Raw genomic sequence first — 142,976 nt, 5'->3', positions numbered from 1 at the left:
TTGACAGGCTGCCCTGGGCTATCCGTTTCCCTCCTCTCTTGCCATTTTAACAGGGTCGTGAGGAGCCAAATGTTCCTTTCCAGCTGTAAATCAAGGAGATTCTTTCCTTGGCAAACACCGAACGCCTGGGACCTTCTGCATGCAGGTCAGGCTCTGCCACTAAGCTATGGCCTCTCCCCGTATATCACATCTGCACAGTGATCAAGCTATTGAGATGTCACTAGGTAAAGGTAACCATTAGGTCCAGTCGTGGGCGACTCTGGGGTTGCGGCGCTCATCTCGCTTTATTGGCTGAGGGAGCCGGCATACAGCTTCCGGGTCATGTAGCCAGCATGACTAAGCCACTTCTGGCGAACCAGAGCAGCGCACGGAAACACCATTTACCTTCCCGCTAGAGCAGTACCTATTTATCTACTTGCACTTTGACGTGCTTTCGAACTGCTAGGTTGGCAGGAGCAGCGACCGAGCAACGGGAGCTCACCCCGTTGTGGGGATTCGAACCACCGACCTTCTGATCGGCAAGTCCTAGGCTCTGTGGTTTAACCCACAGCGCCACCTGCGTCCCTAGAGGCACAGAAATACTTGCATTTGCACAGCCTTGAGAACACTGCACTGCTGAGTACCTGTGAAACCCCAGAGGTGGGCTGGGTACCAGACACCTGTAAAACGAGCATCATCCCTGCTTTCTTCCTACCTAGTTAAGGGGAAGGGATGCAGCTCAGTGGGTGAGCACCTGCCTTGCATCCAGGAGGTCCCAGGTACAATCCCAGGCTTCTTCAAGGAAGGCTGGGAAAGCCCCCTGCCCTGGATAGCAGCTGCCAGTCAGTGTAAACAATACTGAGCTAGAAGCACTAGTGACCCGGCTCTGAATGAAGCCATTTCTGATGTCCCAATGTACCATCTAAAGCTTGCTATTTTGCCCACAGGGCTGGTACAAAAAGAAATAAGGAAATCTCTTAGAAAATCACATTGATTAAATCCCAATCAACTTCATCGCAGTGTCTAGAGCAGAAAAGAACTACCCATGTGTGGGGTGAAAAATAATAGAATTGGAAGGGGCCACAAGGGTCATCTAGTCCAATCCTCTGCAATGCAGGAATCTATTGCCCAATGTGGGGTTCGAACCCACGACCTTGAGATGAGATCCATGCTTTTCCAACTGAGCTATCCCAGGTCCAGCTGTGTATTATTATTATTATTATTATCATCATCATTATCATTATTCGCCTGCCCTTCAATCTAAGGTCCCGTGGTGGGCTAAAACATTAAAAGACGATGCTAAAAACAGTTTAAAGCAACTTACTATCACAGAAATGCAATGACAAACCTAGACAGCATCTTAAAAAGCAGAGACATCACCTTGCCAACAAAGGTCTGTATAGTTAAAGCTATGGTTTTCCCAGTAGTGATGTATGGAAGTGAGAGCTGGACCATAAAGAAGGCTGATCCCCGGAGAATGGATGCTCTTGAATTCTGGTGCTGGAGGAGACTCTTGAAAGTCCCATGGACTGCAAGAAGATCAAACCTATCGATTCTTAAGGAAATCAGCCCTGAGTGCTCACTGGAAGGACAGATCCTGAAGCTGAGGCTCCAAGACTTTGGCCACCTCACGAGAAGAGAAGACTCCCTGGAAAAGACCCTGATGTTGGGAAAGATTGAGGGCACAAGGAGAAGGCGATGACAAAGGACAAGATGGTTGGACAGTGTTCTTGAAGCTACCAGCATGAGTTTGACCAAACTGCGGGAGACAGTGGAAGACAGGAGTGCCTGGCGTGCTCTGGTCCATGGGGTCACAAAGAGCCAGACACGACTAAACAACTAAACAACAACATCACAGAAATAAGGTGGGTGCTAAAAAAAATAGACACCTCAAGTGTCCAAGATAAATGGCCCAAATACACCCACACCCGCTTCCTGTCATTTAAACCAAAGCGATGACATTTCCTGCTCACGCAGTTAAGAGAAACCCTGCTTCACCCATAGATTTGCACTGTGATACAAGAGAAGCCTCCAAGTCGCTCTGCCTTTAGACTGCACGTACGACTGAGGACTTCAGGGACATTAAGACGACAGAGTGGAGCTGCACTAAGGGACCTTGACTCTACCGCACCCTGCCTACAGCATAAAGGGTAGATCAAAGTTGGCTAAGTAGCGTAATTGATCCTTACAAAGCATAATTCATCCTCTTGCATGCAAGCACACATTTTAGAATTGAGGCTGGCGGCTGACGCAGCTTGCCTCTGAATCTCAACCACCCCCATCCCCATCTCAAGACCGAAGTTTAAAATGGAAGGGGAATTATCAAATTTGCAAACAACATTCCGAGGTACGCTGCTTATTTGCAAAGCATTCTGAGAAGGAAGCAGTAGCAACATTTAAGCAGCTTAGAAATGCAAGAGGAAGAAAACAGACATACTAGGAATTCCTGGCCTTATCCCTTTGCAAAAGCGTCCCATCGTCTTTCCGGAGCTTGTGAAATAAGTTCCAGTCTCCAAACGGCAGCCTCTCTTAGGTTCAAACTCTGTTTCCTTTTGGCACAGAGGGTCTCTGCTCTCCAGAAGGCTTTTGACAAGAGCGCGCAGTCAGAGCAGACCTCTGAGCTCCCGGCTTGCTCCCCGTCCTCCCCTCCCACCCACCCCCCTTCAAACCAATCTCCCTTCCCGCTACAGACGTCTTGGAGAGTCTGGCAGCAAAGTTTGGCTTCCTGAGTGAGTGAGCTGGGATGGGATAGGAGAGGGAGAGGGGATGTTTGGCTCCTTCCAATAGGAAGTTGAGACTGCGAGACCGACTCAAGACACAAATGGGCTGCACGTTTTCTCCTGCTCTGCTTCCTTCACACAAATGCACAGGCAGGAGTGTGCATTTGTATGCCTCAAAGGCTGCAATGTTTGGAACTTTTCAGTGGCAAGACAAGTTGATAGAAGTTTATAGAATCATGCACGGCATAGAGAAAGCTTTCCTCTTCTCAAAATGCTAGAACATCAAACAAAGCTGAATGTTGGAAAATTCGGGACAGGTGAAAGAAAGTACTTCTTCACACGGCGCGTAGTTAGACTGTGGAACTCTCTCCCACTGGAAGCAGTCATGGCCAATGACTTGGAAGACGTTGAAAGAGGACTGGTCATATTCATGGAGGAGAAGGCTATCTACTAGCTACGATGGCTATTCTGAATACTAGTTGCTGAAAACCACTGGAGAATAGAGAACAGGCCCTCGTGTTCGAATCCTGCTTGTGGTTTTCCCACAGGCGTCTGGTTGGCCCCTGTGAGACCAGGATGCTGTGCTAGATGAGTCGCTGGTTTGGGCCAGCAGGCTCTTATGTGTATTGTGATAGGAATCTTGAGGTCTTAGATATATGTTAAATGTTCATAAGTGTACCAACCAAGTATGTACATAGATCAGCACAGGAAGACTGACCTGAAACCATTTTTGGCTCCCAGACTGAGCAAATGTTTTCTCTGCAAGGCCAAAGGAAAATGGAAAAGCCTCCCCATTGTCTTTTCCTTCACAGATCCTGTCTTAAGGGTATCTCTGTGTTTGAATAGGGTGTGAGCCTGTGATCTGGCCCAGGAACTAAGTATTTATCATTACAAAAGACTGGCCAGGCTCCCCAGGCAATCCAATCAAGTAACCTGCCAGACAGGAGAAAAACAACATTCAAATTTCTGTTTTAGACCGCCTTTTCTGTGATGTAGGTGTGATGTATCTGAGAGGTGGTCTTAGGTTACACCCTTCTGTGATGTATGTATGATGTTTCTGGGGGTGGTCTTGATCTACAGGGTGGCAATTTCAAAAGTACTTATAAGGCCTTGCACGCCATTGTTCTGGGTTCCTCCTCCTTTCCTGCGTGTAAGGGGAGCACCCTGTTGCAACAGATCAATAAAGATCAGGCTTACTAGCTGCTTTGCTTCTCAATATTCTCTGGTTGGCCTCTGTTATTTTCTCCATAGGTACCAATAGGGAACCTATGTAAGGACTCTATATGGGCTCTTGGATACCCCATAAGGGGAAAAGGGGAGATTTTGTTTACAACAGTATTCACACACACACACACACACACACACACACACACTATGCCAAAGTCCCATAGTGTGTTGTAAGAACCCCAACCCCAACCCCGGCTGATAATAATCAATTTATACATTGTTACATTTTCATCTCATTATCAGATAGCATGCCTGGTCCTCACCACCCCCATCCTTTTTGGAGTATCCCTGGCATGAGAAAATCCAAATTGAGGGAGGGGAAAGTGCATGGAGGAGAATGCCATACGGGCAACAGATAGATAGATAAAACTTTATTCACATTAGCCAATGGCCATAGCAACAATAAAACATTACAGTATATGAAAAAAGAGAAATCTGATATAAGAGCACAATTTAAAGTCCTGAATCAGCCGTCAGTTAGTGGCCCTTATTCTGATCGCCCCTGCTATGAACGATACGATACGATACGATACGATACGATACGATATCTTTATTGTTGTTGTCCCTTGTGAACAATGAAATTGAAAACTATATAAAACTACCACAAAACTACATAAAACTACATAAAAACTACATAAAACTACATAAAAACTACATAAAACATTCAAAAACCCCTAAAAACTCTAAAACCCCATTTTAAAACACACTATACTACAGAAACCCCTTATGCTGCGTTTAGAACCAGAATTGCATTAGCGTAGAAACTGTTTTTCAGGTGGCTAGTCCTGGCCTTTGCTGTTATCTGCTCATTTTGATCTGATAGAGGAAAGGACATTGTGGCAGTGGTTGAGCGCCCTGGGATGGTTAGTAGGAGTGAGGTGATGATCTCATTCCTCAGGTCTTTGTAGAGAGTACAAGACAGGAGGACGTGTGCTACCGTCTCCACAGGGGCAAAGACGTTTCTCAGGCAGGATCTTGTGGAATCGACCCTCAAGTACCGCAGATGGCAAAGCATCCATTCTTGCAAGTGTAAAAGCACGTCTGTAATTTGGGATAATAAGTTTGTGCAGATATGGGGCCAGAGAATCAAAATGGAAAGGTGGAAAATGAACATACCAAAGGCAGACTTTCCTTATAGTGGCCGGGTTGTTCTGATGCTCGATATCTTTTAGACAGCTGACCAATTAGACTGTTTGCTTTAGTAGGGTCCATAGTGAGTAGGTGTTGTGGATAGGCCACAAGAGTGAAGTTTTTGATAGAGGGTTTTAAGCCAAGAGTTTTTATGGGAGTCTTGAAGTACTAAGGATGGTAAACTGGGAGGGTTTGAGTTTAGGTGGAGCCAGAAGTTAAGCGTTCTTTGCCAAGTCCGTACTTCTGCTGAAGGGAGACTTGCCTCCAGTCGCAATGATGTGTTTGGGATGCATGGTGGTACAGAAAAAAATCTGCCTTAGAAACTTTGATTGAACAGCTTCCAAAGTGCTAAGGTGGTTGCCAGTCCAAATCTGAGCCCTGTATAGTAGATGTGTTGGGGTTTAGCTTGGAAGACTTCTAGGGCTGATGGTAACGGGCAGCAGAGAATTAAGGTACAGCAAGAATAATATCCACATTGCAATATCACACCCAAACCGACTGTGAGGATCCGGAACCAAGGTGACCAGGAATTCCAAAGAGTTTGGAGTAAATTTATTGAGTATTTGAAAGATCTTTGTAAGAATGTGAAGACACTAGCAGGATTGATATGAATCCTGCAACATAACGTAAAATAGTATCTGACCATGGATAATAAAAGGACTTGAAATATATGAAGGACAGAAACTGGCAGCTGAAACGCTCATATAATTTATTAGGAAACGAGAAACCAGTTGAAGGGAGGGAGGGAAGTCACGAGCTCAGTGGAGCAAATGCATTTGATTTGTTATTGTAATATTGTTATATTATATGTGTTTTGTTTTGTTTTTGTTAAAGAAAATAATAAAAATTATATTTTAAAAAGGACTAATATCCACACTGGACAACAGTATGGATGATCCCCAAGAGCTAGCAATTGGGCTATTGGGAATTCAAGGAGCTTCACATCAGAGGGGAGAATAGATGGTTCTCTCTGCTTTAAGTGCAACGCTCTAGCCACTGTTTCAACAATTTCCAAACATTTGAGTTCCCTGGAAATCGATCAGAGGCTTATCCATGAGAAGCTCACTGATTATTTATATTGAATTGTAGTTTTCTGTGGTACCTTTTGCATTTTAAGCATTCGTCTTTTTGATAACGAAGATTTTTGCAAGTTAAGAAAACACACACATATTGCTCTCTTCACATCACAACCACCTTGTGGAGATAGCCATGGACGGATCTGTCAATTCTAGTTCTCTTGGTTTCTCACTTTTCCAAACTTAAATTCTGTTCTCCACATTTCTGCAGCAATTTGCTTTTTTTTTTTTTTTTTAAATATTCTCATGAATATTTGTCAGTGCGAATTTCTCCTAACAACATTTTTTTTTGCACGCCTTCTTGATTAATGGAGACATTTTTGAAAGCAATTTCCTCTAATAAGGATGCCTTTCCCCATGCAAACCATCAGCAGCCATCATTCAGGCTAGCCATTACAGTGGAACCTCAGTTTTCGAACGTAATCCGTTCCGGAAAACCGTTCGACTTCCAAAAAGTTCGAAAACTGTTGGCGAATTCAATTGAGAAAATTGAGAAATGCACTTCGGAAGCCGTTTGACTTCTGAGGCACATTCAAAAATGGAAGCATTTACTTCCGTGTTTTGGCATTTGGGTTCTGAAACATTCTGAATTGAGACGTTCGAGAACCGAGGTTCCACCATACAAAGATGCGAGACATGCAAAACTCAGCTGAAGCGGCCCTGCTTATTCTCTACGCGCTTGCTTCTGCTTTTAGCAATTCAGCTTCAAAGTTCTCTGGACCTGTTTAGTTCTTCCCAGCTGTGATATCTCCCTGTGCAATGGATTCCAAACTCTGAGAGGATTTAAAACCACAACAACAACGAACCTGCCAGGATGATGTTTCGTTACTATGCAAAAGTTTGGGTTTATGGTCTGGGACAGGGGTGGGGAAGCAGCTAGAGTCTGTCACACGGCTGCTGTCAAAACGCCTCCATGTTCAACTGTCCTCGGTTGAGAAACTAATGGCGCAGTCTTAAATTGCTCCATGCGGCAGGCTCTGTTGCCTGCAGTGGCAACAAAATGGCAGTGCCACTGCAGTCACTGTGAGGTGTAACCCGCTCCATAGAGGGATGGGTGAGTCATATTATTCAGTTTATGTTTAAAGGTAAGCCTACCTTGTTCTTGTTTTCTGGAAGAATGTGAAAAGTACAACAGCCATCCTTTAAAATTCACACCTCTTCGAATTTTGCAGTGCAGTTCTCCAAGCAATCAATGTTTACAAAAATGCATTATGCTTGCTGAAAGTGTACATAAAATGCATACACTCATGAAAATAACATATGGAAATCGTGGGGAATTGCTATGCAAAAATTTGTATATCAGGCAAAACTACCTATGACCATGTATATTTGGAGAAAGCTACCATAGACAGCATCTTAAAAAGCAGAGACATCACCTTGCCGACAAAGGTCCGTATAGTTCAAGCTATGGTTTTCCCAGTAGTGTTGTATGGAAGTGAGAGCTGGACCATAAAGAATTGACGCTTTTGAATTATGGTGCTGGAGGAGACTCGAGAGTCCCATGGACTGCAAGAAAATCAAACCTATCCATTCTGAAGGAAATCACCCCTGAGTGCTCACTGGAAGGACAGATCGTGAAGCTGAGGCTCCAAGACTTTGGCCACCTCATGAGAAGACTCCCTGGAAAAGACCCTGATGCTGGGAAAGATGGAGGGCACAAGGGGACGACAGAGGACAAGATGGTGGGACAGTGTTCTCGAAGCTACCAGCATGAGTTTGACCAAACTGCGGGAGGCAGTGGAAGACAGGAGTGCCTGGCGTGCTCTGGTCCATGGGGTCACGAAGAGTCGGACACGACTAAATGACTAAACAACAACAACAACAAGGGAAGACTTTATATGAGTCATTGCACCCACATATGCCATAAAAGGGACCCCTGGCATGCACTTTTGAAGAGGGAGGACCTTAGAGAGATGCTATCCAACCCTCTCTTCTCTGGAATCATTACCACTGGCAATCACGGTGCAGCGAAACAGTTTGTCATCCCGACTGCAGTTTCTGAGAAGCAGAGTGATTCTTCTGATTTCTCCCACGTTATGTGCCCTGTTGAGACTCAGCCGATGTTGCAATTGCTAAGTTCTTCACAGTTTTGGGGAGGAAAAGCCAGGGAATTAGAAGGAAAACGAGGTTGTGTAAATAAATGATGCAAAGATTCCATTGCTTCTGCTTAGGAAGGCCAGAGGTAAAAAGAAAAGAAAAATGCAATTCCTGATATCCTTATTCAGGCTTGATTCCCAGTTCACTTGGGGGGGGGGTGCAAAACTGGTTCTTTTATTTCCATAGGTACCTCTATGTTCCCACACACTGGCATCATGCGTTTGAGACACTTATCTGCAAGAGTAGAAATTATGTTCCTGCAACAGGGGTGTAAACCACTGTCGCCCGTCACCTAGTAAAGATTATCCACATCTGCAGACCTTACAACATCTGGCAAACCCAGCCACTGATTTTTATTTATGTGTTTATTGGCAGATACAACAACATTTCTCAAACCACACGCCTGTTCTGGAAGCCTTTTCTGCCACAGTAAAAATGCAGTTTTTGCACTAGGGAGGGAAAACCACAGATATTAACCAAATCCCAACTGTTACCTCACTGAACTAAACCTCCAAATTCAGCCTGAGCGTAAATTAAAGGGATGTGTTTGTTTGTTTGTTTGTTTGTTTGTTTGTTTGTTTAATTTACATTCCATCTTCCTCCAGGGTGCCTAAGGAAACCTCCACAGAGCTGCCCCTCTTCAAATTATCTTCACACCAACCTTGTGATATAGGCCCAGGATCACCAAACCAGCTTCATGATTGAGTGGGGATTTGAACGCTGGTCTGTCTCCTAGATCCTAGGCAGAATCTACACACATATAAAAAATGCTGTGGAATTGCTTTTTTAAAAAAATAATACATTGAAACTGCCATAGCTCACTGTCGCCATCTAGTGCCATATTTGTTTATTGCACTTTACAACACACTTAAAACGTTTTATTTGCAGCTGTATAGCTGAGTCCCTAGTCCTATACTCTAATCCAGGCATGACCAAACTTGGCCCTCCAGTTGTTTTGGGACTACAATTCCCATCATCCCTGACCACTGGTCCTGCTAGCTAGGGATCATGGGAGTTGTAGTCCCAAAACATCTGGAGGGCCAAGTTTGCCTATGCCTGCTCTCATCACTACAGCACACTGACTCTTGACTGGTTCCTAACTTTCCTTTTTTGGATAAGAAGCAAAGCGGCTGTTGACACAGCAACATAAAGATGGAAGATCTGAGAACAGGTGTATTTGTTCTATACAGTTAACAAAATTTCAATACCACTTGATTGCAAGGAAAGCTCTAAGTGGGTTGCAAAAATATAAACCAAAACATTAAGATTATTGATAAAACGGTTAAAAACGAGTATTTAAAGACATTTGAAGGATGATTAAAATCAACAGGAGCTAAAAAGAAAGAACCTCCAATTGCAGCTGAAAAGGCACAGAATCTGCAAACTGAAAAGGCACAGAATCTGACCGGCTCCTGATTTTAATAATAATAATAATATCTTTATTGTCATTGCCCCCTTCGGGGACAACGAAATTACTTGACTGCTCCATAAAAACACTAATTAATCAATACAGTATAATACAGCAAGGGAGATTAGATGACTTTCAAAGTCCGGGCTTCCCATTCAGGGCCGAGATCGCTCTGGAGAAGAAGCTGTTCTTAAGACGGCTCGTTCTTGTCTTCATCGTCCTGTATCTCCGTCCCGACGGCAAGAGCTCGAAGAGACAGTGACCAGGATGCGATGGATCTTTTACTATGTCCAGTGCCTTCCTATGGCACCTTGTGGCATAAATCTGCTCTAAGGTGGAGAGTGGGCAGCCAACAATGCTCTCTGCTGCCTTAACAACCCTGCACAACCCCATCCTGTCCTGGGTAGTACAGCTTCCGTACCACACACATAAGCCATAAGTGAGCATGCTTTCCTTTCCTGATAAGAAGCAACGCTGGCGAGGACCAGCAGTTGTTGGTGCAGCGCCCATTAAAGACAACACAAGAGAAAGTCCAGGCACAGGACAGCTTGACAGCACATCAAAACATCCACGAAGGATGCATGCAAAGATTCGGAGCTAAGCGCCGCTTTGAATAAACACAGTGTCAAAAGTTGCCAGCTCTTCTGCCTTTGTAAGGTGCACATGAGAAGGCCTGGCTGAAAGATCAGCAGGGGGAAAGTATGCGCAGGGTGATGCCAAGTTGCCCAGAATAAACGGGACTTCGACGTGTTAATGAAGTGGGTGGTATATTTGTTATGCAAATCCTATTTCTCCCAAGGTGATTTGGGAGTTCATATGTCATTACAGTGGTACCTCGGGTTACATATGCTTCAGGTTACATACGCTTCAGGTTACAGACTCTGCTAACCCAGAAATATTACCTCAGGTTAAGAACTTTGCTTCAGGATAAGAACAGAAATCATGCTCCGGTGGCGTGGCAGCAGCGGGAGGTCCCATTAGCTGAAGTGGTGCTTCAGGTTAAGAACAGTTTCAGGTTAAGAACAGACCTCCGGAACGAATTAAGTACTTAACCCGAGGTACCACTGTATTGTTAACTGGAAAATAATGATATGGGTTTTTAAAATACACACACATATATATATATATATATATATATATATATATATGAAAAAGTAACATGACAAATACGAAACAACAGCACAATGGATATCCTGGCTGCAAAATAAGGCTTCTTTGCAACCCAGCAGACACAAGGAATCTTCCGTTATTAAGAAACATTCCATACCTTTCACAGACAGGAAAAATGGGTGGTTCTTAGCTGCGAATTTTCCTTCTTTTTTCCCACAGAGGGTTCGTGCCGCACAGCTTCACCGCCTTCACCTCTGACACAAAAGAGAAGAGAAAAGGAAAAACAATCCCTCATTATCTGGGAAGGGTATCAGCAGGCTCGCGCCACCAAGCACAACGAGGCATCATTCCACAGCCCTCTTTGAAAGGGCCCCATTGTTGCAGGGCAGCCAAGGCTCGTGCGCACGGAACCGCACTCAGCAGTTCTGGGATCCCGCCGTCGCGCTGATTCGCGCCTCGCTTCAGAAACGGGTCGCCTTCGTGGGGGCATGGCGGTGCTTCAACAAAGCTTTCAGGAAGGGGGACAGCCAACTTTTCAGGAAAGTATGACACAAGTCTGGTCCAGAGCATGAGATGATGAAGCCCTAGCCGTGTGTAGCGCATAAGGGGAGAAGAAAGAACCGCAGTGCCGTAAAGGCAGGTGAGAGCGCAAGGCAGCGGTTCTCAACCTGTGGGTCCCCAGATGTTGTTGGACTACAACTCCCATCATCCCTGACCACTGGTCATGCTGGATAGGCATGATGGGAGTTGTAGTCCGACAACATCTGGGGACCCACAGGTTGAGAAACACTGTAGGGTATAGAATCCAGCACCCTCCAAATTTGGTTGGACTGCAACACCCATCATTCCTGATGCACTGGATCTACTGGTTGGGGATGATGGGATTTAGAGACCCTACCTGCCCGCAGACTGTCTCGCCAGAGTGGTACATGCTTTAGTTATCTCCTGCTTGGACTACTGCAATGTGCTCTACGTGGGGCTACCTTTGAAGGTGACTCAGAAACTACAACTACCGTATTTTTCCGTGTATAAGACTAGGTTTCTTTCCTAAAATATAATGTCAAAAATTAGGGGATGTCTTATACGCGGATAGTGTCAAGGGTGGACTGGCGATTGGTTGTTGCCGCAAAAATAAGGGGTGACTTATACATGGGGGCGTCTTATAGACGGGAAAATAGGGTAATCCAGAATGCGGCAGCTAGACTGGTGACTTGGAGTGGCCACCGAGACCATATAACACCAGTCCTGGAAGACCTACATTGGCTCCCAGTACGTTTCCGAGCACAATTCAAAGTGTTGGTGCTGAACTTTAAAGCCCTAAACGGCCTCGGCCCAATATACCTGAAGGAGCGTCTCCACCCCCATCATTCAGGCCAGACACCGAGGTCCAGTTCCAAGGGCCTTCTGGCAGTTCCCTCCCTGTGAGAAGTGAGGTTACAGGGAACCAGGCAGAGGGCCTTCTTGGTGGTGGCGTCCGCCCTGTGGAACGCCCTCCCGTCAGATGTCAAGGAAATAAACAACTCTCCAACTTTTAGAAGACATCTGAAGGCAGCCCTGTTTAGGGAAGTGTTTAATGCCTGATGTTTTATTCTGCTTTTAATTTTGTTGGGAACTGCCCAGAGTGGCTAGGAAGGCCCGGCCAGATGGGTGGGGTATAAATATATTATTATTATTATTAGTATTATTATTAGTATTATTAGTATTATTATTATTAGAGTCCGGATAGCTACAGGTTTTGCATCCCTGCTGCCCCCCCCCCCTTCAGAGAACCACTTCAGAGCCACTCTTCCACCTGTGGCACATTTTCTGCAAAGCAATTCCGCCAGATATAATGCATACTTATACAGTCATACCTTGGGTTACAGCCACTTCAGGTTTATTTTTTTCGGGTTACGGACCGCCGAAACCCAGAAGTACCGGAACAGGTTAGTTCCAGGTTTCAGCAGTTGCGCATGCGCAGAAGCACTAAATTGCGCTTTGCGCATGCGCAGAAGCGCCGAATCGCAACCTGCACGTGCGCAGACGTGCAAATGCAGGTTGTGAACGCTGCAGGTTGCGAACGTGCATCCTCTTCTCTGTGCATTTGCATGTGCACCTCAACCTAGCGCAGTCGTGTCTACGCACATTACGAAGCTTTATAAAGTCGAAGAAGTGTTGATCTCAAAGAAGGCCTGTGTTTCTGTCCACATGGCGTCTCTGAAAGTGCGAATTAGGGACGTTTGCCTGCAGATGAGAACCGAATCCAACGTCACCCCCATCCAAGCCGCTAAGCTATGGGGTTTAGCAAAGAACCAGAAATAACCCTGTCTCACCCGAAATCTGCACTAGATTTGTGAAAACAAAGGAGACAAGCTCTCTAAGGGTACATCCATACCAGCTGTTGTTCTTGGACTACTCCCAGGACACATGGAGTCTGTCCCCGGCCTCTGGAGAAGAGGTAGGGTCAGGGTTTTCGCAAAAACACCAAACTACCTTCATTGCAACACCGCTCAGCTGCAGTCGTTTTCCTCTGCGAAACCGTTGCTCTGTATATAAACACACACACACACACACACACACACACACTTCATGTCCTTTGTCCTACGGTTCCCCTTTAACCTCATCAACCTCGCCACGTACTCTATTGGCTACGTGATGCCCCAGAGTCATGTTTCAGTTCTTCCGTGACCTACTTCAGCCATAACCCCATCTGCATCAGCTCCATTGAGCAAAGGCATGCCTCTTTATAGACTTCCGCTGTCACGTAAATTGGGAGTTCGGGGACGGGTTTAATATGAAGCAACTTGTTACAAGACTGCAAACGGAGGCAGGGTGCTTTTTTTAAAGGTCCTGAAGATGGTCTTCAAGTGCATGTGTGGAGCATGAGGCTAGCAATGGCCGCAAGGGCTGGACTCTGCTTGCGCTATCGGAATGCCTCTGAATTCCAGTTGGTTGGGAATCCCACTAGTAGGGGAAACACTCCGGTCCTCCTTGTGGGTTTCCCATAATAGGTTGGCCACCGTGAGAACCAATTGCTGGACTAGATGGGCACCATTTGGACCTGATCCACCAGGGCATTTTTCTGCACCTATGCATGCTGAAGGATCTGAAAGCAGAGCTGTAGGATCGGCAAAATATAGGATGGGGGATACCTAGATTGCCAGGAGTACATGTGAAAAGTATCTAGAGGTCTTGGTGGACCACAAGCTCAACATGAGTCAACAGCGTGATCCAGCAGCAAAAGAAAGCTACATGCTCTTCTAGGTAAAGGTAAAGGTACCCCTGCCTGTACGGGCCAGTCGTGTCCGACTCTAGGGTTGTGCGCTCATCTCACTTAAGAGGCCGGGGGCCAGCGCTGTCCGAAGACACTTCCGGGTCACGTGGCCAGCGTGACGAAGCTGCTCTGGCGAGCCAGCACCAGCGCAGCACACGGAAACGCCATTTACCTTCCCGATTGGCAAGGACTGATTGGCAAGTCCTAGGCTCTGTTTAACCCACAGCGCCACCCGTGTGGTCTAACCAAGGCAGTATAGAGCAGGACTATTCCTTCCCTTGATCTGGACACTAGACTTCTATTGACACAGCCAAGAAGAGCATGAGGGACGCGGGTGGCGCTGTGGGTAAAACCTCAGTGCCTAGGACTTGCCGATCGTATGGTCGGGAGTTCGAATCCCCACGGCGGGGTGAGCTCCCGTCTTTCGGTCCCAGCTCCTGCCCACCTAGCAGTTCGAAAGCACCCCTAAGTGCAAGTAGATAAATAGGCACTCTGTCTCGCTGTTCTAGCTTGGGGATGGCTGCACAAAGCCTCCACAGGGCAGCAGGCTGAAGGCACCCCACTGCCCTGCGGAGGCTACAAAGGCTGTCCCCAAAGCCTCAAGCCTTTGGAGTGCAGCGGGAAAGGCTTTGGGTCAGAGAAAGAAACCCGAAGCCTTTGGAGCGCAACGTGAGGTCCCGCTGCGCTCCAAAGGCTTCAGGGATCTTTGAGGCTGGTGGGGGGGGAAAGCAGCGCTTCCCCCCACCACCAGCCCCACAAGCTTGGGGGGCAGCTGCAAGGCTGCATGCAGCCTTTGCGCTGTTCCCCGACCTGCTCTTTGGGGCTGGCGGTGGGAGAAAGCAGCGCTTCCCCCCGCCAGTCCCAAAGAGCAGGTCAAAAGGAATCTGAAGCCTCCGGAGCCCAGTGGGAACTCCTGCCACGCTCCAGAGTCTTCGGGTTGCCTTCACTGAAGCCTAGAGAGCAAGAGGGGTCAGTGCGCACCGACCCCTCTTGCTCTCCAGGCTTCCAAGGTAGCCGCCTGAAGCCTCCAGAGCGCAGCGGTAACTCCCGCTGCGCTCCGGAGGCTTTGGGTGAATGCACCTTGAACACACCTTGTTTTAGAGGGGGAGAACAAGAAAAAAAATGTTTTTTCCTGTTCTCCCCCTCCTATGGTCCGGTGCGTCCTATCGAGCGAAAAATACGGTAATTGAGCAGGCCTTTCATCTATGTAAAAAGCTGCTTTACCTATCCAATTGCAAGCTCATCTTTAACCCACAAAGGTGCTCCAAATTTGATTTAACATTTGTATTCTGTTTTTCCAATGACAGGTGCCGAGCTCAAAGCGGCTCACAACACAATAGCATTAAAAAAAAACCAACAATGTCACAATCAGTATGCTATCAAACAGAACAGAACAGAAAATAAAGCAAATAACAACAAATTCATCAAAATGATCAGTGCAAGTCAAGCAAAGTCATAGGAATTCAAAATATCAAAAAAAAATAAAACCAGAAATCAAAATGATTTATACAATTCAACAAAGTCATAGCAGCTCAAACTCAAATTGCTCAGATGCCCTCCTCATGTTGCGTCATGCATATTCCAGTGAAGGTCTACTTTGAAGTAAGTCCCGCAGTGCTCAGTGGAGCTCATTCCCACACACCCTGCCTTCAGCTCCTTGGAGGAATGGAGGGATAGGAATGCAAAATAAATAAATAAATAATAATAATAATAATAATAATAAATTTTATTTATAACCTGCCCTCCCCAGCCAGCAGCTAACACCAATAAAATAAAATCACAGTAAAAACATAATATGGGGGAAAGAGAGGGAGGGAAAAAACCAAATTAAAATACAGGTTAAAATGCAATTTAAAATGCAGCCTCATTTTAAAATAGCTGATAAATCAAGACCATGAGGGAAACATAAGGGTCAGACCAAGTCCAAACCAAAGGCCAGGTGGAACAGCTCTGTCTTGCAGGCCCTGCAGAAAGATGTCAAGTCCCGCAGGGCCCTAGTCTCTTGTGAGAGAGCGTTCCACCACGTCGGGGCCAGTGATGAAAAGGCCCTGCCCTAGTTGAAACCTTGTATGGACTGCTTTGCAAGGCTCGTCTTCACTCCCGGGGTTGCCAGCTTTCCCGCTGTGTCTGGACCAGCAAGCAGCCCCTAAACACCAAGAATCTGAACAAGCTGGAGAAAAGCTTGCTAAGCAACAACCAGAACCTGGCAAATGGAAGCCCTTCATCGCAGAAGCTTCTGGGTCTCAGCGCAACACCCCCACATGGTGAGCCACTGAACTGCAGGTGGGCAAATTCTCCATGAAGGACCTGAGTCTGCCCACCCAGTATGAGAGGACTTCCTGTTCCACCGGGGTCCGGCTTGAGCAACATGGTATTCCTGAGCTCTGGCTCTCTGGTTATTCTTTGGTGGTGGTTTCTGGCCTGCTCCTTGACCCTGCCTGTGGTTCCAACTTGTCTTTGGTCCCGACCCCTAGCTTGCCCCACAACCTCTGGCTCTTGGCTGGCCGCAGGCAGCTGCCCACGACCTTCCTCAGCTCTACTCAAGCTTCTGAGCCAAGCGCTGTCCATGCATTTCCAAACTCACTTCAGGGAGCTGAAAACATTTTTGTTTTCTATAAAGTAGACGTTCTCCAGATGCTGAATTCTGGAGGAGACACCAAATTCTGAACATGTGCTGCTGCAAGCACATGGGAGCAGGCTATGAATAGCAAGGATGGGGGAACCTTGTAATACCAGAACCCGCTAGGGCCATCCAAGAAAGCTGAATGTTGGAAGATTCAGGCACCAGCTTGGAAGGCTTGGAAAATGGATTAGACAAAACTATGGTGGGCAACTGGAACGCGGGTGGAGCTGTGGGTTAAACCACAGAGCCTAGGGCTTGCCGATCAGAAGTTGGCGTTTTGAATCCCCGCGATGAGGTGAACCCCGTTGCTCGGTCCCAGCTTCTGCCAACCTAGCAGTTTGAAAGCACACCAGTGGAAGTAGATAAATAGATACAGCTCCGGCAGGAAGGTAAATGGCGTTTCCATGCGCTGCTCTGGTTTGCCAGAAGCAGCTCAGTCATGCTGGCCACATGACCTGGAAGCTGTCTGCGGCTCCCTCTGCTTTATAGAGCAAGATGAGCGCCACAACCCCAGAGTCATCCGTGATTGGATCTAATGGTCAGGGGTTATTGTTGTTTAGTTGTTTAGTCGTGTCCGACTCTTTGTGACCCCATGGACCAGAGCACTCCAAGCACTCCTGTCTTCCACTTCCTCCCGCAGTTTGGTCAAACTCATGCTGGTAGCTTCAAGAACACTGTCCAACCATCTCGTCCTCTGTCATCCCCTTCTCCTTGTGCCCTCCATCTTTCCCAACATCAGGGTCTTTTCCAGGGAGTCTTCTCTTCTCATGAGGTGGCCCAAGTATTGGAGCCTCAGCTTCAGGATCTGTCCTTCCAATGAACAATCAGGGCTGATTTCCTTCAGAATGGATATGTTTGATCTTCTTGCAGTCCATGGGACTCTCAAGAGTCTCCTCTAGCACCATAATTCAAAAGCATCCATTCTTTGGCAATCAGCCTTCTTTATGGTCCAGCTCTCACTTCCATACATCAGTACTGGGAAAACCATAGCTTTAACTATACAGGCCTTTGTTGGCAAGGTGATAGGCAAGGCTACCAATGGCTGTTAGCCACTATGGCTATTTTACCTCCAGTGTCAAAGGTGGCATGCCTCTGAACACCAGTTGCTGGGAATCACAAACTGGGAGTGCGCTGTGGTGTCCAGGGCCTGCTTGCAGGCTTCGCAGATGTATCTGGTTGGCCCCTGTGAGTTAAAAGATTCTGGGCAAGGTGTGCTTTTGGTCTGATACCATCAGCCACACTGTTCTTACATTCCTTTGAAATGACGGTTCCCTAGGAAGCAAAACTAAAATCTCCATGGAATGGGTGTAGGTGATGAAGGGGGGAAATGAAGAGATGGACTGCCCCGTAAAATTTCTCTGCAGTGCTGGTTATGACTACATAAAATCTGGATCTCAAACAGTTCGTGTTCTGCCACAATATTTATGGAAGTGTAGACACGTACCAGACAAACAGGAGTCACAGAACCTCCAGTTTGATGCTCTGCATTTATTTTTTTTTCCGTTCCTGGATTCCAAGTGTTTGTATACTGTTATAACAAAACGTCTATTGTAAGGGCGCAAACAGACTTCAGTTGATGTTCTCGCTTTTTCCGCCGGTGGTGAAGAAAGAGACAGAGACGGAAAGTTCCAAAATCTAAACTAAACTCACAAAAAAGTCCACTTGGCAGCGTTAAGCTAGAAGGTGGAAAATACCATAATTCTGCACCATCGCGTCCCAAAATTCAGAATACTGCTCACGGCACAGCGTCCACCAAGCGGTTCCAAATCCTAAGCAGTCTTGGATCAGGACACCCCAAGACTGTTTGGGATTCAATGACATAAAAGCAAATTCCGTTTGCACAAGTAAAGTTGATCCACAGCTCTTGCACAACAAACCTGCTCCCCTAAAAGTTCTGCCTATTTTGCAATGAGGATAGTGACAGGAAAACGTGCTAGAAAGTTGGGAATAATACCTGCTTGGTGCTGCAGTATCTAACCTCCCTGCGAACGAGCCAGGATAAATGTTCAGTAAGAAGGTTGCCCAGAAGTGGCCCAGAATCGTAGCTTTCCTGCGCTAAACAGACAAAGCGAGATCCTCCCATATCACAGCTGACAAAGGAATTGCTCTCTGCTCTCTGCACGTGGGCAGGGTGGCAGCAAGCACAGCAGGATGCCCTGTTCCCTCACCCCCCCAGGGATCATTCCCACACTGTGACCTGACAGCCGACCCAGAGAGCCGTCCAGCAGGCAAACAAATTGAGACAGGTTTTGATTGATCCTTTGATTGAGGGAGGCACAAAGCGCCCTCTGATTCTGCTCACAGCAAGCAAACAGCCTGCCCAGGAGCCGAGTCTCCCAGTTTGTCCAGGAAAAAGTGTTGCAGGCAGAGGGTCGGGGGACAACAGGGACTTTTAGACAGCTTAAATGCTGTGGGATACCCAGCCTCATACAGTATAACCAACATAAAAAGGTAAAGGGACCCCTGACCATTAGGTCCAGTCGTGGCCGACTCTGGGGTTGCGGCGCTCATCTCACTTTATTGGCCGAGGGAGCCAGCGTACAGCTTCCGGGTCATGTGGCCAGCATGACTAAGCCGCTTCTGGCGAACCAGAGCAGCACATGGAAACGCCGTTTACCTTCCCAACGGAGCGGTACCTATTTATCTACTTGCACTTTGACGTGCTTTTGAACTGCTAGGTTGGCAGGAGCAGGGACCGAGCAACGGGAGCTCACCCCGTCGCGGGGATTCGAACCGCCAACCTTCTGATCGGCAAGTCCTAGGCTCCCACAGCGCCACCCGCGTCCATAACCAACATACCTAAGTCTATTTAATGCGTGAAGGGGTTAAGACTTTCGTATCCAGAAAGTGGTGTTGGGGGGTGAGTGTTCAGACCCCTGGGCTCTCACTTGTGGGGTGCCTCAGGGCTTCGTCCTCTCCCCCATGCTTTTTAATATCTCTATGAAGCCACTGGGAGAGATCATCAGGGGGTTTGGACTGGGTGTCCATCAATATGCAGATGACACCCAGCTCTACCTCTCTTTAAAATCAGAACCAGTGAAGGCGGTGAAGGTCCTGTGTGAGTATCTGGAGGCGGTTGGAGGATGGATGGTGGCTAACAGATTGAGGTTGAATCCTGACAAGACAGAAGTACTGTTTTTGGGGGACAGGGGGCGGGCGGGTGTGGAGGACTCCCTGATCCTAAATGGGGTAATTGTGCCCCTGAAGGACCAGGTGCGCAGCCTGGGAGACATTTTGGACTCACAGCTGTCCATGGAGGTGGAGGTCAATTCTATGTCCAGGGCAGCTGTCTACCAGCTCCATCTGGTACGCAGGATGAGACCCTACCTACCCACAGACTGTCTCGCCACAGTGGTGCATGCTCTGGTTATCTCCCGCTTGGACTACTGCAATGCGCTCTACGTGGGGCTACCTTTGAAGGCGACCCGGAAACTACAACTAATCCAGAATGCAGCAGCTAGACTGGTGACTGGGAGTGGCCGCCGGGACCACATAACACCGGTTCTGAGAGATCTGCATTGGCTCCCAGTGCATTTCTGAGCACAATTCAAAGTGTTGGTGCTGACCTTTAAAGCCCTAAATGGCCTCAGTCCTGTATACCTGAAGGAGCATCTCCACCCCCATCGTTCAGCCCAGACACTGAGATCCAGCGCCGAGGGCCTTCTGGCGGTTACCTCATTGCGAGAAGTGAGGTTACAGGGAACCAGACAGAGGGCCTTCTCGGTAGTGGCGCCCATGCTGTGGAACGCCGTCCCATCAGATGTCAAGGAAATAAGCAGCTATCTTATTTTTAAAAGAGATCTGAAGGCAGCCCTGTTTAGGGAAGTTTTTAATATTTAATTCTGTATTGTTTTTAACACTTGATTGGGAGCCGCCCAGAGTGGCTGGGGAAACTCAGCCAGATGGGTGGGGTATAAATAAATTATTATTATTATTATTATTATTATTATTATTATTATTATTATTATATAAGACCATAGATTCAGCTGCCCTGACAGGCTTAGCTCACCTTGGGAGGAGCTATGTGTGGATGTGCACATTGCGTGGCCCTGGCCCCCTCAACAGCGGAGGCAAACCGTTGTGCTTGGCGGGGGGTGGACTAGATGACCCTTAGGATCCCTTCCAACTCTACAATTCTATGACTCTTGCCACAATATGTTCTACCTCCACAGCTGGAGGCAGCAATGCTTGCTTCTGAATACCAGTTTCTGGAAACTGCAGGAGGAGCAGACGCTCTTGTGTTCGAATCTTGCTTGTGGGCTTAACGCAGGCCATCTTGCTGGCCCCTGTGAGAACAGGATGCTAGACTAGATGGGGCCAGTGGCCGGATCCAGCAGGCCCCCTTTCTCTGGGGGCTGCCAAGTCCTACCACCCCAATCCTGACCTGGCAAAATCTGTGATTTTCACAAAGATGCCAGACCCAAGCAAAGAGCTAAATGCCAAGTGAAGCCAGATGCAAAATTAAGCAGATGGGGCCCTCACCTGCGTGTGAACTGAGGCAGCCATAGCTGCAGCTGCCTCCCTCCATCCCCGGCGCACTGACACAGCGGAGACTGTCTGCAATCAATTCTGCGCACACTTAGAGAACCTTCAAGTGCTTCAAGAGGGCGAGAGAAGTACGATGTTTAGAAAAGGCACCCAGAAATGGAAGGGGCACGTGGGCTTTGCTCCTGCTCTCATAATACCACAGCTTGCGGCCATTCGATGATGCTTAATGCTGGAATATTTGAGGCACAGGAAAGAAAGCGAATAGTTTTTAAACTACAGCCGTACCTTGGTTTTCAAACAGCTTTTGGCTCCCGAACGCCGCTAACCTGGAAGTGACTGTTCCGGTTTGCAAACTATTTTCGGAAGCCGAACGTCCGACGGGGCTTCCGCAGCTTCTGATTGGCTGCAGGAGTTTCCTGCAGCCAATCAGAGGCTGTGCTTTGGTTTCCAAACGTTTTGGAAGTCGAACCGACTTCTGGAACAGATTCTGTTTGACTTCCAAGAATGGAATGGTTTGCAGAAGATTGGCAAGGGCTTCTGACTTCCGGCGGTTTAACAATAGCAAGAGCAAAACTATTTTATCCTCCTAAATTAAGCTGATGAAATGAAGATAACCGGGAGTAGGGATAGTCATGAAGTTGGTTAAAAGCAAGCTCAGAACTGAACAATTGGCTCCCCACTGCACAGGGAAGATCTCGCAAATGGCCTGTGATACTGATCTCTCCATAATATTTTTTAACCTCAAACTATCTTTCTTACACCCAGGTAAGCTGGTGTAGGATTGGCCTCATTCCCTCAGAGAGTAGGAGAAGCGAGAGGGAGGGATGAAGGGTGATTCAGGTCCTCTTTCCACAAGGGATGAACTCTTATGAAGTTTTCTGAACCAGAACAAAGCAGCTGCAAACTGAAGAACTTTGAACAGCTATGGACTGGGATCCAATGTACAGCCAATGAACAATGAATGAACAGGTATAGTGTCAAATTGCATCCCTAACTAGGTGTTGACTTTTGAATGAATGAACCGCAAACTCAGATCAGGTACTGGAAGCAAATTCCTAAGCTTAGAGAACAGGAATTCTTTAAACAGCTTGGATGCGCTTCTTAGTTTAGCCTCTCCCAACTGGGTGTCCTCCAGATGTTTTGGACTTCAGCTCCCATCACCCAGCAGAAACATCTGGAGTGCACACTTTGGAGAAGGCTGACATAGTTCCCTTGCTTGCACCTCAATCCTAAATACCCATTTATTTGGCAAAGTCCCTTTACATTTGGTAGAACATTTCTCTCTATATAAGAAAAACGTAAGAATGTCGTCACACGGCACTCCATTGGAGGATATGTTGTCTCACATCACAATCCTGGATTTGCAGGAAGCCACAGCACAGCTCCCATTGAAGGATTTGTCCTGCCTTATTACAATCCTGGATTCGCAAGAAGTCCGGTTGGAATAGGGGAGAAAACGTGAAGGCAAGTTGCACAACAGCAGTGCCCATGGCATGGCAGCAGGATAACAGAAACACTGAGGGGGAGGACAGTGGTTTAAAACAATGGCAGAAGTTTGAGTAAAGCAGGAATGGAGGAAACTGAGCAGAAAATTGTGGTTTCAAACAATGGCAGAAATTTGAGTAAAGCAGGAATGGAGGAAACTGAGCGGAAAAGTGTGGTTTCAAACAATGGCAGAAGTTTGAGTAAAGCACTACAGAATATTTGAGTAAAGTACTATGGAATATTTAAGGGCTCTGCATCCTTTATCTCTCTCACACGAGGCAGCTGAAGAATAGACGAGGGAGACATGTGAATACAGTGAGAAAGGGTGAAACGGAAAGGAGAAAAGTGGTTGTTTCAACAATGCCATAAGTTTGGGGGGCCGCTAGGGGCGCATTGGAAGATGGCTGACAATACCATCTCTCCGGCTCTCACGAGGCAATTAAGAGGCTGATATGGGAGTATGCAGCCTCCCTTGTTACCCCAAGGATATGGGGAACACTGCCTTGCCTGGGGTTGCCATAAATCACCCCCAGATTCGAAAGAAGGGGGTGACGGCACTAGGCACACAGTCCTTGTGGGAGACGGCTCTCCCTGAAGCTGTCTCTAATTGCGCGTACTAGTTGCAGGAGCTCAAAATAAACAATTGGAGAGAAGCAAAAGCACATATTTCGAGTGAAGATCGGGAGATAAGACTGCTAATTAAAGTGATCTCTGTGAAGTGGAGCGACGGGCTGGATTTAACAATAAATCAAGAAGAAGATTCATCAAAGGATCGGTATGTCGGAGCGGAACTGAAAGGGGGGGGCTTTTCTTTTTTTATCTTATGTGAGTACCCAATAACCCTCCCCCCAAGAAAGAACCGTTGCAATTACTAATTACAAGCAGGATGATTAAGAACTGTGTGGAAATAACTTACTAATCAAAGACATGGCGTGTGGGAACATCGGGAAAGGAATGGAAGCTCTTTGTGACGCAGCAATAAAAAGAGATTTGTTACTGCAGGCCTGGCCACAGGATGATCGGGGGGGGGGGGGGAGGACCATGGTATGTTATTATATCGGACTGTGAGTTTGACCTGGCAGGGCCTCCTGAGAAAATGGAGGAGAGATTGGCAGGCTTGTGGAAATTAATGGACAGACTTTGGGAATGTTTTGTACGGAGGTGCGGAAATGGCGTCTGTCTATCTTGATATGGCTCTTGGAGGAGTGCAAAATCCACACAGGATATAACAACGTTTGTTTTCCACCCGCTTGTGGAGACTACCAGAGATCACAAAGAGGAATATATGATAACAACAAGAAGATGAGGAAAGTTACAAAGAGAAGATTGAAGATTGAACAGAACTGTGAATAATATTTGGACAGAACTGTGTACATTAAAGCAGCAGCAAGAGAGATGTTTGGATCCCTTTCTGAGGTCGAAGCATGGGTACCCCCAACAAAAATTTAAAAATTTGGCTCTGTAATTTGGAATTAATGTGATTTGGAATTAATGTGATTTGATTGGCCTGTTAATAAAAATTATTTGGGGGGGGGGAAACAATGCCATAAGTCTGAGAGAGGATAGAGAGACACTAAGAGGAAAATGGCGGCTTTAAGCAACAGCAGAGGTCTGAGTAAAGCAGGGGTGGGATAGAGTTAATTCATTTTATTTATATATATATTGAATTTATATAAAACGCATGCACATACATCAATCCCTGATTTGAGCCAAAGGAAGCTTTGGCAGCACACAATCAGCATCACCACCAAAAACATTTATGACCCTGGAGGTCAACTTTGGGAGAAATTTCCTATCCCACCACTATAGGGTGTCAGCACCACAACAAAACACCTCAAAGTCATTTGTGGAGCTACAACTGGACTGTTTTAAAAGCTCTCCTGTGAATGTGACAGAGAAATACAATTACCAGTCTTCTAGTAGAGAAGGGGCCACATCATCTCTGGGTATGGTGAGAGAGTGTCAGGAGTGCGTGCAGGAGCCAGGCCCTGTGACCAGTAGGGCTTCGCAGGACTGGGGCTTTCCTAAGTTTGTTCTGGAGAGGCAAGGCACGACCGCACAGGTGAGGCCAATTGGTAACTCACAGCACCTGGTGGCAAGAGCCGGGAAGGGATATAATGTCAGCATTTCCCTTCGGCTCTTTGCCACAGCAACATGTTTCCTGCCTTGCTGTGTTTGGCTTCTTGCTTCCTGATCCTTGGACCCCTGACTTTGTGACTCCTTGTTTCTCGACCCTTGGACCCTTGACTTCATGACTCCTTGCTTCTGGATCCTCGGACCCCTGACTTCGTGACTCCTTGCTTCTCAACCCTCGGACCCCTGACTTCGTGACTCCTTGCTTCCTGACCCTTGGATCCTTGGCTTCTGGACTCTCGTTCCTGCTCCCACCCCGCCATCTTGCCCCCGGTCCCGACGTCCTCAGCCAGGACTTTGATCACCCGTAGACCAGACCATGACAGAGACTCGCTGTCTGAAACCCTGGAGAGCCATTGTAAGTCAGCACAAACCATACTGAGCTAGATGAACCAAATGCCTGACTCTACACAAGGCAGATTCCATCGTCCAAACATGGCTGGCGACTAACCTGGAGCATGCTGGGAAGTTTCAGCAACTGCTCAGTCTGGGTGCAGGAGAATGCTGGCTTTCAGCTTCTGAAAAAGGAAAAAACACAATGTCAGATCATGTTTAACTTAGGGTTATTTTTGTTTCTTTTGCCTTGCAGGCACCATTGCCGGTTTGCCTTAATTGTTCTCCGGCATAGTTCAATACCCTTTTAAAGCCATCATGGTCACCACCGCATCTTGTGGGAGTTTAACTATGCGCTGTGTGAAAGACGACTTTCATTCGCCTCCCTTGAACCATCCAACATTCAAAGCACCATGGCTTTTACCCCATGAGAAGTTGTGAGGAGACCCTAACCCAGAATGGCTTAACAACCGATCAATCTTCCAAGAAAACTCTGGGAATTGTAGTTCAGTGAGGGGAATGGGGGACTCCTAATAAACCTCAGCACCTTTAACAAACTACAAGTCCCGGGATTCTTTGAGGAAGCCGTAACTCTTTAAAGTGGTTCAATACTGCTTTAAATAGTACTGATGCAGACAGAGTCTGGTCTAAGTCCGGACTGCAAGGGTGAAGAGGTTGCTTGAGATATTCTTTCTCCTACATACACAGAGCATGTTCTGAGGGGTTTGTTTCCTCTGAACGCCATACCCCAATCCCTGCACTCACGGGCCTTGCTAAAAATAATTTTTGAAACACTCCTCCATTTTAACCCTGCCCTTACATAATTTTCGCAGTGTCTAATATCTACTGCTGGAGGCGACGAGTGAACCACTTTAAAACAATTTGCTGAACATTTTCCTGGCAGTGGTTTTGGGAGGGCGAGCGGCCCAATAAATAACACAGGCACTGGGTCAATAACGCAGGAAGGGAGCCAAATCGGTGTTGGGTTTGCCACTGTAGCAGAATGAACACAGGGAACATGGAGAATCAATGCCTCCCCAAACCTCTTGCACTGAGGAAGCACCTCATGAGCAGGACTGGCCGCGCATTTCTCCATTCTATAAAGAAAGCCCAAATAAATTTATTAATTGCACGGAGGGAGAGTGCTTAATTTGGACGCCCGGGCAAACTATACAGTGGTACCTCGGGTTAAGTACTTAATTTGTTCCGGAGGTCCGTTCTTAACCTGAAACTGTTCTTAACCTGAAGCACCACTTTAGCTAATGGGGCCTCCCGCTGCTGCTGTCCCGCCGGAGCACGATTTCTGTTCTCATCCTGAAGCAAAGTTCTTAACCTGAGGTAATATTTCTGGGTTAGCGGAGTCTGTAACCTGAAGCGTCTGTAACCTGAAGCGTATGTAACCCGAGATACCACTGTATTGTTTTTTCAGGATTTCCCCTCCCACACACACACAATCAATTTTATGAAATATTAAATAAATGGAAGTGAGAGCTGGACCATAAAGAAGGCTGATCGCCGAAGAATGGATGCTTTTGAATTATGGTGCTGGAGGAGACTCTTGAGAGTCCCATGGACTGCAAGAAGATCAAACCGATCCATTCTGAAGGAAATCAGCCCTGAGTGCTCACTGGAAGGACAGATCCTGAAGCTGAGGCTCCAATACTTTGGCCACCTCATGAGAAGAGAAGACTCCCTGGAAAAGACCCTGATGTTGGGAAAGATGGAGGGCACAAGGAGAAGGGAACGACAGAGGACGAGGTGGTGGGACAGTGTTCTCGAAGCTACCAGCATGAGTTTGACCAAACTGCGGGAGGCATTGGAAGACAGGAGTGCCTGGCGTGCTCTGGTCCATGGAGTCACGAAGAGTCGGACACGACTAAACGACTAAACAACAACAACAACAAAAGGCTTGTTCACATATTATACTGAACACAGGTACAAGTTCTCTCTACACATGTGCAACTAAATATGTTGAAGAGGCTTATATGTGCATTTCAACTATTGTCTACACAGACTGTACACTCATTGAATGTTACATGTGAACAACTGACTCTCCCCATATGAACCAACCCAGACCAAGATCAACATCGCAGGCCCTGCTTCCTGTGCCTCCTCGAGAGGTCTGGAGGGCAGCAATACAAAAAAGGGCCTTTTTGCAGTGGCTCCTTGTATATGTAATCCTCTCCCCAGAGAGGCTCGCCTGGTGCCTTCATTACACATCTTTAGGTGTCAGGAAAAGGCTCTTCTCCCAGACCTTTGGTAGTTTAAACAACCTATGGTCTTTTAAAATGTGGATCGGTGGAAATTATTGCTTTGTTTATTATGTACTGTTGTGTTTTTATTGTGAAAACTGCACTGCGATCCTTGTATGAAGGGCGGTATATAAATTTCACAGACAAATAACTAGAATATTTTAGTATACAGCCCAACTGTTTGTACATTCATTGAATGTAATGTGTGACACCAATCTTAAATTTGTTTCCTTATGCTTGTTTAGGGCTGGGCGGTGGACAACAGTCTGCAGTGAACCAGAAGTCCTGGAAAGAAGCCAATAGTCAAGGCTGAAGAACAACAAAGCAGACAAGAGCACACCACCGCTGAAGAAGGCCATGTTGCTCAGGCAAGGTTCAGCTGGCCACAGGAAGTCCCTTTATACCCCTTCCTGTTGAGGCAGATCCAATGGCCAGCCCCAAGTGGGCGGAGTCAGTCCAGGGCCTGAAGGTCCTTCACTAAGAAGGCTGCCACCTGCAGTTCAATGCTTCACCACATGGTGGCGCTGCAGAAGATGGTGGACTCTCATTCGGAAGACCATCTGTCAGGGGTTCTTTAGCTGAGATTCCTGTATTGCAGGGGGTTGGACTAGATGACCCTGGTGCTCCCTTCCGACTCTACAATTCTATGATCCCTGTGTAGGGTTGTTCACAAAGGGCTTTAGAAGATCCATATGTCTGGATTTTACTGGGATTTCAAAGGCGTAATTGACGTCCGGGGGGGATTTCTGAAATACAGCGCTTTGTCCAGAAAAAAAAATTGTAGGTTTTTTTGGTGTCTTTGTTTTAAAAAAGCTCAATAACTTTGGGGGTTGCCTAAAAAAAAAAAAAAAAACCCTCAACATTTTTTGGGGTCTTCCTAAAACAAGCTCAACAGTTTTGGGGGTGTTTTTTCACTTTTTGAAATATGGCAACCCTAAATGTGGGGGAATTAAGGCACATTCACGTCCTTACATCAGCTGATGGGCTTGTGAGAGCACACTTTGCTGGATCTAAGAAGGAAGAAGAAGTGAAGAAGAGTTTGGATTTGATATCCCGCTTTATCACTACCCTAAGGAGTCTCAAAGCAGTTAACAGTCTCCTTTTCCCTTCCTCCCCCACAACAAACACTCTGTGAGGTGAGTGAGGCTGAGAGACTTCAGAGAAGTGTGACTGGCCCAAGGTCACCCAGCAGCTGCATGTGGAGGAGCAGGGAATTGAACCTGGTTCACCAGATTACGAGTCCACCACTCTTAACCACTACACCACGCTGGCTTGAAGCTCCCAATGCTTCCTTAGAAATCCTGCCCTTTCCTGTCCCACATCTGACATCAAGAATGGCACAGGTGGGTGTAGCTTCCTAAAAATGGCCTGGCAAGCAAAATGAAGACACCTGGGCAGACCGTGTTGGGTACAGGCTCAGTAGCAAACACAGTGCTCAGGAGTCACGATTCAGGAGTTCAGGAGCAGACCAAGATGCTCAGGACTGGATGGAAGCGATAATGATGTCCCAACAAAAACAACCCCTCCATGTGGCCATCAACTGGAACAGACACAGAAAGGGGCACGGCAGCAGGAAGGTGCAAACACTCCGGCAGAGGTGCTGAATTTTGCCCGCCATTGCATTTGCACCATGCTGGCCTTGCTGCCACCGTGCCCCTCCTCCCCTCTCTCCTGATGTTGCAGCAACTCAACCGAATGCAGATTCGGTGAACAGCACAGCCCTGAGACGCCGCTCTGTGTGTCCATGTGGCAACAACCTTGCGTGCTCACCGACGCAAATCCAGCCGTTTCCTCTGTGCAAAAGGAAAAGAGTTTATCTTTCGCCTGAGACGCCCACTTTCCCAGGAATAAAATAAAATTCAGTCCTGATTGAGGACGCCTCAGAGATAAGGGGCCTTCCCCACCCACCCCAACTTTTCTGGGGATGTATCTCAGGAAAAGGGACGCGGGTGGCGCTGTGGGTTAAACCACAGAGCCCAGGACTTGCCGATCAGAAGGTCAGCAGTTCGAATCCCCGCGACGGGATGAGCTCTTGTTGCTCGGTCCCTGCTCCTGCCCACCTAGCAGTTCGAAAGCACGTCAAAGTGCAAGTAGATAAATAGGTACCGCTCCAGCGGGAAGGTCAACGGCGTTTCCGTGCACTGCTCTGGTTCGCCAGAAGCGGCTTAGTCATGCTCACCACATGACCCGGAAGCTGTATGCCGGCTCCCTCGGCCAATAAAGCGAGATGAGCGCCGCAACCCCAGAGTCGGCCATGCCTGGACCTAACGGTCAGGGGTCCCTTTACCTTTTATATCGGGAAAAGGGACAGGTACAGCTGCCTCCTTCCTCATATCGCGTGCTCATCTCGTTGAAGTAAAAACATTGCCTGAATTAATGTAAGGTATTCTTTTCACTTTTCTTCCCCTCCCTCTTATGCAATCTAATTTTTCCTCCACGCTCCTCTGCATCAGTATGTTCAGTGTTGTTCGTATTTTGTCTTTATTAAAAATAATAATAACAAAGTTTCTTCCCCCACCCCCAGAGAGTGTTTTCTGATTACACTCCAGAGGCCACCAACCCATAAATTCACCCCTGGCTTCTCAACAGTGCACAGGCAGACCTTGACAGTGGCTGTTTTCTCTGTAGATTGAGATTTTCTATACAGAGCAAAGGTTTATCATTGTTTTAAGAGCTCCAGAACAGGGCAATTTCCAGTTCTTCCACCACAAATCCCTCAAACATTGCTTTGTGGGATGTCTGCCTTCCTCCAAGTTCTTACTGAGTCCATCAGCAACTCCTATCTACACAGCAAACGAAGCATTGAGCTCTAACCACAGGCCAGAGAAGTTTTCTCCCTGCCATGAAATCTATGCGCAAAACATGCAGCATGACTTTCTGTCGCCCTCTGTTGGTTTCTTGTGGCAGCTCCCAGACAGAGGCATTTATCCCCATTCACACACACACACACTGAAAATATTCCTCTCTAGCTGTTGCTGATTTCACAGCCCAAGAAAACTCATGTTTTGCATAAAAAGTAGGTGATGCTCATGTTAGAAATACGTAGTTTTTTCCTTCCTTTTGCTTTCTGGAGAAAGCAAGCGGCCTCTCTGCTGCAGCCATCAGCGTTCTTGTTCTGCATCCCCCATAACCGAAAACAAACGTCCTGCCAAAATTAAGGGCGTTGAAGAAGTGCAGGATAAATAAACCATCCTCTCTGTACCATCGCACAGCACAGTGTTGAACTATGGAAGTCGCTCCCACAAGACGCAGGGCTGATGGCTGCCAACGTGGGGGGCGGCTTCAAAGGAGGGCAAGGCAGATCAATGGAAGGAAAAGCTGTCTTTTACTCAGGCCCTGCTTGTGAACTGCGTATTGGGGTATCTATTCTCCTGTGAGAACAGGAGGCTGGACTGCATGGACCACTGGCCTGATCCAGCAGGCTGCTCTTATCACAGAAGGATCATAGAATCATCAAGTCAGAAGGGACCACAACGGTCATCCAGCTCAACCCCCTGAAATGAAGGAATCTTTCGCCCCACATGGGGCTCGAACCCATGACTCATAAGATTAAGAGCCTCATGCTTTACTGACTGAGCTATCATGTTCTTATCAAAAGTCATGCTGCAGAGGAGAACAAGGAAAAGTCAGAGTTTCCCTTCCAAAATAACTACTCCGTCTTTCCCTTGCAGAATATTAGCATTTCTATTTATATGGGGACAGCTATGTGCTGGTAGGGACGCAGGTGGCGCTGTGAGTTAAACCACAGAGCCTAGGGCTTGCCAATCGGAAGGTCGGCGGTTCGAATCCCCGCGACGGGGTGAGCTCCCGTTGCTCGGTCCCTGCTCCTGCCAACCTAGCAGTTCGAAAGCACGTCAAAGTGCAAGTAGATCAATAGGTACCGCTCCGGTGGGAAGGTAAATGGTGTTTCGGTGCACTGCTCTGGTTCGCCAGAAGCGGATTAGTCCTGCTGGCCACATGACCCGGAAGCTGTACGCCGGCTCCCTCACCCAATGAAGCGAGATGAGCGCCACAACCCCAGAGTCAGCCATGAGTGGACCTAATGGTCAGGGGTCCCTTTACCTTTACCTATGTGCTGGTAGGGGGCTTACTCTTGGGCCCCATCCGCATCATGTTTTTAAAGTGGTGTTGTACCACTTTAAGTTGTCATGGCTTCTCCCTCCCCCCCCCAAAAAAAAATAATAATAATGGGAACTGTAGTTTAAGGGTGCTGAGAGTCGTTAGGAGACCTCCATCCTGCCTCAATCAATCCCTCTTCCCAGGGAATTGTAGCTCTGTGAGGGGAACAGGGGTCTCCTAAGAACGCTCAGCAGCACCCTTAACAAACTACAGCTCCCAGGATTCTTTTGAGGAAGCCATGACTGTTTAAAGTGATATCACAGTGCTTTAAGTGCATGGCGCAGATGTGGCTAAAATTAAACACAGTGGAAACAGAGAGAAGGGTACAGCAATGGAAAAGGGGATAAACAGGGAAAGAACATACATTTCTTTCAGTTACACGGACTAATTAATACGTGCGGTTACAGAAGGCATAACTACAGAAACAGGCCGAGAAGTTGCTAACTCTAATAGGTTTGTGGAGGGTGTACGTGAACACACAACACACAGCATAGATCTGAATCCTACACACAGCATCATACACTCAGATCACACTTATTGTTGTTGTTATGTATTTATGTGCACTCCACCTTTTCCTCTGACAGGGATCCAAGGCAGCTTACAGATAAAAATAAGAACAACTAGAAACAGTTTAAAAACAGTTTTAAAAATGAACGTTGATAGAGCTAAAACAGTGTGTACGTGTGTGTGTGGTGTGTGTGTGTGTAGTTTTAGCTCTATCAATGTTCATATATATAAATTTGCACACACTTAAAACATCACCCACACGTTGGATATGCTGTAGTCATTTGCACACGCGGAAATCACATATTACACGTTAACAGTTTCATGTATCACACTCGAGGTTCATCTGTGGCAGAATACACTGTCCATGCATCATTAAATCTTACATTTTCCTATCATGGATGTGCATGCCTTAATCCGAGTGTGCATTTGACCCACACATACACACAGAAGGATGCTCTCAAACATAGTGGCCATCCTCCTCCCTCCAGCTCACGTTTCCTTTATTGTACCCAGGAAGAACCATCCGGATTTGCAGCACCAGCCCCTCCTGTTCACTCAGACCCGAATCTCCCTGTGTCCCAGGAGAGCGCGCCAGCCTTAGGCACCTGAAAGAAGCCCCTTGGTTTCAAAGGAGATCGCTAAGCGAACGCTTAACTCTCTTCGACATCTCTCTCTCTCTCTCTCTCTCTCTCTCTCTCTCTCTCTCACACACACACACACACCCATTGCGCGATGCACGCGCGGCTACACAAAGGATGCTCTGCACTGCCCTCTCACTCCCAGCTCGCCTCCCGCCCCCTTCTCAAGCTGGGCTCGGTTTCCTTAGCCAGAATTTCACGGAGGGAAAAACCACGCGCTCAGACGTGTTAGGGGGAGCCTTTCTCGCGTGGACCACCACCCTGTCCTTCCACTGTCTCCATCGCGTTCCAGACGCATCTCAGTGAAAGAGCATGTGCTTTGCGCGCTAGTACAATTCCAGGTTCAGTCCTCTGTGGCGTCTCCAGCTAAGCACGCCCGCCACCCCTCCTGCCAGTCAGTGTCGGCACCACTGAACTGTTGGGTCGATGGTCTGACTCAGCACGAGGCGGCTTCCTCTGTTGCTGAGAAAGATCGGTCCACTCACCTCTTTGGTCCTGTGCTGACGGTCCTTTCTCCAGAGAGCATCCCAGGGTTAGAGGCAGGAAGAGGGGGGCGTGTGCGCGTGTCAGGGGGGGAGCGTTGCTGCGCAGGGAAACCCACTGGTGCGAGAGAGAGAGGAGGATTTTCAGTCTAGCAGCTCAGCTGTAGATTTCGCCAGGCGAGGCGACAGGCTTGCTAACCTCCCTCCGCGCAACAGCAAGGCGCAACTGCGCAAAAGTGCAAAGCAATCCAAACTTTGCGCGCTTCGGACGCGTCTTTCACCCGGAGCCTAACAACGCCGGCCAATCGTCCTACGGGGTGGGACTACGGAAAGGGTGGATCTACAGATCCACGGATCCTGAGCAGAAGATCTGAGGAGAGGGCGGAGGAGCTAGACTTGGAGACACTTCCCTCCCCCAAACCGATGAGGGGGTTGTTCTGCTTTCTGTCCGAGCAAAATATTTGAGCTGATTAATTACTGGGAAAGTGGGGTTTTTCCTTCGTTCTAACCTTGATCCCTTTTCGAATCTATGGGAAGCACGTGTCTGAGAGCGGAGGGAGGAGGTGCGAGCAGCTATCCGTTTTCCCTGCCTGTACCCCCCACCCCGGGTTAAAGTTTTCAAAGTCTTGCCCTTATAAAGACTTAGCTGCAAGGAGACGTTTCTAGGCATTTCTGGGTTTTCCTCCCCTCCCTTTCTCTCTAGGCAAAGGAGACGCATCTAAGAAGGTCTGGCGGGATTTATTTGCACCGAAGAAATCGCTCAAGATGAGCATTCCCTCTCCTGGGAGGGGCCACTAAAACAGAAGCGACTGCAGCTGGGTTAGAGGATAGGGGTAACAAAACGGAAGAACCACAACCTGGGCAGGTAACAACAGGTGCTTCCCCAGGGACTCCTCGCAGTAACAAATTCCACTCCGTGAAAGAGAGCTAGGCTTTCAAACTATTGGGGTTGCCTTTAGAAACATCCTAGAAACATTAGGATCTCAGCTGTGTTCTTAACTAGAAGGGGGCATTTTGATCCTGTTGTTGTTTATTGATTTCACACATCGCTGTACAGTGGTACCTCGGGTTAAGTACTTAATTCGTTCCAGAGGTCTGTACTTAACCTGAAACTGTTCTTAACCTGAAGCACCACTTTAGCTAATGGGGCCTCCTGCTGCCGCCTTGCCGCCTTAGCCCAATTTCTGTTCTTATCGTGAAGCAAAGTTCTTAACCTGAAGCACTATTACTGGGTTAGCGGAGTGTGTAACCTGAAGCGTATGTAACCTGAGGTACCACTGTATACAGAAAGTCTCAAAGTGGCACTGTGGTCTAAACCACAGAGCCGAGGGCTTGCCAATTGGAAGGTCAGTGGTTCGAATCCCCACGACAGGGTGAGCTCCCGTTGCTCAGTCCCTGCTCCTGCCAACCTAGCAGTTCAAAAGCACGTCAAGTGCAAGTAGATAAATAGGTACCACTCTGGCAGGAAGGTAGACGATGTTTCCGTGTGCTGCTCTGGTTCGCCAGAAGCGGCTTAGTCATGCTGGCCACGTGACCCGGAAAAACTGCGGACAAACACCGGCTCCCTCAGCCCATAGAGCGAGATGAGCACACAACCCCAGAGTCGTCCGCGACTGGACCTAATGGTCAGGGGTACCTTTACCTTTTACCTTTAAAATGCAAAAGCAGGCAGAATAAATTAAAAAGCAACGAACACAACACAAGGAACAAAATTCCCTAAAGTTCACCAGTGCTGTAAGAAAGGACCATCACAATATGAGGTGCATAAATGGCTTGCTGAGCAAGGCACACAAGGCTAGCCACTAGGCTGGGTGATGGTTGCCCATCAGGAGAGAGAGAGCTTGAGGGGGCAGAGAAGTCAGTGTGGTGCACTAGCAGAGAGCCCATCTGGCACTCCTAATTCGTTTGCGCTACCCAGCCTCCGGGCTGCCTGGCGAACAAGTTCTGATAAGAAAGGTGCCACCCCTGAGGCTGAAACCATACCAAAGTATGAGTCAAAATGAGCACGTCAAAGCCTGGCTGAACTGGAATGTCTTAGCCAAAGCGGGCAAGAAAGGCACCAGGTGTGTTTCCTTTGGGAGAGCATTCCACAGACAGGAAGGAAGTCCATTCTCTCATTGCCACCCATCTCACCTCTCTCAGAGGAGGCTCATGGAGAAGAGCCTCAGTTTTACCAGCTGCGCTAGTTCCCAGTCCCGTTCTGGCCCCAGTTGTTATCATCATAATTAATACTGTGAATTGCACTTAGAATCACAGAACTGTAGCGTTGGAAGGGACCACAAGGATCATTTAGTGCAGCCTCCCTGCAATGCTGGTGTGCTGGTCCCGGGGGCTAACCGAGAGGTGAGTCCAGTCCGAGGTTGATGGTGCAATATGAAGGCAGTCCGTAGAAGTCGAAGCTGGGTCCAAGGCAGGGAGTCGGGCGAGGTCAGGAGCTCCGGCAGGAAAGCAGAGCAGGGATCAGGCTGGAACTGACAACCAACGATGTTGCTCCCACAACTTGGGACTGGGGCTGGCTGGCTTTTATCTCCCCCAAAGCATAGGGCGGCCCCGGTCCACAGGTGACTCGCCTCTCCTGGCCTGGAGGCAAGCATTCCTCCTGGGGGAACTTAGTTCCCTCCGCCTCTCTGCCCTGAGCCTCTGCAGCTCAGAAGAGGCTGGAGGGTTACCGGACCCAGAGGCAACCTCAGCTTCCCCTGACGGGGCTGAGAGTGGAGCACCTGCAGGCAATGGGTCCTCCACCACCTCCGGAGCCAGAGCAGACTCAGCTGATGCCTGCACCTGAGGATCTAGCACAGGTGAGGACCCTTCAGGCTCATGCCCCAGCCCCGGCTCAGCTGGTTCTGGAGGCAGGGAATCCTGTGCAGGCTGGGATCCCTCAGGCTCAGCATCCGAGTCCGAATCCCAGGCCATCATAGCAGGACTCTTTTGCCCAACATGGGGCTCGAACCCACAACCCTGAGATTAAGAGTCGCCTGCTCTACTGACTGAGCCACATGTTAGTCATTTGTTGTCCAAGGTTTCAAAACATTACACACACAAGCTCCATGACAGAACAGCCCCAGGGAGTTTACAGTATCAACAGTAACAACAAAACAGTATCAGCTCAGCTGATATCGGGGGTTAGTTTTTATCTGGTAGCAAAAAGATGTCAGTGAAGGTGCCAAGCAGACTTGCTGGGGATGGATGATGAGGAGCCACAACTGAAAAGGCCCTTTCTGTTGTCATCACCATCCAAGCCTCCCTCAGAGGGGTGACTCAGAGAAGGGCCTCAGATTAAATTCCAAGTGCCTGCTCAAAGCCCTAGAGAGCTTGGGACCAGATTAGCTGAAAGATCACTTCCTCCTGCATATACCTGTCTGAATCTTAAGATCCTCTTTGGAAGCCTTGCTCCAGTTGCCGCACTAAAGTCAAATGAGGCTGCCAGGGTCTTCTCAGTAGTGGCACCCCTGTCACCAACTAGCTTCTCTGGAAAGGATTTCCTGGTGGCCTCTTTGAGGTTCTTTCCTGTGACGCCTGAAGACCCAGGCTTTTAAACTGAATTTCGAACTGACCTTGAGCTGTTGTGGCCCAACATGGTTTTAACCAGAGCTGTGTGTTGTTTGTGATGCTGTCTCAGGGCTTGAGACAACCTATTTGTTGAGCATTTGTCTCAATTCACTTGCCCAAAGCTTACATGGAGGTTCGATGATGTGCAATGTTTATATGAAGCACTGGTTTTGCTTTGTCCATGGGGAAGTTAAACATAAGTGAGCAGCCATCATGCATTCATCCTGACATGCCTTTCCCTCATTCATTCATTCCTTCATTCATCCACACTTTTCAATGCATTTCAAACTGCAGAAGGTCCAGGTTTTGCAGATTTTAATATATATATATTTTAACCAGAGTGCTTTATTCCACTTTAATTGCACAAACTTAATTTTTTGGTATGTTACTGAATCGCTCCTGCAAAATGCTGACAGTCTGGAGGCTTCCTTTGTTGCAATACAGTACAGTGGTACCTCAGGTTAAGTACTTAATTCGTTCCAGAGATCCGTTCTTAACATGAGACTGTTCTTAACCTGAAGCACCACTTTAGCTAATGGGGCCTCCCGCTGCCACCGGAGCCCGATTTCTGTTCTTATCCTGAAGCAAAGTTCTTAACCTGAAGCACTATTTCTGGGTTAGCGGAGTGTGTAGCCTGAAGCGTATGTAACCCAAGGTACCACTGTATGTGCAAAGCATCATGTGTATAGAGAGTTTGATGTAAATAAGCAAACCTCTCACCTTCTGATGCAGTTGTTGTCGGGGGGTGGACAACAGATTTACTGCAAGGGATACATGCCACTTGTGCGTGACCTTTAAAATCATCTTCATTGGAGATGTATACCTTAGACTTGGAAAGAGGGAGTGCACAACTTTTTAAAAATAAATTGAAAATGAAAACCAATTCTAAAAAAAATAAAAAGGAACAGTCCTGAAAATGATGGGTCTCTGCAATTGTGTGGGGGTGGGAGGTAACAAGGCAAATCTCGCACCAGACATGCAACAGTATGTCAAGGAGCGTTGCGCCCGCTCTCCCTGACCTTTTGCCTTCTTGGCTAGAAAACAGGGTTTCCCCGCTGACCTTTTGTCCTCTCACAATTTGTTTGTTAGACATATCGCTTGGCTGGAGCATGACCGGGGACGCAGACGTAATCAAGTATCGGGGGGAAACATTACAGGGAAACACCTGCTGACACGTGTATTTGCTAATGATGGAAATGTGCGTAGATGGAAATACGTTAAGTTCAGGGTGGTTTCACTACTGTTTCCAATTCTTGACTTCTGCTAATAAAAGGAGCCTCGGCAGAGCTGGCCGGCAGCTTGCTTGGAGCATGCTTGCCTATGTGCTTCTGCACAGCTCACCTGCATTCAACCTCTTGTCGTCTCCGTTATTCCTACAGGGTGAAGGCAGAATCGTTGTTGTAAAGGGTACATGAGTGATCCTGCGCTCCAGCAGCAGAGCAAAGAAGGTTAATCCATCCCAGCATTCTATCCCAACATGAACTGTAGCCTTATTAGACTTTACCGATTGGTGGGCTCTGCGTTGCTCCCGGATGGGAGGAAGGAAGTCAAAGGACACCGAGGGTTGGTTCAGAGAAAGAGTTCTTTATTTCTGCTCTCCGGAGCAGCAGAAAGGCACTTGCGTGGTCAATCCACAGCAAGTCCAAAGAAATGAGAGATTTCATGCAGTATATATATCCTCCAGGCACCCTCTCCCCCTTCCCAAGGAATCCAGCCACATCAGCTTGTACACGCAGGTTGACATCACAGATGTTCCTGCTCCGGTACTCTTAACCATAAAAGGGTTTTCCTTCCTGTACTTCTGACCATAATAGGGTATTCCTGTTCCTATACTCTTATCTTGGAGCAAGAGGTCACCAACTCCAAGAACACACTCTGGCGCTGTTCCTGGACTAGGTCTGTGCCTCAGAGTGTGTTCAGGATGTAAGATAAGACCTAGACGTGTCATCCCTACTCCACTGGAACAGCCAAGGTCATCCTTTGCCGTGACTGATAAAGGAGAGAGTTTTGTTTATACAGCTGTGTTCTTGTTATGCATTTGCTCAACAGCTCAAGTTAAAACAAAAAAATTCCTTCCAGTAGCACCTTAAAGACCAACTAAGTTAGTTCTTGGTATGAGCTTTCGTGTTCTTGGTATGAGCTTTCGTGTGCAAGCACACTTCTTCATATACACATCTGAAGAAGTATCTGAAGAAGTGTGCTTGCACACGAAAGCTCATACCAAGAACTAACTTAGTTGGTCTTTAAGGTGCTACTGGAAGGAATTTTTTTGTTTTGACTATGGCAGACCAACACGGCTACCTATCTGTAGCTCAAGTTAATGCATTTTAGAAATGCTCCCTTGGAGAAAGAAGAAAAGGGGGGTTGGGGGTCCCGTTTCAAACTGACTGCACAGAAACCCATTCCTTCACAACCAACTGGATGCTTCTGAAAGCTCAAACGACGCAGGGCATGAAGGTGCCAGGCTTCCCTTGCCATTTGGTCGCCAGCTCCTGGCATTTGCAAGTGGAGGTTCCATCATTAAGCTCTAGAAGTGATTATGGACTCAGGCAGAGATCTTCTGTAACATGGGCTTCCAGCTGTGGTTGTACTCAAGCCCCCATCAGGGCCCCGGCCCCCAGTCAGCATGGCCAGTGCTCACGGACAGTGGGAGTGGCACTCGGTCAGTAGAGCATGAGACTTTTAACCTCAGGGTTGTGGGTTAGAGCCTCACGTTGGGCAAAAAGTCTTCTGCATTGAAAGGGGGGTTGGAGTAGATGACCCCTGTGGTCCCTTCCAATTCTATGATTCTATAGAATTCACGGCCTAGGACCCTCGTACCTACGGGACCGCCTCTCCTAGAATGCCCCACGGAGGACCTTAAGGTCCATAAATAGCAACACCCTAGAGGTCCCGGGCCCTAAAGAAGTCAGAGCCAGGGCCTCAACCAGAGCCAGGGCCTTTTCAGTGATGGCTCCAGCCTGTGGAACGCTCTGCCTCATGAGACCAGGGCCCTGCAGGTTCTGATTTCTTTCCGCAGGGCCTGCAAGACAGAGTTGTTCCGCCAGGCCTTTGGCTTGGAGTCAATTTGATTCCCTCGCCCTCTTTCTTTTTCCTTTCTCCTGCATTTTAATTGTTTTAATGTTGTATTTTAATCTTGTTTTTAAGTTGTATTCATTCAACTCGTTTTTATTATTGGTTGTTAGCTGCCCTGAGCCTGGCCTTGGCTGGGGAGGGCAGGGTATAAATAAAAAATTATTATTATTATTATTATTATTATTATTATTATTATTATTATTGCTGGAGACACCCTTGTTCTTCCTGCCTCTTTTGTCTACTCCAGGGCTGGGGGACCCTCAGGCAGGGGTCCCAAATGCCAAACCTCTCCACCTGGCCCTTGGAGTTCTCCCTCGGCCCCTCGCTGACTCTGATAAGTCTCATGCTTGCCTGGAAAGAGAAGACACAGGGGCATGTGTGAGGATTAGACAGCTTTGTGGTCATCCTCTTGCTTATCCCTAATATCTGGTAATAAGAGAGATAGGCTCCCTATTAGGATACCTTAGCCAACCCCTTCTCCTCTCCCCGCTGCCTCGACCAAAATTGCCATTCTGCTTCTGGATTGTCTTTCCAATATTCAAAACATTGCATTCCTCGGCTGGGATGCAGTCATCCCAAAGCAAAACAGAACATTTTGTCTCTTTCTGGTAAGCCTTCCTTGCTGAAGATGTGATATTTAGGAGCTGATGAGCTGGTCGTTCACCCTGCAGTCGTTTGCTGCCAAAGGCTGTTTGCTGTGCTCGGCAACATGAGAGCATTGGGGGAAACCAGCTATGTCATGCCAGCAAGGCGAAAGGTGACCTCTGACCTTCCCTCGGGGGCTTGAACACCAGGGCAGGCTTGTCTCCCGAGATTTCAGCGATGGTGGGGTGTTTTGGGGGTTTTTAAAAGCAAATTCTAAAATAAGCCGACTTCCTTGCGTCTGCCTAAAAGCTTCTTGGCTGCTCAAGGCATGTGCCTGGAAGTGCTTCCCAATTTTTTATTTTTATTTTAAGACGGATATTAGCAAGAACATGCCGCTAGTCCTGATCGTGCAAGCGCTAATGAACCCATGTGCCAGAAGTAAGAACAGACATGGTGCAGGAACAGCGGAAACCCCCGGAGTGTTGTGACCTCGGATTCCTCTTCTTCTGGGGATGAGGCAAGGACTCAGAGGCAGGAGGGGTCAGCCCCAGAAGCACTTCTGCCAGAGGAGCCTGGGGTGCCAATGTCAGGGAAGGTCCGTAGCTTAGTGACAGATCATCTGCTTTGCATGCAGGAGGTTCCAAGTTCAATTCCCAGCATCTCCAGGTACGGCTGAGACAGACTGCCTACCTGAGATCCTGGATCCTGGAGAGCAGCTGCCAGGTATGGAGCAAGATGGTCCATTAATAACAACAACAACAACAACAACAACAACAATAATAATAATAATAATAATAATAATAAATTTTATTTATATCCCGCCCTCCCCAGCCGAAGCTGGGCTCAGGGCGGTTAACAACAATAAAATAGTACAATTTGGATCCCTTCCAGTCGGGATTCAGGCCTCATCATGGGACTGAAACTGCCTTGGTCGCACTGGTTGATGATCTCCGGCGGGCTAGGGACAAAGGTGAGAGCTGTTTCCTAGTTCTGCTGGATCTCTCAGCGGCGTTTGATACAATCGACCATAACATCCTTCTGGACCGTCTTGAGGGGCTGGGAGCTGGGGGCACTGTCATACAGTGGTTCCGCTCCTTCCTCCTGGGCCGTGTTCAGAAAGTGGTGGTGGGGGATGAGTGTTCAGACCCCTGGGCCCTCACTTGTGGGGTGCCTCAGGGTTCTGTCCTCTCCCCCATGCTTTTTAATATCTATATGAAGCCGCTGGGAGAGATCATCAGGGGGGTTGGACTGGGTGTTCATCAGTATGCAGATGACACCCAGCTCTACCTCTCCTTTAAATCAGAACCAGTGAAGGCGGTGAAGGTCCTGTGTGAGTGTCTGGAGGCGGTTGGAGGATGGATGGCGGCAAACAGATTGAGGTTGAATCCTGACAAGACAGAAGTACTGTTTTTGGGGGACAGGAGGCGGGCAGGTGTGGGGGATTCCCTGGTCCTGAATGGGGTAACCGTGCCCCTGAAGGACCAGGTGCGCAGCCTGGGAGTCATTTTGGACTCACAGCTGTCCATGGAGGCACAGGTTAAATCCGTGTCCAGGGCAGCTGTGTACCAGCTCCATCTGGTACGTAGGTTGAGACCCTATCTGCCCGCGGACTGCCTCGCCAGAGTGGTGCATGCTCTGGTTATCTCCCGCTTGGACTACTGCAATGCGCTCTACGTGGGGCTACCTTTGAAGGTGACCCGGAAACTACAACTAATCCAGAATGCAGCAGCCAGACTGGTGACTGGGAACAGCCGCCGAGACCATATAACACCGGTCTTGAAAGACCTACATTGGCTCCCAGTACGTTTCCGAGCACAATTCAAAGTGTTGGTGCTGACCTTTAAAGCCCTAAACGGCCTCGGTCCAGTATACCTGAAGGAGCGTCTCCACCGCCATCGTTCTACCCGGACACTGAGGTCCAGCACCAAGGGCCTTCTGGCGGTTCCCTCACTGCGAGAAGCCAAGTTACAGGGAACCAGGCAGAGGGCCTTCTCGGTAGTGGCGCCCTCCCTGTGGAACGCCCTCCCACCAGATGTCAAAGAGAACAACAACTACCAGACTTTTAGAAGACATCTGAAGGCAGCCCTGTTTAGGGAAGCTTTTAATGTTTGATGTATCATAGTATTTTAATATTCTTTTGGAAGCCGCCCAGAGTGGCTGGGGAAACCCAGCCAGATGGGCGGGGTATAAATAATAAATTATTATTATTATTATTATTATTATTATACAACATTCTAAAATCATTTCATTATAAAATTAATTCAACTCAAATTGATGGCAACCATTAGGCTAAAGTTCTGTGAGGATTACCAAAGGAGGGGGTCAGACTGTGCCTTGGCCAAAGGCCTGGTGGAACAGCTCTGTCTTGCAGGCCCTGCGGAAAGATGTCAAGTCCCGCAGGGCCCTAGTCTCTTGGGACAGAGAGTTCCAACAGATTGGGGCCACGGCCGAAAAGGCCCTGGCTCTGTTTGAGGCCAGCCTAACCTCTCTGTGGCCTGGGACCTTCAGGATGTTTTTGATTGAAGACCGTAAGTTCCTCTGTGGGGCATACCAGGAGAGGCGGTCCCGTAGGTACGAGGGTCCTAGGCCGTATAGGGCTTTAAAGGTTAAAACCAGCACCTTAAACCTGATCCTGTACCCCACCGGGAGCCAGTGCAGCTGGTATAGCACCGGGTGAATTTCATTTGCTTTAGAAAATGTGCACCCCGCCTGTTTGTAATGGAACTTATAAACAGTTTACAAAAAAATAAAAACAAGGTTATATCATATTCCAAAATCTGGAAGTAAGAATTGTTGGAGGAAATGTGGAGTGATGGGAATGTACAGTCATATGTGGTGGGATTGTCCGTTAGTTAATGAATTCTGGAAACAGATTGGCACAGAAATATTGGGAATTGTGGGTAGGAAGGTGGAACTATCTAAATTAATGGTTCTTATTAGCCTGAGTAGCACCGAGTTAGAAACAAAAGAGGAATGTAAATGGGTAAAACTGATGGTAATTGCAGCCAGACAGGTTATAGCGAGTAATTGGGAAAATGCAGAAGAGCTAGGGGTGAACCAATGGAGGAAAAAACTGAATAATGTTATAATTTTAGAATACCTAACTGTGAAGATACATAAAATGAAAGGATTTAAGGTCAGTGAGAAAGAGGAGGATTGATAGGAGAAGATATTGAATTATTTGAGTAGGTTTGAACAATTTGGGGCAATTAAAACGTTAAAAGTTAAATAAACCTTGTGGAGGGAGGAGTGTTAAGGTATATAGAATTGTACATATGGTTGATTTTAATATGTTATTATTGATTATGTATACCCAATGTTTCAGCCGCCTGGGGGGTTTCACTGTTTGTTTTCACTGTGTTTTAAAATAAAAATAGTTAAAATTAACCATAAAAGAATATTCCAAGTGCAAGCTGGAAGGTGCCTGCCTCATGTCAATAGGCAGGGAGTTCCGGAGTTACTTACGACTGCGGGATGAGTATTATGTTGTGCCTGGAGCACAGTGCCAATTCTGTAGATCAAAGTGGTCGAGTGGGGCATTTATGGGGTAAAGCGATCCCACAAGTGAATTGGTCCCAAGCTGTTAAGAGCTCTGGTTGACTGGAAGTGGTTGCCTACATTTTGCCTGGAGGAATATTTCCATAGCTTAAACGACCCTCTCGCCCACTGTTCTTCGCCCAGCTGCGGTGCTTTCCTGCAGCTTGGTACTAAAATAAGAGAGTCGTCATTGTGGTGTAAAGGACTGGGAAGGCATTGTGTGAGAACCGCCCTGGCTGTTGAGCAGCTGAGCAACTGGGAAATTGATGGAGAGCAAGATCCGAGTGTAAACAGCAAAACCAGCTTTCTGAACAGGCTTTGCCTTCGGAGGCTTGCCATTGTTGTAAACCTTTGACTCGGGTGTCCTGCAATGTTGACATCTCATGAAAAGGGGGATCTGGCTGGCCACTGCGAGAACACGATGATGGACCAAATGGGCCTTTGACCTGGTCCATCAGGATGCAACTCTCCATTGGTACCAAACGATGTGTTTTTGCAGACGTGCCATTTGCCCCTGTCATCTCTGCTGCTTAGGAGCATAGGGAGTTGTGCTTCACCACTGGTCCACGTAGCTCAGTACTGCCCACACAGACTGGCAGCAGCTCTCCAGGATTGATGGCAGGGCTCTCTCCCAGCCCAGACAAGGAATCAAACCAGGTATTTCCTGAATGTAAAGCACATTCCGCTAAGCTTCGGCCCTTCCTCCTTGCCTGCGCTGATGCTCCTGCCCTGGGATTGCCCTGTTCAGCCTTCTCTTCCTGTTCCCCAGCTGTCAACAGCCTGTGAGTTTTCCTTTGATCTCTTCCTCAAGGTCCTTCCTGGTCTCTAGCGTGCCTGTGCTCCCTCTGGTCAAGGCTGTCTGTCACTACATTGCCTTGGAGGCAGGTGCTGAGAAGCAGCTTGGCAAAAGAATGGCCTGTACCACTACAGGACTCTGTATTGCACATTTTAATGCTGGCTGGAGACTGTTGTTCTAATCCTTTCTAACATTTTGAGGCTTTCGCTTGGCAATTGTGATGCATTTTGCTTTAATGGCTATTGTATTTTCCCCCAGTGTGACTTACAAGATGCACTGAAATTATTTTGAGGATATAATATCATTAAATAATAAATTCCACCCACCCACCTCCTTACATGCAGAAAACTAGCAGATCAGGGAGATGGGTTTAGTCTGTTGTCCTTCCCAAGGTGTTCTCCCCTGCCCCATGTACTATGGTACCTTGGGTTAAGTACTTATTTGTTCCGGAGGTCTGTACTTAACCTGAAACTGTTCTTAACCTGAAGCACCACTTTAGCTAAAGGGGCCTTCTGCTGCCGCTGCGCTGCCGGAGCACAATTTCTGTTCTTATCCTGAAGCAAAGTTCTTAACCTGAAGCACTATTTCTGGGTTAGCGGAGTGTGTAACCTGAAGCGTATGTAACCTGAAGCGTATGTAACCTGAGGTACCACTGTACACAGCTTTCCACCCAGGAGAAGCATTTAAAATTGTGATCCCACCTATACCTGCAGCCAAAACAAGTACAGTCCAGGAAAAGTTATGCCTCTCATTGGCATCTGTCTGCCTCGAGAGACAATGGAGTGCACCTCCAAGGGGAGGTCAAACCACTACGTTAGCAGCACTGAATTAACCTCCCAGGGGTGAAAGCCTGGACATTGTGTATGGAGGTCCTGGGTTGCCTAGGTAACAACACCCCCCTCTTGTTCTCGCTGATGTGGCCCAAAGGAAAGCAGAGCAACACGTTTTTGGCACCCCTGACCATCTTGGTCGCCCTCTGCGTACATTCCAGCTTCTCAATATCCTCCTTAAATTGTGGTATCCAGAACTGGACACAATATTCCAGGTGTGGCTTGACCAAGGCAGAATAGAGTGGGACTATTCCTTCCCTTAGGGACGCAGGTGGCGCTGTGAGTTAAACCACAGATCCTAGGGCTTGCCGATCAGAAGGTCGGTGGTTCGAATCCCCGCAACGGGGTGAGCTCCCGTTGCTCGGTCCCTGCTCCTGCCAACCTAGCTGTTCGAAAGCACGTCAAAGTGCAAGTAGATAAATAGGTACTGCTCCGGCGGGAAGGTAAACGGCGTTTCCGTGTGCTGCTCTGGTTCGCCAGAAGTGGCTTAGTCATGCTGGCCAGATGACCCGGAAGCTGTAAACCAGCTCCCTTGGCCAGTAAAGCGAGATGAGCGCCGCAACGCCAGTCATCCACGACTGGACCTAACGGTCAGGGGTCCCTTTACTTTTATTCCTTCCCTTGATCTGGACACTATCCTTCTCTTGCTGTTGCCTAGAGTTAGCTTTCCTTTTTGCTGCTGCATCACACTGTTGATTTGAGTATATAAACTGTTGATTGAATGTATAAACTGAAGTCTGGATCTGGCAGCGATCACTTGGGTTTCAACTGAAAACAGCAGCGTGGAAACGGGGTTTAGAATCACACCAGGGCAGCCACAGGCTCAGCCGTGGATGTGGGGAAACTGAAGAGCCGCTGCTTTTCAACATCTGCAGAGCAACTGCAAGGTTGCATCTGGAATTAGGAGGTAGCGGCTTCCAGGAATTGAGCACTGATGAGGTCAGCGCCGTCAGCCACGCACTCCCTTGGGTCTTCCCCGTCTATTTTGGACATTGGCATCTGCCTCCCCTTCCTCCCCACAGCACCTAAAGTGAAAGGCTGTCGAGTCAGACGCCAACCCCCAGCTGGCTTCCTTCTTCCTTTCTGCTGCATCACTCTGGTGCTGAAACTGTCGTTTTCAATTAGTGCAAGACACTGAAAGCGTCCAAAGTTTGCTAAAAATAACTTACTTAGCTGGGGCGACTTCAAGGGGATCTTGGCACAAGAGGCGGCGTTTGATGGCGCTTGCTGATAGATCAATTAGCAGAATTTCCCTTTTAGCTCCTGTCCTGCGATGTGGAACAGCCTTCTTATGACTGGCTTGTTAGGACTCAAGTGTTGTCTAAGCACAAAATTGCCTGCCCGCCCCGTAAGTGACTTCCTGGATCAGGCAAGGCAAAGCTTTTCCGCTCTAAAGTCTGTTAAGGACAAACGTAAGAACATAAACCCAGTCTGATGCACCAGGTGGCCAGTGGCCCACCTGGTTCAGTATTCTTTTTATTATTATTATTAAAGATTTTCTCGTTTTACAGAAGTATGTGTAACGTCTCTCGTATTTTTTCCATGTAACATTTTTACAAATCCGTTTCATTTGTTGAGACATTAGGGGGAGGAGAAAATAAAAAGGGGGTGGAGGGAGGGAAGATGGGTGGCGGTGGGGCCGGGTGGCGAGGTTTCTATTATGCTTAATGTATGTAGGGTTTGGTGTCAGCATTGCTTGTTCTGTTCACTTGTGTTCCTTTGGTGGTGAGAGAGGTTGGGGTTGGCCTAGGGTGTGGTTGTTTGCTTGTGATTGGCTGTGGTGATCTTTGTTTTCGTGTGTGAGTGAGGTGGGTGGGTGTTTTGGATCAGGTTAGCCATATTGATTTGTATGCTGTTGGTGGATTATTGTCATTGTCTTGTTGGGCTGTGTATGTGATAAAGGGGAGCCATACCGGGGTGAAGGCGTCTTCTTCTATTTGTCCCCGTGTCAGTTTCAGTTTATTGGTTAATTTTATTAGTAGGGCTGTTTCCCATACTATTTGGTACCATTGGTCCATGCTTACTCCTGACAGATCTCTCCAGTGTCTGGTTATGGGGTTTCTGGCTGCTGAAAGTCCAGTATCCTGATCTCACAGCGGCCAAACAGATGCCTCTGGGAAGCCTGCTAGCTGGACCTGAGTGCAAGAGCATTCTGCTCAATTGCGATTCCTGGCAACGGGAATTCGGAAGCATTGATGCCTCTGACAGTGGAGGCAGAACAAAGTCATTGTGGGACACCAATCTTTGCTACTATTTTCAGAGTAGTGGCTCATGTTGCAGGCTTGGAAGCTTGTCTAGATTACACACGGGAAGTATGAAAACGCACAAAGATTGGGTTTGATATTTTCTTCTTTAATAGAAAGTGCCCTAAAAGAATTCCATTATCAGGCTAAAAGGGAATGTGTGCGTGTCTGTTTCTAACACAGAAGAACAAGCAGCAAAAAGACTTCAGGAATGGTCTGCAAAGGTTCCAGCGGCTATTCATGATTTCTTGGATCCCTGCGCCTTCTGGATTTCCTATGAGGAGAACAAGGAGAAATGGTTACACAGTGATTTGTATGAAACTGCCCTGGCCCTGTGATCATCTTCTGAGGACTTTCCTCATGTGCCTCCTCCATGAGAGGTCCGGAGGGTGGCAACAGGAGGACAGGGCCTTTTCTGCAGTGGCTCCCCATTTGTGGGATGCTCTCCCCAGAAAGGTTTGTCTGGCACCTTCATTATACATCTTTAGGTGCCAGGTGAAAACGTTCCTCTTCAACTAGGCCTTGGGATGGTTGACATCCAATGCCTTTTAAAAATTGTTTGGGGAGGAGCAGGACAATTGGGCTGTTCTTGTTCTTACTTTTATTATGTATTTTGTGTTTTTATATTGTGATTTTATGCTGTAAATTGCATACTGCCCTGAGACTTGCAGGCATAGGCAGTATGATTTATTTTAGTAGTAGTAGTAGTAGTAGTAGTAATAATAATAATAATAATAATAATAATAATAATAATAATAATAATAATAATAAAATAAGTGTTCAAATGCCTTTATCACTTTGGTCAAGGGACATAAAATAGGGAGAAGCATAAAGTACTGCAGCCATCACATGCTTCAAGCTAAAAGCAGCTAACCCTGCAGAGAAAATAGCCACTGTGAAGGAGGAAGGATGTTGGTTTGGCTGGTGATGGGGTGGAGAACCTCACACAGGACTTTAAAGCAAGTGAGCCAGGAGCTGCAACAAGAAAACCCTTTCCAAAGGAGTAGGCAGTGTTTGTCTCTGACAGCTAAAACAGAAGAGACTCTTGTGGCACCTTAAATACCTAACAAATGTACAAAAGGTTTAGAGGACTGTAGCCGATTTCATCAGATGCATGGACGACAAACAAGGAAACGGATCATTCCATGACCCAGGAAATATCCGTGCAATTCAGTCAGAGAACTGTGTTCCCAGGAAGTGAAATAGCTTACCTCTGCAAGAATATTTTTCAGCTCGGTATATGCTTCTTCCAAATCATTGTTAATGATGATCAAGTCGAAAAGCCCAGGCTCCTTACCTGGCAAATTGAAACAGATGCACACCCACCCACCGTTAAACCAGAAGTTAGAAGACCAGAGACGTGCGACCCACACAGACACTCTTCTGTCTTTGCTCCCTTCCAGATGCAATAACAAGAGTGACTAAGCAAGTCCAGCATCTCAGAAGTGCCCTTTTCCCAGACCCTGGGCAGTATAGATTCTGCCTATTTGTGAACCAGAGACTGCCTTCTTGCAGCCAGCTGCCATGGACTGCTTTCACCGTTTGGCATTTTCCTGAGGAAAAGCACTGCTGTTGCCTAGTGAGACAATTCCAAACCACTTCTGGTGGACCTGTGTTAAGATGTTAAGCCCTTGCAAGGCACCCCCTGTTCCCCTCTAGCAGATCCCGTAAAAATGTACAGGGGAGGGATGGATCTGGGGCACAAAAGCAGCAATTGGTGAGGTAGGCCCCTATCCACCAAACACAGCTCAACCCCACCCTCATGCCTTCATTACTCTCCCTCTTGCAATCTCTCTCCGTCTTATATGAGCGCCACTGGTTCAGACTAAAGGCCCATCTAGATCAGCATCCAATTTCCCACACTGGTCAACCACGGACACTGATGGGAAGCACACAAACAGGACACCAGACTAGAGCAACAACACACATGCACGCAAAACTCTAGTGTACTCACTAAGTTCCATGTCGATTCGAGCTGCGTTCAGCCGCTTCTGTAAACTATCCTCCGTTTCTGTCTGTCGGTCCCGTAACCGTTTTTCCTAAAGGTTTCCAGAGGGGGAGAAACGAGAACAAAATTTATACCCTCAACATGAACAGGGTGGGTCCCATTCTTCTCGCCTCCCAGTGCTTCATGTTGGCACAAACCCCTCTAGGTCTTAGGCAGGGAAGGAACAGTGTCATGGACCCGCTGTTTAAATGCCCTACAGTGCATTTACTGCCCCGTACGGAGCACTTTGGTCCTGCCTTCTGTTTACAGCAGTGGCCTGCCCAGTGCTTCCAGGAAGCTTGCAAACAGAGTACGGAGTCAGAAGACTCCCCCATTGTTGGCTTCCACTGTCCAGTGGTCTTTAGAAGCCCACAGACAAGGAAGTCACTGTCTTATCTTAAATCAGTGATGGATCAGCCTGCTGAGGATTAATTTAACAGCCTATGAAAGCTCCCCAAGACAGCCGCCCTCACCACATTTTGTCTTTCTTACAGAATTCATAAAAAGGTAAAGGGACCCTGACCGTTAGGTTCAGTCGCGGACGATTCTGGGGTTGCGGCGCTCATCTTGCTTTACTGGCCGAGGGAGCCGGCATACAGCGTCCGGGTCATGTGGCCAGCATGACTAAGCCGCTTCTGGTAACCAGAGCAGCACACGCTTCCCGCCGGAGCGGTACCTATTTATCTACTTGCACTTTGACGTGCTTTTGAACTGCTAGCTTGGGAGGAGCTGGGACCAAGCAACGGGAGCTCACCCCGTCGCGGGGATTCGAACCGCCGACCTTCTGATCGGCAAGCCCTAGGCTCTGTGGTTTAGACCACAGCGCCACCTGCGTCCCTACTACAGAATTCATATTAGGATATAAACAATATAAATTAAAAGCTTTTGCAGATGACCTGGTTTTGACCCTGCAGAAGCCAGAGCCTAGTACGAAAAGAGTATTACAACTGATTAATGACTTTGGTCGGGTGGCTGGATTTAAATTAAATAAACAGAAAACTAAGGTTTTGGGGAAAAATTTGACAGATACAGAGTCAGAACGGTTTCAGAAAGAGACGGAACTTAATGTGGTTAAAAAAGTAAAATACCTAGGGGTAAACATAACAGCAAAAAACCTAAGTCTATTTAAGGACAATTATGAAAAATGCTGGGCAGAAATTAAGAGAGACTTAGATAGTTGGTCAAAATTGAAACTTTCTTTGTTAGGCCGAATTGCTGCTATCAAGATGAATGTATTGCCAAGGATGTTGTTTTTATTTCAAACACTTCAGGTTTTGGACAAGACGGAGTGCTTTCAGAAGTGGCAGAGAGATATTTCTAAGTTTGTCTGGCAGGGCAAAAAGCCCAGAATTAAGTTTAAGATATTAACTGATGCAAAACAAAGAGGGGGCTTTGCCCTGCCAGATTTAAAGTTGTATTATGAAGCCGCAGCGTTCTGCTGGCTAAAAGACTGGCTACTTCTTGAAAACACTGATGTGTTAGATTTGGAAGGGTTTAACAATGCTTTTGGATGGCATGCATATTTATGGTATGACAAGGTTAAAGCAAATAAGGCCTTTAAGAACCATATTGTCAGAAAATCACTGTTTAATGTCTGGACAAAATATAAAGACTTGCTGGAAAATAAAACCCCAAGGTGGCTTTCACCTTTGGAAGCTAAGGCCCGAAAAAGACCCAATATGGAGGCCAAATGGCCAAAATATTGGGAAATTCTAGAAAAAGATGGAGACAATTGGAAACTGCAGAGTTTGGAGAAAATGAAGGATAAAGTGCGAGATTGGTTACATTACGCTCAGATTAAAGAAGTTTTTAAAAATGACAAGAAATTAGGGTTCCAGGTGGAGAAATCGAAAATAGAAACAGAATTGTTAGAACCTAAGAGTAAGGTACTTTCAAGGATGTATAACTTGCTGTTAAAATGGAACACACAAGACGAAATGGTTAAATCGGCTATGATAAGGTGGGCGCAGGACATTGGGCATAATATTATGTTTGAGGACTGGGAAAGGTTGTGGAGTACTGGATTGAAATTTACTGCATGTAACGCTTTGAAAGAAAATGTAATGAAAATGATATATAGATGGTATATGACCCCAGTCAAACTTGCAAAAATTTACCACCTGACTGACAATAAGTGTTGGAAATGTAAAGAGTGTGAAGGAACATTCTTCCACCTCTGGTGGACTTGCCCTAAAGTGAAGGCGTTCTGGGAAATGATTTATAATGAACTGAAAAAGGTATTTAAATATACCTTCACTAAGAAACCAGAGGCCTTTCTTTTGGGTATTGTCGGCCAAGGGGTGGTAAAGAAGGACCAGACATTTTTTATGTATGCAACAACAGCAGCAAGGATACTACTCGCAAAGCATTGGAAAGCTCAAGATCTACCCACACTGGAAGAATGGCAGATGCAACTGATAGACTACATGGAACTGGCTGAGATGACCGGCAGAATTCGTGACCTGGGACAAGAGAGGATTGAGGAGGATTGGAAGAAATTTAAGAATTATTTACAAAAATATTGCAACTTGAGTGAATGCTAAACAGGATGCTAGATCAAAATAACTGAGCACCACTAATTTAGATGATTTTAAGAAAATAAGTGAGATTGAGAAAATATAACTCTTTTTGAGAACTAGAAGATTATGAAACATAGAAGGGATATAAGAATGTAAATAAGATAATAAATTGCTGATAAAATGTTATAACGATGAAAGTGGGAGCGGGAGATGTGAGGAAGTCCAAAGAAAATGTGAAATTATGTTAAGATATATGTTACATTGTTTATTATGTTTATTTCTATTGTAAAACCCAATAAATTTCTATAAAAAAAAAAAACATATTAGGATATAAAACCAGACTTCAGAGCCGGCCCTACTATTAGACTGAGTGGTTTTCTTCCCTTAACGTTCAGTCTGATGCAGAGTTCTATGGAGCTCAAGAGCGAGTTGCTATTTAGTGACGTTTCGCCTGGCTCTAATAAAGGTACTGGCCAAATGTGGATTTTGGAATTGTTTTGTTGTTGCTTATTTTACTATATAAAACTCTGTGCACACATCACATCAGGGGTCGCCACTGCAGTGCCTGTCAAATGCTGCTGGACTCCAGCTCCCATCAGCCCCAGCCAGCATTGGCAACACTAAAAGATGGTGGGAGTTGCAGTTTGGAGGGCTTCCTATTGCCGACTCCCTACCATGTATCAGTTGCACAGAACTGTAGCTCACCCCCAAGCCGCACTCACCAAGACTTCTATGGACGGGGCTTGGACAGAGATGTAGATGGGATTAAGGTCAGTTTTCTTGATGTTCTTCACACCCTGCATGTCTATGTCCAAAATGCATATCTGGTTCTGTGCTTGCACAGCCTGAATAGCGGCTTTGCTGAGAGGGAGGGAGGGAGAGAAGGTGGTTAATGCTCACAAAGTGGAGGTGCTTTCTTTAACCCAAGAACAGTCTTGCAACAAAAGAGGCGGCTTTGAGGACCAGCACCTTGAGCTCGCCGCTGTGTTTCAACCATCTGTAAGAGTCTCAAGGTCATCTGGCTGCAACGACCAGCCTCACATACATTATATAGGGTTCTTGTGGGGATTAAATGGGACGGGGAAGGAGCTGTTTGAAGAATATGGCGGGATATAAATGCAACTGCAACAACAACAAGAAGAAGTAGTGAGGGAATAAACATACGGAAGGTGGGGTAATGGGTGGCAGACCCTGTTCACAGATTACTCTTTCTTCTCATGACACTAGTTGAACTCTGAAGCTTTAGCTCCAAATAATTAAATCTGGTTCTTTTCATCATCAGTGCAAGGCAGCCTTCTCCATCTTGCTGCGCCGGGGCTGATGGGAGTTGTAGTCCAAAACATCTGGTGGGCATCAAGTTGGGGAAGGCTGGTAAAGGTCCTCAGAAATTAGATGACCCTTGGGTGGAGCTTCAGGCAGGGGGATTTTGTCACAGCTCACGGTCCTAATCTTTGCTTTCTGTCTCAACCCACTGGGGACAAGACATGACGCAACATTTGACGCATGTGGGATGTCTCCAAAGCCAAACAGATTCCCATCACCATCAGTTTGGACAAGCTGTGAATATCCATCTTGTCCAACAAAAACACTGGTTACAAGGTTCATTGAGCCCCTCCAGACAAGCTACTTTCACAAGGAATGTGAAAAATAGGCAACAGAAATGGGGGAGTTTACGTTCAGGACACTTGGATCCTTTTTTCTGGTTGCAATTCATAGCTCCTTGTTTTGTTTCTAGCCATTGTGGTTGCAGAAATGCATTTGAAAATAGGATAGCAAAGAAGAACGGAAGAGCGAAATCTGACAACTGCTCCTGCCCCACCCAAATCACATACCTTGTTCCGTACATGTTCCCAGAAAATTCTGCATTTTCAATGAAGCCTCCAGCGTCAATTTGCTTCTGCATCTCTTCCCTGGTCACAAAATGGTAATCTGCGGGGCAGGAAGGGAGAGGAAAATGAGCTTTCTACATGCCTTTGTGTTAGTGCATGCCTGCCTGCCCCCAGAGACGCCACACCCCAAGCAGTGTTAGAAATTAGCCAGGTGCATTTTGCGACTGGCATGGGTCCAATTGTGACCATGTGGAGATCTCTGGGTGGCAGGTTGGCGACTGGGTAAAGCAAAATATCACTTAGAGAAGGATCTAACATATTTGTTTTATTCTGAATTGTTTTATTTGAGGTTTCAATGTGTTGCAAACCGTTTTGAGATTTGTTCTCTGAAATATAAAGTGGTATAGACATGAAAATCATCATCATCATCATCCCGTGGGGGGGGGGGGGAACGGCACTTAGACCTTCCATTGTGGCAACCGCAACCTCGGTTTAAGGTGCCATTTGGTGATTGAACTATATATCTGAGTTTCTAATACTGACCCCAAAGTGTTCCAAAGATACACTACAAACACCTAACCGTGCATCCATAATAACCACCCCTAACTAAGCAGATGTTGCTGGACTACAACTCCCATCATCCTTTGCCATGCTGGCTGGTGCTGATGGGAGATGGAGTCGAACAACCTCTGGTAGGCCTAAACCCATCCAGTCCCACCCCTAACTAGCCTAGAACCAGTTGTTTTTCGTTAGAGAAACACTTTAGCTAATCTCCCATCTCCTGTGACGGTGGTGGCTAGGAGCTGGGCACTGACCTTTTCCGTTCACTTCTCCGGGTCTTGGTTGCCTTGTGGTATCTGCAAGCAATAAATATTTTTAAAACGCACCATTAACACACGTTGCATGTTTTGCCAAGTGGTTGGGAAACCCAAAAAGAAAGGAACGTGCTTCTCCCTCTCTGGCCCCTGCAATGATCGAAAGAGCCTTCTCTGTTTAACTGGAGGCTTTGACTTCTTTTAAAAATACAAACAGCCAAGCCAAGGGACTAATGTTGCTAGTTCCTCTGCCCTACTTTTAAAAGCAGATAAACAGGCAAGAGAGCTTCAAAGGAGAAGGCGGTGGGCTCTTTTCATCAGAGATTTTTAAACAGAGGTTGGATGGCCATCTGTTGGGGATTCTTTAGCTGCAATTCCTGCTTTGGAGGGGTTAGAGAAGCTTCCTCTGAAGCACAAAGCGGTATATAAATTACCTTAATATTAATCATAATAAGCGCTGGCTTAATTTAGGGGGCAGGGACGCAGGTGGCGCTGTGGGTTAAACCACAAAGACTTGCCGATCAGAAGGTCAGCAGTTCGATTCCCCGCGACGGGGTGAGCTCCCTTTGCTCGGTCCCTGCTCCTGCCCACCTAGCAGTTCAAAAGCACGTCAAAGTACAAGTAGATAAATAGGTACCACTCCGGCGGGAAGGTAAACGGCGTTTCCGTGCGCTGCTCTGGTTCTCCAGAAGCGGCTTAGTCATGCTGGCCACATGACCTGGAAGCTGTACGCCGGCTCCCTCGGCCAATAAAGCCAGATGAGCGCCACAACCCCAGAGTCGGCCACGATGGGACCTAATGGTCAGGGGTCCCTTTACCTTTACCTAATTTAGGGGGCAAAGCTCAAGGACCTGCCAGCCTTCCTTGTGACAACCCTGATGCGAACACACTGCTTCACCACCAGCCCAGCAAAAATGAACTCACTCACGGGAGACGCTGAAGCCGAAGACGTTCTCATAATCCTTCAGGAGTTTCTTCAGCAGAGTGCTTTTCCCTGCACCGGACGGCCCGCTCAGGACAACTGGCCTTGGTCCCGTCATAACTGGGGGAAAGTTGTTTCATCGTTAGAAATGTATGCTTTCTGTTACTTGGGAGATTGCTTATGGATGCATAACACTAGAACTCGTGGACATCCAAGGAAGCTTAATGTTAAAAGATCCAGGACAGAAAAGCCAATAAACTAGGGAACTAGGCAATGGCCACCATCTTGGATGGCTTTAAAAGAGGACTGGACAAATTCCTGGTGGAAAAGGCTATCAGCCATAATGGCTAAGCTGTCTCCATGGTCAGAGGCAGCAATGCTTCTGAATAGCAGTTGCTGGAAACCACAGGAGGGGACAGCGCTCATGTGCTTGTGGTTTCCTAAAGGCATCTTGGTTGGCCATTGTGAGAAAAGGATGCTGGACTAGGTGGGCCATTGGCCTGATCCTGCAGGCTCTTCTTACCTTCTTATGTATTCCTGTAGCCTCCCCGAATGATTATGTAGAAATGTGGGATTATAATGCGCTCTGCGTGGGTCTACCTTTGAAGGTGACTCGGAAGCTACAACTAATCCAGAACGCAGCTGCCAGACTGGTGATTGGGAGCAGCCGCTGGGACCATATAACACTTTGGCTCCCCGTATGTTTCCAAGCACAATTCAAAGTGTTCGTGTTGACCTTTAAAGGCCTAAACAGCCTCGGCCCTATATACCTGAAGGAGCGTCCCTACCTAGTCATTAAGCCTGGACACTGAAGTCCAGCTCTGAGGGCTTTCTGGTGGTTCCCTCACTGTGAGAAGTGAAGATTCAGGGAACCAGACAGAGGGTCTTCTCGGTAGTGGCGCCCACCCTGTGGAATGTCCTCTCCTCAGAGATGTCAAAGAGTTAAACAACTATATAATTTTCCGTGGACATCTGTTTTGAGAAGCTTTCAATGTCTGAAGCTCTATTTTTTTGGAAGCCATCTCCCTAGGAACTGCTCTGGGGAATATCCACATGTTATCCAGGCGTTGGAGAGCCCACCAGTGCCTTTGGGACCTCAGCAGCCAGTACTCCAACCCCTGCCCTCCCCTCAGACCTATTCTCATGCTTAGCAACCACCAAATTTCATATTCAGGGCAGGAGCAAAAAGGGGAGGGTGGAAGCATAGAGACATGGGAGACTGAGAGGTGTGTTCTGACCAGAACAGTTAGCATTTGGTAAAACACAGCCAAGGGTAGGGCCTGGAGAAGAGGTGAGATGGTCTTGCTCTCTCTCACACGCACATACAACTCATTTCACAAGGCAACTCTCAGTCAGGAAATCAGAGGAGCTCAAGCACATAAGAGCCCGGCTGCTGCATCAGACCAAAGGCCTATCTCATCTGTCATTCTAAGCTAGCAAGATGCAGACATGATCCCCCCACAACTGGTGGTACCCAGGGGCCAAACAACTGAGCATATATAGACTGTGCTCGTGCTCTTAATTTGCCATTGTACTACCCATCCATGCTCTACAGCCCTTTGCTTACCTGGTGCATTTCTAAAGGAAACACAGATGTCCCAAGAGCTATAGCTTAGCTGATGGAGCTTAAAGTCAAAGTGCATTAGCCTGAACGATTCATCCATAAAGAATGCCCGTCCAGCGCATTCCCCATGCAAAGCCGAAGTCGGAAAGCAAAAAAACAACAACCTCACAGTGCTGCTTTCTGCCTTGCGAACAAACTGGATATTTTTATCTAGCATTTCCAAGGCTTTATTGCCACCACCTCACTTCACTACAAAACTCCTGTGAAACAGATTATTAGTACCATTAGCGAGATGAGCGCGCAACCCCAGAGTCGTCCATGACTGGACCTAATGGTCAGGGGTACCTTTACCTTTACCTTTTTACAGATGGGAAGCTAAGGCTCAGGCAAAGGATTTGCCCAAGGCCACTCATTTTGTTGGAATCAGTCTGTCTCAAGAGACAGTGGAAGAATGCGCCATCAGTAGTAGTAGAAAAAGAAGAGTTTGGATTTGATATCCCGCTTTATCACTACCCGAAGGAGTCTCAAAGCGGCTAACATTCTCCTTTCCCTTCCTCCCCTACAACAAGCACTCTGTGAGGTGAGTGGGGCTGAGAGACTTCAGAGAAGTGTGACTAGCCCAAGGTGACCCAGCAGCTGCATGTGAAGGAGCGGAGACGCGAACCTGGTTCACCAGATTACGAGACTGCTGCTCATAACCACTACACCACACTGGCTCTCAACACTGTGGATAAATTGAGCCTTTGAACACGAAATTCTAGATTGCATCTATATCCCACTCTTCCTCCCAAAGGAGCCCCTGTGTTGGGCAGCATATTCCAACCTGATACCTTAACAACCACCCTGTGAGGTAGGTTAGCATCATTAACCTAATACATATTGTAGCTGGAGGATGAGGCCAGGAGAGGTTTCCCTTGGAAAACTGCACGTTTGCCATAATTTTAAAGCAATGTTAAATATATTCCCCTGACCAGCCATCATGGGAACTGTGGTTTGTAAATGGAGCTGGACTTGAAACTGTCGTGGTAAACTACGGTCCCCAGGATGTGTGCGATGTGCTTTAGATACATGTACACAACCCGAATGAAAAATGGGATTGGGCTTTTTGCCAACCAGTTTTCTTAAATTGTGGTATGAGCACATCTCTCATTGTACAGGTATTACTAACGAGCCTCATTACACCATAAAGTCTTAACAAATTTATTACAACGCAAGCTTTCATGGATTCAAGACCAGCATATGCCGCAATAAAATCTGTTAGTCCTTAAGGCACCACAAGACTCTGTTGCTTTTGCGACAGCAGGCTAGCACAGTTACCCCTCTCTCTATATTTTTATAGCTTGCAACCTGTAAGCAGAACATGGCAGCATTAAGTAACAGGCACAATATACTCTTATAGCAGAATGTCACTTTCCTAAGCACAAAATTCAGATTGGGGCATTAGAGGGGATGGGGGCTCCGAATACAGACTGTACAAAACCAGAGTGGGACTCTGCCCTGTATCAGAGCACACCCTTTGCACGTTAACTCTCTTCCCACTGTCGCAAAGAAAGAGGCGTTATCTGCCTTTTCACCCATTTGCTGCACTTTAATATGCATTTAACTGCACGCAGCTGTCCTAACGCTTTCAGAACAGAAAGACAACCTCCCCACAAACAACATTCAGCAAACAGAACTAAGGCTTAACAGCTACCACAATATGGAATATCTGTTTTAACACAGTCTTTCCCAACCTGGTGGCCTCCGGATATTCTGGACTACAATTCCCATCAGCCAGCCAGAGCTTCTCTCGATCCCATTTTACCACACCAAACATACTTTTATAGACCTCTGTCATATCCTTTCCTGGGTAATCTTTCCTAATTTTGTTTAACCCACAAGCAAATGCGTTAGCAATTCCTCTTAAAGGGTATGCTCCACATCCTCAATCTTTTTGTCGCTTGAGATCAAAGCTATAGGAAAGAGGAAGCACTTGTCTGAACCCCCATCATCCTGGATTTTTTTTTTTTTTTAAGAATTCTGTCTTTTAAACTTCAAATTGGCCCTTTACTCAGAAGCCAGACAAAGGTGAATGAAAGTGAGTCAGATGCAGAAACGTTGCTGCTATTTTTTGGGTAGCAGCTGCAGACATCCACACTACGCCAGCACTCCCAGAGTTTTCTCACATCTTACCTTTTTGCTTTTCTGGGGTCCTCCTAAAATTCCCTGATAGGCTTTTGCTGTTCTTTTTTTTGGAGTGCCTAACAAACCGATCCTGACAACACAGGGAAAGGGCAGCGCAGGTAGAGCACCTGTCTATTTGTGAGCGCCTAAAGTCTTACTAATTTCCAGATCTTTCACCTTGAGACAGCCAATGAGAAGCCACCGCCCCCCAAATCCCTAATCACCTCCTGTGGTTTCCTCCACACTCCCTCCTCCTGCTTTACATAGCTTAGAAGATTCAGCCACACCCTGAGCTTAACTCCGTGGAGCGTACCTTCTGCTTCAAAGCAAATGCTGCCCTCAGAAAGGAGTTTTAATTGAATGCATATTTGTCAAATTATTTATAATATTTCCACCCCACTTTTTCCACAGCCAGAGGAAAGCAGTAGATGAAGAGCACAAAGCATTGACTTAAACACACACACACACAAACCTACAATAAACACTGCATTCATTTAGAATCACAAGTGAGAAGCGGTACCCACAAGGGTGCTACTTACATACTGCTCAACTGTCCTTATTTATCAGGGACAAGACAGCCTCAATGTCCTGGGGTCCCTGCCCCCCAATACACTGTCATCCCTGTTTTGGCTACTGAGGAAAGTCAGAGACGATAGAATTGACTGCAACCCTTCAGAATGAAGGTGGAAGAACTGTAATTTTAAACTCTCCTCCACATTTAAAAGCAGCAACAACGAAAACATAACCAATTCCCTGAGAAACAGAAATCTAGCACAGCAGGGAGAAAGGTTCTGTTCCAGCCCTTCGCCAGATGCGCTTGCTTTCTAGGTACAGGGAGATCTCATGCTGTGTCTCCAAAACTCAGCACAAGGCCAAAGGCAGTCTCTTGCTCTATCCTGCACCCTGTGAGGTAGAGAAGCATTCTAGAAACGCACCAGAAGATTAGTCTTAAGCACCATGCAAAACAAGCCCCAGCCCTCCTCTCCATCTTCAGGATCAGAGATAATATACAAATAAATGTGCAGTGCTGTGTTGGACACCATAGGGTGGTAGTTAAGAGTGCTGGACCTGAGAGATCAGGGTTCAAATCCATACTTAGCCATGAAGCTCTCTGGGTGTCCTTGGGTCAGTCACTCTTTCTCAGCCTAACCTACCTTACGGGGTTGTTGTGAAGATCAAATGGAGAGAGGGAGCGCCTCGTGTGCCACCTTGCGTTCTTTGGAGGAATGGTGGGATATAAATGGAATACTAATAGTCACAATTCCCAACAGTTGTGCTGGGCACCTGAGGCCCTCTGTGCACCTGAAAAGCCCTGCGCAACTGAAGGAGCCATCTTGAGATTTTGCAAAAAAAGAAAAGAAAGCTCAACAACTTTTTATATATGGCAACCTTCCCAATCAGATGTGCAGAAGCCAAAGTGACAACCACCCTTTCCCACAGAAGCTGGACTCCGAGCATTCCACTGCCAAGAGGTCAGAATTTTTGCAGATAACCAGCGAAGGATGCTTCCCTGCCGCAAGTCCAGCACAACGCAGACTGAATAAATTCATCCAAGCTGCTTCTCAGACCCACATTTCTGCATATGTTCTAGGAAGTGTCACAGAGAAAGGGGAAATGGATGGGAAGATAGCAAGAATTTTGGGTGGAGATTGCAAAATTGACCCATCTGGCTCAATACTGTCTACACTGACAGGCAGAGTTTCAGGCACAGGTCTCTTCCAGCCCTACCTGGAAAAGCTGGAAGTGAATCTGAGACCTTCTGCATGCAAGGCAGATGTTCTACTACCAAGTTCCGGCCTTCCTCACAGATTACACTGGAAGGACAGCAAAGAAGGCAAAATATAAACATAGAAAGAGATCAACAAAGCACGTTCTGGGCATCACGCAAGCTTAGAGGAAGAAAAGACGGAGCAGCTTGGCATTGGGAGAAAAGAAGATTAGAGGGTGGTTCTCATTCTAGCCTCAAGAGAGGTTGCGTGATTAGGCACTTTTAATCACCGGTCCTATTTATAGCCTTGTCCTTTTTGTAAAGTGCACCTTCCCCAGAATTTCATAACGTGGGACCAAAGGGCAGCAAAAATGCACATTCGCTGGTTGAAAGGTTAAAGCCAAACGACAAGAAGAGTAAGAAACCAATGGTTATTTTGAAACTCAATTTGCAACAGGCCACCACTGGCCTTCTAAAGGACTTTGCTCCTCTTTGACCTTGTAACAGGAAAACAGTGCATCAGAATCAGGCCTGTGAATAACTGCAGGAAGGCCTGCATCTACTGGTATATCTCGGTATGATTTCAGCAAGGATTTCCAACTCACAAATGCTTAACTGCAGCAGCTGGGTACACTTGCTGTGGCCTGCAGAAGGCTAAGCCAGCTGGGGAACCCTGCCAGGGGCCTGATGGACTTATGCTGCCTTGCCAAGAATGCCCCGTGTCTCCCAGCCAACCAGGGACTCCTGCCCCAAGCTTCAGACAAGCTCTGTACAGGTCTGGAGTTGGCACATGCGAGTAGTGGGAGGAATGGGTGTGGCAGCAAGTGCATCATAGAACTGTAGAGTTGGAAGGGATCCTGAGGATCATCTAGTCCAGGCTTTCTCAACCTCGGCGCTCCAGATGTTTTGGTCTACAACTCCCATGATCCTTAGCTAGGAGGACCAGTGGTCAGGGATGATGGGAATTGTAGTCTCGAAAGATCTGGAGGGCCAAGGTTGAGGAAGCCCCTGAAATATGAAACTGTTCCATATGAGGATCAAACCTGCAACTTTGGCGTTATCAGCACCACGCTCTAATCCACTGAGTTATCCAGGCTTGGTATAATTGGCTACTTCCTACACACATTCCTCTCTATCCTCCATCTAGGAAAGATTCTTTAGATCTCCCCCCACCCTGGTTTGAAGCAGTAGGTTTCTAGTCCTCGTGGCTTCCTAAGGAAAGCTTGAAAAGGTGAAGGCAAAACATGGCAAAAAGGATAAATTCCATGGTTTTAAACTTACAATGCATAAAAAGGTGTCATGCTTATGTATTCATACTGGCCAACATACCCAAGAGATGCTTTTGCAATTAGATGCTCCCTCCACAGCAAGCAATAATCTCTTCCTGTCACCTCACAGCTAAGCCACTCAAGAACACTGCTGGACGTTTCCATAACTGCCTGCCTAAATCTAGTTATCCAAACACAGGTGAGAAGACAAACCAAATCCTGATGAATGGAAGACAGGAGACACTCAGTTCTTCTTTGGGAGATCTTTCGTTGGTAAAAGGTATGGAAGAAGCAAGACACAACAGGAGTCTATCCTGCTGCTCAGAAAGGACCCTGGCCATTTATTACCTGCTCAAAAACTGCAGTGGACAGTGGAAATGACAACCCACAGTAACACTCTGTGTGGTGCTGGACTCAGTTGTCCCTGGTATGTGGATATGCAGATGCCTAGTCATTATTACTGGCACATCTGGCTAGAAATCTATCTTATTGCCTTTCTGCCAGCTTTTCTCTTTCATCTTCAATCTCAGCCACTGGCTGAGTTACAGTGACATAATGGAATATTCACAAACATTCCAACTGTGAAGAGAGGAGGCAATAATCAGTTATGGAATGCTTCACATCTGATGTAAGTGAAGAAAAAGAAGCCTGGCTGGAGGAAAAAACACACACATGAAGGGTAAGGCTTCAAGATCTTAGAAAGCTAAATGGTCAGGAACCCCAAAAGCCAAATGGTGCAGTGTGAAGATTCATAAGTCATACATGATTAGTTATATCCCTGGCAGACAGGAGGGCTGAGAATGAGGGAAGCAAAGGAACTGAGAGATGAAAGCTAACTCTATACCAATTTGAAGCGAACAGCCAAATAATCAGTTCTCTAGTTATACACAAAACTGTTAAGTGTTTTAAAGTCGTGTAAAGATCAGGACAGTGAAGACTACACATTTAAGTAAATTAAGAAGGAGTGAAAACTTGTCTGTTTTTCTACTTGAAGTAGCTCCCAGTGGCACACAGCCAAGGCTCTAGTAATAAATTTGTTCCAGCTTACAAAGGCTGCACATGTTTATAAGCTATGAACTAGCTACTAAGGGAGCAGGCCGTGTGTATTCCCAGCAGAGGGCAGTGGTAATTGGACATTTCCTGCTTCAGTTGTTTTCGTGCAGTGCTTAATGGAGAGTTATATGGAAATAAAAGTCATCCTGCTCAAATCACCAGACATGTGAGTATTAACCACCAACAGCATGCATAAGATGCTTCACTCAGTTAAGTTTGAAATGGGCACTAAGTATTCTAAACTCTATGTGATTTCTTGAAGATAACTGCAGATGCACAAACCTTCAGAAGTACTAATTAATATGCAGATTCACCTCTGGGGGGGGGGGGGAGGCTTTTGGTTTTGTTAGCTTTGTTATTTCCTTCCAGGATCCAGTTTATTACGAGTTACTTTGAGCACATGCCAATTTTGTAGACTGGATCCTGTTACTTCCACACCCCTTAGAAGTTTCATTTTCATTATTTGTGCTATACATAGCAGAACTTCTGTTTAAGGAGAAACCAAGTACACAATAATTCCTCTGAATATAGCACAAACTTGAAGATTGGTAACACCCAAGGAAGGCAGATTGCTTCTTCTTCTTCTTTAATTAAGTTCAAAACTCTGACCAGTAACCAAGACCATTCCGAAAGCTGTCAGGGGCAGAGAGTCCATGCCTCCAGCTTCTATCCCAAGAAGTGTATTACTTCCAAATCCTGCTGCCATAAATATAAACCAATTCATCACAACTCTTCTTTGCTCCCTGAATAGTATTAAGGGCAAGAAGATGCAACGTCATGCCAAGGAGCAGATTTGACAAGGAAGTCTATCCCTTGGTCTGTTATTTCAAATATTTAATTACCACTTTAATTCTGTTTTTAAGTGATGGTTTGCACGGGAAAATCTTGCGGCTGATTTGAACAACTCTAAAACCAGGAGTGACATTGGCTCACAGGGCAAAACGCTAGCAGGCATAGGCACCCTCACCCCTGAATCCTCTTGCTAAGTATGCGGTTTAAAACGTGCATTTTGCACTGTTTTATTTTGAAATATTTAAGATATCTTAAGTTTCCTGTTAATTATGTTGCTTCGAATGGATACTGCACTTGACTTTCTTCAGTAACGTTTTTATTCTGGGTTGTTTTATTTGATGATTTAATGTAAGCTGCAAAAAAGCGTTTTTTCCCCCTTAAGAATAGAAAGCGGTGCAGAAATGAAAGGAATGATAAGAACACACGGTGGTGGAGGGAGAAGAGGTGTTGAAAGTGATCGTGCAAAGGCAGGGAGAGGAGCAGGGTTTCTTTGCAGCAACCAAGTCCTTGCAGGGGCAGGAAAGCGGCGGGAGCAGCCGCGCGGAGCTCTCCAAAGAGGACCGCAAGGAGGAAGGCGGGCGGGGAACGCTTTAGCGGTGACACCGGGGGTGAAAAGGGATGGGAGCGCCCGACAGCGAGGCCCAGCCGGTCAAGCGACCCCGACACCAAGGAGGCTTTGAAGAGGGGAGAAGAGGCGGCTTGAGGGGCGACGCCCGCGAAGCGCCGGGGAGCGGGAGCGGGGAGGGAGGAACCAAGGCGAAGGGTCGCGGGAGCAGGGGGGGAAACTTTCGGTGAAACACCGCTGAGGACAACGGTTGGGGCGCGTGCGGGGGGGGAGGGGGAGGCCGAAAACCGCGCGCCGCACTCACCTGACAGCGCGCGGCAGAGGAAGCGCCGCCAGCGCATGGGGAGAGGGAGCGGAGCCGTTTCCCCCGAATGGTGACTCAAGCAGGGCGGGCCGGGGCAGGGCCGGGCCCTGCCGCCGCCGCCGCCGAGAACAAACCCCGCCCCTTTACTCGGAGCTCGCCTACGTCATCGCCGCGCCGCCGCCCTCTCCTTGTTTCTCGATGTCGCTGGGTGATGACGCAAGAAAAGGAAGGGTTCCCAGAGCGCCAGGTCACGTGAGCGGGACTCTTCGGAGCCGGTAAGGAGGAGCAATCCATTGGGGACAGAGTAGCGGGGGGGGTGTTAAAGTATCAATAGGTCAAACCATTCAGAAAGAGGGAGCCGTGGTTTTGGTGAGGAAAGAGGCGCGCGAAGGCAAGTCTGGGAAACGGCGAGGATCGAACCATCTGCAGGCGGAGGCGCGGGGAGAGCAAGGCTAAACCATTGTTGGACCTAATGGGGGGGAGGGAAGCAGTTGAGATTGGGGGCGAACCATTATCGCGAAGTAGGGGGGTTCTGAGGGCCGAACCATTTGTGGAGTGGGGGGAGGCATGGTCTTGTTTGATATCTGACCCGATTCTGACGTCTCGTCTCCTTTTCCTGCATTTCCCCTCTCCAGTAGTGTGCATTTACTGTATGTGTATCTGCCTATTCTATCTATTGTACCTGCATCGCAGGGGGTTGGGCTGAATGACCCTGGGTGGGGGGGATTCCTTCCAATTCTACAATTCTGTGATTCAGGCTCCAGTCGTTGCAAGCACTTGCAGTGGCAGCTGCATGCTCTGTCTCTGCAAAGACCGTATTTTTCGCTCCATAAGACGCACCTAGTTTTTAGGAGGAAAACAAAATAAAAAATACTCTGGAGGAAACAGTGTATGTATGGTTTTTGTGGTTCATGCTGTGGCCACAGACATGTGATTTGACGGTGAGTTTGGGGTAGCCCAATCCAAAAATCCTGAGGATCCATGTGGATCCGTGCTTTGTAACCACGTTTTTGCGGCATTGCGGCCCCGCGCAACAGTGGGTGCATGGTTTTTTTGGTGCAGGCTGTAGCCATGGACATGCTATGTGATCTGATGGTGAATTTGGGGTGACCCAATGCAAAAATCCTGAGGATCCATGTGCTTTTACCTCCCCCCTCCCAGGCAGCCTCCTTTATCTCTAGAGTCCCTTATCTCCCTCCAGATTGCTTGCCGATCAGCTGCTCAGAGGCTTTGTTTCAACACCCCCTTCCCTCTTGTTTGCCTTAGTGTCTTTTCCTTAGCTGGAGCAGTTTTTTGCTCCTCCTTTTCTTCTAATTTCTCTCCTCATTGCTTGTTTTAGTATTCCTGTCTCCTCTCCTTGCAAGTTCGCTATCTTTACCTCCCCCCTCCCAGGCAGCCTCCTTTATCGCTAGAGTCCCTTATCTCCCTCCTGATCGCTTGCCGATCAGCTGCTCAGCGGCTTTGCTTCAACACCCCCTTCCCTCTTTCTAAAAAAAAAAAAAAAGCACGATCTGCTTTTTGCCCCTGGGCAATTCGGTTCCAGGGACCACGCATTCGCTCCATAAGACGCACAGACATTTCCCCTTACTTTTTAGGAGGAAAAAAGCGTGTCTTATGGAGCAAAAAATACAGTACTTCCATCCCTCGATCCAGGAGGAAAACCCCACCCAGGCTTTGAAGGGGGAAGTGCTGGGCATTTGGAAGCCACCTAGGCTGTGTTTCCAAAGCACTGTGAGAAGACCAAAAGTATCTTAATTGCTAACAGCATAAGAACTTTCTTGTTGGATCAGATGCTTTTGGAACACCTACCTCCAAAACACGATGGTTTTGATGGGAGGCTACATGCTAGATATTTCCTCCCACCTTAAGCACACACCTGTTGTTCAGATGTTTACTGCTATCTGTTCTAGATTGTCTCTTTTTAGCCATCTCTGCTAAATCTATATACAGTGGTACCTCGGGTTACATATACTTCAGGTTACATACGCTTCAGGTTACAGACTCTGCTAACCCAGAAATAGTGCCTCGGGTTAAGAACTTTGCTTCAGGATGAGAACAGAAATCATGCTCTATTAGCTAAATCCATTAGCCAATTGAGGCCCCATTAGCTAAAGTGGTGCTTCAGGTTAAGAACAGTTTCAGGTTAAGAACGGACCTCCGGAATGAATGAAGTACTTAACCCGAGGTACCACTGTATTTAATAAGTATTTTATATTGCCTTCCTACTTTGATTCATATTTTTATCAATTAAGCGATATATAAACTTGTCAAATAAGAATAAACTTTTCTCCCTTCATTCGTTTCCATAAAGAGCAGCTGTGGCCCCTTGGATGATGCTCCGTAAAGATCATTGCGGTCTTTGCTCATCATAAAAGCCAAATCCTGTGCCTCGGAATCGCTGGAGATTGGCGTTTGTTTGCCAGGCTTCAGGGACTGTACATGAGCTCAGAATGACGACCGTAATCCGGACTTTAAGGTACAACTCTGTTTATTTAGTGGGATCATTGTGCCTTGTGCTGTCCAGGATCTAGAACTGATATGGCCCTTTTCCACAGTTCTTTTTCCGTTCTTGTACATATTCCATGAAGGTACATTGCATTGTTTTTCAGCAGATCAAGAGTAAGCCTGCAATCTCATGCATGCTTCTGAAGTCAGGAGCTCAGCCTACACTCGAGTAGGACCCTGGCAGAGACACATGCCCGACTGGCATGTTCTCTCCCTCCTGGTCAATCGTTCAGGAGCTTCAAAAGCTTTCTTCAGCCCAGACATCACAGCAACCGATGCCAACCGACACTAGCACACTTAGGGATCTTCAGAGTCTTCACAGTTGTGTAACAGACCTCAGCAACTCAGCATTTTGGCTAATCTACTTTATTTACATATAAACACACACGGAGCACTGCAGTATGGCTTCCTTTCTCTCTAGCATCAGACAGCAAAGAGAAAAAGAACAAAGGACAATAGTCCCACTTCACGGAACACAGTAACACAAACATCCTGTCTCCGTCACTTCCCACTCTGTGGAGTCAAAACATATACCGTCATGTGATAGACAAAAATCCCATGACTGCAATCATGGAGCAGGAATTCTAACAAAAGGACTTCTGGACGGTTAGGTCTAGTCAGATTTGACTATGGGATGCGGTGCTCATATCCGCTTTCAGGTTGAGGGAGCCGGTGTTTGTCCACAGACAGCTTTTCCGGGTCATGTGGCCAGCAGGACTAAACCACTTCTGGTGCAACAGGACACCGTGAGCACACAGAAACACACGGAAGCAGCAGGAGGGAAGTGTGTTCTTTGCACTCTGGTCCTGCTTGTGAGCTTCTGGTTGGCAGATTCTGGATTAGCTGGGCCACTGGCCTTACACAGCAGGGCACTTCTTATGTTCTTATGCTTTTCTTATGTTATGAACCAACCTGCACCATCTGAGGCCCTTCTTCCTGCGCCTCCATGAGAATTCCAGAGGGTGGCAATACAGGCCTTTTCTGTGGTGGCTCCCATTTTTCGGAATGCTCTCCTCAGAGAGGCTTGCCTGGCACCTTCACTACATATCTTTATATGCCAGGCAAAAGCATTCCTCTTTTCCCAGGCCTTTGGCTAATTAAACAACCCGTGGCCTTTAAAACTGTGCGGAGGCCTTACTGCTTTTGTTTATCGCTACGGTATGTATTTTGGTGTTTTTATATTGTAAACCACCCAGTGTTCCTCAGATGAAGGGCTGTATGGACATTTTAAAAATAAAATAATAAATAGAGAGTAATTAAGTGCTGCACAGGTGTTAATCTGACTAAAACAGCAGTTCATCTGCATATGTTTGATGCCAGGATCTAAGAGCCCTCTTGGGGGGGGGGGGGGGAGAGGCTGAGGTTTGTTTTCCTCTGTTACTTCAAACAAAACGTGAGACAGAGTGAATTCGGATAGGTATTGAACCAGCTTCAAAGCCAGGATTAAATCTTCAAAGCTGTGTCCTCTGAGGGCTTTTAATATATATATAATGGTATGGAGTTGCTCGTGCGTAAGTTGCCACCTCTCCTGGCTATGTTGCCTTGTTAAACCTTTCTGTCTGGACAGCCCTTCACTTCGTGGCTGCCTCAGTCGCTAGCAGAATCCGTCAGTGGGCGTTTCTTAAACCTTTTCCAACATAAAAGTTGTTTGACACCCAGTCTCCTCCTACTCTCTCTGCGCAGAAGTCTTCTGCGCAGGGAGGGCGTGGGTAGCGGAGGACCTGTGCTCTCCCCGCTGGTGTCCGGTGAAGAGTCTGGGAGCCCTCTCGCCGATTCCCCCATCTGCCCCTCCTTATTCCTGGTGTTGCACTGAATTGCTTCCCCATCTGCTGAGCTGCCTCTCTCCCTGCTGGGCCCTTCTCCAGCATCATTAGAGAGCCTCCCCTCCACCTCTAGCTCCGATGTCAGTTCCCTGACAATATATGAATAGAAATTGGCTCCCTTTCTTGTTACTGAATCATCACCTTAAAATGCCAGCCAGCTGCCTGGAAAGCACATTCAATAATAATAATAATAATAATAATAATAATAATAATAATAGTTTTATTATTTATACCCCACCCATCTGGCTGGGTTTCCCCAGCCACTCTGAGCCCTTCTGTGTTAGGGCAGGTGGTTGCCAGCTGATAGAGTCTACCCCAGGGCTAGGTATTAATTCACATTGTAGCTTATATATTTTTGCAAGGTACATTTAAAAAAGAAACCAAACTGTTATTTCGGTAACCTTCATGACAATCCCGCATGAGAGGCTGAATGAGTACAACTTGCACAAAGCCAGCTTTCAGTGGAGAGAGGAACTAAATCTTGACACAGCTTTGCCTTACCCTTAAGTACCAAATTCTATCCGAAGACACCCTGCAGCCCCAAATCCAAAGTCTGCTTGCATCTGTTTTGTAAGATGCATATACAGTATTGTAAGATATATTCATATTGTAATCGCAGAATGACAGTAAATTTAATTAAATAAATAAAGAGGGAAGGGGGAAGAGTACACCTTATATAAATGAGGCATCTACCCACCCACCCTTTCTGTTGTTACCGTTCATCAGTATTTGCTGGCATTATGATCTTTTCTGGCTTTCTACACACCCTCCCGATACCTGGACTAGCAATCTTAAGAGCTAGCAACTCACTGCATTTTAAAATGAAAGCTGGGACGTCAGAGATGCTGAAATCTGCGGCCAATATAAATTTCATGTTCCTTATGGTGCTACTCCTTGAGGCCAAGCCAAACTGCCTGTTTACTAAATCACAGTCTTTTTCTTATCAGAGTTGGGTTCTGCTCAGATATATACCGTATTTTTTGCTCTATAAGACTCACTTTTCCCCTCCTAAAAAGTAAGGGGAAATGTGTGTGCGTCTTACGGAGCGAATGCAGGCTGCGCAGCTATCCCAGAAGCCATAACAGCACGAGGGATTGCTGCTTTCACTGCGCAGCGATCCCTCTTGCTGTTCTGGCTTCTGAGATTCAGAATATTTTTTTTCTTGTTTTCCGCCTCCAAAAACTAGGTGCGTCTTGTGGTCTGGTGCGTCTTATAGAGCGAAAAACACGGTATATATATTGTTATTTCTGGTATGTATATGTGTTCTTAAAGGGTCTATCTGTGTGTCAGTTTTTGCATGGATTTTACAAGTTCTTCTCTGAATCGGTTTCAGGGCTTTGCGGTTAGAGGCCTTCTCCAGACTCCTTCCCAGGACTTCTGGCCTCCACACATCCACCCGGCAGTCCAACTCCAACCGGACATCCATCGCCTGCGTGGCCCGGCAAAAGTATGCCCGGCTCTATCCAGTGTTGCTGGTCAGGCCTGACGGTTCTACGTTCTATATCCGTTACAAGGAGCCACGGCAGATCCTTTCGGTTAGAGTTGCTGTTTAATATTCATTCAATTTATAGTCCCACTGTTTATGAGACGGTCCCAGGGCAGGTTACACAGTGGCAGGACAGAAGATTAAATGCAACCAGAACATAAGAAGCAGGATCAGGCCAATGGCCCATCAAGCACAGCATCCTGCTCTTACCGTTCAGAACATTTAACAGTATGCAGGCGGCACCATATACAGTGCAGTACAGTGGTAACTCGGGTTACAGACACTTCAGGTTACAGACACTTCAGGTTACAGACTCCGCTAACCCAGAAATAGTACCTCGGGTTAAGAACTTCACTTCAGGATGAGAACAGAAATTGTGCGGCGGCAGTGGGAGGCCCCATTAGCTAAAGTGGTGCTTCAGGTTAAGAACAGTTTCAGGTTAAGAACAGGCCTCCAGAACGAATTAAGTTCTTAACCCGAGGTACCACTGTATTCCTGTTGTGTTTTATGATTTTCCTGATATTGTAAGTGAGCGAGAACTGGTCTGTGACCGTAATAATAAAATTCATCCAGTGGTACCTCTGGTTGCAAACGGGATCCATTCTGGAGGCCCGTTCGCAACATGAAAAGAACACAACCCGCAGCGGCGAAACCCAGGAGTAACCCTTTCTGGTACTTCCGGGTCGCCGCGGGACGTAACCTGAAAGAACGTAACATGAACGTAACATGAGGTATGACTGTACACAAAACAGAAGCATTAAAACACAAGAGAAAAACAAGTGACTGCAATTCAGCAAGGTACAGATAGGCAGTAAGCTATAAGGAAAACAAATGACTGGCAGATTAATTCAGCTCCTACCAAAGGTCTGGGCAAATTTAGTTTTTTGCTTGGAGAAAGGAAAGGTCTTCCAGGTGTCTGAGAGAGCAGCAAATAAATATTCCCGAAATGCATTTAAGAATCCCAGGACTAAAAGGTCCTTTGTTTGACCTGAAATATATTGGATGTCCACTATGGGGGTAAACGCTTCGTACTGTAGGCTTCTCCATGCAAAAATAATTCCCCACACATAGAAAATCAGCATGTCAAGGGGAAGGTTTCTGCCCCCCCCCCTTCTGATCTGCTAGTTTTTTTCTTATGTGTAGGAAATTATTTTTACCTGAACATTAAGCCATTTGATTCCTCCCACCAGCATTCTGAACAGTCCAGACACAAGTTTACCACTCGTATCAGCAGTAAGGTTCCATTAGGGCAGGAAAGTCGTCAGATTTATGGGGCCGTTACAATTATTGTATGTAAATCTTTGAGAATTATTTATTTAAAAGTATACCACTTAATATAAAAAAAAAACCTCTAAGCATTTTACATAAAAACAATAATAAAAAATTCTGTTAAAATTCCTCAAAACTAGATAAGAGCAAAACATAACTATATATCACAAACGAAACTGAATTGTGTGATAAATAAAAATTAAGAGTCAATAAAGTCCAGACACCAGGACACATCTTCACACACTGCAAGAGGCGATCACTAGAGGTGTGTGAACTCTGTTCAAGGAAAACCTTTTGACCATTGTAGATCATCTACCGTATGCGTCCAATAAGCTTTATACAGTTTGAAAACCACAGGCATTGATCCTGACCATCCATGAGGGGGCTGAATTGATTGCGCACCAGGACTAGTAACTTAATAATAGAATAGTCTTTTGGTTTCTAAAGGGATTTCTCAATGTCTTTTCCACAAGCTGCAGACTTAACATTTGAAGCAGCAGGCATTAAATACCGTATTTTTTGCTCTATAAGACGCACCAGACCATAAGACGCACCTAGTTTTTGGAGGAGGAAAACAAGAAAAAAAATATTCTGAATCTCAGAAGCCAGAACAGCAAGAGGGATCGCTGCGCAGCGAAAGCAGCGATCCCTCTTACTGCTCTGGCTTCGGGGATAGCTGCGCAGCCTGCATTCGCTTCGTAAGACGCACACACATTCCCCCTTGCTTTTTAGGAGGGGAAAAGTGAGTCTTATAGAGCAAAAAATACGGTACTTCTCTTTCTTGCCTCAGTAAGGGTATCCCTGCTGAATTTCTAGAGCTGGTAGAAGGAACAAGAACCTGCCTGTGAGGAAAACATGGCGATTCTAGGGGTGTTTACAAGTTTCTATGTATGCATAATTCCGTTTCCAGATACCTGTGGACATCAACACGCTCCCTGACGCCGAAAGGAGAGCCCGCCTGCGGAAACGGGATACCTCCAAGCTTAAACCAAAAGAGGAGACACGTTTCGAAGATGATTTTAAATTGGACGATTACAGAAAGTTTTGGAAAAAGAAATGAGATCCGCCACCCGGGGTGGAAAATCAGTCACAATCAGAGACTTAATTTTACATTTTAAGTTGTAAAAATGTCCACAAATAAAGAGATGTCTTCTGTTTTCTTTGTGTTCCTGCTTTTTTTTCTGGGCTGGGGATCCGTAACTGGCGAAGTGTGATTATTACCGTGTCTTGTCACCCAGTGGAAGAAATCTTAAGTTGATTGATTAAGGCTGGCTTCAATCCTGTGTACAGTTACCTGGGAGAAAATCCCATTGATCTCAGGGCTGGCTTCTGAACAGACATGTATAGGATTTTATTTGTTTTGGTTTTTTTATAATTTTTATTGAATGGTTTTATATTGCAAAAAACAATACAGCCATACTACCACTAAATATAATTAAGAAATAAAAATTACATACATCAATATTTAGTTATTTGTTATTTACCGTCTTATTTCCTCCCAAACATTGCATACAACAACACACATATGTGCAGACACCCACACCCGCACAGAAAATGATAATAATGAAAGTAAATATTTTTTCCCCTTTTATCTTCCAAAAACCTTTTCTTCAGCTTTGACTTCCTGTCAAGTCCCTTTGCCTATGTTTTATCTTACATTTGAATGTACACAAAACAATAAACTTTTCTATATAATTTTTCTAATACATTCTGAAAACATAATAAATCCTTAATTGTAGTCTACCTCCTTTTAGTTCCTTTATCACTCGAATGCTAGCATGGAGTCAAAACTATTATTGTATTTCTGAACATATTTTTTATAAACATCCCATTTTCCCGCTAATTTTTGCTTTGAGTTTCCTCTGAGTTTACTAGTCAGTTGAGCCGTCTCCACCAATTCCTGTAATTTGATTTGCCAATCTCTTATTTTTGGAGCCTCGTGATCTTTCCATCCCTTGGCCACAAGTATACGAGCTGCTGCGGTTGCATACAAAAATACCTCTCTTAGATTTTTTGGGATCTCTTTATCTAAAATACTTAATAGAAATGCCTCCGGTTTTTTAGTAAAAGTTATCCCCATCATCTTTTTTAATTCATCGTATATTTTCATATACGATGAAAAATATACGAGGATTTTATTTGTTAACGTACATTTGAACAAGGGTTTTGGCTATGATTCAGAAGAAAAGGTAAGCACTATCATGCAAGAGGCATCTCCTGTGCGGAAGAGAAAGGGGAAAGCTTATTCTCAAAGAACGTTGCTACTGCTCTTGGCTTTTGCAAATATATCCTTGAAAATCATTAGCAGTGCAATCCTGTGTATGTTTACCCAGATTATGAATTTCCACCAGGGTTATTCTTTAGTAAGCGCATTTATAACTGCAGCCTAAGATTACCCTAAAGTCTGCTGTCCAGTTAATTGGGGACATCTTAATCAAAAGGCTTTGAATCAATAAACATTAAGTTATTCCTTATTATTGTTATTATTACCATTCATTTAAATGCTTCAATTTTTTCTCCCCCTCAGTATGTACAGTCACTTAAAAATAAAATGGGCAGAGGGTCCTTGAATAACTTTCTCAACACCTTACCATTCTTTATGGCTGGACTTCACCTGTTGAGTTTGCCTGGAGTGCATCTGTTAAAAACATTAAACTTCTTTCCATCGAAGGAGGCGAATCTGGCAAAGAACTAGGAGATGGTCTTGTTCTGCATGAGATCAGTGGCCCACTTTTCAGGGCTATAACAGGACCAGATGCAGAGGAAGACTGACGCTTTATGAATGGGGTGTGAGAAGAGCTGACTGCTTTTTATTTTTAGGCTATGGGGGAAGGGACAAGATTTTGCTGAAATTAGGGTTTGGAGGGAAATCTAGGATGAATCATGGGAATTCTAGAGTTGGAAGGGATCCCGGCGGTCATCTAGTCTGACCCCCTGCAATGCATGACAGATGCCCATCCAACCTCTCAGGATTCACTGATTTCATTAAGGCTTCCCCTTTCACTAACCCAAACACTGGCTCCTGTCCATTTAATAATTATACAGAATTTTTTTTTTAATAGGTGTGGGTAGCTTGAGCAGGAGCAACAAAACTCTTACTTAAATGCCCCTTTTCTGCTTCAGTTGGAAGATTTGTCAGCTGCTGTGCTTCCACGTGCTCTTTTGTAAAAATAATAAATGAGATTACTATATTAGTTACTGCTATACACTGTTCTTTCACAGAGCAATGCAAACAGACCATAAAGCCTTGGGGAACTTGCAGTTTAAATTTTAACTAGAGGGAAGGAGGAAGTGTGGATGATGGAACGGGTGAGGCAGGAGATCCAATGTTACTTTCAGAGTTGTGGCGTTGGAAGGGGCACCAAGGGTCATCTAGTCCAACCCCTGCAAAGCGGGAATCTCCAGACATGGTCCCCCCATCAAATTTGAAACCACACCTTTCTTCATGTGGGGATGAGGGCTTAGGCAAGCATCTGGCTTGTCTGTAAACAAGAATGTTTCTAGCAGGCCTGATTGAAATCAATAGCAGGGAGTTACAAAGAGCAGGCTTTCTTTCCCAAGAATGAGGGTTACCCCACCCCTGTCCCATTTCCCCAATGCAGGGCTCCTGTGCCTTGATAAACCTGCAATAAAGGCAGACTTTGAGCCACTGAAGTTTCCCGCACCATCACCGCAGGCCCATGCCCAGAGAGGCTCATCTTAAATAGTTACGATGACTGCACAACCCATCCACAACAGGTCGCAAGGTGGTTAGATTGGTCTCAACTAGGGCCAGGACCTTTTCAGCACTGGCCCCGACTTGGTGGAACGCTCTATCACAGGAGACCAGAACCCTGCGGGACTTGACATCTTTCCGAAGGGCCTGCAAGGCAGAGCTGTTCCGCCTGGCCTTTGGTTTGGACTCAGTCTGACCCTTATGCTTCCCTCCCCTTATGGTCTTGATTAGAATTCATCATGCGAAAGGCTGGGCTAGATGAATCCCAAACCGGAATTAAGATTGCCGGAAGAAATATCAACAATCTCAGATATGCAGATGACACAACCTTGATGGCAGAAAGCGAGGAGGAATTAAAGAACCTTTTAATGAGGGTGAAAGAGGAGAGCGCAAAATATGGTCTGAAGCTCAACATCAAAAAAAAAAAATCATGGCCACTGGGCCCATAACCTCCTGGCAAATAGAAGGGGAAGAAATGGAGGCAGTGAGAGATTTTACTTTCTTGGGCTCCATGATCACTGCAGATGGTGACAGCAGCCACGAAATCAAAATATGCCTGCTTCTTGGGAGAAAAGCAATGACAAACCTAGACAGCATCTTAATAAGCAGAGACATCACCTTGCCGACAAAGGTCCGTATAGTTCAAGCTATGGTTTTCCCAGTAGTGATGTATGGAAGTGAGAGCTGGACCATAAAGAAGGCTGATTGCCGAAGAATGGATGCTTTTGAATTATGGTGCTGGAGGAGACTCTTGAGAGTCCCATGGACTGCAGGAAGATCCAACCTCTCCATTCTGAAGGAAATCAGCCCTGAGTGCTCACGGGAAGGACAGATCCTGAAGCTGAGGCTCCAATACTTTGGCCACCTCATGAGAAGAGAAGACTCCCTGGAAAAGACCCTGATGTTGGGAAAGATGGAGGGCACAAGGAGAAGGGGACGACAGAGGACGAGATGGTTGGACGGTGTTCTTGAAGCTACCAGCATGAGTTTGACCAAACTGCGGGAGGCAGTGGAAGACAGGAGTGCCTGGCATGCTCTGGTCCAGGGGTCATGAAGAGTCGGACACGACAAAACAACAAACAACAACATGGTCTTGATCTATGGGCTACTTTTAAAATGAGGCTGCATTTTAAATTGCATTTTAACCTGTATTTTAAATTGGCTTTTTTCCTTCCATATTATGTTTTTCCTGTAATTTTACTGTTGTTAGCCGCCCTGAGCCCGGCTCTGGCCGGGGAGGGTGGGGTATAAATAAAATTTGTTGTTGTTGTTGTTTGTTGTTGTTATTATTATTATTATTATCATCCTGCGGTTGCTAAGGAGAGTTGGCCACCCCCCTCCCAGCAACTTGGTGCGGCCCGTATCCCCCCACGGACACGCGGCGCGATGGTGTCTCCCAAAGCTTGCGGAAGTTGCTGCAGGAAGCGGGTTCTGCAGGCAGCACGTGAGTCGCAAAGTGGGGGAGGCTTTGGATGGGGCGGGAGGAGTTGCTCTGCTTGCAGAAGTGGGGGGGGGGAGGCGAGGCTGACAGTTAAGAGCAGCCCCCCCAAGGACAGCATGGCCGGAGTGTGGAAAGGTGGGGGGGGGGCTATGGAGCGCGTGCATTTATGTACATTTGTCTTATCTGTTACGCCCATAGCTGTCAACTTTTCCCTTTTCTTGCGAGGAATCCTATTCGGAATAAGGGAATTTCCCCTTTAAAAAAGGCAGACGTTGACAGCTATGGTTACGCCTGCGTTGCTGGGGGGTTGGGCTAGATGACCCCAGGGTCCCTTCCAACTGTACTGTCTGTCTGTCTGTCCACGCAGTGCTTTTTTTTCTAAAAAAAAAATGTTTAGGGGTACTCTCATTTCGGCTCAAGAAAATCACAATTTTGTAGTTCAGATCGGGGAAAATAAATACAGTAAATGGACAAAAGTACAAAGATTCATAAAATCTTTAGGGGTATGCGGACCCCCAGGAAAAAGCTCTTTATCTATCTATCTATCTATCTATCTATCCATGCAATCTGCCCTGCTGAGTTCAGTGGGACTTACTCCCAGGAAAGGTGTGCTGTTAGGCAAACTTTTCCAGCAGGGGGCTGGTCCACTGTCCCTCAGACTTTTTGGGGGGGCCAGACTATATTTTGGAGGGGGGGAGAATGAATTCCTATGCCCCACAAATAACCCACAGATGCATTTTAAATAAAAGGACACATTCCACTCATGTAAAAACACGCTGATTCCCTGACCGTCTGCGGGCCGGATTTAGAAGGCGATTGGGCCGTATCCGGCCCCCGGGCCTTAGTTTGCCTACCCATGGACTTGAGAGTACTTACCTGTCAAAACTTGGTGGGACTTATTTCCGAGGAAATAAGCACAGGCTTTCCCTCGTTAAGACACTTGGGTATCTTAGATTGTAGCTTTTTTTAATTCCCCCCACCCGCCTTCTTGGCCTTAAGAAACTGTGCATTATCCCACTGGGTTGTTTGTGATAATTGACAAACACGGTAGAGATGGAGGGAAGCGCTTTGCAAGTGAAGACGGTGAAACCTATGCATTGTTTCTTGGTGTGGAGCCCTAGTGAACGCACTCCAGAATGTAAGTTCTGAATAAAGATGCACAAGAGCAAGCTACCAAATTATTTTGGAAATCACACAATCCAACCCACCCTGGTGCTCTCCAGATGGTTTAGGCTGCAACGCCTACCCTGCAGCGTTTATTGAAGCCTGCTGTCAGAAACAAGACACTGGGGTTTCCAAGCTGCCAGATTTGTACTAACCTCCCCAGATTGTTGTCATTTAAGTCGGGCATCGAAGTCACGTATTTGATTTTTTTTACCTTCGGAGTCGTTGCTGTATTTAATATTTGTTGTTGTTTTAAATAGACTTCAGAGAGAGTCACTCTTGCTTCTGTCTGGAAAAAGAATATATCTTTGCAAGTATGAAGTACAGCTAAAGCATCTTCTTTTCATCTTAGGAAAAAGGCACTCTCTGTGCTCCTAAACACTCTACGCTTCATTTCTTCAAGCAAAGCCTTTTCCCTCTAGAAAGGGACTACCTGTGGCCATATTGGTTTTGCTACGAGGCCTCTTTGTAAAGGTTTGCTAAAGACACAAGATCCATCTTGCATCATCGTTAGCTGTGGCATGTAGCTTGGCACTTTGTGACTTGTATTGGGGGTTGTGTGGCTCTTCTAAGACTTGGAATGCCTGTTGTGTTAATTTATCCAGAGTAAGCATGTTTTGATTATTGTCCTTCTTGGAAAAACAAACCAACCCAATTCTTCTATTGATACGTTATTTCATTTACATTATAGAATTGTAGAGTTGGAAGGGACCCCGGGGGTCTTCTAGACTCACCCCCCTGCAGTTCAGGAATCCTGCCCAAAGCCGTCTCTGGGTGGGCTTGAACTACCAGCCTTCTAGTTAACAGCCATGAATGTATGCAAGGTGTCCTGAACTGTCCAAAGATGGGATATGCACATTGAAGCTATTTTTCTTCAGAGTAGTATTCAGCCAAGTGAATGGATCAGGGCTGGGGAATCTCTGGCCTGAGGGGAAGGGCACAAGTGGTTCTCTGGGTCTCTGGATCTGACCCCTGAGACCCTCCAAGGCTGCACCCCCTCACCAGATCCACTTGGCACCTTCCTTGGGCATATGGGTCTGGCTGAAATTTGCCCTTGAACTCTGATGACGCCTCTGGCTCACATGGATGGAGGAGGGTTAAGCACATGGGAGCGAACTAACATTGGCTGCTCCTCCCATGTTTGCCTCTGGTACGCCCCACCACCAGTATACCTGAAGGAGCGTCTCCACCCCCGTCATTCTACCCAGACACTGAGGTCCAGTGCCGAGGGCCTTCTGGCGGTTCCCTTGCTGTGAGAAGCCAAGTTACAGGGAACCAGGCAGAGGGCCTTCTTGGTGGTGGCGCCCGCCCTGTGGAACGCCCTCCCACCAGATGTCAAAGAGAAAAACAACTACCAGACTTTTAGACGACATCTGAAGGCAGCCCTGTTTAGGGAAGCTTTTAATGTTTAATAGGTTATTGTATTTTAATATTCTGTTGGAAGCTGCCCAGAGTGGTTGGGGAAACCCAGCCAGATGGGCAGGGTATAAATAATTTATTATTATTATTATTATTATCATCATCATCATCATCATTATCATGTGACCTCCACCTCCGAAAGATTACTTAGAAGGGCATGTGGCCTTTGGGCTGTCTCTTCCCACCCAGGCAGTATAGATGTTTCACAGCTTAGAATTCACAGCTCCCTGGGCTCTGTCACTTAAGTCCACACAGATACAATGAGCAAAGTCACGGCCACTTTGAAAGCACAACAGAATACAGTGGTATCTCGGTTTAAGTACTTAATTCGTTCCGGAGGTCTGTTCTTAACCTGAAACTGTTCTTAACCTGAGGTACCACTTTAGCTAATGGGGCCTCCTGCTGCCGCCGCGCCGCTGGAGCACGATTTCTGTTCTCATCCTGAAGCAAAGTTCTTAACCCGAGGTACTATTTCTGGGTTAGCGGAGTCTGTAACCTGAAGCGTATGTAACCTGAAGCCTGCGTAACCCGAGGTACCACTGTACTAAAACTGTAACATTTCCTAAGCCTGTTGCTTTCTCCGTTTTCCATGTCCAGGCGCCTGAGGATTGGAATCTTGAACTCCCTGAGGATTGGCGTTCTACTTTAAAAGGAAGGAAGGAAAGAAGACGTTCCGGGCTCGTTCTCTCCTGTCCTTCACCATGTTTGGCTCGTCCCGAGGGGGCGTGAGAGGAGGGCAGGACCAGTTTAACTGGGAAGATGTAAAGACGGACAAACAAAGGGAAAACTACCTAGGTAGGGAGATGACCCTCTGCTGTCTTTTGACTACTGAAGGCTGAGCTAGCGCCAACCATCAGCTACGTGCTGAAATGACTATGAGTCTGTGTGAGACGTCCTGTGTTTGAATATCGCCCTCTGTGGCCTTTGGCAGGGCATTCTGTCTCTCCCCTCTTTCCTCCTCTGCAATGCAGAGGGGATGAAATTCAGTTCCACAATCTGAAGGGTTTTGGTGTGGCAGAGGAGAGGACACTCATTGCAAAACAGCCAAAATGTGAACAGAGGCAGCCTGGGCTTTGGACCTTCGCATCATCTGGAGCCAGCATGATGTAGTGGTTAAGAGCGGTGGACTCATAATCTGGTGAACTGGGTTCGATTCCCTGCTCCTCCACATGCAGCTGCTGGGTGACCTTGGGCTAGTCACACTTCTCTGAAGTCTCTCAGCCTCACTCACCTCACAGAGTGTTTGTTGTGGGGGAGGAAGGGAAAGGAGATTGTTAGCCGCTTTGAGACTCCTTAAGGGGAGTGAAAGGTGGGATATCAAGTCCAAACTCCTCCATCTCGTTAGAGGTCTCTCAGTGCTCACGCACTCTCTAGTCCTGCTCTGAGTTTTGTTTTCATTTGTCTTTCTCCTTTTAATGTGCAGGGAACTCTTTGATGGCACCCGTAGGCCGGTGGCAGAAGGGGAAGGATCTCACCTGGTACGCCAAGGGGAAGAAAGGTGACGCACCTCTCTCCCGGGAGGATGAGCTGGCTGCTGTCCGGCGGGCAGAAGAGGAGGCCATGATGGCAGCCTTGTAAGTCTTAGACACAGTCGCCTGGCTATGTTTGCTGCCCACGGGTGTAACAGCAGCTGGGTGTGACATGAACATCCCCTTACCCAGTTGAGAAGAGCTGTCCTTCCTTCTATCCCCGTGATCATCAAAGCCGAGAGAATATTTTCCCATTTTATACCGATGTATATATTTATCCAAATAATTTTTATTGGTTTTCTAGTCCACCTCTGCCAGATTTTGTAACTCTCATTTGTATTTCTTTTAAGGGGTTATAAGAACGTGAAGAAGCAGCCGACAGGACTAAGCAAAGAGGTATTTATATATATATATATTTAAAATATTTGTTTGTGTGGAAAACGTGTGTGTGTGTGTGTTTATGTGCATGTAAACACGCTTGATCCCAAAGCTCAAAGTATACATACTTTGAAAAGGGTAAACGGAATTGTCTCTGTGAGGCTGTTTCTTTTCTTAGTGATCTTTTGGTGAGTGACTTCTCCCCTTCCTCCTTTACTAAATTTCGACATTTTCTTCTCCCAAAAAGAAAGCTCAACTACTTTGACCTGAACTCCCCCCCCCCCAAAAGGGACTTTCTTTGGTGAGCGACTTCTCCATTTCCTCCAATTTCGACATTTTCCACTCCTGAAAAGACAACTCAACAACATTGACCTGAACCCCACAAAAAGGGACTTTCCTCCCTAAAAAAAGCTTAACAGCTTTGACCTAGATCACTGCCAGTTTTTTATTCTGTGAGAGGATCGCAATTTCCTGGATGCCTTGAATGAGGTTTTTTTATATGCTACGGCTGCAGCCCGGACTTTGGTGGCAAAGGGGTGGAAGGAAGGAGGAGTCCTGACAATTACGGATTGGCATAACAAGCTACAAGAATTTGCTGAAGTGGCGCAGCTGACAAATAGCCTGAGAGGCAACTCAAAACAAAAATTTATGGGAAAGTGGGATAGATATAAGATATATCTTATATCTTGGACATATATTTTGAAAATATAAGTTCAAAAATACAGTAAAGGTTCGCTATCTATGCAAGCATTCGATTGACGTTGGAGAGAGACGGAGTTGAGAAACAAGACCAAGCGTACATATTGATATAGGAATGTATTAGATAAAATGTAAAGAAATATACAATAATAAGAGTACATTCATTTGTAAAAAAAAAAAGGAATATACAACGGGATAGACAGGAAGTGTTGGTATATATATGATTTCGGAGTAAGTTTCGAATAGCTTTTTATTTTTGGTTTTTTTGGTTTGTTTGTTTTTTCTTGAAGTATATAAAGTATACATACAGGTTGAAAATTACAGTATAATAAGTTTTGTGATGTAATACAGTGGTACCTCGGGTTACATACGCTTCAGGTTACATACGTTTCAGGTTACAGACTCTGCTAACCCAGAAATAGTACCTCAGGTTAAGAACTTTGCTTCAGGATATGAGAACAGAAATCGTGCTCCGGCGGCGCGGCGGCAGCAGGAGGCCCCATTAGCTAAAGTGGTGCTTCAGGTTAAGAACAGTTTCAGGTTAAGAACGGACCTCTGGAACGAATTAAGTACTTAACCCGAGGTACCACTGTATGACAGTGTCTGACGATGTAACGTAAGAACTTAAATAAATAAATAATGAGAAGAAACTCTCCCACCCTCCCAGTTGTTTTTGCCCCAGTATCATTGAAGTCCAGTAATTCCTCTGGATGGTTTGGATAGAGAGCTGGCGTGTGTCTCTATAAACTCACCTGCTGCACATCCATTGCTCTGCCCACTATTGCCTCTGGCATGCGGCCCCTGGAAGGTTACTGATCAGGGAAGGTGGCCCTCAGTCACCACTCTATTCTATAGGACGTTATCTCTGTGCTAGCTAGTTCCAGCTAGCGAGCCAGGCCAGGGTCCTGCAATCGGCTCCCCTCCCAAACTGTGGCAAAAAATGCTTGGGTTCCCACCTTCCATCTACCGCTGAGGATGCTGCAAAAGGGTCTGAAACAGGCATGGCCAAATTTGGCTCTCCAGCTGTTTTGGGACTACAGTTCCCATCATCCCTGACCACTGGTCCTGTTAGCTAGGGATGATGGGAGTTGTAGTCCCAAAACAGCTGGAGGGCCTAGTTTGGCCATGCCTGGTCTAAAAGGAGGAAGGATGACTTCAACTCGGACCTGTAGCAACTCCATGGCAGCGCGCAAATTTGTGCTCTTGCTTCATTAGTGTTTTATTTATATTATTAGATTTGTATGCCACCCTTCACCTGGAGATCCCAGGGCGTTTCACGAGGTGTCCTCTAATACCTTGTCTGCAAATATCTTTGCAGGATCTTGCCGAGGTCTGCAAACGTGATGGAGCAGAGCGTGACGAGAAGGCGGTGGATCGTGTGTTGGGCCTGGGGAGTTCGAGGTAGCTGCTGCTGCTGCAATGGACTCGTGGCCCTCCCAAAGGACCAATTATTTGTCTGTCTTGTGTTTGGAAGCAGACTCAATAAACACACGAGATGTAACCGGCTGTGTTCTTAGATAAATAAGGTATACTATTCATAGTATCAAACTATAAATTTCAACGGAAGTAACTCATAAAGTTCAACAAACAAACAAAGCAGAAGACCCAGTGGATAGGATCATTCTTTAGTCAGTTCATGTATAAGATCCATCCGTGTCATGGTGTCTATTCCATCTGTCTGTTTGTAGAGTCCAAAAAAATCCACATGAAAGGTTGTTACAGTTCCACAAAATCCTTACATAGTGTCTAGACAAGGATTTCCGGAATATTGGCCTTGTTTCGCTGTCCTGGCCTTCATCAGTACTTAAAGCTCATATGTGATATTACAGGACAGTGGATCTTATGGCATAGTACTAGCTGCTACTATTATGCCATAAGATCCACTGTCCTGTAATCCTTGTCTAGACTCTGTGTATGGATTTTGTAGAACTGTAACAACCTTTCACGAGGGACGTAGGTGGCGCTGTGGGTTAAACCACAGAGCCTAGGACTTGCCGATCAGAAGGTCGGTGGTTCGAATCCCTGCGATGGGGTGAGCTCCTGTTGTTCGGTCCCAGCTCCTGCCAACCTAGCAGTTCGAAAGCACGTCAAAGTGCAAGTAGATAAACAGGTACCGCTCCAGCGGGAAGGTAAACGGCGTTTCCGTGCGCTGCTCTGGTTCGCCAGAAGCGGCTTAGTCGTGCTGGCCACATGACCCGGAAGCTGTATGCCGGCTCCCTTGGCCAATAAAGCGAGATAAGCGCTGCAACCCCAGAGTCAGCCACAACTGGACCTAATGGTCAGGGGTCCCTTTACCTTTACCTAACAACCTTTCATGTGGATTTTTTGGACTCTACAAACAGACAGATGGAATAGAAACCATTACACGGATGGACTTTATACATGAACTGACTAAAGAATGATCCGATCCACTGGGTCTTCTGCTTTGTTCGTTTGTTGAACCTTATGAGTTACTTCCGTTGAAATTTATAATTTGATACTATGAATAGTATACCTTATTTATCTAAGAACACAGCCGGTTACGTCTCGTGTGTTTATTGTGTTTGGAAGCGGTTTGGCTATTCCTGCAGACTTTACATCATGTGCATGTCTTGTTCTGTGTACATCTCCATTAGTCTTTAAACCAGATCTTTCCAAACTGTGTGTCGCAACACGTTAGTGTGTCAGCTGCAGTGTGTAGGTTTCTTATGCAAACACTCCCCTCGCTTTTCTCGGGGCTGAAAAGGGGCTAGTTCAACCTCTGGTTTGACAGTAAAACTGAATTACTGTGTGATGCATGCCTAAAAAGTGTGAAAAATTTGGAAAGCTCCATTTTAAACCCTTGAGGTCCCTTCCAACTCTGCCGTTCTGATTCTGTTTACAGTGCTACCTTGGTTCTCAAACTTAATTCGTTCCGGAAGTCCGTTCCAAAACCAAAGCATTCCAAATGCGAGAGCCAGTGTGGTGTAGTGGTTAAGAGCGGTGGACTCATAATCTGGTGAACTGGGTTCGCTTCCCTGCTCCTCCACCTGCAGCTGCTGGGTGACCTTGGGCTAGTCACACTTCTCTGAAGTCTCTCAGCCCCACTCACCTCACAGAGTGTTTGTTGTGGGGGAGGAAGGGAAAGGAGATTGTTAGCCGCTTTGAGACTCCTTCGGGTAGTGATAAAGCGGGATGTCAAATCCAAACTCCTCTTCCAAAACCAAGGTGCGCTTTCCCATAGAAAGTAATGCAAAATGGATTAATCCATTCCAGACTTTTAAAAACAACCCCTAAAACAGCAATTTAACATGAATTTTACTATCTAACAAGACCATTGATCCTTAAAATGAAAGCAATAATCAATGGACTGTGCTAGAAAATAAATAAGACAGTATTGTAGATGATAAAAATTAAAATTATATATATTTTTCTTACCTGCACTGATGATACAGTGGTACCTCGGGTTACAGACACTTTAGGTTACATATGCTTCAGGTTACAGACTCCGCTAACCCAGAAATTGTACCTCAGGTTAAGAACTTTGCTTCAGGATGAGAACAGAAATTGCGCGGCAGCGGGACGCCCCATTAGCTAAAGTGGTGCTTCAGGTTAAGAACAGTTTCAGGTTAAGTACGGACCTCCGGAATGAATTAAGTACTTAACCCGAGGTACCACTGTAGTCATTGTTTGGATGGAGGGCTTTTATCCATTTCTGCAGTCACAGAATCTGAACTGGGTTCCATATAGTCACAAAAACAAATTGAAAAAGCCTCAAAAACCAAAAAGCAAAATAAAAACCAAAAACAAAAGCACCAAACTTAATCAGTTCTGGAAATCGGTTTGACTTCTGAAATGTTCGAAAACCAAGGTGCGGCTTCTGATTGGTGCAGGTGCCCTGGAAACAAGAGCCGACAGCCGCATCGGATGTTCGGCTTCTGAAAAATGTTTGAAAACTGGAACACTTACTTCCGGGTTTTCGGCGTTTGGGAACCAAGGTACCACTGTATTTATTTTTTATTTATTAGAGTTATTACCCTGCAGCTCCCTCCAAAGGAGCCCAGGGCAGTTACATGTAGAAGTCACAAGAGGTTTACCCCTTTTTTAGCTACTGTTGATTTCAGTCATCTTTTGAATGCATTTAAGTAATCAGTTTTTAACTTTTATATATATATATATAGAGAGAGAGAGAATTTTAATGTTTTTTAAAAAATATTTTTTGTAAACCACTTAGAGGTTTTCTTAACATTAGAGCGATATATAAATTTTGTTAAATAAATGAAATTATATTGCTTCATAGGAACCGATTAAGGAGCGAGAAACAATAATATCCCACTCTTAACTTTTCCTTTCAGGTGTGACGCGAGCAGGATGATGTTTTCCAAAGAAGACAAAGAAGCCGCCAAAATGGGCCTTTCAGTCTTCACGGTAAGTTATTGACATTCCCTCTCCACCTCTGGAAAGTGAGGCAGGCCTTAAAGGTGTCAGATGCCACTGGCCAGCACACCATTCTACAGTGGCCCTGACCTAGCCACTGTGATCCACATGACGGTCACCTCCAGACTGGATTATTGTAACTCGCTCTACGTGGGGCTGCCCTTGAGACTGACCCAGAAACTCCAGAGGGTGTAGAATGCCGCGGTGAGACTCCTTACAGGGTCCTCGCTTCGGGATCACATTCACCCAGTGCTATACCAGCTGCACTGGCTCCTGGTGGAGTACAGGATCGGGTTTAAGGTGCTGGTTTTAACCTTTAAAGCCCTATACGGCCTAGGACCCTCATATCTACAGGACCGCCTCTCCTGGTATGTCCCATGGAGGACCTTACAGTCTTCAAATAAAAACATCTTGGAGATCCTGGGCCACAGGGAGGTTAGGCTGGCCTCGACCAGAGCCAGGGCTTTTTCGGCCATGGTCCCGATCTGGTGGAACGCTCTGTCCCAAGAGACCAGGGCCCTGCGGGACTTGACATCTTTCCGCAGGGCCTGCAAGACAGAGCTGTTCCACCAGGCCTTTCGTCAGGGCACAGCTTGACTCCCTCCTTTGGCAATCTTCACAGAACTTTAGCCTAATGGTTGCCATCAATTGGATTTGGATTAATTTTATAATGAAATGATTTTAGAATGTTGTACTATTTTATTGTTGTTAGCCGCCCTGAGCCCGGCTTCGGCTGGGGATATAAATAAAATTTAGTATTATTATTATTTGTCTGTGTATTCCTAAAATATACCAGTTTCCCCTTTCCATTGACAAATGCCCACTGTGGTGTACAGAAGATTAAGAAATCTAAAAGCATGCAGCTTGAAACACATGTATAGGAATCACAAAATACTGTTGTATCTGCTGGGAGATCACATTTTGTTAGGCTCCCTTTATTGTTCCCTTCGTCGTCATTTCTAGATTCTCGACTATTTTTCAGGGCATATTACGCCCCATGAGGAAGTCCACAAATTCCAAAGCTAAACATAACATATGCAAACCGCAATATGTTCACAATAACGGTCATTTGCTGTGATACCCAAATACAGTGGATGCTCGGGTTGCGAACGTGATCCATGCGGGAAGCATGTTTGCAACCTGCAGCGTTCGCAACCTTTGTCTGTGCACGCACGGGTTGCGATTCGGCGCTTCTGCGCATGCGCAAAGCACAATTTAGCGCTTCTGCGCATGCGTAACTGCTGAAACCCAGAAGTAACCCCTTCCGGTACTTCCAGGTTTTGGCTGTCCGCAACCCAAAAAGAAACAACGTGAAGTGGCTGTAACCCGAGGTATGACTGTAGATAGAAGTTACTGCAAACCACGGTTTCCTTCTGCATCCGAACTGGAAACCATGGACTGCATCACTTCAGGCTGGTTGGGCGTAAGTTTGAATGTTTGAATTCTCCCTTTTAACTCAGGAAAAAGAAGCTGAGTGTGTCATTCTCGCAGGCACGCCACTTTTCTCGGTGTAGAGATTATCACTCCTGTGGGAATGTTGAAATATGCATCTCTCCCCCCTCCGGCCTGAAATTATGATATAGTCCAGCAAAAGCTTTGCTGCTTGACTTTCCAGATTGCATAAACTGAGCAGAAGGGCTCTTCCCATCAGTAAAGCTGCTCTCTCCTCCAATAAGAGTCTATCCAGGTCTGGCCAAGATTCCTTCATTCTTGTGTCTTGTTTTCTCTCTGAAACCCCAGCACCATCGAACCGCAAGCAGTCCAGAGGCTACAGCTACCAAAAAGAAACCGGAAAAAGAAGAGGAAACAGGAACTGCAGAGTAAGAAACCTCCCAGGCGTCCTCTTGTCTCTTGGGCCTAGGGAGATAATAGAATTGTAGAGCTGGAAGAGACCCCAAGGGCCTTCTCGGTGGTGGTGCCTGCCCTGTGGAACTCCCTCCCACCAGATGTCAGAGAGAGAAACAACTACCAGACTTTTAGAAGATATCTGAAGGCAGCCCTGTTTAGGGAAGCTTTTAATGTTTAATAGGTTATTGTATTTTAGTGTTCTGTTGGAAGCCGCCCAGGGTGGCTGGGGAAACCCAGCCAGATGAGTGGGGTATAAATAATAATAATAATAATAATAATAATAATAATTTAGTCCAACCCCCTGCAATGCAGGAAGGGCAGCTGTTTTTCTGAATTCAAGGAGGAGGCCCTCAAACTGGGCAGGATTCTGAGGAGAATGAAAGATGGGGTTATATCCAATGTAAAAAGAGGAGGCTGCACTCCAGACCTCCCCCCTAGCATAGTAACTTTCCATGGGGTAGCTCAGTTGGTAAAGCATGAGACTCGTAATCTCATGAGTCACGAGTTCAAGTCCCACATTGGGCAAAACATTCCGGCATTGCAGGGGGTTGGACTACAGTCATACCTCGGGTTGAAGTTGCTTCAGGTTGAGCGTTTTCGGGTTGCGCTCCGCTGTGACCTGGAAGTAACGCAATGTGTTACTTCCGGGCTTTTCTGCATGCGCAGACGCTCAAAATGACATCACGCACATGCGCAGAAGCGGCGAATCGCGACACGCGCAGATGCGGGTTGTGTTTGCTTCAGGATGCGAACGGGGCTCCGGAACGGATCCCATTCGTATCCAGAGGTACCACTGTAGAGGTCCTTCCAGCTCTACAGTTCTATGTTTCATGCGCAAGGAGCTTTTGGCATGTAAGCGGGTATCAAATGGGTGGTATAGTCCTATCGGGAGTGTACCATGAACTCACCTGCCGCCGATTGAGGGTTGGAGCGTGTTCCAATTCTGGAAGCTGCTCAAATTCTGTATCTTGAGCTGGTTGGGGGGAGAGAGAGAGAGAGAGAGAGATATTCTGTCTTTTACTCTCTTGCCATGCAGGCCCGAGCCCAGCAAGAAACCCAAAAAGAAGAAAGAGAAAAAGAAGAAAAAGCACAAGAAAGAAAAGAAAAAAGAGAAGGAGAAGGAGAAGCATCGTAGAAAAAGAGAAGATTCTGCCTCCTCCACCTCCTCTTCTCCAGATAACAGAGAGAGGTAAGTCAGTGGGTCTCTTGTGCAACAGCCGGGAGTCTTCCATAAACAACTAGGTTAGGAGAACTTGGCAGCACATAGGAAGTTGCCCTTTTCTGAATCAGGCGCCTGGTCCACCTCGCTCAGCGTTGTCTACACTGAGTGGCAGGATTTCAGGCAGAGTATCTTTGCCCAAGGGACGCGGGTGGCGCTGTGAGTTAAACCACAGTGCCTAGGACTTGCCAATCAGAAGGTCGGCGGTTCGAATCCCCGCGACGGGGTGAGCTCCCGTTGCTCGGTCCCTGCTCCTGCCAACCTAGCAGTTTGAAAGCACGTCAAAGTGCAAGTAGATAAATAGGTACCGGTCTGGCGGGAAGGTAAACGGTGTTTCCGTGCGCTGCTCTGGTTTGCCAGAAGTGGCTAAAGCGAGATGAGCGCCGCAACCCCAGAGTCAGCCACGACTGGACCTAATTCTCAGGGGTCCCTTTACCTTTACTTTATCTTTGCCCAGCCCTACCTGGAGCTGCCATGGCTTGAGCAGGCGCTCTACCCACTGAGCTGCACTCTTCCCCTTTACTGATAAATCTTGTAGGAGGAATTGGGGCCACCCCAAATGGCTAGAAAGCCACAAGGAAAATCTGGGGAGCTAGCGAGTGATAGCTCCTTTTTTAGCCACTGTAATGTTGCACTTTTATAAAAAACGAAATAAAACAGTGACAGGCTCAAGGTCACCCAGTGAGCTTGTTGGCTGAGCAGGGATTCGAACCCTGACCTCCCAGTTCCTGGTCCAACACCTTAACCACTGCACCACCCTGGCTCTTTCCTTGAAAGGTGTGTTGGTAAGCATTTTTCCATTGCAGAATCGACCTGGCCCATGGCATGAGATATTCTGTCTTAGTACAGGTTGTAAGAGCAGGAGAACATCTGGGATAACTTCCTCTTCTGAGGGAAGGGCCATAGCTCAGGGGTTGGAGCATCTGCTTGGCATGCAGAGGGTCACAGGTTCAATGCCTGGCCTCCCTAAGTAGGGCTGGGAATGTCCTCTTCCTGAAACCCTGGAGAGATGCTGCCAGTCAGTGTGGGCAGTATTAAGCTACTTGACTCAGTTTAATTAATATAATAATAATAATAATAATAATAATAATAATAATAATAGTAATAATAACAACAACAACAACAACAACAACAATAATAATAATAATAATAATAATAATAATAATAATTCATTATTTATACCCCGCCCATCTGGCTGAGTTTCCCCAGCTACTCTGGGCGGTTCCCAATCGAGTGTTAAAAACAATACAGCATTAAATATAAAAAAATTCCCTAAACAGGGCTGCCTTCAGATGTCTTTTAAAGAGAAGATAGCTGCTTATTTCCTTGACATATGATGGGAGGGCGTTCCACAGGGCGAGAAGGCCCTCTGCCTGGTTCCCTGTAACCTCACTTCTCGCAATGAGGGAACTGCCAGAAGGCCTTTGGAGCTGGACCTCAGTGTCCGGGCTGAACGATGGGGGTGGAGACACTCCTTCAGGTATACAGGACTGAGGCCGTTTAGGGCTTGAAAGGTCAGCACCAACACTTTTAATTGTGCTCGGAAACGTACTGGGAGCCAATGCAGATCTCTCAGAACTGGTGTTATGTGGTCCCGGCAGCCACTCCCAATCACCAGTCTAGCTGCAGCATTCTGGATTAACTGCAGTTTCCGGGTAACCTTCAAAGGTAGCCCCACGTAGAGCGCATTGCAGTAGTCCAAGTGGGAGATAACTAGAGCATGCACCACTCTGGCGAGACAGTCTGCAGGCAGGGAGGGTCTCAGCCTGCATACCAGGTGGAGCTGGTAGACAGCTGCCCTGGACACAGAATTGACCTGTGCCTCCATGGACAGCTGTGAGTCCAAAATGACTCCCAGGCTGCACATCTGGTCCTTCAGGGGCACAGTTACCCCATTCAGGAGCAGGGCGTCCCCCACACCCGCCCATCCCCTGTCCCCTCAAAACAGTACTTCTATCTTGTCAGGATTCAGCCTCAATCTGTTAGCCGCCATCCATCCTCCAACTGCCTCCAGGCACTCACACAGGACCTTCACCGCCTTCACTGGTTCTGATTTAAAAGAGAGATAGAGGTGGGTATCATCCGCATCCTGATGAACACCCAGCCCCAACCCCCTGATGATCTCTCCCAGCGGCTTCATAGAGATGTTAAAAAGCGTGGGGGAGAGGACGGAGCCCTGAGGCACCCCACAAGTGAGAGCCCAGGGGTCTGAACACTCATCCCCCAACACCACTTTCTGGACACGGCCCAGGAGGAAGGAGTGGAACCACTGTATCACTTTGCCCCCGTTTAAGGCAGCTTCCTGTTTTTCTTGCAACCTAGGAAGCAGGGGTGCATGCTTTTAATTCATTGCAAATAGTACCTGCAAGCACGCTGCTTGCAGACTGAAGTTTTTCTCCCTCTCCCTCTCCCTCTCCCTCTCTTGCTCCTGACCCTTTCTGTGCTTCCCTGGGAACTGCTGGGCGTCCTGATGATCTGACCCGGCTCTCCTCTGTGCTTGCAGAAAGAGACGACCCGCCTCGCCTCCCGAGCGCCATCCATCATCCTCCCGGCAGGCTGGAGCCAGCCGCCGTGACAGCCATTCATCACCCGCCCAGGAAGAACAGAAACCACCCGGCAGGTGGCGCCGCAGCCCAGCCTCCTCCAGCAGCATCAAGGAAGGGACCCCCGGCAGCCACCGACCAGCCACAAAGACACAGGCCCCCAGCCGCGGAAGGAGGGAGTGTCGAAGCGGCAGCCGGTCCCCGTCTCCTAGAGGCAAAAGCACCGGGCCCCACAAGCGGCGGAGGAGCAGGTCCCCCACATCTCGGGGAGCCAAGAGGAGGCACGACACGGATTCCGACGACTGAGACTTCGTCTGAAACCAAAGAGGCTGCAGCCTTTGTTTTTGGCCCCCTCTCCTTGGCTGCTAACTGGATCGAAGTCACGGCTATTGCAAATGTCCCAGAGGTCCTTCTGGAGTCTAGCAGGAAGTCAGGAAGCCGCCCCCACAAATAAATGTTTGTACCTTAAATGGCTTTGTGAGAAACGCACCTCAGAGTTTAGGCAGCTGCCTAAACTTTGAAAAAAGTAGCTCAGTTGACTTGATAACTCTTCCGACAAGGGTTTTAAAACGCTAGGAGCGAAACTTTTGAGTTGCGCAGAGCTCTTTTTCGGACATTGTTTTTTTCGAAAGGGGGGCGCTAAATGTCCAGAGCGGCTCATGTGTGCTAAACCGTAGGAGAAATGTAAAAAGCAGACATTATATTGATGTGTTACACACACATACACTCGGTCCAAAAACAACAACGACAACTGTTGTTGTGTGGGGTAGATCAGAATGCTTTATCAAAGTAAGAAGAGTTAAGTACATCTCAGAGGCTGTACTGCTGCAGGAACACCCCTCTCAAGTTCATGAAGCCTAGTTTGCAGTGCTTTTATTATGTTGGAAGCAGACCAGAGTGGCTGGGGCAGCCCAGTAAGAAGGGCAGGGTATAGATAATAAAATTATTATTAGTAGTAGTAGTAGTAGTATATGACATAAAAAAGTAGGATTCTAAACCACCCAGCTTCCTTTTTGTTGATGCATATGGATCGCTTCCTTATGCATCAGTAACAAAGAATCTTGTGCTGCCTTGAAGACTAAAGGCATTTATTGCGGCTGAAACCTTTGTCAGGTGTATGAAATGGCCCCCTCAACATGTAGGCTATGTACCTGCATCTGAAAAAGGCACACCCACTGATGCAATCCCTTTGTAGAACTCTTGACAAAGGGGGCTCTGGCCCACAAGCCCCCAATATACCACACAATAAAGGTGTTAACGACAGATCCACATCCTGCATTTAAAGTGCACGTGATGCGGATTTAAAGCGCATGTCTTCCCCCCAAAGAATCCTGGGAACTAGCTTGTTAAGGATTCCAGGAATTGTAGCAGCTCTGTGAGTGGGGGAACTACGGTTCCCAGGGGGAAAGACATGTACAGTAGTTATCATTTTATTTATAATAAAAACAAATAGACACGTACAGTACTTTAAATGTGCATTGGGTGTCCTTTAAATGTTTGGTGTGGATCTGCAATTGGTCTTTAAAGGAGCAGGTAGTCCTTGGTTTTTCTGCAGCAGGGTTACTCGGTTACCTGCCCCAGCCCAAAGCGTGTTGTCTCCTTTCACTTACATGGCAAAGTACTCTAAAGAGGGTCTTGCCTAATGTTTGTTCCCTAAGGTTTGCAAAAGATCACTGGATCGCCAGCTCCTGCAGCTGTGCATGTATTGGGGATGAGGCACCCTCCCACACTGCCATCATGACTGCTTAACTTGGGCAGAGCTGGGGCACTAGCAAGGTGGGCGTGCCCTAGCATGCATGTGCCAGTGGATTCGCCTCTGCCAGTCCGGCCCTCACCTCGGTGTAACCACACAGCCTTGCCATTCTCTCCTGCCAGCCCTGTCCAGGTAAGCAGCAACGAGAAGGCAGGGTTTGGGAGAGGGCTGCTCTGTGGCTTTGCCCCAACACTAGCCGGGTCTCAACACACACAAGCAGTCGCAGCAGAAGCATCTAGATCTGGCTGCTTGCATTTCTCTCTGCCAAGGGAGGAAGGGACTGGACTATTTTCTTAGCGTCTGTAAAACCGGTTTGTTAAAATCGCCCTGCCGTGCCACCAACTGTTTGTATCTTGCCATTGGTGTTCTTTCTATCTCTACAGTATTTTTAGGTTTATATAATGTTCTGCCAAGTATTGTAAAATGAATGAAACCATTTTTTTAAAGAGAGGGGAAGACAGTTGCGTGTAACGCCCGGACTTCTTTCCAGCTTCTCAAAACCTCGTTTTACTTGGTGAAATTAATTTATTCCGTTGCTCTGTGTCCCGGATGACCTCTGTCCCCCACTAAGCTTTGCTCACCTGGATATCCAGGATGTGGTAAGCAGGGTGTGTCTCCCTGCGAGTGTCTCGTATTCCTCCTTTGAAGTTGCAGTGCACTAAAAATGTGAAAAAGCAGGGAGGGGGCGGCTGCTCTCTGCCTTTTGCAGGTAGCCAGTGGGTAGCCATGGGATCTCTCATGCTATTGCCGCTTGCACAGACAGGTGAGTCGTGGCACAGGGCAAGAAGTTGAAGAGTTTGGATTTGATATCCCGCTTTATCACTACCCGAAGGAGTCTCAAAGCGGCTAACATTCTCCTTTCCCTTCCTCCCCCACAACAAACACTCTGTGAGGCGAGTGAGGCTGAGAGACTTCAGAGAAGTGTGACTAGCCCAAGGTCACCCAGCAGCTGCATGTGGAGGAGCGGGGAAGCGAACCCAGTTCACCAGATTACAATTCTACCGCTCCTAACCACTACACCACGCTGCTTTCCTCCTCGCTGTGGCTGGTGGAGAGCAGTAGTCAGGGAGGGGCAACCTCAGGCCAGGGTCCAGCCAGGCGTTTTTGGCTCTTGGAAATCTCTCTAGGCCACACACCCCACTGACGCATGCTTCACTCTTCGAGGGTCCTTGCCTTGCTGGAATGTTTCCTTCGGCTCTGGTTCTTGCACTGCGGGGCTTGGACAAGATGGGCCTCGCAGTCCCTTCCAACTCTATTATTCTGTTCTTGGCCTCCTGCTAGCCTGGATGGAGACTTCTCAGGACACTTGCCTCAAAGCAGGCTCAGAGTCTTTTGTCTTTGTTATTACAGTGGTACCTCGGGTTAAGAACTTAATTCATTCTGGAGGTCCGTTCTTAACCTGAAACTGTTCTTAACCTGAAGCACCACTTTAGCTAATGGGACCTCCCGCTGCCACCACGTGATTTCTGTTCTCATCCTGAAGCAAAGTTCTTAACCCGAGGTACTATTTCTGGGTTAGCAGAGTCTGTAACCTGAAGCGTCTGTAACGCAAGGTATCACTGTATTTGAAGCTTAGATTTAAAAAGAAGAAGATCGCAGCCTTCTGAAGAAAAGTAAAAAGAAAAGCATTTCTCTGCCACTGTTGCCTCTGGTTCTGCCTGCTACTGGTATGTGTGGCTGCTCAGAAGGAAATGTGGTCCTTGGGCGCAAAAAATATCCCCATCTCTGTGGTAGTAGTAAAGGTAAAGGTACCCCTGACCGTTAGGTCCAGTCGCAGACGACTCTGAGGTTGCGTGATCATCTTGTTCTATAGGCCGAGGGAGCCGGTGTTTGTCTGCGGACAGCTTCCGGGTCATGTGGCCAGCATGACTAAGCCGCTTCTGGCAAACCAGAGCAGCGCATGGAAACACCATTTACCTTCCTGCCAGAGTGGTATCTATTTATCTACTTGCACTTTTTGGCCTGCTTTTGAACTGCTAGGTTGGCAGGAGCAGGGACCGAGCAACGGGAACTCACCCCGTCATGGGGATTCAAACCGCCGACCTGATCGGCAAACCCTAGGTTCTGTGGTTTAGACCACAGCACCACCCGCGTCCCATAGTAGTAGTAGTGGACTGCAGCTCCCATCAGGCCCAGCCAGCGTGGAAACCAGCCAGAGATATTGGGAGTTGCAAACCAGCTAACTTTGGAGGTGCCCCACATTGGCTAACCCTGCTTAATGTAGAGGTAAAAGGACCCCTGACCATTAGGTCCAGTCGTGGCCAACTCTGGGGTTGCGGCGCTCATCTCGCTTTATTGGCTGAGGGAGCCGGCGTACAGCCTCCGGGTCATGGGGCCAGCATGACTAAGCTGCTTTTGGCGAACCACAGCAGTGCACGGAAACGCCGTTTACCTTCCCGCCGGAGCGGTACCTACTTATCTACTTGCACTTTGATGTGCTTTCGAACTGCTAGGTTGGGAGGAGCAGGGACCGAGCAACGGGAGCTCACCCCGTCGTGGGGATTCGAACTGCCGACCTTCTGATTGGCAAGTCCTAGGCTCTGTGGTTTAACCCACAGCGCCACCCGCGTCCCTTCTTTACCTGCTTAATTGAGAGTAAATCCTATTGAGCTCAGTAGACTTGTATAGGATTGTACTGGCAACCTCCTCGTGAGCCCCGGCCACACCCTGCATTTTGAAGCACTCTCGCGCCACTTTGGCACTCGTGGATTTCCTCAAAGAATTGTGGGAAGTAGTTTGTTGAGGGTTCTGGGAACTGTAGCTCCGTAAGGTGTCTCATAACAACTCCCAGCACCAACTGCAGTTCTCATCAGGATTCTTTGCAGGGAAGCCGTTAGCACTTAACTTTTCCCAACTCGCCACTGAGCCTGGGAAAAGGTGAGGTGGGTGGTGGGAACGACTTGAGAAGGACATCTTTACTGGGGCATGGTGGTGGTGACTGGAAAAAGCCCTGCTTTTTGAGCCTTCATGAAATCGGTACCTATTTTCATTGCTCAGTCTTGGGTACCTTCTGCAGTTTAGTTAGGATGCACTTTTGAGGAAGAGAATGTGTTTTTTTCAAAAAGCAAACTGCCCAATTACTTTACAAGGGGATGCTTGCAGGGGCTGTAAATGCATGGAATGGGCTTCTCTCTTAAAAACATATTTCTTTGGCTTCACTCGGGGTGTCTTTGGGGCCCTGAATTTCCTGAGAAAGGAAATGGGGGCGAGGTGGAAAAACCCTCTTGAAGGACAAACAATAGCTCAATAAACCCTAACCCTGCATAACAAAAGCAGGGTGAAGGAAGGATCCCTCTCACCTATGTGTTAAGTAGCGGGGTCACCAGTGGGAAACAAGCTTTATGGGCCCTGCCTGGGGGTTATAAGCCCCTGGTCAGAGAGAGAAAGAGAAGCCGAGCCTTTAGCTGCGGGAAAAGAAACAGCCACTGTGAAATCACAGCCCTTGTAAAAGTGCAAAAACGGAAGTGGCACACATATTTTGGAAGTTGGGTGATGAGGGCTGAGCTGAGTTCACAGAACTGGAGAGTTGGAAGGGAACCCAAAGGTCATCTAGCCCAACCCCCGGCAATGCAGGAATCTCAGTGTAGATTTCTGCTTTCTAGTCTAACCAGAGCAGGTAGATTCAGGTAGGTAGCCGTGTTGGTCTGACGCAGTCGAAATAAATAGAAAATTCAAAAATTGTCCAGTAGCCCCTTAGATACCAACTAAGTTTGTTCTGGGTACAGTGGATGCTCAGGTTGCGAACATGATCCGTGTGGGATGCATGTTCACAACCCGCAGCGTTTGCAACCCACAGTGGCGCATCTGCGCACGCGCGGGTTGCGATTCGGCACTTCTGCACATGCGCAAAAGCAATTTAGCGCTTCTGCACATGCGTGACTGCTGAAACCTAGAAATAACCTGTTCCGGTACTTCCGGGTTTCGGTGGGTCTGTAACCTGAAAAAACGCAACCTGAAGTGTCTGTAACCCGAGGTATGACTGTATAAGCTTTCATGTGCATGCACACTTCTTCAGGCACACGAAAGCTTATACCCAGAACAAACCTAGTTGGTCTCTAAGGTGCTACTGGATAATTTTTAAATTATTTTATTCAGAGCAGGGCAGTTCACAATCATTCCAGAGTTTTAGTAGGAGAGCCAGTGTGGTGTAGTGGTTAAGAGCAGTAGTCTCGTAATCTGGGGAATCGGGTTTGCGTCTCCGCTCCTCCACATGCAGCTGCTGGGTGACCTTGGGCCAGTCACACTTCTTTGAAGTCTCTCAGCCCCACTCACCTCACAGAGTGTTTGTTGTGGGGGAGGAAGGGAAAGGAGAATGTTAGCCGCTTTGAGACTCCTTAAAGGGAGTGAAAGGCGGGATATCAAATCCAAACTCCTCTTCTTCTTCTAGTTGCGAAGTGAATTGACTTCTGCAATTGAGAGTTAGCCAACTCAGTGTTCTGCAGATACTGCTCAACTCATAGTCCCTAACCGTTGGCCATGCTGTCTGGGGCCAATGGCAGCTGGAGTCCAGTGACATCTGCAGGGTCAAAAGTTCCCCATCCCCGATCTAGAGGTGTACCGACTGGAAAGCAGGCTCCTGTATCCCTAAGTCTCTGGATGTTTGGGATTGTCAACTCTCGCCAGCCCCAACCAGCATTATATAGTTGAGCGTTGTCGTTACATAGCAAGGAAAGGCCTGTGGACAAGCGGTAGAGTAACTGCTTTGTATGCTGAAGGTTGTAGGTTCAATCCACAGCATTAATCAATTGTTTTTATACCTGGTGTTAGCCGTCCTGAGCCCGGCCTTGGCTGGGGAGGGCGGAGTATAAATAAAATTTATCATCATCATCATCTCCATATAGAGCTGGGAATGTCCCCTGCTTGAAATCTTGGGAGGGCTGTTGCCAGTCAGTATTGACAGTACTAAGCTAGATGGACCAGTCCTTCCTTGGATGTTTCTACGCAGAGGTTGGATGGCTGTCTGTCATGGATTCTTTAGCTGAGATTCCTGCATTGCAGGGGGTTGGACTGGATGACCCTTGGGGTCCCGTCCAACTCTACAGTTCTGTGATTTGATGACTCAGTATAAGGAAACTTCCTACTGTTCCTATATCACAACAACCCAATAAAATCAATTTAATAATAATAATAATAGGTTAATGCGCTAGATTGATGGGATAGAAAGGACTGACAAAACCCGGGACCAGGAGGAAGAGACGCTGGATGAAGATTGGAAGAAAAAAATTTTTTTATTAGGATTGCTTTATAAAATTGATGAATGTTAGAAAAATGTTGGAATGAAATTATTTGGCTTTAGCAAAAATGTTAAAAGAATTATGTAAGAATATGTTATGGTTATGAGAAATTGGTATAAATAAGATCTAAGTTTTAAGTTTTAGGGTCTTTTATAGTAAGATAAAGTTAAAATAGATTAAGGTAATGTAATGACAGAATATTATGAAAAATGGAAAGGATTTGCTGTGACTATTAACAACTAGGATACAAAAAAAGGGAGGAGTGAGGAGGTCAAAGAAAGAAGGTAATGACAGTTAAGGATTTGAGAATATTGGATTTGTTTTTAATTTTTTGTGGCTTATTTTTGCCTTTTGATTGAGTTGTGTTACGTGCTTTGTTCTTATTTTTTGATTTTGATTTTTATCAATTTGTATTGTTTGATTGTGGTTTGTTTTTCTTTTTGTTTTTTCTCTTTCTTTTTCTTCTCTGTTTTTTCTGTAATTCTAAAATTCTTAATAAATATCATTTAAAATAATAATAATAATAATAATAATAATTATAATAATAATTTAATTATATCCCGCCCTCCCCAGCCGAAGCCGGGCTCAGAGCATCTAACAATAAAAGTAACACAGCATTCTAAAATCAATTCAGAATCAAATTAATAGCAACCATTGGGCTAGAGTTCTGTGAGGATTACCAAAGGAGGGGGTCAGACTATGCCTTGGCCAAAGGTCTGGTGGAACAGCTCTGTCTTGAAGGCCCTGCGGAAAGATGTCAAGTCCCATAGGACACTAGTCTCTTGTGACAGAGCGTTCCACCAGATCGGGGCCATGCCCAAAAAAGCCCTGGCTCTGGTTGAGGCCAGCCTAACCTCCCTGTGGCCCGGGACCACCAAGATGTTTTTCTTTGAAGACCGTAAGGTCCTCTGTGGGACATACCAGGAGGGGCGGTCCCATAGGTACGAGGGTCCTAGGCCGTATAGGGCCATATAGGGCTCATTAAACTATTAACCTGTTTCCCTTGCTTCTAATCACTTTAACAGCTTTCCAACGTTTCTTGGGTTGCAAAGAGTCCTCAAGAGAAGGCGAATTTGTCTTTTTCTGCTTTGCTCCAACGCTCCTCCGACGTGCTTCATCTCTGCCTAACTTGCTGCAGATCACCATGCTGTGGTTCATGATACTTGAACACCTGCCCACTGATGACTTCTTTGGCTGCTGTAAGTAAGCTTGCAGAAAACATTATTGTACTGCTACGCTGATAGGTCTGGGCAAAGCATTCTGGCCTCCACTCAGTTTACAAGAAGTAATGATGACATCATTTAACCCTCCCTTCCTCTCCCAACCAACCCCAACCCCAACCCCATCCCCATCCCATTCTCAGTTCATGCATAAATCAATGCCGATATATTTTATGCAGCTCAAAGGTCAGGAAGTGATTCTGACGGGTCTCTGTTCGGACAAAGACCTCAGCTCCGAAGGGTGAGAGTCCCTGCAGCCCTTGAGCTTGTGAGTGATGGGTTCACAAGCCCACCTTCCCAGCCCCCAGCCCCCACTCCATTGTTGGAGGTTGAAAGGAAAACCAGACCCACTTCCTTGGGGCACATCGGGGCTAGGAGTTCACAGAAATGCTTTGGAGAGAATGAGAAGGGTGACACACACACACACTCCCTGCCAGTTTGTCCTGTCATCTCACTTGCAACTTGTGACATTTGCAACAGTCCTGATCACAAAATGTGTATGTATATTTTCCTGATGGGCATATGGGTTGTCTGCTATGCTCATCCCATTCGGAGTAGACCCACTGGAATCCACAAACCTACTTAGGTTAGTAATGATCATTTCAGTGGGTCTGCTACTCCTTTAAGGTCTGCATCTACATGTGCTGGGTGCAGCTTAATGTACTGGTGTGACTTGCAAAACAAAGGCAGAGGTGTCTTAGCCAGCCACATCCTTTTGCGAGACGCTCTGCTCCATTCCTTCTCCGACCTGGTTTTCTATTTCCCCTCTGCTAAGCATGCTCGGTCCTCGCTGAGTTATTTTGGGGGTTCCCCACACATGAACACCCCAGAGAGTGCCCCCTAACATTAAGGAAAGCATTAGGACATTAGGATGCTCCCAGCCCAGACTACAACTCCCATCGGCACTGGCCAGCATGAGCTGGTGGGAGGTGTAGTCCAAAGCAGATGGAAGACCCCAGGTTATGGAAGACTGACCCAGGCTATTGTTGGCTTTGTCAACCTTTGCTCAGCTTATGAGTAATTATTATTATTATTATTATTATTATTATTATTATTATTAAATTTGTATACCGCCCTATATTCTCTGGTCCCAGGACGGTTGATAAGATAAAATCACAATATAAAAACACAAAATGCATAATCAAAAACAACCCAATAATACCCTCCATTTTAAAAGGGCATTGGATGTCAATCAGCCAAAGGGCTGGTAAAAGAGGAACGTTTAGGGAAGCTTTTAATGTTTGATGTATCATAGTATTTTAATATTCTTTTGGAAGCCGCCCAGAGTGGCTGGGGAAACCCAGCCAGATGGGCGGGGTATAAATAATAAATTATTATTATTATTATTATTATTATGGTGCCTAAAGGTGTATAATGAAGGCTCCAGGCAAAGCTCCCTGGGGAGAGCATTCCACAGATGGGGAGCCACTGCAGAAAAGGCCCCGTTCTCATGTTGCCATGCTCCAGACTTCTCATGGTAGTTCCCATCATCCCTGGCTGTTATGCATGCTGGCTAGCGATGTTGGGAGTTGTAGCCCAAAACATCTGGAAGGCACCAGGTTAGGGAAAACTGCAATACAGAATGATAGAGGCTGGGCCGTCACCACTAACAGCTGGCTTCTTTTGGTTCCCATCCGCAAGAAAAACTTGTGAGAGTCCAGTCTTGCGTGGCAGGCAGTGCGGGCGATTCTGAGTTAGATGGAACAATTGTCTGACTCCGTATATGGGCTCCTCCAGAGTGGTGTTTTTTTGGATGGTTGTATACTGTAAAGTGTCGCTGATGCAACAGTGGCAGATTTAAACTGGACCATCCACACACCATTCTATGGCATTAGTTGCTCTGTGATGCTTCCCCAGTGTTACTACGGTACATTATTGCCACCTGGAGGGTTACTCTTGCGCTATATCAAAACAAAAGCGGAGCACAAAATGGAACATTTGTGGAATAAAAAGTTACAGGCTTCCGGCAGGAAGCTATGGGCCATAGCCTGATTGGAAACAAAGCAGTATGTCGCATACCCTCCAACATTTCTCCGATGAAAATAGGGATGGGATATTCCAGGATTAAATCAGAAACTGGGACGCCTTCTGTAAAACCAGGGCTGTCCCTGGAAAATAGGGACACTTGGAGGGTCTGTATGCCGGCCCCAAAATAGCTACAGACACAATGAGTACTGGAAGTGGGATTGTAGAGTAACTGCCCCATCATAAGCAAAGTTATCACGAATGCACCATGAAAAGGATGTCTGAAGGAGCCCTAAAGCAGGCTCTGCTTCTTGTTTGGCGATCCCTCGTAGCTGAGTAAGATTGTCTTCCATAAACACGGTTTTAACAATGAGTCCGTAAGTGACTGTGGAGGCCAATTCTGGATCCACACGTCCTTCCACAGTGGGGACATTGGTTTCCGGGCGGGAGTTGATCACAGTGTGGATTTGCCAAGCGTGCCTTCCTCTTAGCACGTTTCTCCCTTGCGTCCTGAGTTCGAGTGTTTTCAAAGCCCATGACCCCTTTGGGAAAGGCTGTTCTCCAACTGGAGCACTCGCAGGCCAGTGTTTCCCAGTTGTCAGTGTTTATACTACGTTTTTTTAGATTTGCCTTGAGACAGTCTTTAAACCTCTTTTGTTGACCACCAGCATTACACTTTACATTTTTAAGTTTGGAATAGAGTAGTTGCTTTGGAAGACGATCATCAGGCATCCGCACAACATGACCAGTCCAACGAAGTTGATGTTGAAGAATCCTTGCTTCCACACTGGTGATCTTTGCTTCTTCCAGTACACTGGTATTAGTTTGCCTGTCTTCCCAAGTGATGTGTAAAAAAATTTCGGAGACACAGTTGATGGAATCTTTTGAGGAGTTGGAGATGGCGTTTATAAGTGGTCCACATTTCACAAGCATACAGTAAGGTTGGTAGTACAATAGCTTTGTAAGCAAGCATTTTGGTTTCCCTGCGAATGTCCCGGTCCTCAAACACTCTGCACTTTAGTCGGGAGAAAGCCGCACTCGCAGAGCTCAGGCGATGCTGGATTTCAGCCTCACACTGAGTCAGACCACTGGTCTACCTAGCTCAGTATTGTCTACACTGACTGGAAGCAGTTCTCCAGGGTTACAGGTGAGGGACATGCTAAGGACTGACCCTGGGACCTTTAGCTGGAGAGGTGGTATAATGATATAACCCAGTAAGAAGTAATGTGCAATAGGCATCCTATCCTTCTGCTGCCTCTTTAAATAGCTGTCTGAAGGTAGGGGAGTCGCATTAATGTTGGGGGAACAGGGAGCCCCAATAGCCATGGGCAAAGTCTCTTCCTTGCTCCGTCCTGCCTCGAACGGCAGCCAGATGGCTTAATTTGGAGTGTCTTCTGAGCTCCGACAACCCCTAATTATCTTCATTTCCTTTTCTCTCGCTCTAGCCCAACAGGTCACTCCTCAGGCAGAGAGGATTAACCTGTGATCATACATCATTACTGCGTGAAGAAAATCCACCCTTTGCCTTTTTTTCCTTCTTCCAATTGGCATCAACCATTCAGTGGGTCAGGCTACAGTTATGCGTATACATAGGGCTGTCACTTATTTTTACTTTTAGGAGAACATAGGAAGCTGCCTCAACTAATAGCATGGAATTTTTTTTTGGTTTTTTTGCAGGGGGTGGGAAGTGAGACTCTGCCAATATCACAATGCCATTATACAAATATTTGGTGTGACTGCATTTGGAATATTGCAGGATATTGCAGAGCCGGAAGAAGTTCAGAAAATGGCAAGCAAAATTAACAAGGGCCGTGCACCAACACTATGAGGAACGGTTGCAATATCTTTAGCTGAGATTCTTGTATTGTGGGGGTTGGACTAGATGACCCCTGGGGTCCCTTCCAATTCTACCATTCTATGATTCTATGATCTGGGTTTTTTAGTGGTATGGAAAAAATGTGTGTATACGTAATGGAGGTGTATAAAATTAAGGATGGGTAAAGAGGATACAAAATTAAAAGACACCTGCTTCTTGGGAGAAAAGCAATGACAAGCCTAGACAGCATCTTAATAAGCATAGACATCACCTTCCCAACAAAGGTCCGTATAGTTAAAGCTATGGTTTTCCCAGTAGTGATGTATGGAAGTGAGAGCTGGACCATAAAGAAGGCTGATCGCCGAAGAATGGATGCTTTTGAATTATGGTGCTGGAGGAGACTCTTGAGAGTCCCATGGACTGCAAGAAGATCAAACCGATCCATTCTTAAGGAAATCAGCCCTGAGTGCTCACTGGAAGGACAGATCCTGAAGCTGAGGCTCCAATACTTTCGCCACCTCATGAGAAGAGAAGACTCCCTGGAAAAGACCCTGATGCTGGGAAAGATGGAAGGCACAAGGAGAAGGGGGCGACAGAGATGGTGGGACAGTGTTCTCGAAGCTGCCAGCATGAGTTTGACCAAACTGCGGGAGGCAGTGGAAGACAGGAGTGCCTGGCGTGCTCTGGTCCATGGGGTCACGAAGAGTCGGACACAACTAAACGACTAAACAACAAAAAGAGGATACCAATGCATAAAGCCATCCATCGAGGCTGAATGCTGGAAGATTAAGGACAGGCAAAAGAAAGCCCCTTTCCAACACACCCTATAGGTATGGAATTCAGTGCCATGAGAAACAGCAAAGGCCACCAGTTTGTGTGGCTTTAAGAAAGAACCAAAGTCATGGAGGATATCAATGGCCACTAGCCACCAATGCCCATTCTCTGCCTCAATAATGCTTCTGAAAACCAGTTGCTGGAAATTGCAAGAGAGGAGAGCATTCATGTCCTGTTTGCAGGCTTCCCATGGGCTGCTAGCTGACCACAGCGAGAAGAAAGTGCCGGACTATACGGGCCACTGGCCTGGCCCAGCCGGGGCTCTTAGGTTTTGTCTCAAAAGGCATTCTGCTTCCTTGATGAAGTTATGACACAGTTGTGTCAGAAGATGGCACTGTGGAGTTGCACCCACTGAAACCTGCTATTGCAAAGGCATCCCGGTTTAAATTGCCTTGCCAGTTTTAACAAAGCACCTTGCTAAAACCCTGAGGACCAACAGCTTTTGTTGCAGACTACAGTCCACTTCATCATACTTTAGTCTACGAAAGCTTATGCCGTAAGAATGTGTTCATCTGGGCAGTGCCAGAATAGTCTTGGTTTCCACGCCCCCTGCAAGACGAATAGGAAATTGCCAAATTTAGTGACTTTGGGGGAAACCCTTTATTATGGCATTAGCAGTCCTCCCCAGCCTAAATGGATGTGCAGTAGTGGCAGGGTGGGAAAGGTTCTCTCCTGATGGATGATGATGATGATTTATTTGTTTATTTATACATACATACATACATACATACATACATACATACCCCACCCATCTGGCTGGGCTTCCCCAGCCACTCTGGGCGGCTTCCAACAAAATATTAAAATACAGTAATGCATCAAACATGAAAAGCTTCCCTAAAGAGGGCTGCCTTCAGATGTCTTCTAAAAGTCTGGTAGTTGTTTTCCTCTTTGACATCTGGTGGGAGGGCGTTCCACAGGGCGGGTGCCACTACTGAGAAGGCCCTCTGCCTGGTTCCCTGTAACTTGGCTTCTCGCAGGGAGGGAACCGCCAGAAGGCCCTCGGAGCTGGACCTCAGTGTCCGGGCTGAACGATGGGGATGGAGACTCTCCTTCGGGTATACCGGACCGAGAATCCCTGCTCTTGTGGGGGGAACAGGCAGAGGTGGAATTCTGCCCCCTCCCCTGTTAAATCCCACACAATGTCAGGGGCTGTGGGCTAAGCATGTACATCACCCTCATGCCCCCAGGGAATGTGTGACCAGTGTTGGGAGACAGATCGTTTTGGCAATAAGAGACGGAGCTTTCACTGCTGAAGCGATTGCAGGGCCGTGTTGGAGGGGAGAATTAAGGGTCACAGGGTGTGGTTCTTCTGTGATCCCATTCCCTCTACTGTCTCTCTCTCCCTCCCCCCTCCACACCGATGACTGTAAGGAAGAGCCCAATTGAAAAGGAAAAAGCTTTCATCTAGTCCAGCATTTTCCTAATTTAAACTTAAGGAAGCATGCCATTTGCTACATGCCAAAATTGAAAGAATAATGCCACTTTACAATAAAATTATTTTGATAATTGTTAGCTATGGCTTTCTTCTAATCCTTTGTTCCTTTGTTGTTGTTGAGACTTTTGTAAATGTGGGAATCTCGTAACAAGATTTGTCCTTCACATAAATATCCGTAGTGGACCACTCACAAAACCATACACACACATATATACACAGTGGTACCTCAGGTTAAGTACTTAATTCATTCCGGAGGTCCGTTCTTAACCTGAAACTGTTCTTAACCTGAGGTGCCACTTTAGCTAATGGGGCCTCCTGCTGCCGCCGCACAATTTCTGTTCTCATCCTGAGCAAAGTTCTTAACCTGTAACCTGAGGTACCACTGTCTACACAGGGATGCAGGTGGTGCTGTGGTCTAAACCACTGAGCACCTTGGGCTTGCTGATCAGAAAGTTGGCAGCTTGAATCCCCGCAACAGTGAGCTCCCATTGCTCTGTCCCAGCTCTTGATAACCTAGCAGTTCGAAAGCACGCCAGTGCAAGTAGATAAATAGGTAGCACTGTGGCAGGAAGGTAAACAGCATTTCCGTGTGCTCTGGTTTCCATCGCGATGTTCTGTTGCGCCAGAAGCGGTTTAGTCATGCTGGCCACATGACACGGAAAGCTGTCTGTGGACAAACGCCAGCTGCCTCAGCCTGGGAGCGCCGCAACCTGTCGCCTTTGACTGGACTTAACCATCCAGGGGTCCTTTACCTTTACCTACCTACCTACCTACACACACACACACACACACACACACACACAAAGAGACTGGCTTCCTCCAATTAAGTGAACAGGGAAGCCACTGCAGATCAGGAATCATTCAATTTTTCAAGTGGGTATGTTGGGGGAAAAACACCTGCTAGCACATTTTCAAAGCTAAGCAGAGCCTGATAAGGTTTTAAACTGGATGGGGGGACCACACGTTGAGACCTTCATTGCTGGGGTTGGACTAGATGACCCTCAAGTTCCCTCCCAACTCTGCAATTCTATAACTCTTAAGTAGCTTTGCTGCCCATCGCAGGGCAGCATGGTAGATAGGAGTGTGAGCAGTGCTTTGGCAGTCCCTGGTTCAAAGCTCAGATCAAGCAAGTCACTCTCAGTCTCAACCTCCGAATTGCAATGTGAGAACGACTTGGGAGCTGTGAAAGTCCAACTTCAAATTTCTCCAGAAAGGATCCATCCGAACTGGATGTGTCAAAGGCAGCAGAATGGCAGCTGTTCAATGTAAATAAGGCGAGAGCATGTTGCATACACCAACAAGGTCTGAGCTACTTAGACCTCTGGACTAGCCAATGAAGTTGGATGTCTGAACGCCTAGGACAGGCATTGTGCCTTGGGGCATCTGGTTCACCACTTTGAGAAGAGGATGTTAGTCTAGACTTAAGCTCTTAAGTTCTTTCACGTCAGATGACTTTTAAGAGTTTTAATCAACCCCTTGAAGAAATGAAACAAGTGTGTTATTCCAAACACCTGGTTTACTGGGCGAAGAGGGAAAATTTAATCACTTTCTGAATGGCTTCCTCCCAAAGCCAGTTTGGACTTAATGGATGAGAAACATGTAAGCAAATGTACTTGCTTTTGTATCAGCAAGCTGTTGGGAACATACCCTCAAATGAGGTGGGGGGGTGGGGGGAATGGGTTTATGCTAATTTCCCATGCTGCAATGCCACATGGGGTATATCTTATAGAATGACTTGAAACACCCTTTCCAAGGGCTGAGTTAGCGGGGGATTGTGTGGTTATCAAATAGCTGTCAACACTCAAGATATCACAGCAGCCTCGGGCAATAGCCCAGAATGGACAATCAGTTTTTAACTGTAACTGAGAACTAAGGAAAGGGCCTTTTGCCAACGAACACCAGAAAAGGACATTACCACTGTGCATGTTTCACATTTTATCCTACTTCTGCCAAGCCAAATTATGTAGGACCCCAACTCACAGGAGTCCTCTACCTCAGCTACTGCTGTAACTGCATCTCCCTTCATGCTTCAGAGATTTTGCAAGGTCCTCCTCCCTGCTGAAGAATCCCTTTAACAAAGGTTGCTGTATTTCAAAAAGTGAAAATCTGGACATTAAAGTTGTTTCTTCTTCTTTTTTGCCAAAGCTTATGTCATGCCCAAAGTTATTGAGCTTTCTTTTTGCAATATTGAGTATTTGAGCTATTTTTAATGAAATTCGCCAAAATCTACACTTCCCGACATGGGCTGCCATAATTCTGAATGTTCCCGGATTTGTGCGATTCCCACCTGGAAGCTGTTTACGAGGGCTGAATACAAGCTATGTATAGGAAATTCCAGACGTATGGCAACCCTACTTTTAACAGCTGCAAACATGTTTACCTAGCTGAAAGCAGGTTTTTGGGGAGCCCCTGCTGGAGGAAGGCAATTCTCTAATTCAGTTATTTACATAAAGTGTAGGGTCACTCTTGAAGGGTGGCTAAATAACACAACTTTAAAATTACCCATGGTGTATATGCCTCATTTGCTTTTTTAACAGTTCTGGCCCACTAGCCTGTTCCTGCCAATACTCTGCCCACAACCCATATGGTAACTCACTATAACCCACAATATGTTCCCAAGTAAGAGTTGAACTGGTATGTGGCAGATTACAAGAGGGGCATGTTCCATAGCATTCACAAGTCTGCTTTAACATGATATATACGAGAGAGAAAACAGCTTCGTGGACTACTTCTTTACTTCAATATGCAGGAGCTCAAGGAGGTAGGAAGGGAACTCGTCTAGTCAAAGCGGCTACTCAAAAGCAGAAACTGACGAGTGCAAAGACCATGAAAGGCTTTATTCAGTATGTATTTGGTTATGGAGCCCAGCAAGATGGAACAGGCAAAGCATGAAAACCCCAGGAAATAGTTAAGAGATTTTTATTCTAATAGCTTTAATTACAGTGCTTGTTTGTCGAAATGAAAACTGAAAACAAGTATACAAAACAGTTGATTACTGTGTATTGAAAGCAAATAAAGAGATTTTCCACAACACTAAACAAACCAGTTCTGATAGTTCCTCAAGTTAAAGTTTAAACAGCTCCAGCTTCTTCAGTGTTTTATCAAAATACAAAAGAAAAAAAAAAGTTAAGAGGTCTTCTTGATGGCAAATCTGAACCTTGCAGTATGAGGGATGCGAAGGGGTTTCCACACATATACAGATATGGGAGTGTTCCAAAAAATGGCATCAAACACTTCTAGAATGGAATGAAACTCCAAACTCTCATGCTTTTAGTATTTCCCCCCCTAAACATTACATTAGGTGGCTTGGATGGCATTTCTTACTTAAGTACAGTACTTGCTGATGACAGAGCTGAGCACTGCTATGGGCTGCTGTACTCTGTGGAAATAATTTGTCTTCTGGAGTACTGTAGTTCTACATGAGAAAAGTCCAAAACACTTGGGGAGGGGGCGACAAGAGAACAGGTAAAGGATGGCATCCAAATTAGACGCAAGAGGAGAAAAACGTTCTTGCCCAAATCTGAGAGAGCACTAGAGGGTCATAGTGTTTTACACGTGCGCCAATTTCTCTTAAGTCTGTGGCCTGAACTGAACTGAACTCTGACTTTAGGAGATCTCACATTCACAAAAAACACAAAAGAGGTTGTCAAGCACAGGAAGATCCAGGATGCTGCCCATTCCATGGACCTATAACATGTTAAATTGCTGGTATTCAAGTTGTTGCAGAACTCACAATGGACATTTTGTTCAAGTGTTTCAGCTTTCCTTCTTTTCTAAAAAAGAAACTGACATCTCCAGGCTAAAAAATAGCCACCAAATCTGGCCTCCCCACAGACCTCGCAAGCCAAGAGGGATTGTATTCAGCTCTAGCGTACAACCAGACAACTGGCAACTTTTCTCTGAATCCACTTCAAATCCCTTCCCCAGTACTAAACAGCGAGTTGATTTTCTTTATAATAAAAAAGCTGAGTAATATTGCATAGGAGTACCAGAAACTGTCTCATTGGAAACAAGAACTATTTACATTAAATAAGAAACCTAAACTGTTTTCAGGCTTGGATTTGCCACATGTACAGCATGGTGAAGGACATCCTGTGACAAGAGAAATGAAAACAGCTTCCGGCACTCAATACCACAAAGTAGCATGGTTTGCCACGTTAGAGTAAAGCGAAGGGTGAAGGAGGAGGAGGAGAAGGAGGAGGAGGAGGAAATAAGGAGGGGTGGAGAAAAGAGGGAAAAGAAGAGTATTTTTAGGGCTTCATTTCTGGTTTCGGAGCTGATTGGACAACCAGTCCAGTCCTTCATAGAGACCGTCTCCACTAGTGGCACAGGTGGCCTGGATATACCAGTTCCTGTGGCGAAGAGAATGCAGTCCTAGTTTGTCTGTGATTTCTGCTGCATTCATCGCATTAGGCAGGTCCTGAAAAATGGAAGCAATTTGCTTTAGAAAATGGATTTTTGTTTCCTTTATAGAATTCATAGGAAGAATCTGCAACATACAATTCAAATGTGGCATAATGGTAAGATGTTGCATTGACCATTAATCTGTGTGATCTGGACTACGTTGTGATATAGACAGAACCAGATCTGGTTCCCTGAGGCCAAAGACATCCTTGTGCTATCACATGGCTTGCAACAGTAGCAACCCACCCTTCTCAATCCAGTGAGCACACAGAAGGCCCATAGTACAGATCATGATGAGAGTGGCAATTTTGAATCTGGCCGTAGATGTAGCATGCAAAATTCCTAAATTGTCTGAAGTGTGGTGGAGAAAAAGTGATGGAAAAGTGAGACTTGTAAAGGCAACAGATGCTCTGGGATATTCATATAGTCCTCTAAATTCATACTCTGACCGATATTGTTGGTACTTTTAAACCCCTACATAATGGCATTGTGGTGCCACAATTTGTTTGGAGGTGCAGCAGTTCAGGAAAGTCAATAAAGAAGCACTTTTAGCATGGTAAAATCGTATGTTTTGTGTTGCAAGGGAAGTCCCGGGGGCTCCTTAATGCAACTGTGTCACGCAAGAGACCATATATTTTACCTCTGAAATCTGTCAGTAATATTATTTTCAGCCCACTGCCGACAGCAAGGCCCACAGACGTAGGCATAACCAACAGAGGGTGACTGGAAAGTGAGAACTCTTACAGCCCACCATCACAACTGGAGGCGAAGGGAACCCTGGGGTACCATTCTGGCTGTGCTGTTCACAATCACTTACCTGTTTGTTAGCAAACACTAAAAGGACAGCATCTCTGAGCTCATCTTCTGCCAACATTCTCATAAGTTCTTCTCGGGCCTCATTGACTCTCTCTCTGTCATTACTATCAACCACAAAGATCAAACCTACAAAGGAAACAACAGTTGTTTACATGGACAGGCAAGGAGACAGAGAGCCTTTCTGAAAGGAAGTTTTAAGTATGGAACTAGATCTATTGTCATAAAAATATGTCTATACCAATAGGCACTGGCAATCTATAATGTAATTTAAATCAAATTCACTAGTTACGGGGCTAAAGCTAGCCACACAGCAATCAAGTAATAGTGAACTATGTGAAGAAGCCATTTACTCAATTTAGAAATCAAGTATTGCTTTTGATCAAGCCAATGGATGTATATAATCTTCTGGAATCTGCTCAAAGTCCAAGGCTATAACAATATCAAAATGATGAGATAATTCTGGGCATTTGCAAACAAGGTAGGAAAGAATGAATAGGAACCCTTTAAATAAGATTCTTGGGCTCTTAGAAAGCTGTAAGAAGCGCCTACCAAAATTCTGCATGCTAAAGCCACAGATGAAAGAAAAAAAGACCAATATTTAGAGAAGAACTGTTTAACATGATGGGACTTGTGTATTTTTTTACCTCCATCTGTCAGTCAACATATCCTAAGGTGGTGCTATCTAACCAAGTGTTCAAGAGAAGCCATCCCATAGCTAAGATCAGCGCTATTGCTGATGTTTCCATCAGTAACATGCTGATGCAGCCAAATTACAACATACTGGAAAAGCTACTTAAAATAGCTCACCTTGAAAGTGCTTTGATATCTATATGGAAAAAAGTCACCAACTTGAGACCTCGCACAGCTTCATTTACAGAATAGGCATGGAGAAGCTATATGACATTACTACATAGGAATATATGAAAGGATGCCCTCAACAATCTCCTCTTAATACCCAGATTACTCAAGAAGGACAGCAAAATGCTGGTTGAATGCTTGAGATGCTACCAAAATGACTGACTTTCTTACTTACCAGGATAAAAGCCAATGTCTAGTATTTTACTTATGAAAAGCAGCCTGTAGACGAGGCACAATTGACCACCTGAATTCATGTCCGAGAAAACATCTGACTCTTGACTTCCTGACCTAAAGCTCGCTTTAGTGCCATGCTGCTGCTGTGGCAAGCTTATTACACATGTGCAGGTACACAGGAAGCTGCCATATACTGTAAGTTCATCTAACTCAATTTTGTTTACATAGATTGGCAGTGGCCCTCCTGGATTTCAGTCAGGATTTTGTCAGCCCTACTTAGATACTCCAGGAAATGTAACCGGGAACCTTCTGCATGCAAGGCATGTCTCTACTACTAAGCTATGGCTCCAACCAGAACCATGAAGGATTCATAGACACAGCAAGTATGGTGAGATGGTTTTCTGTGCAGAAACAAGTATATCATCTTGTTTTTCCAGTGATTCTGAAACTTATGGTCACAACAACGTTGACACCATAAGACAAAGCAGCCTCAGCAAGGATTTCAGAAGCAGTGAGACAACAGCCAACAATGTCAAGTTATGTGTCTACATCACCGATGCAGCAGCTCCTGTACTTAAAGGTAAACTGTGACACATGCTGATCCGTCACAGCCTTTGCTAAGTCAGCCCCGAGGGCTAAAAAGAGACACTCATAAAACAGATCCAAGATTTAATGCACACGGCAATAACTTCGCTAAAAGATCATGAAGCTAACAATCAATAGGCCACCAAGTGATCTGAAAGTGGTTTTCATTATACAAATGACATACCCTCAGTTACAACATGCTAGCAGGTTTAGAGAGTTGCCTTCAGTTTTCCCCGGACTTGTTCTATTCAAAAGAAGGGACACTTGGCTAGTGTTGCTGACATGAACACCCAAAACGGACCAGTAGTCCATGGGTTCAATTTGGCCCACAAAAGGCCTTCAATTGTTCCCTGGGGTGATATGGAGGAGTTACACACAGGTGCACAGCTACTTTAAACCAATGTATGGCCAAATCTACTGCAGAAGCTAGAGAGGGGACAATTGGGCAAGCTTGCTAGGCACTCCTTTTGTTTGGCTGCCAAACACTGACACAAAACCTGAAGCCAACACTGACCATGTACTGACCATGGCATACTACTGGAGCTTGTTTTCTGTACATTCTGTGGAAAGGAATCTCATAGAATCTTGAGATTAATTTTTGGGAACACAGAAGTTGCAGAAAGAATCAGAAGACTGACATGTATCTAGCTCTTTACTGTTTGACAACAGCTCTCCAGGGTTCCAGATAGCAGTGTCTCTCGATCTCCACTGGAGATTGCTAGGGATTGAACCTAGATTTATTTTTTTTTTGCAGGCAAAACTATGGTTCTGATTTAGGGGAATGCAACTGTTGGCATACTTGCAAAGAAAACACTCAAAATGCAATTGTAAGGGTTATGTCACATATGTGAATGAACTAAGATAACCTAAGCTGGCGCAGAATGGAGATGTCCTAGCTTGATACTTGTGCTAAGAAAGGACTGTCCCTACTGCAAGTTTCACATTCTGAATGACAAAAGTCTGTGGGACAGAAAGACCTAAAGACATATCCCATCACACTCAGTACTAGACAGGTAGCTGATACGTTTACTTCATGCTATCAACATAGTTATGGAGTAACTGAAGATGCCTGAGTGGGTCTCTATAAATACAAAAAAAAGGATATGGTCAGTTACAGAAAATAGCTCACCTTGTGTATTCTGGAAATAATGGCGCCAGAGTGGTCTGATCTTATCCTGACCACCTACATCCCACACTGTGAAGCTAATGTTCTTGTATTCTACAGTTTCTACATTGAAACCTGAAACAAAAAAGTGGGAGAAAAGTTGAGCAGTTAACAAGTGAAACAGCATGCTCATCCACATAACCTAAACTAAGGTATAGAAGGAAATTGTTGAAATCAATTATATGCTTCTTACCCCCCCCCCCCGAAACTCCTGACCAACTGGTCCACATTTTAAAAGCCAGTCTTAAAATGTATACTCAGAATATACACTAATACCCCCCATCAAATATATACTTCATAAGGAGCAAACAGCTTATTTAACACAGATTTTTGCATCTGAAATGGCAATATCAGTGAGCTACTATGGTCCAAAGAGCTGAATTGTATTGAAGACCACACTGAAAACATATTGCCAAGTGAAGAGCCACTAGTAAGTTAGAATACATAATTGCACCTAAATATTATTCGCTTGTCATTTTCAAAAGCATACAGGCCAAGCTTCACATATTACAGTGGTATCTCCAGTTGCGGATGGGATCCGTTCTGGAGCTCCGGCCAGATCCTGAGGTTTCCGCAACCAGAGGTTCTGCACATGCACACAGCGCGATAGAGCACTTCTGCACATGCGTGAGCGGCGAAACCTGGAAAAATACTTCCAGATTTGCCGCTTTTGCAACCTGAAGTTTACATTACCCAAGGGTAATGTAAGCCGAGGTTCTACTGTATTTTGCAATGTTTCTTCTTTCAAATGTTTGCCACAGGTTTTTAAAGGATTTACAGGATGACACCTCTCCTATGGCTAGTTTCTCAATTTTAAAAAGAAAATACAACCGACCAATGAGATAACATATTATATATCACAGCAGATATTAACCAAAGCAACAAAAATGGCTGTAGCAACATCTTAACATTCATAGACATTGTCAACATTTTCCTCCCTCTACTATTCCAGCATTAGTCAAATCCTTTCTTGAAGAGAAGCAAATTAAGAAATATTGGAGTTGTATCTTGTGCTCTCTAAGCAATGAGTTGTAATGGATCTATAAACATGGTTAGAGCGACCAAATGCTTACTTCACCTGGGTAACAAGTGCATCATCACAGACATATGCAGACCAACCATATGCAAGTTTACTCAACAGTACTGTCAGTCTGTGTACAATTCCAAACTTTATCTACTTTTAAATATGTTTAAAACAGTCACATATTTGTAAAGGGAAGCTGCTTCACATCTTACCTATAGTAGGGATGGTAGTTACTATTTCACCGAGCTTAAGTTTGTACAATATAGTAGTCTTTCCTGCAGCATCCAGCCCGACCATAAGTATGCGCATCTCTTTTTTGCCAAAAAGGCCTTTGAAGAGGTTAGCGAAAATATTTCCCATGCTTAAGTCTGGTGCTCACTCACTGGCCAAAGAAATCTAGGAGAAAATAAATTCAAAACAGTTAGTTCTGTACAGTGTGATGATCACACCCTGCTCAATCCTTAGGAGTAAAAGCCCCCTGGAACCCAGTGAGATTTATTTTCAAGTGTTAAGTGTGAAAAGCCACCTCACAACAATGGAGGCTCAATACAGAGCAGAGGTTTTAAGAGTGTGAACAGGGATTATCGTATTTTTCGCTCCAGAGGGCGCACCAGACTATAGGGCGCACCTAGTTTTCTCCAGGCTTCAGCGAAAGCCTGCATTCGCTCCATAGGACGCACACACATTTCCCCTTCATTTTTGGAGGGGAAAAAGTGTGTCCTATAGAGTGAAAAATACGGTAGATTGGAAAGGTCATTTTCAGTGGTGGGTTATCAGCTTTGGATACTGCAAAAAGATCAACAGTAACAGATACTTTTAACACAAGACACACAAAATGGGTTTTGTAGGAGAAGGAGACTGCAAGTAGTATGACTATCTTGGCCAGTTTGGGGGAGGGGGAGAGAGAGAAGAAAGAAGCTTGAGGAATTCCCACTATCCAGCTTGAATGGTAGCCCCTCCCTCTCCCATCACAGGGCCTCCTGCAGAAGCATTTTGTTTTGAATGGAGCGAGAAATGACAACTTCTTCTAAACAAATGGTCTTTTCCATTCTACTGTTTTATTTTGTTTTGAATCAATGCTTGTTGTTCAAGAATCTTACATAAACTTTGTGAGGTCTGCCTGAAAAGGGTTGTATGGATACCTTAAATGAAAAGTTTGCTACCATAAATGCTTTTCATATTCTTCAGTATACAGTATTCTAGAGAAACCATTCAAAGTGTACAGTGGTACCTCGGGTTACATACGCTTCAGGTTACACACTCCACTAAGCCAGAAATGGTGCTTTGGGTTAAGAACTTTGCTTCAGGATAAGAACAGAAATCGGGCTCCGGCAGCGGGAGGCCCCATTAGCTAAAGTGGTGCTTCAGGTTAAGAACAGTTTCAGGTTAAGTACGGACCCCCGGAACGAATTAAGTACTTAACCCAAGGTACCTCTGTACAAGAAACATATTTGTTTATACTACTGCTTCTCACAGATGTGAACATGAAATCTTCATTACGTCAAAACAAAGAAAATGACCACTGGAGTCGGATTTAGATAATGTCATGTCTATTTCACAACTTATTCCTATTGATTTTCAAGCACTTTTTATTTTGTAACCAAACCTTGTAACAAGCAAGGCAAGGCACCAACAAAGGAGCAGTAGGGGGAGAACACCCCCAAGTTACTCTGAGATAATATAACAAGACTGTATTGACAGTATTGTCAGCTACCATGGAAGTCTTACAACTCAAAATACATTGTGAACCTAAATATACTGGATTGTATCAAACCAAGCAGTTCCATTAGCACAAGGACTTCCACTTGTGCACTAGATCTCCCCCCCCCCTTGTGCCCCCACCATGACAATTTGCAGAATAAATCTGGGGGCCACACAGGGGGAGGAGAGGTTGTGTTGCAAAGTCCTAGTGCTAAAATGACTAGCATTCAGGTTCCAAAATGTCTAAGTAAAAGCATAATGCTACCAATTTCCAGCATTTTGAAAATTGTCATAAATATGCTATAGTAACAAGGAAGTTAGTATCATTAGCAGGAATGTCATAATAAAAGATTATTCCACTTTCCTTAACGGAAAAAAGTATCAAATGTGCCTCACTAATCCACACCACACTAGGCACCACTTCCCCAAAAGTAGGACTGATTTGATAATTCAGAGATGGAAAAATCAGATTCCAGCAGCGCCATTCTTACACAAAAGGGTAAAACACTATTTCAAAATTCCAAAAACACACACAAAACAAACCCCAACCCATCATCAGCAGAGACTTAGGCAACTAAGCTCCTAGGGTTCTCCCTCCACTCCAAATACTAAAAACACTTTAAAAAGCTAAGGGGGGGGGGGAGGTGATGGCTACTTGGGGACACAGCTTTTACTTAGCTACACTTGGCAGACATATCGACAGCTAGCACCATGGTTCAGGCACATGAGAAAGAAAAAGGAATTATATATTGGTAGCCATGTGGATTTTAAAGCACTTTCTTAGAACAGGATCACTGCTTGTCTTAAAAAAACCCATTACCTTTATTTAGCAACAGATTTCACTGTGGCAGCCCAAAAGAACATTTTATATACAGTGAGTCAACACATGGTTCACACCTTTATTATACTTACACACACAAAGATCAGGAGTAACATCGTGACTAGTTCATATTAGCAAAGCAGCTTTTTCCTACAGTTTCAGTCATTCTCTCTGTCACCAGAGGAACAAACAACAATCCTTATTTGGTTAGAGGAAGGGCCTTGTAGGAGTAAAAAACAAGTCCTGCTTTCTGGCCACGGTCTCCATGACAGCTTTTAACTCTCTGCCTGCACCTTGTGAAGGTACACAGCCCTTCCAATGCTCTGCAACTTATAAGCAAATTCAACCATTTTCTCTTTTGCTCCACAACTAAATACTAACCTAGCAGAAAATGCAATTATTTATATTATTGTAATAAGTATGTATCAATGTTCTTAGATCACTGGGAAGTGGCTTTAAATCAAACTCAACTATGTTATTCTGGGACATCACTTTTCTTTTGAAGATGATGCCCTGCTTATAGCATCTCTTTCAGAAATTAACACAGATGCCAAGAATATTCCATGTTTTCTTACAAAATATATTCCACATGCTTGCTAGGAGTGCTCCAAAGATAATCAATCCATACATTTCACATTTCAGCTTTGTAAATTAACACATCCTATCAACTTTGTTAGGACAAGCTGACAGTATAACATGGTAGTCACACAATGTTCAGTTTCCTGCAGATCACTGTCAACACCACTCAACAGCTGCTAATTGCATTTCCAAAAGTATGACTCTCAAGAATGCTTCAGGAAACAAAGACACCTCAAAAATAACAAAGAAAAGATTGATGGCCAAAATTAAAAAAACTGCATTATCGTCAGTTTTCTGCTAGAAGCTTAAATATTTTGAGATTAAACCCCTGCTTTTAAACATGCCAGACACTAAGCACATGATATGAAACTCATGAGAAAACTGCACGTACCAGGGGCTCAGTTACCTTTGCTTCAAATACCACCAAAGATATTAACTTTATGCAGCAACAAAACTGAGAGAGCACCACTTACCTGGTGCCATGATCGATGGCATAAATCAACTACAAACATTTAGGTGAGTAGCTATTAACATCAGTTCAGCATAGAGTACAGTGTGGGAATCTTTCCTAGGAACTTCTATTCACTGCCACACAGTGAATTCTAACTGCATGTACCCATGCTTAGATCAGAGATGGGGAACCTGCAGCACTCCAGGTTCCATCAGCTCTAGCCAGCATGGGTGTATGATACAGCTCAACATTTAGAAGCCCACAGGTTCCCCAGCCATGGTTCAGGAAGAAGCTGCATGCAACACTCTTAATACCTGACTACTGTGTGCCCATAATAGCTTATTTCACACAGTCCATACATATCAATGTATAGTTGTGTCTAAACTACACATGAAATCTTTGTAGCTCAATTGCCTCTGGCTGTTTACAGTATTTAAGATAACATCAAAACTAAAATATTTATGCATCACAGCTGTGTGTACGTTTATACTTAAAATCTCAACCCATAAACTCTCAAGTAATTCTACAGACTTCAGTAAGACTACTCTGGAGTTCGAAAAGACTAATTTTCAGGTTCCAAGGGAACAGGATTAAATAAAAATCATTATTATGCAATAGCTCATTCCTGCATTTCTTGACCATTTTGGAACTTTACAAAACTATAAATTAAGTGTTAAAATAGTGCCATGGAGACACTGGAGTACAATATGCAACTATTTCTGCCTTTCCCCAAACATTTCCACTGCCTTTTCACCTTTCTTCCTACAGGTCCAAGTAACCATTTCTCCTACTTATTCTATACAGTGGTACCTCGGGTTAAGTACTTAATTCATTCCGCAGGTCTGTTATTAATCTGAAACTGTTCTTAACCTGAAGCACCACTTTAGCTAATGGGGCCTCCTGCTGCTGCCGTAGCACGATTTCTGTTCTCATCCTGAAGCAAAGTTCTTAACCCGAGGTACTATTTCTGGGTTAGCAGAGTCTGTAACCTGAAGCATATGTAACCTGAAGCGTATGTAACCCAAGGTACTACTGTACTTTGTCTCCCCCCCCACACACCTCATGACTACCAACAGCTTTCATTCCCCAAGAGAACGTGCAGAGATTTTTGTATGCAGTTGTGTACCTTCAGCCTGCATGGACTACAAATACAAGATGGGCATTAGAAAAGGAATACCTTAACTTTGAAACTACACAAACTCACTAGCTAGCCAAGCTAGGCAAACCAATGTTTTCAGTATCATGTGCTGCTTGCTACAGAACAATTCCCTTGTGGTCAAGACTGTATGCACACATTAATCCCCAACTGAGACTTACAGGTTCTCCCCACAATTATAGTTGTGCTTTTCAAAAAATAAACTAAAGAGTGCTTCAAGATACTAGCAGTGTCCTGGCTGTTCATGTAAGAAGTGTAGACTGGCTAATGTGCATGGATGCAGCACAAGCATTTGTCCTATTTAGAGTTGGCCATTTAGCATCCCTTCCAAGTCCCTTCATGACGAGGCAACAGCCACCAACACATATACTTTATTCACTATACCTTATGGACTGCAGGCCGGTGTGAACTTCATACAGGGAAATGTTATTTCATATTTAGCACTCCCTATAATAGCAGACGTGCATGTATATCCATTGCATCCAAAGGAAGAGTGGGGTGAGGAGACTTGTTCAATGGTACAGAGCCCTTTATTCTTAAAGAAAATACAGCAGCAGGGTCTTTTAACACCCCTTGCCTCCCCTCAAACATCAGTCCTGTTTGCCTATGTGTACTGCCAGGAGCTTCCTGGCAGTAAGTCTCTGGGTCTCAAACATGTTCTGCTTTCAAAGTCATAACAATTAGTAAAAGAGAACACACTGTGATATCACTGTGTGGTTGAGTTTCCTATTACTGCTTCACTTGCTCATTTGCAGGGGCAGGGAAACCATCCAATGGCTCCACATTCTTTGGTCTTTACTAGCTGTTACAGGAAGAGGAAGATATTTCATAGGGCTGTTGCTTCTGGAAGCATCTACCTATCCTGCATGTCTAGTTTAGTCCCAAACATATATTTAAATAATTCTATAGCTCTTTTAACACAATTTTTTGGGCTCTTGCACAGGAAGGCAGATTGCTAGATACAGATACATGGTGCAACTCTCCACATTAAAAAACAACCCTGTGTGTTCCTTGAACATGCCTTCATTTGTGACCAGCAATGAAACCTAAATGGATTGCACCTAGACAAGCAAAGAGCACAAACAGCACACAGGCCTAGAGCAAAATACTTTTTCGCAGTAAATGGCTTAAATATTAAGCTGCATTAATTGTTACTCAGCACGGAAAGGTACTGAACTGTTTTTAGTGAGATTATAAATCAGAGGAGGAAGCAAACAATAGTGTGTAACACTACTGGACTGTGATGCCTATGAAAAAAGAATTTGAGAATGGAAATATTAGCATGCGGTATTTCACGTCTTCAAAAAATTACTTAGAAGTAATATTGTTGGATTTTTGCATACTGCAAGAAAGACTGCTGAATAAATTTTAAAAGTTGCAAAAGCTGGAAGCTTACTAAAACTCCTTGTCTAAAAGCTGCAAAAAAGGGACCCGAGTGACATTTCAAGGCTGAACAGCTGACATAGCAAAATATTCAAGTTAGTAAAAGGAATTCCTGCAGATCAGTTTAAGGGAACGTCACTTTCACATTCTATTCCGACAGTGGCCATAAGGCATAATCACAGTTACTCTGATTAGATAATGTTAATACTGTACTGAATTTTTGTCCTGCAGAAATGAAGGCAAGATCCACTCATTGATATGTCTTCCCAATCATATGCATGGCACATTACAGGTAACACCACCCAGTGAACAACACTCACTGCATTTAAAGCCCCATTTACCTTCAGTGCAATTCTATACATGTTTACTCAGAACTATGCCAGACTGAGTTACATGGTGCTCACTCCAAGCTAACTAGGTATCAGATTGTAGCAATTCAGAAAAGAATATCCAGCTGTTCTCCAATCCTATAAAATAACCATGTTTTAAAATGAATCCTAATTAGACCATACATGATTCAAAGTCTTAATGAAAAAACAATTACGTCATGTTAAAATACATTTGAATTCGAAACAAATAGGACAATGATAGAGACTCTTACCATATCAGGGTATAAGAAAAGCAAACGATTGCTAACTGCTCAGACAATAAATGCCCCTGAGCTAGGGTATCAAGATTCCCCCATAAGGACTATTTCCCAGTTTCAAATGGGAAGCAAGCAGCACTTAGCCAGCTATTTTAGGTATGATAGTAACACAGGCATTCATATTTTGTTCTCAAATGATCTCTTTCTACAGCACCAGATCTCTCATAGCATTAGCATATTATATCTTGCTTACTCAAATAAGTCATGGAGCAGGTCAAGATGATTAATTGAACACTTTCATGACAAATTATTTTTGTCATGAAAGAATTTGAACTTTCAATATTACCCAGACAGTGGGAAAATGTACTAGCTTCAATACCTAAGGTGTAATGAGATTTAAAATGAAGACTAATACAACGGAAAATAATATTTAGAGTTTATTGGACCCTTTACGGTTGTATAAAAAAGGTTAGCTAAGATAGCTCAGTGTTGGAAATGTGGCAAGGAAAACATATTTGTACAGTGTTCTTTACTTAAGAAGTTTTGGGAGAAAATGCTAGACTGTGTAACTATGACTGTGCAGAAAAAGTTAAATCTTTCAGAGGAGAATATTTTATTGAACTATACACCTGCAGTATGGAAATTATCAATGGGACAACGGAAATTGATTTTCTGTGCCCTAATGTTGGCCAAGAGATTGATATTAAGGAATTGGAAAAATAAAGATATGATACCCTTCACTCAATGGACTGATATGACATAACTGGCAATTTATGAACATGCTTACAGGCGCAGACTCTGTATGGATAAATACGATAACATTTTGAATGAGTTTATACAAAATGTAGTATGCTATTAACATTTACATAAGCACTAGGACAATAGTACTATACTAATTTATGCAAGAATGTATGGGAATATCATATACTGTATTGCTTTTTGTGTATATTTTCACTTTTATATGTTTCTCGTTTTTCTCCCTCTCACTTTTCCTTTTTCTGTATCACTTTATTTCTTTTAACTGAAATCACCTTAATAAAATATAAATATTAAAAAAGACAAATTATTTTTGCAAATGTAGTGCTTAGAGTAGCCGAGATTCCCTCCAAAGGTAGGCTAATCTGCAAAAAAAATTAAAAAGCTTAGTTATGCATTATTCGAATGCTTCCTTTTGTCCAAAGGATGGACTTCACGCAATGCATACATACCTTACCTGGTTGGGGCAATAAGTCACTACCTTAAAAGTGGTTGAAAAAAGGATTAGAAAAAACTCATGAAAAGCAAGTTTAGCAATGACTAATAGCACTGACTGCTAAATAGTACCTCAATGTTTTCAAAGGCAGCATACCTTTGACCCTAGGACTCAACAAGCAGCAGCTCATATGGTCAGTTTGTAATCTTCCCAGAGATCTCTGGCTGTTCCACTATTGAAAACAGAATGCTGAAGAGATGGACATTGGCCTCATCCAGCAGGGCAATTATTGTATGGAGTCTGCTTGGAGAATTAGAGGCACAATGAACGTGATCCCCCCCCCCCGTACAAGTTTATCATACATGAGCTATAAAGAAAGAAACCTCATTACAACAAAGGGGTATTTAATGCTTATACTTCCAACCATACAACATGCTTCTTCTATAAAGTCTAAAATAAGACTAACATGTGTTAAAAGTGCAATTCTGGTGCACATTATCTTAGAAACTAGGCAATAAATAAAGAAATAGAAACTTCACTGAATTACGTCATAATCTGAGATTAATGATACCTGTAAGAGATAGCACTGCTTTGTAACAGGGCTGATTAACCACAGGAACAAAGGTCTGATAAAGTTTCTCAGCAATTTTTTTTTCACCACCTCCAAAACCACATGGATTTTGGAAACAATGGGAAAAGCAAAAGAAAAGACAGCATGTGGTGGGGTAGAGAAGTTACTGTCTAGAGCAGAGGTAGTCAAACTTTTTATACCTACCGCCCACTAATGCTTTCTTGATCGTAAAATTTCCTTACCACCCACCAGTGCTCGATGGGAGGAGGATTCAGCTTGTGCCATAGAACCCACTACCGTGGACCAGGTTGACAACCCCTGGTCTAGAGGGAAGCTTGTGTGGTGCTGTCATGTCTTCAGCATATTTGTTTCCCCAAGGAATTTGGATAGCACCAGTGGTCTGGCATTTGGTGGCTATTATATGTCCATTTATGTGTTGGATGTGGTGTGTGTCAAACTTAAAAATAAATAAATGGGATAAGCACTGCAGTATATCTGGTCTGTACTGCTATTCATCATTCTTTTGATAATATTTTTATATTTAGATCACCTTTCCACCTAGGAGCTGAAGGTGGCATATATGGCTCTCCTCCTCCAATCCCCCCCCCCAGCAGCCCTGCAGGGTAGATTAGGTGGAGACAATGTCTGGCTCAAGGTCACCCAGTCAGCTTTATAGCTGAGTGACAATTTGAATCCTGGTCTCCTAGATTTAGTGCTTTGGGACTTCTACCTGTTTTGTGAAGAAACTGACACATGTAACTTAAAGTAAACTAATAAACACCTTAGTCACCAGATTGATAAGTGATACAATGATGACAACTCCTCCTCTTTTGATTTGTGTGTCTGCAAGTGTACGTGCATACTGTGAATGTGTGCGCAGAATATGAGGGTGGAGTGGCCACATCCACCACTGGCATGTGGCCAAGGGTTGGAAACATGTGAATGCCTTGGGCCAAAATAGATCACTCACACTCACTTTTTGAGGAGTGTGGAGTACCTTGGTAGGAACTCCACAACCACTTCAACAGTTAACTTTTTTCTAACTTCAGAAATAATGAGTGTTTCCAGTTAAGGCTTCTTGGTGTGCCCAACCCAAGTAAGAAACTTGAAGTTGAAGACGACAACGACAAGGTCAAAGATAAACAATGAAGCTGGCTGATTTTATGGCCCACAAAGTTTTAATACAATGATAAGTACAACCTCATGCTGCAGTGTAAGCTGATACTTCCCTGAAGGAGTTTGCGCAACAGACAGTGCCTGTTCCCTTGTGGTCGAAAGGACAGCAAAGTTCTTATGGCTGACTAATCCAACCTCCCATATGACAATGTAATCAGAGTTAGAAACTAAGTTATGAAAGTTAGGAGCCAAATGGCAGGTTATAGGTGCAACAAGGGAATGTCAGGCCACAGTTTTTAAATAACAAGAATACAAAGCTGAAAATGAATGAACTGCAGCTAAAATATTATGTTCATTTTCCACAGGCTCTAGTCCTTCCCCTGCCCACCCCCCTAATACAGTGGTACCTTTGGTTACGAACTTAATTCGTTCCGGAGGTCCGTTCTTAACCTGAGGTACCACTTTAGCTAATGGGGCCTCCTGCTGCTGCCGCGTGATTTCTGTTCTCATCCTGAGGTAAAGTTCTTAACCCGAGGTACTACTTCGGGGTTAGTGTTTCTAACCCGAGGGGTTTGTAACCCGAGGTACCACTGTATTCTTAAGATGGTCTCTTCCCAGTCTTCAGAGAGTAGCCGGAAGCGGGGAGGCAGAAAAAGGTCCTCCTGTCCTTCCACTCTGCAGTTTTAATCTGAAATCTTGGGTGCGGGACTGCTCCCAGAGCTCAGAAACTGCTTGCGCTAATAAAATTCCGTCGCAAAATGCGGCTAGAGCAATGGGAGTTTCGAACACAAGAACAATTCTGTTCTAACCCTGCTCCAGCCAATTAACCACTGAATCCCCCAACACAAGGACTGTTATGTAAAACAACCTGTAAAGCGTTTTTCATCACCCTCTTTCACAGAGCTGCTTAGAAGCTGCATCTAAAGAAGTTAGTCAGAAGAAAAAGAGAGAGAGGAAGGAAAAGTCTGCCTTGTTCTTACACATGACCATATTCCTTGGAATGAGCAAACACCACACCAACCTCCTATCAATGTTCATTCTGGAATATATACTATTTGTTCACTGAAGATGTACAGCCAATTTTCCTCAACAAGCACCAAAGTAATTACCTGCACCTCCCCTACACACTACTCACAAGCAGTGGAGGCCTTCAACACTCTCTTACAGCCTTAATCCTTTAAATATAGAAAATTAAGCACCACAGTACATGTGAATACAGGAGTGTGGGTAATATTCCCCTAACTGCTTGCACAATATAGCCTTAAGTTCAGATACAGGGGCAAGAGTGGATAGATATACACTAGAAAAGGAGGGAGAAACAAAACTGAATGGTTGGGAAAGCTGAACTTCTCTAATCTGGATCCTTCCTTATTCTGTAGGTTTGACCCAACACACCCAAAGAATGCACAGAAACACTTCCTGGATTTTCACACACTTACTTCTAAGCTATAGAGTTTAAGCTAAAAACATAAGCTAAACAATGTTTTTCAAGGAAGGGAAGAGGTCTGTAGAGAACTAAATAATTTAAACAGTATTCATGAATGGAGGACTAAATGTATTGATGTAGTTTATTAAGAAATAAAAACACCACCAAAACCTAATGTTTCATTACCAATTACAAGGCATACATAATTAAGAAAGGATATTGACCAGCATTTGGCTGGTATTCCTTCACAGCCAACTTGGAGCTACTTATTCAAAGGGGCCAAGGAGAAAGACATGGGTACCAAACCCCTTCACTGGAGAAACCTATTGCCCTTCCTCATTCCCTCACAGACACACTGCGGTTCTGTCACTACCATACAAGCTGGCAAAAAACCCAAGTAACTCAATGAGAAATATTTCAACTGAAATTGTTTTAGCTAAATATATAAGAGGATGGATTGTTGCCAGTAGAGTGCATCTGGCTGCATAGACGAGCTGTGCCAATGAGCTCAGGACTGCCAATGTTGTAGTGTATTTTGGAGGGGGGGGGCCTATGAAATAATTCTATGGAGCAATGAGACTGCTTTATGTGTCTGCTGCATAAAGCCTCAAATCTCAACCCTGAAAATGGTATCATAACCATTTATCCCCTGGAAATGGGGGACGAAGCGGAGCTTTCTGTTCTGCCATTTCACACTTTTTCCTGCACTTGCGTAACTTTCTGTCCTGCTGATGAAGTCACCAGTGAGTGACTAAGTGATCAAAATCTGCTTCCCCACCCCATACCCAGAAACCTCGGGATCTACTACAGGAGACGAAATAAAGGGAGGGAAGCCCTGTCCACCTATCCTCTACGTACCCCAAATGTTGAGATCACAAACTTATTGGGGGGATGGGATGGGGGTGTTGCACTCAAACAACAACCCCAAGGGCTCGAACTAAGCAGCAGGTCACGATGGGGTGTGCCCTCATAGTTATGGGGGTTCCCCCCCTTCTAAGTCCAGCTAAAACTAAGTAGACATGCCTGTCAATCCTCAACTGTTCAGTCAAGGAGGGTTTTTTAATTTTTATTTTTAAGCCTGCTACTTTAGGAAGGAAAGGAAAGCTACGTGAAAGCGAGTCGGGGAGGAGGGTGGGACGAGACATCCCTATACATTTCTAAAAAGACATAAAAATAATAGTAATAATTCTTAAAGTGTTTGAAGGAAGTGCCCGGCGTAGATTGGGGCGAGTGCGGGGGGGGGGAGAGAAGAGAGGAGATATGACCACAAGGATAAACAACTGGCTGTTTACAATATTAAAAAATAATAATAATACAACGAGAAGGTCTTGGGGGGGGCAAGAAGGGCGGGCGAAGGAGGCCTGGTTGCTTCCTCGCCGTGAGCCGTTAAGGTTCGATGGTTGGCGAGGACGGCGTTCAAGGGTGGGCCGTTCGGCTGCTTCCCGCGACTATCCAAGGAAGTCTCCCCTCCCCGCTTCAGTATTTTTCAGCCTCAGAAGGGCCTCTTCCCTCCCCCCCCCCCGCCCGCTTCCTCCGCCGAGGCCAAGCCTGCAGTGCGGCCTGCGGCTCCGCTCCCCTCCCCGGCCTGGCGCTGAAGGCCAAACGGAGGAATGGCAAGAGGAGGGCCGAACCTCCGGGTGGAATTCCTCGCCATTATTACCACCCTCGCTCGCCCGCCGGCCGACCCTGAGCTAGGCCCAAGCGCCGGCACCGCCCGGCCTCTCGCCGCTTCCCCGCCCGCCCTCAGCCTAAAAAAAGCAAAGCGTTGAGGGTTAAGCGCTGCTTACCGGGCGGCGTCTCGGTCTGCCTCGCTGCTTTGAACCCGGGGCTGCTCCTTCCCTGCGTTTTTCTCCTCTCTCTCTCTCTCTTTTTGCTCTTTTCCTTCCCCCCCTCCTCCCCGCCTTCCTTCTTTCTTCCTCCCTTTTCCCTCCCTTCTCTTTCCCTCACTGCGCCCAGGCACACAAGATGGCGGCTCCCGGCGGCCACGTCAGTGCCAGGGAACCTCGCAATGCACGACGGGTAAGCAGGGAACGGCTCCCTCTTTCTCTCGGCCTCACTCGCTCGCTCTGTGCGTGCGCGTGGGTGTCCACCACCCCTCCCTCCCTTCTTTACCTCACGCCGCAGAAAGGGGGGCGAGAGAAGAGAGAGGAGCGCCGGAGAGCAGGAAGGTGGAAGGAGGCAGGGGGCGGGGCTTTGGGAAGGGCGGCCAAAGGAAGAGCGTCGCGCGTGCGCCAAAGGGAGGGGGGAAAGGCAGAGCGGGCGAAGAGGGCGGGGTCACACACGCACAAAAACCACAGGGGAGCAAGTGGTGGGGGGGAAGTGTAGTCAAGGGGAAGCTCTAGGGGAGCATGCGCGCTCGTACCCTTGGCTCGTGCCCATGTAGACCGTTAGAACGCCGGCTGGGTAAAGCGCGCGCCTCTTCAAAATGCCGTTGACGGCGCGCGGCGGTGGAGGTCGCCCGGCGACAGCGCGCGCGTGCGCGTGCGCGTGCGCGCTTTCTCACGCAGAACGGCAGTTAGCCTCGCGCTCGAGAAAAGAGGCAAGGCCAGAACGCGGACGAGGGGGCGGAGCCTTGTTGGCCCAGGCGGTTCTCTTTGCCCCGCCCCGTCGTCGTGAGGCGACCGGGGAACGTGGTTTCCCTCAGAATATATGCAATACTGTAGTTCCTCGCGGAGAAATAAGCTTTCTGCTTACTCTTTAAAAAAACACAAAACGTTTTCTGTCAGTTTTAAGCACGTGGGCCCAATGCACGCCTCTTAGGAAGCATGTCCCCATTGAATTCAGCGGAGCTTCTGAGTCGAGTAAACAGCCCCACCGTGTCCCCTTGGACGAGTGTGAGGGAATTTATTGAAGATTTCAATACAGGCTGCCAGGGCCATAATGCAGAACAACAAACCCGTGTGTTGCAAACTAAACACAACAAACAATACAAGCAACACGCAGACCAGTATACTAGATATACTGTATACTAGATATGCCATAATGCAGACTGCCATAAAACACACAGGAAGTAACGCCATAAGGATAAAGCAACAAAAGTAGAATATGTGAATATGCCATAGTTGTGCAGTTGGGGTTGTTTAAAACCACAGCATTAGAAGCTCTGCTAGAAAGTACAGTTTTACCTCAGACCAAGAAAGGATGCCAGCCAGGTTAAGGAGCAGAGTCAAAAACGTTGCTGAGGGCAGGAAGCCTTTCTGTGGAAAACAAGTCCAAATGAGAACATAAAGGTACACAAACTTAAAAGAAGTGTAAGCAGACAGCAACAGGGATGCTAAAAAAGAAAAATTTGAAGAGCACATTCAAAACCATGAAAATATTACTTAAATGCATTGGTAGCAGGAGGTGATCTAGTGAAGTAAATGGATTACAGGTGTGCTAAGGAAGGAGAAGCTGAATGAATTATTTGGATGTGTCTTTGCAGCAAAAGAGTCTGAGGAACTGAGGCAGATAGTGGTGTTGAGGTGTTTATTCTACCTTATTGGCAGAATAAAAGCTGACAAGTTGCTGGGTCTGGAAGGCATCCGCAAGACACTTCCTAAAAGAACTGTCAAACAGAATCATAGAATCATAGAATCATAGAGTTGGAAGAGACCACAAGGGCCATCGAGTCCAACCCCCTGCCAAGCAGGAAACACCATCAGAGCACTCCTGACATATGGCTGTCAAGCCTCTGCTTAAAGACCTCCAAAGAAGGAGACTCCACCACACTCCTTGGCAGCAAATTCCACTGTCAAACAGCTCTTACTGTCAGGAAGTTCTTCCTAATGCTTAGGTGGAATCTTCTTTCTTGTAGTTTGGATCCATTGCTCCGTGTCCGCTTCTCTGGAGCAGCAGAAAACAACCTTTCTCCCTCCTCTATGTGACATCCTTTTATAGATTTGAACATGGCTATCATATCACCCCTTAACCTCCTCTTCTCCAGGCTAAACATGCCCAGCTCCCTTAGCCGTTCCGTGAAATCAAACGTGAAATCAAATGTGAAATCTAGGACTGGGAAGTGGCCAATGCAACTCAGGCCAGTTTGCTTAACAGAAAACTGGTGGAAATCGCTTGCCAAGAACAAGTCTTGCTGAAGTGGAACCAGCATGGCTTTTGCAAGGGTAAGTGCTGCCTCACTTAAGATCAAGCGTATACGTAGATAAAAGTGATTCAGTTGACATGGTGTACTTAGCCTTTTGAACAGCCTCTGACAGAGTACCTCACCAAAGAGTCCTAAGTAAGCTTAGCAGTCACAGAATAAGAGGAAAGGTGATCTCACGGATGGGTTATGTTACGAAACAGGAAGCAGGACTATCTTGGCTCAGAGGCTTCTAAGATTAGCAAATAAACAAACACATACGGTATATTTCTTCCTACTTCCTTGAAGTATTTGCAAAACTCCTTTTTGGTACGAGGTTTTCTGTGTGCACACCCCACTATGTCCCATTCACAGCAGTGAACATGACATAGGTGCTGTGTTTGGGTAGGGTCATTTGAAGTTCTGTGCACATTCACTGTTTCAGGACCTGTTCGGAATGAGACGTTTCAGTTAAACAAAAAAAAGACACATTTTTAACATAAAGAACATACAAGCGCAGCCAAACTTCTTGTACTTGCTGTAGCACACAGGTAAGCTAGATCCCACACGTTGTCATCAGAACTACTATGTAGGTATATGTTAGAAATCAAAGGTCCGGCTTGCTGACTGTCGGTCAAAAGAGGCAAGATGGAATCAATGGAGCATAACTTTGCCTAACTGTAAAGACCCTAAACACTAAAGTTGATTGAGGGCTTTGTCAGTAAAACTGTCACAATGCTATAATTGGAATTGTGCTTACATCAAATTCATACACTTTCTGACCATAAAAACCCTCAAAGCAGTTTATAAAAAGGAAGAAAAAGAACAACACTTATTGAAAACTATTAATGAGGCTATACAGTTAAAAGTGATACATAAACCATGGAATGAGGCAAACTTACAACTGATCCTCTAAGTTTATTGAAAGATGGATTTTATCCCCAGTAGTTTGGAATAGCAAGTAACCATTTCCCTCTTTGTTATAAAAGAATTCTCCTTATACTTTATTCTTCTTTGCTTACTAATTTATTCCTTGTGTAAGTGAGTTATAGATTTTGTGATTGTGCAGCAATGTATAATTGGGGTGTGTGTGTGTGTGCGTATGTATGAAAAAAGAAGATGATAAGGATACACAGAGAAGAAAGACACAGTAAAAAAAAGCACTTGCTTAATTTCTTCACAACAAATTACTGCACTATGAAAGGCATACAAGCAAAATAACTTAGCAAGAATATATTTGTTGGGAGATTATTTTGCATTCTTGCACATTTTTCTTTATAATTTGCTTGAGATCCTCCCCTGTCAGCAGTTATGCAGTTATCCATGAGATTTTAAAACATTTTTTAAAGAGAGAGAGAGATGATCCATTATAATGGTGGATACTCTAAAATTACATTTTCAAGCTTTTCAGCTCTGTGAATCAGACACATCATTTATTATACAAAGAAACTCACAATAAACTCACACTAACAGTCAACCCATGGGAGCACATGAAGCAATCTGTTCTGGAGTCTGAGAGAGGGAATCTGTCTTTATTACAAAGTATAATTTATGTGGATTTTATATTTATGGGATTGGAGTCTGAGCACTTCAGTTTTATCTTCTTATTCTTAAGTTGATAAGCGACACATTCTAGGAAGACTCCTGCCTTAAAACCCTTAATCCCTTCTAATATTTAAGGAAAAAATTCATTTGCCTTGTGTCGCATTTTATGCCAGGACATGCATTTCTCATATTTTTTCTTTGATGTCTGGTTAATGTGACTTATTTTTTAATTATTTAAAATTCTAAAGCTTGCCATCTCAATATTGGGAAAAGCTGTTTGCGCATATGTATCAGTATTGTGTCTGATGCTGTGACTTTGCATTGTGGTTTGTAATATCTAATGCATTGGGTTTGGCTCTTTCAAAGCTAAGAAGCAGCATGATGTGTTTTAATATGTATTATATACCTGTGGAGATTATAGTCTGTCGTCCTTCCCCTAAGGGTAACAGATTTTATGGTTTAGTAGGTCATTGACATCTTTAACCTCAATGACTCTACACAACACAGTGGGAGAAGATTTTTAAATGTCAACACCAGGAGTGGGTCACTCAACTTCCACTGATTAATTCCTGGAAGTTAATTGTACAGTGTTCTACTGTTAGCCTTTACCCTTCTGGGAACATAATTTTAGGTTCTGGCTCTAATCATAATGCAATGGACTCTGTTCTGTATACCTTAGAGAACAAATGGCCAAAGTCTCTCTTACTGGGCATAACTCTGTTTCCAAGCAGCAGTCTGTGGACCTGAAACAATACACCCCATATGCCTGTATTTACTCAGATGTGTTCTTTTCACTGAATGGTCTAGTGTCTTATAATAAAGTTGGTGCAATCTAGTCATTTCTAGTGTTTCTTAGGGATGCATGGATCACATGCACTTGAGCTCAGCAATACAGTAAACACAAGTAACTTTATAATAATAATAATAATAATAATTTTTTATTTATACCCCGCCCTCCCCAGCCAAGGCCGGGCTCAGAGCGGCTTACAAGCAATAATAAAAACAAGATGAATGATTACAACTTAAAAACAAAAATAAAATACAACATTAAAATAATGGAACATTAAAATATTAAAATGTAGCCTCATCGCAGGAGGAGAAGGAAAAGAAAAAAGAAAGAGAGGGAGGGAGGGAATCAAATTGGCTCCAAGCCAAAGGCCAGGCGGAACAACTCTGTCTTACAGGCCCTGCGGAAAGAAATCAGATCCTGCAGGGCCCTGGTCTCATGAGGCAGAGCGTTCCACCAGACCGGAGCCAGAGTTGAAAAGGCCCTGGCTCTGGTTGAAGCCAATCTAACTTCCTTTGGGCCTGGGACCAAATATATATATTATAAAATATATATTGTGTGGAAAATAATAAAGATAGATAGATGGTTTACTCTGCTGTCATGAAGCTCTCCCTTCCACCGACCAAACATGCAGTAGGGCAGAAAAAGAGATTGCTGCTGGCAGCAGCTGGCCAAAATGGGGCTTTCTCCGAGGCAGGGAGGTGGTGGGGCTGAGCCAGCCAGTAATCTGTTGGATCCCAATCTGGCCCTGCTGCTGTCATGTGACAGCAATTGTTCCAGTTACTGCACCACTCCTGCTCTTGCTACTACTGGCTCTTTATATTTAACTCAGAGTTGGACCAGACTGCCTTCCAAATAAAGAACTGTCCTCTGTAAAGCAGGGCACCTTAGTCCAGTGTCTTTAGTCCCTTGGACTTGGAGTAAGAAAGTCCACCCTGGAGTTAGACTAGCACACCCTGGTATGATCATGCAGCTCTTGGCATAGCCTTATATTCTGGTGATGTCTGACCTTATGCTCATGTCTTGATTCCTTTCCTGCATTTTTCTTCCTTAGTTGAAATTCATGCATTGCAGGTGGTTGGAGTAGATGAGCCTCAGGGTCCCTTCCAATTCTCTGATTCTTGCCAGTACTTTCTCATAGTTCTGGTAACTGTGACTTCTTTTCATAGTGACATTAATATAGAGGTGTGACTGCTGGCTTTAATTAAAACTGACAAGATTCACTACCTTAGAGCAGGTTTCTGAGAAACACATTTACTGCATTTCCCCGTGTATAGGACAAGGTTTTTTGTTAAAAAAAATTAGTAAGAAATTGGGGGTCGTCTTGTACACAGAACATAGGCATCTGGGGGGGATTTTTAAAATATTTAAGCATACGTCTGGGATTTTGGCTTGGGTGGGCTGAGGCGGTCCCTCCTGCTGCCGTCCCCCCCCCCCCCCGGGCTGCATGCTGGTGACTGGCTCGCCTCTTGAAGCCCCCACTGGCTTGACCACCAGATCAAGAGCTGCTGCCGCTGAGAACTACCTCCGCTACCTCTCGTTACCCTTCTTTCCTTCCCCCCCTCTACCCCTCTCAAACTCCCACCCTGCCCCCAGCCCGCTCACCACCTTCCTCAGCAGAGTTTGCTCAACGGCATGGCCCAGCGCAGAGTGGCCACTGCCTTCCCCTGGCTCTTCCTTGGCATCCTGCTTGGGAGCCTGCTTCCCTTTGCTTCCCTGCAGCAGCAGTTGCCACCTAGGGGGAGCGTGTGGTGCCCCATTCGCTGCCTTTGCTTCTTCACCACAGTGCACTGCATGCGCCTCATGCTGGAAACTTTAAGTGCGGTCGCCCCCCAAAAGATCAACAACTTGTCACCACCAATCATCCAGATTTTCACTTCTATTTTAAGACTTCATTTTCTTAATTTTGGATTAAAAAAAATAGGGGTTGTCTTATACAAGGAAAAGTACAGTATGTGCAAAGAAATTTCCACAAAAATAGATCTACGGTACTTAAACATTTTGTAGATCTAGCCATTCCTCTCCAGTTTTTAATACAGAGCTGCTTTCTGGGATCATTAGCTGCAGTATTTCCTGCCTTTGCAATTAAAATAGCTGTGGTAAGGGACCAAAACATATCCCAATTGTTGTTTTTAAATGTCCATTGTACTTAACGTATGTTGGCCTACCTTTGGCACAAATGCAGATACTGCCAGGAACAAGGCAGCTGGCCCAGATCCCAAAGTTATGTTGTCTCCCACAGTGGTTCTGATTTCTGGGGACAGGGGCCTGAAATGCAGTGGAACAGCAGACCAAACTTCATGGATAGGGTTCTTCTAATGAGTTGAATCAGCTGAAGCCCTGCGTGAGAGCTTCTGCTTGCACAATGGGGCTTTGCCACCTCTCCTTTCCCTAGCACCCCCAAAACAGTTGGCTGGGGGAGGGGTCGGCAAAACCCCTAGAACACCACACTGAGGGAGGAGAGGAGGTTTCTTCTATCTGCAGGCTGCAGTACTTGTACTGTTAGGATGTTCACCAGAGCACATTGTTGAATTCCACCCAATAGTTTGATCCTAGATTACAATCCTGATTTGGATGAGTTATTTAAACCACAGTTTGCAGTTTGGTTGGCCATGGGAAACTCTGGTTTGAGCAAACCTGCAAGTCTTCTATAGCTACTACCCATGGTGGCTATGTTCCACTTCCATTATCAAAGGCAGTGGGCCTCTACATACCAGTTGCTGGGAATCGCAAGTGGGTAGAATTAGGGTTGCCATATTGTTGCCGTACGTCTGGATTTCCAGGGACATTTCAACGATTTCTGCCCAGACACTGTTTCCAACTGACATATTCTGGCTATGGCTGGAAAATTTCGGATGTATGGCAACCCTAGTAGATTGCTATTGCACTCATGCCCAGCTTTTGTGCTTTCCAAAGGCATCTAGTTGGCTATTGTGTGAATTGGATGCATTTTAAGGTGCTGGCTATATTTTAACCTGGCTTTTATCCTTTGAATTGGATATTGGATGTTAATTAAAGTCACGTTTTTCAACATTGTGTTTAGGGAGATGTCCACGTGCCCAGGATACTATAAAAGCAGTAAGCCTTTATGATACCTGCCTTTGATTTTCGACACTTCCAATGGTATTATTCTCTTGGAATCAAGCTTTGGAATAGCTTTTTCTTTCAACAAACTCTCTCTTCCTAATATTATTATAGTTTTTTTCTTTGGAGAGAGAAACATTACTGAAAACTACAATCGGAGCTTTAAAATGCTTTCAATGTGGTGAAGTTTTGGCTGACGTGTGGATGCCACCCTTAGTAATTAATTATATTAGTGGTTTGTATGTTTGTTAATTCCTTATGGGGAATATTTTTACAGCTATCATCTGAGAAAGTTCTTCAAAATGGGACCTTATCTGGACGTCTTTTGTCAGTTGCTTAGAGGATTCTTCAGTGATTTTTGCACTGTATGGTTCTTTGCAAGCCTTGCACTTGTAATAATATTTTGTCTATTTTATTGTAAACTCTGCAACTGTAAAATCAATACACAATAAAAATACATAATACATAAAATACACGATAACAATTCCACCGGGGCATTGATACTTCCTTAATTAAAATATGTAATATTTAATAATAAAAGGAACGATTAAAAAGCTTGTCAGTTAAAACAGTTAAAAACAGTTAAAGCAAAAACAAAAACAAAAACACAACCCACAGCTTTAGTTCTGGGAATGCTTGCCTAAACAAGTGTGCCTTCAGGGGCCTCCAGTATTTCAGCAGAGAGGACATTCAGCAACACTAGTGCCACCAGTGACAAGACCCATCGCCACATTACTGCATCTCAGTAATCAGCAGACTGTGGTAAAACTAACTGGGTTCTATTAGCTGATCACAATGTCTTTACTTGAAAGTGAAGAGGAAGACGGTTTTTCAAGTCACATTGTCCAAAGTTGTTTAGGGTTTTTTATTTAAGTAGCAAAACTTTAAATCTGGCTCAGTGGGTTGTAGGCAACCAGCGCAGATCCCTCAGCACTGGTGTGATATGTGCCCAACAAGGTGCACCACTCACCACCTAGGCTGTGGCATTCTTCAACAGCTGCATGCAGCCTCTGGATCAACTGCAAGGGAAGCCCTACATAGAGCACATTACAACAGTCCAGACGTGAAGTTAACAACACATATGTCACATTGGTCAGGATATTCCTGTCAAGCACAGTGTGCATTTGATGCACCAGCCAAAGCTGATGGTAGGCCTTCCTGGGCCCCCATGGGCAAAGATGGTTCAAAGACCACTCCTAAACTACGTACCTGTTCTTTCAGAGGCAGTGCAGTCCCATTTAGAACAGGCAAACCCCCAATTCCCAGACCTGGGGACCACTTCCACAGTGTTCAAAATTAACCAGAAACCAGGCATGTTTTACTACTGGCATGGGTCCAATTGTGACCATGTGAAGATCTCTGGATGCCAGGTTAGCAACTAGGGAACACAAAATGTCACTTAGAGAAGGATCTGAAATATTTTCCTTGAAGCTGTTTTATTTGATGTTTTAATGTGTTATAAACTCCTTTGAGATTTGTTCTTTAAAATGTAAAGCAGTATAGAAACAACAACAACAATTTCAATTGCAAAAAACCCCAAAAAGACCGTGTGCCTAGATATTCCATTGTGGTGACTGTAACCTAGATTTAAGATGCCATTTGGCTATTAGTCTATGTATCTGAATTTCCCACAGTGTCTCTCTTTTAGCAGATTTCAGTTTCAATTGATCCTCATCCACTCTACCACTACTTCTAGACACTAGTTAAGCTTATGCATGACCTCTCCTGACTCAGATTTAATGGGAAAGTAGAACTGATTGTCATCAGCATCCTGATCACACAGTGCTCCAAATTTCCTGATGATGCTCCCAACAGATTCATATAGATGTTAAACAGCACTGACAGACTCATGCCTTGTGGCACCCACAGATAAAATGCCAAGATGTAGACTTGTAGTCCCCCAATGCTATTCTTTGGTACCAGTTATGTAGGAAAGACCCACAGAGACAACCCAGGAGAATACCATGGTCAATGTTATCAAAAGCCACTGAGAGATCCAACAGCAACAACAGGGTTGCACTCCCCTTGACTTCTTTTGAGTCATCTGCCATGGCGATCAGGGTTGATTCCATTCCAAACCCAGGCCTGAACCAAGACTGGAATTGGCCACCACCTTCTTGAGAACCTTACCCTCAAAACAGGCATTAGAGACTTGATGGCAGTTGTCAAATACCTCAGGATCCAAGAAGGGCTATTTCAGTAGCTGTCCTACCACCACCTCCTTCAAAGCAGTTAGGAAAATCCCCCTCAGATTTGTTAGCTGCCAACTGGACCCACTCAGTCAACCTCTCTGACTTGCACAAACAATCTAGCATGGGCAAGGCTCAAGAGGGCAAGTGGTGGAGAAGGTGACCACAAGCACCCTACCCACATCCTTAAGCCTCAATAGCTGGAACTAATCCCTCAGAACTGGATAAGATAGTACGTTGGACATTTCTTCAGAGACTATTTCAGCAGGGGAAAGATCAGTATGAAGGTGAACAATTTTGTCTTCAAAGTGCCTAGCAAACTTAATCACAGTAGGCATTTGATGGTTTGAATGTCCCATTGACTGGAACAGGTAGGATAAACTTTTTTGCCACTTTAAAGAGCTCTGCTAGGTGGCTACTTGAGAATGCAATGGAGGCAGCAATGTGGACCTTGATGGGAAAGATTTCATTATGTAGGCTCCTTTTTTAGGACTAGCAGAAAACACATAAAGTAAGCAAAATAATCAGATATATGCTAAGTCTGGAGCCCCTTGAATCGTCAAACCAATTCCTGCTCCTCTTGGTTTAATAATAATCAAAGAGAAAATGAGTAAACTAGTAACATGTGTTGTTGATCTCAAGCATGACCACTGGCAAATAAATTAATGTGTAATGCCAGATGAATCAAGCTTATTCTCTCAATTCTTTTTCCTAGAGAGGAATAAAGTTCCATCAGCAGAACCTCATTAGGTTGTGCAGCTTATACTAATTTGAGGAGCACATAGCTTGACAGTAAGCATAAGAAGAGAAGACAGAAACCCAAACCAGAGCTGCCAATCTACATCATACAAGAAGTGAACTTTGACCTCTCATAAGAAGGATGGTGATTGTTTCAGGTGCAAGAAGAAAAATGGAAGCTTGTCTGCTTATAAACATCAATGTCAGGGCACATTCCCTAATGGGACACCTGCATGAGCGAGGAAAAAAAGGAAAAAAACCAATCATGTTTGTAAAAAATGGCAATGGCAAATGATAAGCTCCCATGTCTTTATTGCACAGTTGTCATCATCATCATCAGCTGCCTCCTTCAATAAAATTCCCAGGGCAACTGGTAAAATTTCAAAATACAATAAAAACAAGACACATACAGATTTAATATATGGATAAAATACTAAGAAAAGTAAAATACAATAAATGGGAACAGCATGAAAACCATAAAAACAACAAACTCAGTCCAGATTAAAAGGGTTTTGCTTGGTGCCAAAATTAGAGTTGGCACCCGGCAACCCTCTTTTGGGAGAGCAACTGGGGTACTACCACTGAGAAGGCTCTTCTTTCCCCAATAGCTTCTGCCATGCCTCTGATGGCAAGGAATTCAGAGAAAGGTCTCTGATGACATGCAAGTACATTTTGTTTTGCATATTTAGCACTACACATGCTTTATGCCATAAGAAAAACCGGTCTCTGCCTGAAGGGGCTTTAGATTCAAAGTTTGACAATGGGGAGACACATCAGGAGAAGCAAGAGTAGGAAGGGATGGTTGTGAGCAAATATTGTTCATATCCTTAGACTTAAGAACCTAAGAAGAACTTGCGGTATCAGGGCAAAGGCCCATCTAGTCCAACATCCTTAACTAGATGCCTCTGGAAGCTCACAAGCAGGGCATGAGGGTAGTTTTCAACTGAGGGATCCTGCTTCCAGCCCTGCTGGTTCCTGATCCCCATCTAGATTGTTCTGTTTTACTGTGACTATTTGAGGTTGACTTCCGGCAACACAGTAATCTGCCTTATACTGAGTCATACCATTGGTCCATCTAGCTCAGTATTGTCCACACTGACTGGAAGCAATTCCTCATGGTTTCAGACAGGGTACACTATCATCCCTACCTGGAGCTACGAGGGATTGACGATGAGACCTTCTGCAATGAAAGTAGATGCTCAACCAGAGAGCTATGGCCTTCCCCCTGATGCCCCATGTTGAAAGAACTACAAGGCTATTCAACAAGGTGGCCTTTTCTCAAAGATATGGTTAAAGTTGTCTAAATAAGCTTAAAATGTTGATAGATCAGCCTTAGCATTGCTATACATGATTTTAAAATCCTTTTTGATGCATAGGGAGGAGGGGAATTGGTCTGAACTAGTATTTTCTATGTTGAAGTTGTTGGTTTTTTTAAAAAAAGCCTCCTTCTTAATTAACCAAAACACAAATGTTGCTTAAGAATTTCCAGCAAGCCCTACTTATTTCAGAGTAACACTGTCTTACATTCCTATTTTAGCTTGGCCCTTGTGTGGCTTCACCTCTCATCTATTTCAATTATTCATTTGCATTGACAGCTGATATATGCGATGTCCTTATCTCCAGGGAAACAGATCGGCTGTTGCCGTTTGATTTATCCTACTGGAATGCATTTCAATTACCATCTTAAGCCTGCGTCCATGATGTGGGGGCTAAGGCAATGATGTGAATCACCCTATTTAATATGCTCTGTTACTTTGCTGAAATCCATTGCGATGGGGGGGGGGGGGCTTTTCAATGTCTGTAGATAATGGTGTGTGTGTGTACAGATGCATTTGTCAGTTTGTGGTGAGGAGGGAGACTCACAGTTTATGCTTTCTCCTTGACACAAATCTTTAGTTGCAATTCCAGCAATGTTATAGATATGGAAAGGAAAGCAACCCAAAATAACAGAAAAGTGCAAAGGGGAGCTTAGAAAGGCTCTGCTGCTTTGACTGTGTAATAAACCCAATTCATATGTTTATATGAATACATTCATCATTTTCTTATTATTTTAAAAAGTATAATTCAGGTGCAGAATTGTTCCAGAGATGATAGTGGGACAACAGGTTTGTGATGTCACCAATACCAGCTAGTCAGGCCTGTGCTAAAAAACAGAACTGGTTTTAATTGAGCTTGAATCTTGACAGAGAATTTTGTGTGACTATATAAGTTTGGTATGTGTACTTCTGTAGTAGTGTGACCACACTAACAGTGGGTTTCTTTCTTTCTTTCTAGCAGATTTTTAGACATTGAGGATATGCTTGGAATTGTGCATAAAATCTAGGATGCCAAATAAATTGTTGAGTAAGATTCCCAGTGGGTGAATGTGGGATGGGGGTTTAGTGTCCTGCATTAGTTCCTATTCCCTCTAATAACTATACAAAATAGGTTAAATCATCCAAACTAGACTCTGTGCTATAATAATTCAGTATTTATGCAAAGCTAAATTCTGTGCCAATAAAAATTGAAATGCAGAAAGTACTTTATAAAGATTTAGTTTTAAAATATTTCATCACAGGTTTGAGAGTGGGAGAAACTGGCAAATAATGGTCTAGGGGTAGTTCTTGAAACAAAACTGAAATTTGACTAGAGGCCTCTGAGGCAGTGTCTCTGGAGGTGTGAAATGGTGTGAAATCAGTAATTAGGAAGCAGCTAATTAGCTCATGCTCACCAAGAATGCACATTGAGAGAGAGTTATATATAGCTAGAGGCAAAGTGGTGCTCCTCAGGATCACAGCACTGCACATGCATATTGTGCATGCAACTGAGTCTCCAAAGCTGAGTCTTGCCATGAAGTGATATAAAGCAGTGTTTGTGGGCTTCCTGGGGCCCCTCCAGACATCCTGTTTATTGGATGATTTGTCATAATTCATGATGATTCGTGCTCATTATAGTTTGAGGCAGTTATATGCAATTCCACTTTCAATACTGTTCACATCTGCAAAAGTTTCAGGGCAGACATATTGCTTCCTTTCCTGTTAGTGCGTGTTCTTGCTGAAATGAAGGGCCAGAACCAAAGTGGGATTGGTCATTAGCTCCACCCCATATCATCAGGCCCAACCCCTAAAGCTGGCATGGGGGACCTATGTAGGCTGTAGACTGTAGGCCAAATCTGTAGCCCATCTGGGGTTCTAGTTAGGCCTGCAACAGTTTCTCCTCATCATGCCACCTGCCCCATACCTGATACCCTACCTGTCCCACCCACCTGCCAAAGTGGCCTGCGGAGGGCATAGGAGCTCAGGATCCAGCCTGCTGGCTGGATCTTAGTTCCCACCCTTGCCCATATAGCCATTAGGAACAGCCTGGTGGTGCCTGACCCATCAGATGATATCCCTTGTCATATTCTACAAAGCTCTACTCCTACAAAGCTGCATCACTCAGCTCCAAGCTTCCACCCTATGGATCTCAGAATCTGATCCTCAAGAGATCTGGCACGGAAGCTTATACCAGAACAAACTTAGTTGGTCTATAAGGTGCTGCTGCACAAGTTCTTAACCTATCCCATTCACAGTGTTTCAGTTTCTAGAGTAGTTTAACAATCAGTCCCTTTTCCCAGTAAATTTTGGGAAACTGTAGCTCTGTGAGGGGAATAGAGGGGTCTTCTTATAACTCTCAGCATCCTTAGCAAGCTATGGTTTCCAGGATTCTTTGGTGGAAGCTGTCAGGGAACTGGCATCGGAGCTAGGGGCGGAGGGAAGGCTCTCAAATGATGCTGGAGAAGGGCCCAGCAGG

The 142,976-nt window shown here is 45.6% G+C and overlaps 5 protein-coding genes across 13 annotated transcripts in view; 2 read left to right on the top strand and 3 right to left on the bottom strand.

The window, feature by feature from the left end:
• Window positions 1-11,002, bottom strand: part of GJC2 (gap junction protein gamma 2) — a 66,905-nt gene extending 55,903 nt beyond the window's left edge. Inside the window, exon 1 of one of the 2 annotated variants that reach the window (XM_080974206.1) lies at window positions 10,906-11,002. The gene's annotated coding sequence lies outside the window, so the exon portion shown is untranslated. Of the gene's footprint in view, window positions 1-2,416; window positions 2,597-10,905 lie in introns of those variants that run through there. The other variant, XM_080974205.1, reaches the window with a different exon arrangement.
• Window positions 11,003-47,764: 36,762 nt separating this feature from the next.
• On the bottom strand, window positions 47,765-65,321 carry GUK1 (guanylate kinase 1). 2 transcript variants are annotated; one of them, XM_080974292.1, is made up of 8 exons: window positions 65,166-65,321; window positions 55,755-55,868; window positions 54,827-54,868; window positions 54,015-54,111; window positions 52,905-53,043; window positions 49,631-49,715; window positions 48,888-48,973; window positions 47,765-47,950 (listed from the first exon to the last, which is right to left on the bottom strand). In XM_080974292.1, the coding sequence occupies exons 1-8, from the start codon at window positions 65,200-65,202 to the stop codon at window positions 47,915-47,917; spliced, it is 636 nt and encodes a 211-aa protein (XP_080830418.1). In that variant the 5' UTR covers window positions 65,203-65,321; the 3' UTR covers window positions 47,765-47,914. The 2 variants fall into 2 exon arrangements, with proteins under 2 accessions (XP_080830418.1, XP_080830419.1); XM_080974293.1 differs by having other exon boundaries at window positions 55,751-55,868; window positions 65,166-65,317.
• Window positions 63,647-73,405, top strand: MRPL55 (mitochondrial ribosomal protein L55). Of its 5 annotated transcripts, none has more exons than XM_080974325.1 (4): window positions 63,647-63,670; window positions 67,477-67,641; window positions 70,827-71,028; window positions 73,159-73,405. In XM_080974325.1, the coding sequence occupies exons 2-4, from the start codon at window positions 67,616-67,618 to the stop codon at window positions 73,306-73,308; spliced, it is 378 nt and encodes a 125-aa protein (XP_080830451.1). In that variant the 5' UTR covers window positions 63,647-63,670; window positions 67,477-67,615; the 3' UTR covers window positions 73,309-73,405. The 5 variants fall into 5 exon arrangements, with proteins under 5 accessions (XP_080830451.1, XP_080830450.1, XP_080830452.1 ...); XM_080974324.1 differs by lacking the exon at window positions 63,647-63,670 and adding an exon at window positions 65,304-65,440; XM_080974326.1 differs by lacking the exon at window positions 63,647-63,670 and adding an exon at window positions 65,328-65,440 and having other exon boundaries at window positions 67,482-67,641.
• A 3,942-nt stretch (window positions 73,406-77,347) lies between these two features.
• On the top strand, window positions 77,348-93,008 carry LOC308459118 (multiple myeloma tumor-associated protein 2). 2 transcript variants are annotated; one of them, XM_080974256.1, is made up of 9 exons: window positions 77,348-77,407; window positions 80,585-80,782; window positions 81,411-81,561; window positions 81,807-81,852; window positions 83,852-83,934; window positions 86,847-86,919; window positions 88,669-88,748; window positions 89,813-89,965; window positions 92,499-93,008. In XM_080974256.1, exons 2-9 carry the CDS (start codon window positions 80,689-80,691, stop codon window positions 92,842-92,844), a joined length of 1,026 nt encoding a protein of 341 aa, XP_080830382.1. In that variant the 5' UTR covers window positions 77,348-77,407; window positions 80,585-80,688; the 3' UTR covers window positions 92,845-93,008. The 2 variants fall into 2 exon arrangements, with proteins under 2 accessions (XP_080830382.1, XP_080830381.1); XM_080974255.1 differs by having other exon boundaries at window positions 77,397-77,539.
• Window positions 93,009-109,617: 16,609 nt separating this feature from the next.
• Window positions 109,618-129,270, bottom strand: ARF1 (ARF GTPase 1). Of its 2 annotated transcripts, none has more exons than XM_080974315.1 (5): window positions 129,165-129,270; window positions 116,034-116,217; window positions 114,762-114,872; window positions 112,017-112,141; window positions 109,618-111,215 (listed from the first exon to the last, which is right to left on the bottom strand). In XM_080974315.1, the coding sequence occupies exons 2-5, from the start codon at window positions 116,179-116,181 to the stop codon at window positions 111,054-111,056; spliced, it is 546 nt and encodes a 181-aa protein (XP_080830441.1). In that variant the 5' UTR covers window positions 116,182-116,217; window positions 129,165-129,270; the 3' UTR covers window positions 109,618-111,053. The 2 variants fall into 2 exon arrangements, with proteins under 2 accessions (XP_080830441.1, XP_080830440.1); XM_080974314.1 differs by lacking the exon at window positions 129,165-129,270 and adding an exon at window positions 128,590-128,864.
• Between the last annotated feature and the right edge of the window lie 13,706 nt (window positions 129,271-142,976).

The sequence above is a fragment of the Podarcis pityusensis genome, assembly GCF_964106645.2.
Source record: "Podarcis pityusensis genome assembly, chromosome: 12".
Taxonomy (NCBI): domain Eukaryota; kingdom Metazoa; phylum Chordata; class Lepidosauria; order Squamata; family Lacertidae; genus Podarcis; species Podarcis pityusensis.
Note: the sequence above shows the minus strand (reverse complement) of the source record. Positions and strands in the feature narration are given on the sequence as shown.

Coding starts and splice junctions, on each gene's coding strand:
- GUK1 (XM_080974292.1), bottom strand. CDS start 65,202: ATGCGCTGGCGGCGCTTCCTCTGCCGCGCGCTGTCAG. Junction 54,869..55,754: donor CTTCGGCTTCAGCGTCTCCC/GTGAGTGAGTTC, acceptor TATTGCTTGCAG/ATACCACAAGGCAACCAAGA. Junction 53,044..54,014: donor GGGAACATGTACGGAACAAG/GTATGTGATTTG, acceptor CCTCCCTCTCAG/CAAAGCCGCTATTCAGGCTG.
- MRPL55 (XM_080974325.1), top strand. CDS start 67,616: ATGACGACCGTAATCCGGACTTTAAG. Junction 67,642..70,826: donor ACCGTAATCCGGACTTTAAG/GTACAACTCTGT, acceptor AATCGGTTTCAG/GGCTTTGCGGTTAGAGGCCT. Junction 71,029..73,158: donor AGCCACGGCAGATCCTTTCG/GTTAGAGTTGCT, acceptor TTCCGTTTCCAG/ATACCTGTGGACATCAACAC.
- LOC308459118 (XM_080974256.1), top strand. CDS start 80,689: ATGTTTGGCTCGTCCCGAGGGGGCGTGAGAGGAGGGCAGGACCAGTTT. Junction 80,783..81,410: donor ACAAAGGGAAAACTACCTAG/GTAGGGAGATGA, acceptor TTTAATGTGCAG/GGAACTCTTTGATGGCACCC. Junction 81,562..81,806: donor GAGGCCATGATGGCAGCCTT/GTAAGTCTTAGA, acceptor ATTTCTTTTAAG/GGGTTATAAGAACGTGAAGA.
- ARF1 (XM_080974315.1), bottom strand. CDS start 116,181: ATGGGAAATATTTTCGCTAACCTCTTCAAAGGCCTTTTTGGCAAAAAA. Junction 114,873..116,033: donor AACTACCATCCCTACTATAG/GTAAGATGTGAA, acceptor TTTTTGTTTCAG/GTTTCAATGTAGAAACTGTA. Junction 112,142..114,761: donor TTATTTCCAGAATACACAAG/GTGAGCTATTTT, acceptor TTTCCTTTGTAG/GTTTGATCTTTGTGGTTGAT.